The sequence below is a fragment of the Mesoplodon mirus genome (assembly GCF_964341445.2).
Source record: "Mesoplodon mirus genome assembly, chromosome: 16".
In the NCBI taxonomy this organism is placed as follows: domain Eukaryota; kingdom Metazoa; phylum Chordata; class Mammalia; order Artiodactyla; family Ziphiidae; genus Mesoplodon; species Mesoplodon mirus.
Window position 1 is genome coordinate 26902391 of NC_138992.1, and position 144179 is coordinate 27046569.

Genomic DNA, 144179 nt, shown 5'->3' on the forward strand with positions numbered 1-144179 from the left:
ATGAGTAAGACCCGGTCCTAACCCTCAGCGTTTATAACAAGTAAGAAATAAGATATCTGTAGTACAAGGTGGGACATATATTATAAAATATTATAGGAATTCAAAAAAAGCATAGACTACATCCAAACAATCAGAAGAGGCTGCTTACCTCTCCTCAATTGTTATTACAGAGATTTGCTTACTTAACATTTACATACTTAACACTTAAACTATATTCACTGCTTGACTTTTTCTCTTAACAAATCTGATGAATTATTAATAAAGTCCCATTTATTCCAAAATCCAAGGAAACTTCAAACTCATTCATGAGATATTTATTAAAATAACACATTTAGGGAAAAAAATCAATACAATTGTATACATCATTACTGAAAACTGTATACCATCATACAAAAAAGGATTTTATTTTGGGAAATCAATTCCTAATTTATGGCAAGTTTTACTTTCAGAAATAAAACCACAAAACAACACAATCTAATTCAATCTTAAAGGCTGGCATGCTGAGCAAGGAATGTTCTTATTCTTTGTAGGAGCTCCTTCTTTACACTGTCAGGTACCAGGGCTGAAATATAAAAATAAAAACATAAGAGTAAAGAAGATCCCAATTAATATATGTCAATTTGAGATTTGGTATTTTATTCAGGACTACCAACAAAATAATTTCAAAAGGAACCCTTATGCTTCAATAAAAAAATAAAGACATTTGAGAAAATAAAGTATATTTGCAATTCATTATTTGAATGAATTATCCAATACCTAAAAATATATTGCATATGTGAAAATTCTTTAAACTAGGAATAGAAAAGGCCTTTTTTAAACAGAGGCTATAAAAGATTGATGAATTTGATTCAAATGCAACAACTTAATAAGCTTGGTCATAATCACCATAAACCAAAACAAAAACAAAAACTGAGAAAACACTGCTAATCTCTCTACTACACAATTTCTTCAATTTGATATGAAAAAGATCAGCAGGTTTACAGAAAAATGAGCAAAGGAGATGAAGAAAAGGAGAGGCATATAGTTCTTGAATGTAAAAGGAGTTTAACCTCACAACAGAAATGAAAATTAAAACCACATTCAGATAGCATGTTTTACCAATGAGATTGGCTAAAATCCAAAGGTCAATAATGTATGTATTGGCAAGACTGAGGGAAAACTGGCCCTCTCATATTAGCTGGTGGGAGAATAAACTGACAAAACATTTTGGGGAAGGTAATTTGGCAATACTGTATTGAAATAAATGCATATACTTGAATGAGCAAAGATGCAAAAGCTTCAACAGTAGCTCTATTTGTTATAGGCTTATTTTTAAAATTTTGAACCATGTAACTGTATTATCTACTCAGAATATTAAACTAAAAATGGGAAAATGGGAGTTCTCTGGTGGCCTAGTGGCTAGGATCCTAGGCTTTCACTGTTGTGTGGCCTGGGTTCAATCCCTGGTTGGGAAACAGAGATCCTGCAAGCTGTGTGGCATGGCAAAAAAAAAAAAAGGAAAAAAAGCCCTGCTCTTTGAAATTTAAATTAATATCAAATGTCAATAAATACATCTACACTATTTTCCCCCTTTTTGGCTACTAAAAATAACGACAATAAGAAATTAACTATACAGATTTTCCTCTTTATAAATTTACTGTAAGCCTGCCTAGAAATAAAGACTACATAATTAATTCAAGTCACTGCAAATGTGATCACTATGTATGTTAAATATACTTTTAATCAAAATTATGGTGATGGAGAACAGATCAGCTGCCTTGGGGTTACAGATGTGGTGTGACTATGAAGGAACAGCTTGAGGGAGTTTTTTAGAGTGAATCTATACATGTGTATAAAGTTCATAGAACTGACACTAAAAAAGGGTCAATTTTACTGTATGTTAATTTAAAAAATAAAAACAAATACTCCTCTTGACAATAAAAAGAACACTATGAAAATAAAAGAAAATATTTATTTTTACTTCTCTTTTCTTTTTTGCTCATTCTCTAGCAAGGGAGCTACAAGGGACTGAAATGTCCAACACACAAGTATTGAAGGAGAAGCAAAGGATGATTTCTACCCTGTTAACAGATTAAGTTCTTAAATGTTAACAGATTAAGCATAAATTACAGAAGTAGAAAAAGAAATTATAGAAATTTATTTTAAAACATAAATCCATGGGGAGAACAATAAATGCTGCTTTTTCCCCCTCCTTTTCCTGAGACATGATTGACCAAAAAAGTCATGTTGTTTAGCTGTAAACAGCCCTACAAAGATGGCTGGAAAGGACCATGAGACGTTGTAGCTCCTTCCACATGGTAGCAGTTCAGGGGACTAGTATTCCCTAGTAATAATTTTAAAATCATTTACTTTTCACACTTAAATTCTTTTTACTATTTCTGTGTGAGGAAACAACTAACGGGTCATCTAATTTACCTGCTTCCACTTATAATACAACTCTCCCTCCCCCCACTGACTTCCTCAAATGAAATGAAAATAATCTCGTTACACTTAATTATATGATGTAATTCCTGACTTAATATTTATTACATATAAATATTTTGTTAATAGTTTGTTAATATACTACTTCCTCTCTTTCCTTTGGCTTCTCTAAACAAGGTATTAAAGGGAGAAATTAAGAAGGTAGTTGAAGTGTGAGTCTTAAATATGAATTACCCTGACCATGAAGTTATGGAGCTACCAAATTCTTAATCAGACATTCAAGAAGACATTTTTGTTTATTTTTAATAAGGAAAGAGAGCAATGACTCGGGGGCTGGTGTAAAACTCTGATTATTAAATATCAGGCTAAAGTTTACAAATCCTAGCTTCAGGTAATATTTGCCTCTACAAAATCCTGTATTTTAAAAATGATCTGTTCTAACAACCACATCAACTTACATTTGTGTACTGTTTTAACAGTGCAAAAATGTTTTACACCTCTTACTTGCTTGTTACTCAAGACCATGCATAAAAGTTGGTGAGGCAACTATAATTCTTCCCAAAGAGGAGATGCAAGTACCCACATAATTTTGGAAAGGGTGCTTTTCCTTGTAAAACGAAAGAAAAGCTGCACCAGCAAAAGAGAAAAAAAAAATCATGTCTTAGCCCACATTTCCTTTCACACAATTTGTATTCATTCCTTACCTCTGCCTTTTGGTGTGATTTCAGCCACCAAGTCATCAACAGTAACGTGTTCTAGTCCTTTTTCTTTAATTACCTCTTATGCAAAAGCAAAAAACAAATCATATCATTTAAAATCATTATCTGTAAGAAAGATTTTCATAGAGGAAGGGTTAAGATCATGTTTTTAGAGTACAGACTGGTCTTTAAAAAAAAAAAAAGAGGACACTTCTTTTTTTCTTTTCTAATGAAGGTTTAGTTCAACCTTAAACACAGTATGTATTCACCAGATCAAAAACATAAAACAAATAATTATAACACTTAGAATGAATCTGAACTGTAAATTCAAATCTAATATTTATAAAAAACTGGAAACTTACAACTGCACAGATCTTATTTCATGATAATCATATCAGCTCTTGAATGTATGGAGGGGAAAAAAACTGTAATTTACGTCTAACTTGTAATTTCACAGCCCCAAATTAAAATATAGAACAACTCCTTTGCTCCTTTCTCTTCTCTAGGCTGGGCCAAAAGAAGGAGAAAGGAGTTTACACTTATTGGACCCCTATTATGTGCTGGGTGCTTTGCATCATTTAATATTCATGATAAGCTGACAGGCTGGGCGTTTTTCCCACCTCAGAGGTGAGGCAAGTGAGGCTTAAAGATTAAATAACTCATTCAAACACAACTTGAAATCCAGCTCTAGTCTTACCAGTGAAGGTCTGTATGACCTCAAAGTCTATGCTTTTATTAATTTGGCACATTGCCTTCTTCCGGTTAATGATATAAATAGTTTCTATTATCATTTGTAGAAACCAATACGAGAATTCATTATAAATATCCAGAATTCCAGCATACCCAAAAGCTGAGCCAGAAAGGAAGGCTTATCTTAGTGACACGTGTAATTTATCTAATGGCATAATCATCAATACCTAATTGCAATTTAACAAGCTCCCATTTTATAATTTTAAAAATACATGTAATTTTCTAAGAGCTTTTATAGATGATTTTTTTCAAAAATAACACTGTTAAAGATAGGAGATATAATTCCTGTAAGTCTGCCAACTGTAAAGTGCTCAATGTGTTAAGAAAAACAGACTAGGAATAATTAATGTTTCACTTTGAGTAGGCACAGCAAAAAAGGTGGGATTCCATATTCCATGCCAGAGGAAATCTTGTCTCACTTGTTTTAAGAGAAACACAAAGAAAATTTCTAAAAATTAAGGAATAGGTCTACATATTATCACTGAGAGGAGGTAATCTATTACCAACAAGATTCAATTTTCTATTTGTTTAAAATTATGCTCGAGCACTCAATATATCTTAAAATGCTGACTATAATTTTTCTAATGAATTCCAAACCAACATAGTTGAGAGCTGTGGAATTAGCTTATCTTCTAAATGAAACAGATTACCTTTACAGTGTGCCTTCAACTGATCCTTCCAGCCACATTCAATTAATTTAGCTCTCAGCAACTCTTTGAGGCTGTTGAAAAAGAAGTGTTTCCAAATTAAACTACAACAGTGTACAATATCTTAGATAGGAATGTTTGAAGCAAAGCTTCAACTGTTCAATTAAAAATCCCACCTTCCAGTTATAAAACTTTAACCATGGCCTAATCTTGGTTCTACCACTAAAAAGTTCTTTGATCTTATGCAAGTCATTTAAATGCTGGGCCTCATTTTCGTCATCAGTAAAATTCAATGAAGTGGATGGGGTACAATTCTTCTTAAGAAACCCTACTCTCTGGCCTTCTTACACACTTTCTACTTCCCTCCACCAACAGGAATATTGTGGGTTTTGTACAACTTCAGAAGGGTATTAGTTGAGTTTGAAGCAGCTGTACTTTTGAAATCTTCAAACTCCAAAATCCATTCTTTAACTACAAATTCTTACCCATTAGCTCTCTTATTGCCCCTATATCTAACCTCATAGACTTGCCCCTCCCTTTTTCTCATTATCCTCCTAATTTACACATTAACTATGGTATTTCATTAATTCTAAGACTGTGTTTTCCCACATTTTAACAATTCAGTAATTGGCATGCCTATCATAATTTAATTGGCAGTATTTTCTTTATTCTTAAAGGTTAAAAAAATATTGGTGTGTATTACAACTAATGGCATCATGGGTGCAATAAAATATTTTATCCTTTTGCAATACCTAGTCTTATAAAACCTCAGTCTTCAACTTAAATCACCTCATTTCTCAGCTTAAACATGTCAAGTCCCAAACCAAACTGCTTCTTTTTCAGTATTCCTAACATCCACTATGTGACATTTCCATCTAGATGTTTAAGTCATTTAACCGTAACAGGGACAAAACCCAACTCTTGCTTCTCTTCCATCTCAAGCTGTTCTCCTTGTCAGACTGGCAACTCCATTCTTCTGGATCCTCAGGCTAGAAACCGTGGCAGCATCCTTCACTCAGCAATTTTTATTTTATTTTTATTTATTTATTACTATTATTTTTTTTGCGGTACGCGGGCCTCTCACTGCTGTGGCCTCTCTCGCCGCGGAGCACAGGCTCCGGACGCAGGCTCAGCGGCCATGGCTCACGGGCCCAGCCGCTCTGCGGCACGTGGGATCCTCCCGGACCGGGGCACGAACCCGCGTCCCCTGCATCGGCAGGCGGACTCCCAACCACTGCGCCACCAGGGAAGACCCACCATCTTCTCTTGACTGGACTGTTGCCAAAGCCTCCTAACTCGTCCCCCTGCTACTTCCCTTGTACACGTCCTTCTCCTCTCACTGCTCAAAACCCTCCAGTGGCTTCCCAATTTACTCAGAATACAATTTCAAGTCTTTACTACAACCTAAATGACCCTGCATGGTCTGCCCCCTCCAAAGCAATGCCTCTGACTTTATTGTTTCTCTCCTTCACCCAGCTGACTTAGTCTTATTAGTTTCCATGGGTTCCTCAAAATGCCAGGCAAGGGAACTCCCTGGCTGTTCAGTGGTTAAGACTTGGCGCTTTCACTGCTGGAGCCTCGGTTCCATCCCTGGTCGGGGAACTAAGGTCCCACAAGGTACACAAGGAAAAAAAATGCCAGGAAAGCTCCTGTGTCAGGACCATGGCTCTTTGGAGTCCCCTCACTCCCTCATATTCTTTTGATCTCAGTGAAGCCTACTTTTTTTTCTTATCCAAAATAACACACCTGATTATTCTCTACTTTATTTTTCTTCTAGAACTCATCACCATCTGACATACTACACATTTGTTTTCTGTCTCCTCCCATTAGAATGTAAGCTGTGTAAAAGAACAGGCTTCATTTTGTTCACTACTGTATCTCCAGCACCTTAACAGGACATGGCATAAGGTAGAAACTCAGTAACTTTAAGCTGCATGAATGAAAACAGATAAAAAAACAGTAATACATAATACCCTATACCCATTATTGGCAATACTATCCTCTCAGTTTCCCAAGGCACTGTTCTAGAGGCTTTCCTCGTCCTCATTCCTCATGTCAAGGGTTGTTGATTTTACTTTAAAAAAAAAAAAAACCTGTAAGTTCTCCTTTCCATTTTTGCTGTTTTCCACTTTTAACCTATCATCTTCTGCAATTTATATCTAGCCCTTCAAGTCTATCCTCCATACTGCCAAAATAACATTCCTAAAGTGCAAATATGATCTAGTTAGTCCCCTTCTTAGAATTTTTTAATGACTCCCACCACCCAAGGATAAAGTCAACAACAGATGTTTTTGCAAACTACCACCTATTTTCCTGCCATTTCTTTGACAGTAAAAACACTCCACAACTCTCGGTGTAAGAAATCCGGGTAGGGCTCTAGCAATGGAAATGTGACCTAGGCAACGCTGATTATGAATGGCCTATTACCTAAGTAGGATGGTAATCTAGCTAGGTCCTTTGCTGAAACTACTAGAACGGTAGTCTCAGTTGGAGAGATGTAAATTTTGAACTGCTAATTTCTGCCACCTTGTGGGTAGTGCCTTCTTGAGAATAAAGCCAACAGAGAGGAAAGCAGAGATGAGAGACAGAAAGACAGACATGTTCTTGGCAACAGTTTTTGAGTGCCTGGACCCAGTGGTGCCTGAAGCACCTCCAAGCCCTAGACTTTTAGTCACACGATCTTATACAGAAATTGGCTGAGCCAGTTACTGAGTTCAGTTTCTTATCAGTTAATGGAAAGATTTCTGATTACACAAAAGCCACATTTCTCCTGTCCACTGTCTTTCACATTTTAACTGCACAGTCCCCCAGAATATTATCATATTGTAACAAATCTCTTTGACTTTGCATATTCGGTTCCATCTGCCTAGACTGTCCTTTCTCCTTTACCGGGCTGGGGAACTGCTAATCCTTCTTACCCAGCTGAAGTACCACTTCTACTATTTTGTGAGAGCTTTACTGATTACCTTAATCCCCAGGTAGAACTGAGAGATCCCTCTTGTTCCTTATATATATTTCTCTCATACAATTTATCACCCTGCTCCTGGAAGCTTTTTTTGATTCCTTAGACTCTCCTCTGTACTTCCAAACCTATTTATTCTTCAAATATTTAAATGGCCAATTATGTGCTAGGCATGACGCTCGGTATACAGTAGTATTTCTGCTGTCAAGGAACTCAGATTCTATTGATACAAACTAGCAAAGGAGGTGATTATAATACAAAGTGATTAAATACTATGATGGAACAAGGTATTTGGGAGTTAACAGATTTCTAGAAGAGATGAAACTTAAATTAAGACCTGATAATGAGGTAGAATTAGTTAAAGATGGGGGGAAGGAAGAAGAATGTTTCGGAGAGTAGGAATAGCACACATTGCTCTGGGGTTAAGAGGGCTTGGTAACTGAAACTGGTTCCATCATGTTGTCTCCCTGTTAAAAAGTGGGTAACATTTTATCTTCAATTGTAGTTATCTGGGTATGTATTTTTCTTCTCCATTAGATTAGACATTTTTTGAGAGAGAGTCATTTCCTGTTCATCTTTGTACGTGATCCACTTCCCTCCAAATCTTGCAATATTGAACAGACCTAAGCATTCTTAACAGATATTAGGAATTGCTTTTGATAATCTCAATTTTCTGTAATTATTTCCACTGACATCAGTTTTGTTACTTTTTAGATTCTTATAACTGTAATTTAAAGATGTTAAATGTAATTAATTAACACAATCGATTACTTACCGTTCTCTTTCTCCAGTTTCTATCAACTTTTGGTTAATTGCTGCTCTCATCTGCGCATCTTTGTTCATCTTGCTAACCTGAACATCAACATGTATTTTCAGATATAGAACACTTACAAAGCATTTTCTTCTAAATCCTCTCAAGCACCTCAACACATTTAACATTCTGTCTATCAACTGAAGGGGTGATAAATTTCAACAATGTGTTAACAAGGTCCTTACTCCTAATATTATTTACTGCATCCCAAGAAGTCATGATCATGACCTTACAATTTTCTTCCCCCATGTACCCTTTATTAATGAGTCTTTGGATAATGACAATTACTGTAACATTTATTAAACACCTATGTGCCTGGAACTGAGCTAACACACTGAGTTTTTAATCTCATTTAATTCCCAGATCTTATTCTTTTATGCAAGTACTATTAACATAGTTTGTATTTTACAGATGAGGAAACTGAGGCACCGAGATAGAAAAGTGGTGAAGGCAGGACTTGAACTCAGGTACTGTGACCCCAGAAGCCACAAAATACCGTAACCGCACATAATAACTGACTGCTAATCATTTCTGCATCTTAGTTAACTGCATTCAAAATTTGGGGGAAGCTATATAACCTAAATATCAATAGAAGATTAAGCACAGTTTGTGAAAAATGAAATTCCTGGGTAAGGATCTTAAGTGCTTTACTTTACTTTCCACTAGTATGTACCCAGAATTACAACTGCCAAACTAGCTGTATGTGTGTGTGTATATGCTCTTTATCAAAGCTTGCTGGTTGGGTTAAGGAGAAAACAAATCTCAAATTAATTCCTAACTTAGAAAATTATCAGTTTTCAGTAAAAAAGGACAACCAAAATGGTGTAAAAAGGACAGGGAGGATAAACTGTAAAACTTGGAATAAGCTAACGTTACTCCACTTATCTGTCACCAACTTGAGACTACTTTTGTTGTCTCCCACCTCGCCGCCTCTATGAAAACTCAAGACTGGCAGTGAGTTTTCAGAGTTGTTGTTGTTTTTTTTTAATGGAACAGGAAAAAGGAGAGGTTGAGAAAGGACTAGGATATGTTTGCTTTTGCAGTTGGAGGCTAACATTTTCAAAATAATACTAAGGTCTAGTCCGTACCATTAGCAGAATACTGAACTTGATCTTGCCTTGGCCCCCAAAATACGGAGAGTGACCTTGGACAAGTCAGTTCTTAAAGGCCTCAGTTTTCTCACTGGTAAAACAAGGGCGCTAGGGGATCCCTCCCAGTTCAGACAGTCTTTGGGAAAACAGAATAGGGCGGAGACAGCGGGAGAGGCGGGAGGGGAGGAGCCAGAAAACAAAGCGAGGACTGGCTTCAGGCCAACTCCGGTAGCACGCCCTGTCGGAGAGCCCTACAGGCCCGCGAGCGCGGGTCGGGGAAGCTAACGAAAGACAGCACATCGAAAGGAGCCTGGGCTGGGCCCGGGTCCCGGCCCTGAGGACCACGGGCATAGCTCACCACCATCACCGCGGGCGAGGGCCGTCCCTTCCCAGCGACGAAATGACCCTTGCGCTGACGACCGTTACCTACCACACTCTTCGGCTGCCCGGACCTAGACCCTCAGTAGCTCGGGCACCTAAGCACACAGAAAGCTAGCACACGCATTTCCGGGGCGGGGTCTCGCCACCCTGCCTATAATGTGAGAATTTAACCAGCGCGGGCCGCCTCCTGGTCGCTCAGCCCTCTGGGTAAGAGAGTCCAGATCCTGCTGTCGCACTGGCATTAAGTTCCCTGAAAACTACATATCCCAATATGCAACAGAGCCAACTTCCCCGTGGGCACTACATTACCCAGAAGGGGTGTTACGCCGCAGTGTTTTCTGGGATGGGAACCACGCCGCCTCGCAGCCACGGTAATACGCGTGAAGCGCGGACCTTTCAACCCGAACTTTATTAATTCTCACGCTAGGCCCCTGGAAGGCGATGGAGGTGGCCGCTAATTGCTCCCTGCGGGTGAAGAGACCTCTGTTGGATCCCCGCTTCGAGGGTTATAAGCTTTCCCTCGAGCCGCTGCCCTGTTACCAGCTGGAGCTTGACGCAGGTGGGTAGCGGCGGTGCCCCCTAGCACTCATTTCCTTTCTCCTTTTGGCTTCCGAAACTCGACGCTTCCCGCACTTTCTTCTTTTCTGACTCCGGCTAGCCAGGCGACCGTGGCCTTCCTCACGGCCTGCCGGGCAGGGGTGGACCAGAGTGGCTGGTTCAGGAGAATGATGCCCATCCCCGACCCCCGAGGGAGCCGCCTTCGAGTGGCTCTGCCGTAGCGGGACCCTGGGCCGGCTCTAGGCTCCGCTGCCCGTGCTCCGAGGTCCTGCATGCGGGTGCTTTCTGGGCTCCGCCCGCCTGTCGGTCCTGGCCTGGCCCCTGCTGCGGAGAGAGCTCAGGGCAGGCTTTCCTCCTGGAGCATCCTCTGTAAACGTGTGCGTTGAGAAATCACACCTCTTTGGAGGACCTTCTGCTTCTGTTTCCTCTGGCCGAGACCCAGTTCTTAGAAGAGAAACTCCATTGCAGTTAGGAGCGTTTTCAATTACCTACGGGCCATCAGATTAAGGACTCTATCGTAGATTACATCTCGAGAATGTAAATCTGAGGAAAAGTTGGTTTAGTACCCACACTTACACTACTTGTTTTGTTTATCTGTAGGTGGCGGGAGTATTCATCCTTGTTTTTACAAGGTAAAGAATGGCATTTTTGTTAATGATAAAGAGCTCAAAGATTGCATTTTTAATACACAGCCCTGCTGATTCTGGTGCATGTTGTCAGTGGATCACACTTTGAGAAATAATCTAGAGTTAATAAGTTTTATAGAATCAAATAAGTGTTTATTCATGTAACGTATAAATTATATAAGTTCAGAAATCTCTATTGAGAGCCTGTTTTATGTTACATGCTGATACAATCAAGATGAATATGACACAGCCAGTAACATAAAAATGCTGTTGTCTAGTTAGGAAGAAAAGTGTAAGCAAATAATTATGAGACAATAAGGCAGTGATAGGAATATGTACAAAACATACTGATAACGTTTCAGTATCTTTCCCAAACCAGCCTGGGACATCTGGGAAAGCTTCCAAAAGAAGTTGATATCTAAGTTGAGCTTTAAAGAATACGTAGTTGATCAGGGTAAGAGAAAATGAGCTTGATGTTTCTATTCACTCCCTTCCTTTCTCTCTCCCACCCCATATAAATGAATGATACCACCATGTTAGTTAGCCTTGCATTAAAAAACCACCCCAAAACTCAGTGGCTCAAAACAGTAAGCAGTTATTATTGCTTACAAGTCTACGGGTCAGCTAGGTGGTTTTAGGCATGACGGTACTTTCTCATATGTTTGGGGTTTCTCTGGCTGTAGGCTGGTTTAAGATGATTTCAGATGGTCTCTTATCCTTCAGCATGCTGGCACAGGGTTATTCCAAGAGTCTTGTCTTGAAGAGTTTTTCAAGCTCTGATTGCAGTAAGTGTGCTATTGTCCCGTTGGCCAAAGCAAGTCGTATAGTCAAGCTTAGAGTCAATATGGGAAGCTCAAACCAAAGGGCATAATAGATCCAGGGAGGCATAAAAAATTGGGACTGCTAGTGCAGGTTGACATAATTGCTCATGCGAGAGTCAGCTTTGGTGTATTTCTTCTCTTTTATCCCCTATTGTTTCTCAGCAAATCTAGTTAACTCAATTCTTGACTTCTCCATGCTTCTACCCTTGTCCAAGTCCTTGTTATCTCTTACCTGAACTATACTACCTTCCTGACTAGGCTTCCTGCCTTCGATTTTGGGCTCCTTCATTCCATTCTTTGGAAGGCAGTACTTATAGTTTTTATCGATAACTCTACATTTGTTTGCTATCTGTTTCCTGCACTAGACTGTGAGCTCCCTGGATACAGTGGTGTTTCTCTTGTGCTTGGCATAGTGGGTACTCAATACATTGAGTGAATGAAGAAGAGAGGTTGTTGTTGAGGTCATTCCATTCATGGGAAGCATGAGCAAAGGGAAAAAAATTAGATTGTGTGCAGGGCACTATTGCTGTATTGCCTGAGCAAAAAAATCTACTGGGAAAATGAGAGGACTTAGGTGAGGGCACGTTTTGTCTTTTGGACTTTATCCTGTGAGTCAGTGTTTCCCAGGCTTTTCCATGGGCAATTGCAATAAAACATAAAGCTCAGCTGTCATTGATTTACCAACTTTTTAATAAAGCTCAGCTGTCATTGATTTACCAACTTTTTAATTTGCTAAGTGCAGGTGTTTCTTAAGAACTATCACGTACTCACCCACCCTTTCGTAAACAAAAGGATATTTTGACACCAAAAAAGCAGGAAGCAAAATCTCACAATAAATAGTCCTCTTAATTGAATACATTAACTTTATGAAAAACTGAGTTGTTCTTTTTCGCCCCTCATTTCACCAGTGTTGGTCTTAGATTCTGTTTGGGATGCACAGGTGGAGGTGATGAGGTGCCATTTAGGGTTTTAAGTGTGGAAGGAAAGTGGCAGGTTTGGGGATTGAATAGTTCACTCCTAGGCTCTGTGGAGATTGGGTTTGGAAGATGAGGGGAATGGAGATGGGGAGACCAGCTTGGAGGCTTTGCAACAGTTCACATGAGGAGCTTTCATTAAGAATTAATTACTTGAGGAGGAGGATGAAGAGGTTAATTCTTTTAAAAACTGCCATTTATAGAGATATTGTGAGGTGTGATTGAGCTACTCCTCCTGACAGTTTGATTTCTTTTATAACCAACCTAAGGCGTTCATGTTAATTTAGCAGACTGTTGGTGGGCACCTGTGGTGTGTGAAGCTTCCCAATTGGGATGTGAGAATGAAGATGTGGTGTCTGGTCTCAAATTGCTTGGAGCTTTGAGTTTTTATTCTCTTGTCTTAAATGTTATTAAGTTGTTCTGAAACCCCCTATGCTACATAAACAGTAAATGTCACTTTGTCTTTTTCTTTTTCAAAGAACTAAGCAAAAAAAAACCTTTCGTATAAAATTGTAACTGCCCTTTGAGCCAGCAGTTCCACCTCTGGACATTTATCTTATATTTTTTCCCTAGACTCTTCATTAAGTAAATGTATATATTTTCCTCCTATATTTCACCTAGCTAACTCATACTCTGTTCTTTCATCTTGGTTTACATGTTACTCAGATTCCTTTCTTGACTATCTAGTAAAAATCTATACTATAGAATCTATACAAACTAGAATTTGTACTTTTCCACAGTACCTGATTCTTCATAGACTTTATCACACTTTAGCATTTGGTGTCTGTTTTCTCTGCTAAGACTGCTAGTTCTGTATTGAGGGTCCTGTATCCGTCTTTTTCAGTGTTTCATCTCTGGAGCTGCAGCATGACTGATGAATAATAGAAGATTTTATATCACAACCTAAACAGCTTTATTGAGCTATAACAATAATCTACACATATTTAAATGTATAGGTTGATAAGTTTTGACATGTGTTCATATACACTGATGAAGTCATCACCACAATCAAGATATTAAACTTAGGGCTTCCCTGGTGACGCAGTGGTTGAGAGTCCACCTGCCGATGCAGGGGATACAGGTTCCTGCCCCGGTCCGGGAAGATCCCACATGCCGCGGAGTGGCTGGGCCCATGAGCCATGGCCGCTGAACCTGCGCGTCCGGAGCCTGTGCTCCGCAACGGAGAGGCCACAACAGTGAGAGGCCCGCATACCGCAAAAAAAAAAAAAAAAAAAAAAAAAAAAAGATATTAAACTTAGCTACCATCCCCAAAAGTTCCCTTGTGCCTTTCTGTAACTGGCCCTCTGTTCCTCCCTCTCCCCTCTCAGTCCCTAAGCAGCAACTGCTCTGTCACTGTAGATTCGTTTGTATTTTCTAAAGTATTATATACATAGAATTACACAGTATGTACTTTTTTGTCTGGCTTCTCTTACTCAGCATAATTACTTTGAATTTATTCTTGTTGCATGAGAGAGATTTTGAAATCTCTGGCTATAATTGTGGCTTTTTCTCTTCTTCCTTGCAGTCCTGTCAGTTTTTGCTTCATATATTTTATGTTGCATAAACATTATTGATTATTATGTTCTCTTGATAAATTGACCACTTTATCATTATGAAAGAACGTTTATATCCTTGGTGATAGTCTGCCCTGAATTCTCCTGTTTGATAGTAAAATAGTCACTTCAGCTTTCTTCTAATTAATGTTACCATAGTGCATACATATATACTTCCATTCTTTTACTTTTAACCTATTTGTGTCTTAGTATTTAACATGCATTTCTTTCTTTTTTTAAAATTTATTTTATTGAAGTATGGTTGATTAAAATGTTGTGTTGATAACATACATTTCTTTTTGGCAAAAATAGTTGGGTCTTTTTTATTCAAACTGATAATCTTGTGATTAGACTGTTTACATTTAATGTGTTTATTGATTTTGTTAGGTTTGGGTCTTTCCTCTTGCTGTTGGTAGTCTGTTGGTCCCATTTAGTCTTTGGGAAAATGGAAGTTTCCTGCTTTTCTGCCTTCTTTTGGATTGAGTATTTTTAAATGAATCCATTTTTATCACATTTGTTGGCTTATTAGCTATAGCTCTTTGTTTTGTTATTTTAGGGTTTATAGTATACATCTTTAACTTATTACATGGTGCATTCAAATGATATTGTACTATTTCATGTGTAGTATAAGAACTTTACAAAAGTATGCTTCCATTTCTCTCCTTTATGCTATTGTTGTGCATTTTACTTTTACATATGACTATAAACTTGTAATACATTGTTATTATATTTGTTTAAATAGTTAATTATCTCTTAAAGAGAAGTAAAAAGTAGAGAAAAAAATCTTATATATTTACATTTCTGGTGCTCTTCATTCCTTTATGTAGATCCATATTTTTATCTGTACAATTTTCCTCCGCCTGAAGGAATTTTAATATTTCTTGCAGTGTGGGTCTTCTGGTGATGAAATATTTCAGCTTTTGTATGTCTGAAAACATTTTTATTTTGCCTTGATTTTCAAAAGATTTTTGCTATGTGCAGAATTCTAGGTTAACAGCTTTTTGCTTTCAGTACTTTAAAGATGTTACCCTTTGTCTTATTACTTGTATTGTTTCTGATGAGGAATTGTATGTTAGCCTATCTTTGTTCTTTTATGCATAATATCTTTTTCTTCTCTGGCTGCTTTTAAGACTTTTCTCTTTCATATTGGTTTAGAGCGATTTGATTATGTTGTGTGTTGATGTGGTTTTCCTCATGATACTTGTGCTTGGGGTTTGTTGAGCTTCCTAGATCCATGCATGGGTTTATAGTTTTCATCAAGTTTGGAAAGTTTTCAGCCATTATTTCTTCCAATTTTTTTTTTCTCTTGTTTTCTCCTTTGAGGAATCTAGTTACCCATTTTTAGATTACTGGAAGTTAACCCCAGCTCATCAATGTTCTTTTTATTTTTTTCTGTGTTTTTTTTTTTTAATCTTTCTTTGGGTTTTTTTTTTTTGCGATTCACGGGCCTCTCACTGTTGTGGTCTCTCCCGTCGTGGAGCACAGGCTCCAGACGCGCAGGCTCAGCAGCCATGGCTCATGGGCCCAGCCACTCCGCGGCATGTGGGATCTTCCTGGACCGGGTCACGAACCCGCGTCCCCTGCATCGGCAGGCGGACTCTCAACCCCTGCGCCACCAGGGAAGCCCCTTGGGTTTTTTTGTTTGTTTTTTTGGCCCTGCTGCGCAGTATGCCGGATCTTAGTTCCCCGACCAGAGATTGAAGCTGTGCCCCCTGCAGTGAAAGCATGGGAGTCTTAACCACTGGACCACCAGGGGAGTCCCTTAAATCTGTTTTATTTTGGATAGTTTCTATTTTCATGCCTTTAATTTCACTAATCTTTTTTTTTTGCAATGTCTATTCTGTCATTAGTCCCATCTAGTGTATTTTTCATCTTAGATATTGTAGTTTTCATCTCTAGAAGTTTGATTTATATGATTTTTAATACCTTTCATGTCTCTGGTTGTCATTTTGAACATTTGGAATGTACTTTAGTAAATATTTTAATTTTTTAAATTTAATGTTTAATTAAACATTTTCATGTTTAATGTTTTAAAACATTTTAATGTTTTGTTCTGCTAATTATAACTTCTGTGTCAGTTATGTGTTGGCTTCTGTCAATTGGGTATTCTCATTGTGGGTTTTGTTTTCTTTCCTCTTTGCATGCCTGGTAATCTTTGGATGCAAAAAGTTGTGAATTTTACCCTATTGGGTATAAGACATTTTTGTATCCTTATAAATCTTCTTGAACTTTGTTCTGTGATGCAGTTGAGTTACTTGGATTAATTAGATTAATTCCACTAGGTCTTGCATTTATGATTTTTTAGCCTTGTCTGGAGCAATGCTCAGTCTATGGCTGATTATTCCTCACCACTGAGATAAGACTTTTCTGTGTACTCTGCCTATGAATTCGGAGTTTTCTGTGGTCTGCCTAGTGGGAACAGTGACAGCTCCTAGCCTTGTGTGAGTACCCAACACTGTTCCCTCTAATCCGTTCAGATGGTTCTTTCCCTGGTCTGGGGTAGTTTCCTCAAACATATGCCATTAGTTCTCTGCTGAATATTTGAGAGAGACTCTCTGCAGATCTCTGGAGTTCTCTCCCTCTATGGCTCTCTCTTCTCTGGTACTTTGTCCGATGAACTGTAGCTGTCTTGGTCTCCCCAGACTTTCAGCTCAGATTCCTCAACCCAGGGAGTTAGTCAGGTTCTACCTCACTTTCCCCTCTTTGTGCTGTGGGCTGTAAACTCACTCATGGCACTAAGCTGGTGCGGTAGTAGAGCTCACCTCATTTGTTTCTCATCTCTTAATGATCACTATCCTTTGTTGCCTGTTGTCTTGTGTCTTGAAAATTATTGTTTCATGTAATTTTGTCTGGTTCATTTTATTTTGTCTTACTGGTTGTTTCTGAGGGAGGGATAAATCTGATTACTATTATTCCATCTTGGCTGCTCAATGCATATTTTTAAGGGAAAAATAATTTTATAGAGTAGTAGAGCTAGAAACAAAATTAAAATGGGTTAATGAGGGTAATGAGAAAATGGGAGTGTAGACTGTTTTTTAGAGAAGTTTGAGAAGTACAGGGTGGGAGAGAGCTCTGCTTTGAGTGCAGAGCGAAGAAGAGGAAATCTTTTTCATGTGTTTTGAGAGTGGGGAAGTTTTCAGCATATTTAAGTGGAGGAGAAGGGGCCAGTGGAGAGGAGATAACCTGAGGAAAGGCCTAGAAGAGGCAGGAGAGAATGAAATCATAAACAGCTGTGAAAATTAGCCTTGGAAGGGAGAAGAGGAACCGGGAGATGAACACTTAATCTTCTTCTTAGGTGTCACATAGCAAATACTTCACATAATTTAAACTTGTCGTTAATTTCACAGGATAAGTATTATTAACTTTTATTACAGGTGAGGAATCAGGGTAGAAAGTTAGGTAACCTAACCTTAGGCATCAGTGGCTGACCTGACCCTAAAGCTCGTGCTTTTTCTAATGCACTTTGTGGTCTCTGGGCTGTTTCTTCGGGGCAGGGAGAATAAAAGCTGGTGAAGGTTTAGGCTATAATTGGAATAAAGGGAGAGAAGGGCCATGTAACTTATTTATGTAAGTTTACTATAAAATTCATGCCTACTCTTCTGGAGGAAAATTTGGGGAAGAGAAGCAGATCAGTGTGTTATGGTGCAGAAGCATTGTATAGAAGAGCAGTGGGAGCAATGCTGCTAAGTGTAGCCCTGCCTTGTTCTGTATATTTTGCTTCAGAACTAATACAAATGTGTACTCTTGCTTTTTTACATCTTTATATGCAAAGAGCAAACTCAGTAACTAGGTGAACAGAGGACTTAACTGATCATTTTTAGAAGATAAATGGTCTAAGAAGTGACCTTTGTGAGTTAACGTTCTTTGCCCCTTCCCCTCCTTTTAAAAAAATACTGTACTTTGCTTATGTATTAGATAGAATCATATTCAGTTGGTGTCAAAAGAGTTGAATATTGACAGTTTCATGTGGTTCAACCTAATTGTGTATTTTGAAAGGGCAAGAAGCAGTAACTGTGACCATTGTTAGCACCATTAGGACACAGACATTATGTCTGTTTTATTTACCAGTATTTGCCCAATGCCAAGCACCATGTCTGGCACGTAGTAGACATTCAATAAATAATTTGTGAATGAAAAACTGTAGGTTTTTGAGGTTCCATGCATGTTTTATAAGAAATTTAGGTAAAGATTAAGGGAGATTCCCTTCTTGTTAGGCCCTAAGTTCTTTTTCATAGAATAAGAGAGAAGGCTTTTTCAGCAAAGCTGTTTTATTTCTAATGCAAGATAATGTTAATTAATAAAATATTTTACTACAGTGGCTTCCTAGCCTCTGTTAAAGAGGTTCCTCTTCTTCAGTCATTTCAAAGATCAAGCTGGATTGGAGACTCCCTGCTGTCCACCCCTCCCTTAGGCTTTACAAAAGAGCCCCATCAGTGGTTAACCTCTGTCACATTCTGGACATTGCTTTTCTCCTTTCATTTTTCTCTGCCTGCCCTTTTATACTCAAGTTGATTAACATGGTAAATGCAATAACTTTTCCTTTCTCATTTGGGGCCAGAGAGGTGGCCTTTTTCTGAGCACTGTCAGCTTTTGCAAAATAGCAAGTATGTAATGTGCCCTTCATTTGTGTCCTTATAACCTACCTAAATTAATCTTGTCAGAATGCAGCAACCTAAGACTTAGACTATTTCCTGGTTTCCTAATAATGGTTTTCCAGAATCAATACAGTTACAGACGAGGTGTTGTACCAAGGCAAAGGGCTAAGAAGTCTCTGGCTTGTTCAGGTTTGGTCAGGGGTCTTTGGTACAAATATGAAGAAAATGTATTTGTTGTATCATTGCCTAATATTACTGCTTTGGACCATTCTGTTACCACGTACACTTCCTGCAGTATTGAGTTTAATCCACTCAGTGGTGCTAGAAAAACAAGAATTAACGATTGTTTCCCTTCTAATCAGTGAATATGTATTTTTAACTTCCTTATCAAATAAACACTTCCTTGAGTCATGTAATAATTTCCTCAGCCTCTATCAAATCCATCACAAAGTTATAATGATTTAACCTCTGATAGGTCTCCAAATTTCAATCATCCTTTACCTGGATGACTGCAGTAGCTTCCTGGTGGATCTTCCTGGGTTTTTGCTTTTGCTCTGGTCTGTTTTCCATAGGTAGTTATAAGTAACCTTTTTAAAAAAAAAAAAATATATATATATATATATATTTATTTATTTTTGGCTGCGTTGGGTCTTCGTTGCTGCGCGTGGGCTTTCTCTAGTTGCCGCACGCGGGGGCTACTCTTCATTGTGACGCGTGGGCTTCTAATTGCAGTGGCTTCTTTTGTTGCAGAGCACAGGCTCTAGGCATGCGGGCTTCAGTAGTTGTGGCACGCAGGCTCAGTAGTTGTGGCTCGCGGGCTCTAGAGCACAGGCTCAGTAGTTGTGGCACGTGGGCTTAGTTGCTCCACGGCATGTGGGATCTTCCTGGACCAGGGCTCGAACCCGTGTCCCCTGCACTGGTAGGCGGATTCTTTTTTTTTTTTTTTTTTTAATATTTTCTCCCTGTCTCTGGCTTGTCTTTTCATTTTCTTAATGGTGTTTTTGAATGATGCAAGTTATTTATTTATTTATTATTTATTATTTATTTATTTATTTGTGGTACGCGGGCCTCTCACTGTTGTGGCCTCTCCCATTGCGGAGCACAGGCTCCGGACGCACAGGCTCAGCGGCCATGGCTCACGGGCCCAGCCGCTCCGCGGCACGTGGGATCCTCCCGGACCAGGGCACGAACCCGTGTCCCCGGCATCGGCAGGCGGACCCTCAACCACTGCGCCACCAGGGAAGCAAGCCCCTGGTAGGCGGATTCTTAACCATTGCGCCACCAGGGAAGTCCCTATAAGTAACCTTTTATACATTCAAATCTGGACTTTACTCTCCCGCTTAAAAGTTCTTAAATGAGCTCTTATTACATTGAGTTTATCCACAAAGATAAATAAAGGGAAGGCCTTTTGTGATCCAGCTTCTGCCCAGTTCTCTAGATTTATTCATCTGTTGCCTTTCCTTGTGCAGCTCTCCTTGTTGCTCTGTGTTTCAGCCAGTCTGGCTGACTTTTAGTTTTTTGAACACAAGTGTTTCCTTCTACTTTGGCCTGCTCTCATTTTGCCTGTGATAAGTTGTGTGTGTGTGTGTGTGTGTGTGTGTGTGTGTGTGTAGGGATGTTTCTTAAGTTAACTCTATCTTGTCCTTTGTAGCTTGGCTCAAATTTTTTAGTCTTCTTTAACCTCCCCAAGTAGATCAGCTTCCAGTGTTATTTGTTCTCACAGTAGCCAATAATGTTTCTTTATAACATTTATTACAGTTTAATTATATATTTATTTATTTGACTAACGTCCATTTCCCCCCGGATCATAAGTGTTAAAAAGGTAGATTCTGTGCTCTTTTCTCATCATTATATCATTTGTGCCTATTAAAATATTTGCTGGGCTTCCCTGGTGGTGCAGTGGTTGAGAGTCCGCCTGCCGATGCAGGGGACACAGGTTTGTGCCCCGGTCCGGGAGGATCCCACATGCCACGGAGCGGCTGGGCCCGTGAGCCATGGCCTCTGAGCCTGCGTGTCCAGAGCCTGTGCTCTGCAACGGGAGAGGCCACAACAGTGAGAGGCCCGCGTACCGCAAAAATAAATAAATAAATAAATAAATAAGTTGCTGAATAAATGAATGAATAAATGTAAGTCAGCCAGGACTCAAGGCAGGTAATAGAAGTACGAACAGGTGAGCATTTGGGAAGAAAAGATGAAAATACTTGCAATCAGAATACAGTAAGGTGAGTTTCATAATTAAGGTGAAATATTGGCCCAGCATAGTCTACTTACGTATTTCCTGTTGGAGCAGAAATTAATTCTAGGTCACTGGCAGCCCTGAACTATAAGTGTCTCTCTACATAGAAGGGAAGGAGGAGTGGGAGGCAGAGATCATGCTTGGCAGATTTAAAATTACAGAAGCAGGACTTCCCTGGTGGCGCAGTGGTTAAGGATCCGCCAGGGTTTGAGCCCTGGTCCGGGAAGATTCCACATGCCACGGAGCAACTAAGCCCGTGCGCCACGACTACTGAGCCCGCATGCCACAACTACTGAGGCCTGCGCGCCTAGAGCCCGTGCTCTGCAACAAGAGAAGCCACCTCAGTGAGAAGCCCGTGCACCGCCACGAAGAGTAGCCCCCGCTTGCCACAACTAGAGAAGGCCCGTGCGCAGCAATGAAGATCCAACGCAGCCAAAAATAAAATAAATAAATAAATAAATAAATTAATTAAAAGGAAACATAAAATTATGGAAGCAGCTAAGAGCAGATCGTAAAAGTTCTTATAACGAGAAGAACAGTTGTAACTATGAGGTGATGGATGTGTTAAGTAAACTTATTTTGATAATCATTTCACAATAAATACATATATTAAATCATTATGTTGTGTACCTTAAACTTATACAATGTCATACGCCAATTACACCTCAATAAAGCTGGAGAAAAGTAAAATAAAGTTACGGAAGCTTCCAGTGCCCTAGTGGAAAAAACACTGGTCTTTAAATAGGAAACCTTGTTTCTGTTCCAGATATGATCACTGTTTTGTTCTCTACTCTTGGGAAAGATGTGGTATAGCATTAGAGAAGTCACCATTTGCACTTACATTTATTACCATAATTATTTTATGGGATAATAAAAACATTCTCTTTATTTCTTAATGTGTGGTAAAAAATGAATGAGGTGATAGAGGTAGAGCATTTTAAAAAGCACACACTTTATAAAGTGTACTTAATATTTGCCCAGAAAACAGGAAATCTTTCAATTTTATGATTTCTCTGTTCTTTTTATTTATAATTACAAGGAAGAGGTACCTAAAGGATAAGAGCGTGGTATGAAGAGCTCTGTCTCCTCTGGCCACTCTATTCTGAGTTCTGTAAGGGCAGGCGCCTTGTCAGTTTTACTTACGGTTTATCCTCTGCACACAGTGCCTAGTAGGGGCCCAGAAATTGTTTTTGAAATGAAAAATGTAGTGAATTGTCCTGAGGCCTTGGTAATTAGTATTCTGTGATTTTTTTGCCTTGTTGGCGTTCTGCAGAAAAGAACAATCTGAGGCAGAACTCTTGATGTTTGTTTATTTTTCTTATATTTCAGCTGTGGCAGAAGTAAAACTTCGAGATGATCAGTATACACTGGAACACATGCATGCTTTTGGAATGTATAATTACCTACACTGTGATTCATGGTATCAAGACAGTGTCTATTACGTTGATAACCTTGGAAGAATTATGAATTTAACAGTGATGCTGGTAAGAAAAAAATTTGTAATACTAGGGATTTTCCAATAAATTTGTTACTTAATTTTCCCTTTTCATCTAATATCTAGAGAATTGAGGTACATATACCTTTAATATATGGAATCCTATCATCAGTTTATGTAAGGCTTCGTTTTGTTTAATTCAATTTTAATTTTTCCCCTTATTCCTGTTACTTAAATTTACTTATTCCCCTCCACTCTTACCAACAGGCAACTACTCTGATGTGTTTTATATCTCAATATTGATGTAACTGCTTTTTCTATGTGAGTAGTTAATCCTATGACAGTGGATTTATCTGTTTTTTCCTTTTAGTTAATTTTTGCTTTATGTATTTTTAAGTGTGTTAATTGGGTGCAGACATTTTATCAGTAGGATTGTTTTGTCTGCTATGCAATGTCCTTTTAGCATTATAAAATATCCCTCTTTATCTCTGGGCTCTGGGAATAATTTGTCTTGAAGTCTTCTGATACTATTTTAGCTATCCTGGCTTTTTTTTGTTGTTTAATTAGTATTTGTCTTTTTCTTTCGTTTTTCTTTGAGTTTGTCAGTGTTGTTATTTTTAAAGTGTGTCTCTTGTAAAGAGCATATAGTTGGGTCTTGTTTTTTATCCAGAATGACAATCTTTGTCCTTTAATTGGCTTAGTACATTTATATTTAATGTCATTACTGATATGGTTGGGTTTATGTTACCGTTTGCTAATTCTTTCCATTTTGTCCCATCTGCTTTTTGTTCCTTTGTGTCTCTCTTCCTACCTGTTTTTTTTAATTTATCACAGTTTTTCTTTTTAAAATTTTTTTTCTTAAAATTCCACTTAATTTTCTCTTTTGGCATTTTATTTAAACCTGTTTGTATTGTTATTATTTTTAATGGTTAATGTAGAGATTGTAGTACTCATCCTTAATTTATCCTACTTTGCCTCTAATTAATGTTATTCCACTTTTAAAAAATGTAAAAATCTTATGATATTATAATTCCTTTTACTTTTCGATCCTCTGAGCTATTGTCATACATTTTGTACTTCTTCATATGTTGTAAGCTCCACAATACATTGTTAATGTATTTGCTTTAAGTAATCAGTGGTCTCTCAGTAGCTTCCTGACTACTCTCTGCTCCTTTCAGCTTTCCTTTGTGTTGCATCTACAGAATAATCTATCCACTTTGCTTGTTTAATCTTATCACTTCTCATTTAAATTCCTTAAATATTTCCTTTATGACAAAATCCACACTTATTAATATGTAATTTTAGAATAGATAATGCATTCATGTGATTTAAAAAACAAGAAATTTGAAAAGGTATTTAGTAAAGTCTCTCTGACCCCAGTTTTATCTGTCCTATGTTCAGTACCCCTTTTCCCTCCGTAACTTCTTTTTATTAGTTTCTTGTATATTCTTCCAGAGGTGGGGTTTTATGTGTGTGTGTGTTTGTTTGATTTTGATTTTCCTGGCAAGTATAAGCATAAAGTGATGTATTTGTTTAAAAAATACAAACTCCTCACCTTGGCAAATGCAGCTTATAATGCCCTTTTCTCCAGCCTTGTCTTTCACCACTTTGTACACTACATTCTAACAATACTAAACTCTTGCAGTTACTGAAACATGCTCTGTATCCTTTTCCCTCCAGCTCTTTTCCCACATAATTTACTCTACCTGAAACATTCTCTCTTAACTTGTGTGTCAGGCTGCTTCCCAGTCTTCACTTGAGTTTCAGCTAACCATTTCATCTAGGAAGCTTGATGACATCCACCCTTTGTTCCCCCAGGGATATTCAAACCATTGGCTCTCAGATCTGCATGGACTTTGAATTCCTGCTAGGCCAGGGGTTGGCAAACTTCTTCTGCACGGGGCCAGATAATAAATGTTATAGGGTTTATGGACCAGACAGTCTTATGTCACAGCTGCTCAGTTTTGCTGTAGTAATGTGAAAACAGCAATTCACAATATGTAAACAGTGATTGTGGCTGTGTTCCAATAAAACTTTATTTGCAAAAACAGCAGGCTAATTTGGCTCATGGGCTATAGTTTGCCAACACTTGGTCTAGGCTGTGGGTCTTTCTTACATTTCTATAATCCTAGCAGCCAGCAGAAGGCTTAATCAGTCTGTTTATACAATGGATAACAGTTGTTTAAAGCTTTTTCTTACTCTTTGGAGTTGGCTTTACATTCTTGATAGGATCTTTTTATTCTTCAGGTACAAGTATGAGTCTGGTTTGTTGAGATAATTTTACTGAATAAGAAAGATTTATTTTTCTTCAACAGACATTTATTGAATACTGCTGCATGCTTTGTAGCCACACACACAAATAAATTGATAACGTCACAGCGGAAGTAAGGATAAGATGCAGAAGTAGTATGGAGGAGGAAATAGTTTACTACTATGCGTGGCTAGGAGAGGGATGCTGATAGGGTCACATTTCAGAGCCAGAAGCTTGGTTTTATCAGCTCACTCATTGATAATCATGATTTGGGATACTAATCCCAACTTAAATCAAAAGATTGGAAATCTAGAATTAAAGTTCATGACTGCATTTGAAATACTGTAGATAAGCAGTGTGGACTGGTCAGTATATTTTTCTTTCATATTGCAGAGTTTCCATACGAAATAAAATTATTTTATTTTATTTATTTTTTTTTTTTGAGGAGGCTATTTAAAGCTTTCTTTTTTTAATTTTTTAATTTAATTTTATTTACTTTTTTATACAGCAGGTTCTTATTACTCATCAGTTTTATACACATCAGTGTATGTCAGTCCCAATCGCCCAATTCATCACACCCCCACCCCCTCGTGGCTTCCCCCCTTGGTTTCCATACGTTTGTTCTCTATATCTGTGTCTCAACTTCTGCCCTGCAAACCAGTTCATCTGTACCATTTTTCTAGGTTCCACATACATGCGTTAATATACGATATTTGTTTTTCTCTTTCTGACTTGCTTCACTCTCTGTGACAGTCTCTAGATCCATCCACGTCTCAACAAATGACCCAATTTTGTTCCTTTTTATGGCTGAATAATATTCCACAGTATATATATACCACATCTTCTTTATCCATTCATCTGTCGATGGGCACTTAGGTTGTTTCCATGACCTGGCTATTGTAAATAGTGCTGCAATGAACATTGGGGTGCATGTGTCTTTTTGAATTATGGTTTTCTCAGGGTATATGCCTAGTAGTGGGATTGCTGGATCATATGGTAATTCTATTTTTAGTTTTTTAAGAACCCTCCATACTGTTCTCCATAGTGGCTGTATCAATTTACATTCCCACCAACAGTACAAGAGGGTTCCCTTTTCTCCACACCCTCTCCAGCATTTGTTGTTTGTACATTTTCTGATGATGCCCCTTCTAACTGGTGTGAGGTGATACCTCATTGTAGTTTTGATTTGCATTTCTCTAATAATTAGTGATGTTGAGCAGCTTTTCATGTGCTTCTTGGCCATCTATATATCTTCTTTGGAGAAATGTCTGTTTAGGTCTTCTGCCAATTTTTGGATTGGGTTGTTTGTTTCTTTAATATTGAGCTGCATGAGCTGTTTATATATTTTGGAGATTAATCCTTTGTCCGTTGATTCGTTTGCAAATATTTTCTCCTATTCTGAGGGTTGTATTTTCGTCTTGTTTATGGTTTCCTTTGCTGTGCAAAAAGCTTTGAAGTTTCATTAGGTCCCATTTATTTATTTTTGTTTTTATTTCCATTACTCTAGGAGGTGGATCAAAAAAGGTCTTGCTGTGATTTACGTCAAAGAGTGTTCTTCCTATGTTTTCCTCTAAGAGTTTTAGAGTGTCCGGTCTTACATTTAGTTTAGGCCTCTGATCAATTTTGAGTTTATTTTTGTGTATGGTGTTAGGGAGTGTCCTAATTTCATTCTTTTACATGTAACTGTCCAGTTTTCCCAGCACCACTTATTGAAGAGACTGTATTTTCTCCCTTGTATATCCTTGCCTCCTTTGTCATAGATTAGTTGACCATAGGTGTGTGGGTTTATCTCTGGGCTTTCTATCTTGTTCCATTGATCTATGTTTCTGTTTTTGTGCCAGTACCATATTGTCTTGATTACTGTAGCTTTGTAGTATAGTATGAAGTCAGGGAGTCTGATTCCTCCACCTCTGTTTTTTTCCTTCAAGACTGCTTTGGCTATTCGGGGTCTTTTGTGTCTCCACACAAATTTTAAGATTTTTTGTTCTAGTTCTATAAAAAAATGACATTGGTAAATTGATAGGGATTGCACTGAATCTGTAGATTGCTTTGGGTAGGATAGTCATTTGCACAATATTGATTCTTCCAATCCAAGAACATGGTATATCTCTCCATCTGTTGGTATCATCTTTAATTTCTTTCATCAGTGTCTTATAGTTTTCTGCATACAGGTCTTCTGTCTCCCTAGGTAAGTTTATTCCTAGGTATTTTAATCTTTTTGTTGCAATGGTAAATGGGAGTGTTTCCTTAATTTCTCTTTCAAATTTTTCATCATTAGTGTATAGGAATGCCAGAGATTTCTGTGCATTAATTTTGTATCCTGCAACTTTACCAAATTCATTGATTAGCTCTAGTAGTTTTCTGGTGGCATCTTTAGGATTCTGTATATATAGTATCATGTCATCTGCAAACAGTGACAGTTTTACTTCTTCTTTTCCAATTTTATTCCTTTTATTTATTTTTCTTCTCTGATTGCCATGGCTAGGACTTCCACAACTATGTTGAATAATAGTGGTGACAGTGGACATCCTTGTCTTGTTCTTGATCTTAGAGGAAATGCTTTCAGTTTTTCACCATTGAGAATGATGTTTGCTCTGGGTTTGTCATATATGGCCTTTATTATGTTGAGGTACGTTCCCTCTATGCCCACTTTCTGGAGAGTTTTTATCATAAATGTGTGTTGAATTTTGTCAAAAGCTTTTTCTGCATCCATTGAGATGATCATATGGTTTTTCTTCTTCAATTTGTTGATATGGTGTATCGCATTGATTGATTTGCATATATTGGAGGATCCTTGCATCCCTGGGATAAATCCCACTTTGTCATAGTGTATGATCCTTTTAATGTGTTGTTGCATTCTGTTTGCTAGTCTTTTGTTGAGGATTTTTGCATCTATATTCATCAGTGATATTGGTCTGTAAGTTTCTTTTTTTGTAGTATCTTTGTCTGGTTTTGGTATCAGGGTGATGGTGGCCTCATAGAATGTGTTTGGTAATGTTCCTTCCTCTGCAATTTTTTGGAAGAGTTTGAGAAGGATGGGGGTGAGCTCTTCTCTAAATGTTTGATAGAATTCACCTGTGAAGCCATTGTTTGTTGAAAGATTTTTAATCACAGTTCCAATTTCATTACTTGTGATTGGTCTGTTCATATTTTCTACGTCTTCCTGGTTCAGTTTTGGAAGGTTATACCTTTCTAAGAATTTGTCCATTTCTTCCAGGTTGTCCATTTTATTGGCATAGAGTTGCTTGTAGTGGTCTCTTAGGATGCTTTGTATTTCGGCAGTGTCTGTTGTAACTTCTCCTTTTTCATTTCTAATCTTATTGATTTGAGTCTTCTCCCTCTTTTTCTTGATTAAGTCTGGCTAATGGTTTATCAATTTTGTTTATCTTCTCAAAGAACCAGCTTTTAGTTTTATTGATCTTTGCTATTGTTTTCTTTGTTTCTGTTTCATTTATTTCTGCTCCGATCTTTATGATTTCTTTCCTTCTGCTAACTTTGGGTTTTGTTTGTTCGTCTTTCTCTAGTTCCTTTAGGTGTAAGTTTAGGTTGTTTATCTGGGATTTTTCTTGTTTCTTGAGGTAGGCTTGTATAGCTATAAACTTCCCTCTTAGAACTCCTTTTGCTGCATCCCATAGGTTTTGGATCGTCGTGTTTTCATTGTCATTTGTCTCAGTATTTTTTGATTTCCTCTTTGATTGGTTCAGTGATCTGTTGGTTATTTAGTAACGTATTGTTTAGCCTCCATGTCTTTGTGTTTTTTACCTTTTTTTTTCCATGTAATTCATTTCTGATCTCATAGCATTGTGGTCAGAAAAGATGCTTGGTATGATTTCAATTTTCTTAAATTTATTGAGGCTTGATTTGTGACCCAAGATTTGATCTATCCTGGAGAATGTTCCGTGCGCACTTGAGAAGAAAGTGTAATCTGCTGTTTTTGGATGGAATGTCCTATAAATATCAATTAAATCTATGTGGTCTATTGTGTCATTTAAAGGTTCTGTTTCCTTATTTATTTTCATTTTGGATGATCTGTCCATTGGTGTAAGTGAGGTGTTAAAGTCCCGCACTATTATTGAGTTATTGTCGATTTCCTCTTTTATAGCTGTTAGCAGTTGCCTTATGTATTGAGGTGCTCCTATGTTGGGTGCATATATATTTATAATTGTTACAGCTTCTTCTTGGATTGATCCCTTGATCATTATGTAGTGTCCTTCCTTGTCTCTTGTAACATTCTTTATTTTAAAGTCTATTTTATCTGATATGAGTATTGCTACTCCAGCTTTCTTTTGATTCCATTTGCATGGAATATCTTTTTCCATCCCCTCACTTTCAGTCTGTATGTGTCCCTAGGTCTGAAGTGGGTCTCTTGTATCCAACATTTTTTTTTTTTTTTTTTTTTTTTTTGCGGTAGACAGGCCTCTCACTGTTGTGGCCCACTCCCGATGTGGAGCACAGGCTCCAGACGCGCAGGCTTAGCGGCCATGGCTCACGGGCCCAGCCTCTCCGCGGCACATGGGATCTTCCTGGACTGGGACATGAACCCGCATCCCCTGCATCAGCAGGCAGACTCTCAACCACTGCGCCACCAGTGAAGCCTCCTAGACAGCATATTTATGGGTCTTGTGTTTTTTGTTTTTGTTTTTGTTTTTGTTTTTTTGAGGCACGCAGGCCTCTCACTGCTGAGGCCCCTCCCGTTGCGGAGCACAGGCTCTGGACACGGAGGCTCAGCTGCCGTGGCTCACGGGCCCAGCCGCTCTGCGGCGTGTGGGATCCTCCCAGATCGGGACATGAACCCATGTCCCCTGCATTGGCAGGCGGACTCTCAACCACTGTGCCACCAGGGAAGTCCCTGGGTCTTGTTTCTGTATCCATTCAGCAAGCCTGTGTCTTTTGATTGGAGCATTTAATCCATTCACGTTTAAGGTAATTATCGATATGTATGTTCCTATTACCATTTTCTTCACTGTTTTGGGTTTGTTTTTGTAGGTCCTTTTCTTGTCTTGTGTTTCCCACTTAGAGAAGTTCCTTTATCATTTGTTGTAGAGCTGGTTTGGTGGTGGTGAATTCTCTTCGCTTTTGCTTGTCTGTGAAGCTTTTGATTTTTCCATCGAATCTGAATGAGATCCTTGCCAGGTAGACTAATCTTGGATGTAGGTTCTTCCCTTTCATCACTTTAAGTATATCATGCCACTCCCTTCTGGCTTGTAGAGTTTCTGCTGAGAAATCAGCTGTTAACATTATGGGAGTTCCCTTGTAGGTTATTTGTCATTTTTCCCTTGCTGCTTTCAATTATTTTTCTTTGTCTTTAATTTTTGTCAGTTTGATTACTGTGTGTCTTGGTGTGTTTCTCCTTGGGTTTATCCTGTATGGGACTCTCTGCGCTTCCTGGACTTGGGTGTCTATTTCTTTTCCCATGTTAGGGAAGTTTTTGACTATAATCTCTTCAAATATTTTCTCAGGTCCTTTCTCTCTCTCTCTTCTCCTCTGGGACCCCTATAATGTGAACGTTGTTGCATTTAATGTTGTCCCAGAGGTCTCCTAGGCTGTCTTCATTTCTTTTCATTCTTTTTTCTTGATTCTGTTCCACAGCAGTGAATTCCACCATTCTGTCTTCCAGGTCACTTATCCATTCTTCTGTCTCAGTTATTCTGCTATTGATTCCTTCTAGTGTGGTTTTCATTTCAGTTATTGTATTGTTCATCTCTGTTTGTTTGTTCTTTAATTCTTCTAGGTCTTTGTTAAACATTTCTTGCATGTTCTCGATCTTTGCCTCCATTCCTTTTCCGAGGTCCTGGATCATCTTCACTATCATTATTCTGAATTCTGTTTCTGGAAGGTTGCCTATCTCCACTTAATTTAGTTGTTTTTCTGGGGTTTTATCTTGTTATTTCATCTGGTACATAGCCCTCTGCCTTTTCATCTTGTCTATCTTTCTGTGAATGTGGTTTTTGTTCCACAGGCTGCAGGATTATAGTTCTTCTTGCTTCTGCTGTCTGCCCTCTGGTGGGTAAGGCTATCTCAAAATAATTTTATTTGATAGCTTACTTGACATGAATCAGAGCAAAGACTAATATGTCTTTGATTCCTTTTCCTGTCCTATTGTCTAGCTTCTGTGGACACCTTAGAATAATTTGTTATAGTTCCTTATTTGGTTTAGTCTCTCTTTGCCTGTCTATTGACTCATGAAAGACACTAAATATACATACACTCTGTATACACTATATACTGGATAGTGTATGCACACAGCCAGATGCCCTATAGACATACATGTGTGCTATATTGCCCATACAGGGTCATACACATCCATACTCTGCATATGCATAGTTAGCATTTTATCGTGTGTTTTAAATTTAAGGGCTTTTACTTTTTTTCTAAGATTCCATTATGTTTTGTTTAGAAAGACAAATCTAAAATCTGATATTCTTTAAGAATATTGACTTATGGAGCCTAACTCAGTCACGTAGTCTAATTTAATACTATTCATTCGACATTCAAAATGTTTATTGAATACTTGCTATATGTTATGCATTATTGTAGGCACTGGGAATGCTGCAGTATACAAAGTAAAGTCTCTTCCAGTTTATTAATTTACAGTAGAATATGAACAGCTTCCTTCCCTCTCTTCCCCAATTTGAACTTGACATTGAAATAACAACCTCTTTTGTATGTTTGTACATGTTCAAAGCAATGTACATCTTCCTAATTATAGTGTACATTTAAATTTGTTTAGTTTCCTGGTAAAATTGGAAAGTTTTTTTTTTTTTTCCCCTCTTAGAAAGCAATAAGGAAACTATAATTTAGAATGCATGACTTCTGGGAAAGTTTCTACAAGGTGCATTCTTTCCTAGTTCTCAGTTGTCATTCTCATCCCTAAATTCTTTTAGCACTTCATATGTATTCTCTTTTTAGCAATTGGATTACAACGTTCTTGAATTATTTAGTCGAAAAGACATAATACACACTCTAAAAATAGTTTATTAGATGCTTTATCAAAAAGACCTACCATATACCTATATATACCTTTTTTGTTTTTTTCCCCCAACTTTTTTTTTTTTTTTTTTTTTTTTTTGCTGTACGCGGGCCTCTCACTGCTGTGGCCTCTCCCGTTGCGGAGCACAGGCTCCGGACACACAGGCTCCGCGGCCATGGCTCGCGGGCCCAGCCGCTCCGCGGCATGTGGGATCTTCCGGGATCGGGGCATGAACCCGTGTCCCCTGCATCGGCAGGCGGACTCTCAACCACTGCGCCACCAGGGAAGCCCTTTTTCCCCCAACTTTTAAGTGACAACTGTATGTTTGAGAATCCCCTGACCTGAATGTTAGTTTTTGTAAGTTATATCTCCTGGGCTGGCAGGTGTCCTCAGAGAGGAGTCCTCTGGTTTCTTGTCTGAGAAGTATTAAGGCCTGATTGTGGCTTTTTGGGATCCAAAGGAAAGAAAAGAGTTTGTAGTCTCATCTTTTAATATGTGGGGATTTGATGATTCCTCTGTTTTCTTTCAGTGGCGTCCTTTACCCCTGTACTTAGCTAGGTCTGATGGCCAGAGTCAGTCTAGTTAAAACTTTCATTAGAGAAATCTCCAGTTTTTTGCTAGAGTGGGTAGTTTTTTTTGTTGGGGAGAATTGGCTTTTTTTTTTCTTTTTTTTTTTTAACCCAAGAACGTGGTATGTCCTTTCATTTATTTAGATCTTCTTTTATGTCCTTAAGTAAGAGTTTTATAGTTTTCCCTTGATCTTATGCTTATTAAGTTTATTCTTGAATATTTTATGGTTTCTGCCTCTCATTAATAGAATATAGTTTTATCTGTTTTCTTTCCTAGATGCTTATTGATAAAGACTATTTGTTGTATAAGCAGTCACCTTATTTGACAGTTCAGTAATTTTTACCTACTCCCATTTAGGTTTTCAAAGTACATAGACAGTTCCATCCTTAGCAAAAGGAAATGGTTTTATCTCTCCTTTTCCAGTATTTATGAAAGTAGAAATAACATTCCTGTGTCATTTCATTTTTGTCTTATTGAGGTTAGTAGATAGAACCTCTGAGACAATGTTGAATAATAATGTGGACTGCAAGTATCTCTGTTTAGCTTTTGATTTTAATTGTAATGGCTTTTAAAATTACTTAAGAGAATACACATTGTCAGTTTTAGATAAATAGCTTTTATTGTTCTAAAGTTGCTTCTTTGAGTTTCTGTTTCTGTTTAATGTTTTTATTATGCCTGCTGAATTTTATTGCATGCCTTTTCAGAACCCACCTGTTGTTAATGGTTGTGTGCCTTTTATTAATTTATCAGTGTAGTGAATTAAATTGATATATTGTAGTTTTAAAATTCCTTAATTTCATAATTCCTTAAGTTCCTGGAATAAATTATTTTTGGTTAGAGTGTGTTATTCTTTTGATACATTATTGGTTTCTATTTGCTGACATTTGTAATATTTGTATTTGTTTTCACAAGTTATATTGGTTTTTGGTTTTGATTTTGTTGATATCTGTCAGATTTTGATTAAAGTTTTTTGCTGGCTTCCTTGAATTGGAGAGCTTTCTGGAACTGGAATAGTTTCAGATGGGAATAATCTGTTATTATTTTTCTGATCAGCAACAAAGGGAATTGACTTGCTCTTTGAACTGTATTGGGGGCAGGTGGAGAGTATTGGCTGCTAGATACTCACTGACATTTTTTAAAGCAGAAAACAGTTCTAATATACATTTTATTGTCTGATTTTTTTTTTTTGAGTCAAAGGCACACATTCACAAATCCCAGAGAGGTTCTTTTCTTGTGGCTGATTTACAAAAATGACCATCCATGTTAATCTGGGCTAAACACTATTGTGGTCAAGATGAAGGCTATAGGGCCCAAGAAAGGAAATCCACAAAGTTGCTTGACTGTTAGATTTTGTCAGGAGCCAGCAGGTGGCAGCAGTTCAACACACAGGTTTATAGAGGCATTATACTTCTAAGTCAGTCTAACTTGTGGTTTACAATTGTTAATTTTAGAGAAATGTCAATTGGGAGGAAGTACATTTAGGAAGTAGAAAATTCCTTAGGAAAGAAAAAAAATTGTGTTTTAAAATTTGGTTCTTTATTATTTTGTCATTTTATTATGATATTAGGGCTTATTTTAAAGTAATATGTTCTGTCTTAATATTTACGGGATTAATTCTGTCCTAATTATTTTTCCGTTTATCTGAAAAACTCATGTCTTTGCTACTAAAGAAGAGCGTCATCTTGTGGTGCCTCTTTAAATTGCATGTAAAGATGGAGAGGAGAGTTGCTGGATTCCATTTGAAGCATGGATTTGTGAGGTTGCTTGTTAGTCCAGCTCAGTTGTATGCCAGTATGTTCTTATCTACACCTGAATCTAGCTTATTTTCTACAGCTGAATTTATTAACAGGGAGCCAGTAATTTACCTGGTTAAAGAAAAACGAGTGGAGTAAGTTCTTGGAACTGTGTGTGCTTAATGCATTATTGAAAGCTTTGTGGTACATAAAGACATGACTCAGTCAAATTGCAATTAATTTAAAACACCCTTCCTTAAAGCTTTAGCAAAAAAAAAAAAAAAGGGTGGGGGCAGAAGGAAAAAGGAAGACTTCTTTTTTCTTCCATATAAAGTTAATAGTTATTAGTGATAAAAGCCTTTCTCCAGAAAAAGATCACTCCCTTTTAAAAGGGCAAATTTTTAAATGTCAGTGTCTAATAATACTAGTAAATGGCATCCGTATTTAATTTAGCTTGACCAGTGTTTTAAACTTGAGTAGGGTTTTCTGTAAATATACATGTATTAGAAAAATGCTTTGTTAGTTCAGAGCTTGTCTCCTTGTAGCTGTAACTAAGAGATCCCCAAATGGTTTTGAGATGTTTTCATAAATATGTACAGTTTATGAAAACAGTACTTATTTACTGTTTAGTGTCATTTATATACAATATGTGGACATTGAGATTTTTGTATTATGTTTTGTTGACTCAGGAATCTGATTAAAATACTGCATAATGTATTAGCCTGAAAGAAAAACTGAATATGGTAGTTTCGTTCATATTAGGGGTTTTTTTTTTGGCGGGGTGGGGAGTTATTCTATAAGTTGCATTGAGTTCTGGGGTATCATTTGTTTAGAAAAACTTGAGAATTGGTTTCTTCTCAAGAAAGTGTGGAATACAGGAAAGACCAACTTTTGGAGTGTGGTCAACCAAGATTTGAATACTGGCCCTGCCATTTTCTAGCACTGGAATTCCAGGCAAATTATTTAATCTTTTTGAACAGAGTTCTTTATCTTCTTAGAGTGGAATAATAATTTCAACTTCATAGGGTTTGGAAATAATTAAATGAGATGGCAAAAAGTCAAAGCACTTATTTAATACAATACTGTTTATTGTAGTCATTCAATAAGTGCTCCATTTATCAATGAAATTTTAATTCTTTTGCAATTCACTTGTGAAATGTTAGAATGATTTTCAGCAGCTTTGAACGTAGTTACGTTAATTTTTTTTTTTGACTGGAGGAAGAAAATAATTGGGTGGGACCAGGACATTATAGATGCTAATTACATAAAGCTTTATTATTAGAACACTGTAAAACTGTTATTGAAGGTTATTCAGAAATAATTTAATACTATAATTTACACAAGAAAATATTTTATTGGTACAGTCCATTTAAAATTACAGTGTACTCTTTGAGAATTAGGTTTCAAAAATCAGGAACATTTAGGTTCTTTCACATAAACTATCATATAACTTTGAGATACTGTATGTTTTCTTTTGCATTTTAATTTAATTAATTTTGGCGTCACATTTATAAACTTGAATATCTTAATCATTCTACTAGATATTGCACTCATTTATCTGATAATTAGGTGCCTAGCAATCTCAGTTATGTGGAACCTTGTATTTAAAAGAAGATGGCTTAAAACCACCTTTATAATTGAACATGAAATGAAGAATAGTGGCTTCCTAATAATGCTTCCCTAGATTAGACATAGTGAAGAGCATGTAGTGGAGGAGACCACTAGAAACTTTTACTTTGAAACAACTATTCTGAGGAAGAAGTTCCATTTTATTTTATCTTATTCACATCCTTTAATTATGTATATCACACGTAAATTATTCAATATGGAAAAAACAGTCAAGCAATGTATTTGAAGCAGTAATGGAAAGTTCTTCTTTACCCCCAATCTCCCTTACCACCAGTTGCACTTTGATCTCATTTTCCTAATAGTAAACGCTATTAACAGAATAGCACGTGTCTGTCTACAGCTTACTCTGTGCTGTCATATCACAATGTTTGTTTCAACATACATGGATTTATACATATTCTGCACTTTTTTCCCAGTTATTATCTTGGTGATCTTTTTGATGTATTGTAAATCTACTTCAGTATATTTAACAGTTATTTGGTATGCCAAAGGATGATTATTCCACAGTTAACCATTCCTCTTCCAATGCTCTCCAGACAAAGATGCCAGGTACACATCTATAGTTGAACACATTGGATTTATTACTTTTTGCAGCAGAGGAGAATGCATACCATGCGACACCATAGGATATTTCAGAAGATGTTAGAAAGGACTTATTGTAGGATTGAGCTTATATTAGATGATTTTGGGGGAGGATTTAAGAGACTGGGGCTTTGCTCTGGATTGGATACTGTTAGGAAACTGGATAATTCCATGATGGATATCTTAATAAGTCTTATCCAGAGGGAGGGAAGAAGACTGGGCCAAGGCTCAAGCTGTGGTTAGTAATCTTGGCATGGATTAGGGTCCTGTTTGTAGCTTTGATAACGTTTATGTTTTATCTGTGTTCAGATACCATTACAGGGTGATGCTGTTTTTGTATTGTTCTATTATGGTGACAGAGGTCACACAGTGGCCTTGTCTGATGATGATGTTCTGTGAAATTGTTTATGTTCATGAGGAGAACATAGCTGTTAGTGTCACCAGCTCATAGCAAGACCAAGGCCTAGCTGATACTGCCAGGCTAGCACTGGGATGTCAAGGGCTGCTATTTTCTTACTTACTGTTGATAAACAGCTAGGTTGTATCTTAGTTTTTATTGACACAGTTTTTCATTTTCATCATTAAAATAAACATTCTCGTTATATGGATCTTAGTGTACATGTGCAAGTATTCTTATAATATAAATTCCTAGAAGTGGAATTATATTAAATGGTATATAATGCGTCGTAAAATTTGATTTATAATCATTGCTGAAAGCCTATACTTATTTCTGTTCCCACAAACAGGGCACCTTAGCCAAGAATAGACATTAACAGTCTGAGATTTTTTTTTTCTGGCTAATAGAGATATCTTATTATTTTAATCATATATTTTTTTTACTAGTGAGTTTGAGCATTTTGCTCATTTTTTTTAAACCATAGTTTTCCTGTTCGTATTCTTTTCCCATTAAAATATTTTTAATAACCTTGTCTCTCTTGTTGAGTTTTAAGGTTACTTCTTATGTTATAGATATTAGTACTTCTTTATATTTGTGGCAAGTATTTCTCTCCCTACCTCCTACATGTCTTTTATTTACATAGGAAGGCTTTCTCCACCTTGAGATTATTAAAACATTATTAATCTTCTAACACAGTTATTTTACTTTTCCCTTAAGACATTTATTTTATTAATCTATCTGGAGTAAAGAATATTTTTGTGTAATTTTTTTCCTAAAGATCCCTAGTGTTCCACTATCATTTGTTGACTAGTCCATTTCCTTCACAATAATTGGAAATACCACATCATGTTCTAAATGCCTACGTAGACATCAGCCTGCAGTAAAATTTCTCTCACTTGCCCTTCACTTAACTAACTGGATTAACTGATATTCTCTATTCTCTTTGAATAACATACTGACTGAAGACCACGGTGAGCTTAATGTTTATTGCCAGTAGGCTATTCAGTACTATGCTGTTACAATTCTGTTTCTGTTAGTTGAGCTTTATATCACTAATACCCAGATTTTGTCATTCTAAAAACTTTATGCCAGCTGTGTTTGTCATTGCATTTTCATTATTTAATGCAATATTATGTAAATCAGTAAAATATGAGTACAAAAAGAAGGAAAGTTGCTGTTTTATTTTTTTTTATTTTTATTTTTTTTAAGGTGTTGGGGGTAGGAGTTAATTAATTAATTAATTAATTAATTTTTTACTGTGTTGCGTCTTCGTTTCTGTGCGAGGGCTTTCTCTAGTTGTGGCAAGTGGGGGCCACTTTTCATCATGGTGCGCGGGCCTCTCACTATCGCGGCCTCTCTTGTTGTGGAGCACAGGCTCCAGACGCGCAGGCTCAGTAGTTGTGGCTCACGGGCCTAGTTGCTCCGCGGCATGTGGGATCCTCCCAGACCAGGGCTCGAACCCGTGTCCCCTGCATTAGCAGGCAGATTCTCAACCACTGCACCACCAGGGAAGCCCCTAAAGTTGCTGTTTTAAAGAAAATTGCATGCTTTAGAAAGAAACAGTGGGTCACTAAAAAATTTGAGGCTAATAAGGATACAGTTTACTTAAATTTTTTTAATATGTACATATATTGATCTAAACAGTTCTGGGAGCAGGGAATGAAATACATGAATCAAGGATTATTTTTGTACTGCAGGAAAACCTGTTAACTAAAAACTAAAACGACAATAAAAAATTAATTGAGGGCTTCCCTGGTGGCACAGTGGTTAAGAATCTGCCTGCCAATGCAGGGGACACGGGTTCGAGCCCTGGTGCGGGAAGATTCCCACATGCCGCAGAGCAACTAAGCTCGTGCACCACAACTACCGAGCCTGCGCTCTAGAACCCGTGAGCCACACTACTGAAGCCTGTGCACTAGAGCCCGTGCTCTGCAACAAGAGAAGCCACCGCAACAAAGAGTGGCTCCTGCTCACCGCAACTAGAGAAAGCCTGTGCGCAGCAACGAAGACCCAACGCAGCCGAAAATAAATTAAATAAATAAATTTAAAAAAAATTAATTGGGACTTCCCTGGTGGTGCAGTGGTTGAGAATCTGCCTGCTAATGCAGGGGACACGGGTTCGAGCCCTGGTCTGGGAAGATCCCACATGCCGCGGAGCAACGAGGCCCGTGAGCCACAACTACTGAGCCTGCGCGTCTGGAGCCTGTGCTCCGCAACAAGAGAGGCTGCGATAGTGAGAGGCCTGCATACCGCGATGAAGAGTGGCCCCCGCTTGCCACAACTAGAGAAAGCCCTCGCACAGAAATGAAGACCCAACACAGCCAAAACTAAATAAATTAATTAATTAAAAAAAATTAATTGAATTGAATACAGTTTGGTGTATGAGAGGAAGTTTATTTTCTCAGTTGTAGCCCTTTTTATATATTTTCTTGTAAAACATTTTAATGATGTGTAATCCATCTTACAACTTTATATTGTAAGGACATATACACAATAAAAATGTGTCAACAAAAACCCAAGTTGTTAATAGCATAATATAGCATTTTCATACCACAGGAATGTCCGTGTAGGCATTTAGAACATGATGCAGTATTTCCAATTAGTTAAAAATACTGGTCATTAATTTTAAACTTAGAAGAATGAAGACTAGATTACTGCATTGTATTAGTTATCTGCCATATTGCTATGCAACTTACTTCAGAGCTTAGTGACTTGAAACAAATGTTTGTCATCTCACAGTTTCACTGAGAAATCAGAGTGGCTTAGCTGGGTGGTTCTGTTCCAGAGTTTCTCAAGAGAATGTAGCCAAGGTGTCAGCCAAGACTGCAGTGATCTGAAGGCTTTACTAGGGCTAAAGTGTACACTCCCAAAATGATTCACTCACAGGGTGCTGGTTTTTGTCAGGAGCCCTCACTTCCTCCTCATGTGTGTCTGCCATGTGCAATCCAAGAGAAAGCAAGATAGAAGATGTAAAGTCTTTTATGACCGAGTCCGAGAAGTCACATACCATCACTTTTATTTCTTAGAAGTGAGTCAGTGGGACAGCTCACACTGAAAGGCAGGGAATTAGGCACCTACTCTGGAAGAGAAGCGTAACCAGTGCACTGAAGATATTTATTCTGTGTCTGTATGGGTCACGGAGAGGGAGGGATTCATTTATAATGTTTGGCTTCTTTTTAGGACACTGCCTTAGGAAAACCACGAGAGGTGTTTCGACTTCCTACAGATTTGGTAGCATATGACAATCGCCTTTGCGCATCCATGCATTTCACATCTTCTACTTGGGTTACCTTGTCAGATGGAACTGGAAGATTGTATCTCATTGGAACGGGAGAACGTGGAAATAGTGCTTCTGAAAAATGGGAGGTGAGTTTTTTTTTTTTTTCTTTAGACTTAGCAAAGTCTGGAAAGTATATTCAAATTAGATCTTAATGATTTTGAAATAACACTTTTTTAGGGATAGTTTACATGTGACCTCTTGATTTTTATAATATATAATGTTTTGGATATCTTTGAAGTTAAATTATAAAATGTATACCTTTTGTGAAACTGATATATTAGCTATTCCTGTTTTGATCTGGGGTGCGTGCAGTTGTCAAGAATTGTATTTGTTTTTCAGCAAATACCTATCGAGTGCTTTAAAAGTGTCATGCAGTACACTAAGCAATGATGCTGCCACCGTCTTCTTGAAGAGTTGGCCAGAAGATTGCATTGTCATGTCTTTTCTCCTCTACTCTTGCTTTATTTGCTAGTATGTTTAAGGGCCCAGCACACTGCTGCACCACTCTGCTAACTGTCTGGTATGTTTAAACGGGTCAAATAGTAACTTTACCAGAGTATTCCCGACTTAGAAAAATATACTGTAGCATAAATAACTATAGTTACCTACCAGTCTCCAAGATGTCATTTTTACTTCAGTTTTTTAAAAACAATGTAACAGACTTAAATCTGAGGGGCAGGTGTTAGGATTTTAACAGTAATAAATATGGAATTATTTTCTCTAGAGCCACAGTCTTTGAAGGTAGAAAAGAATGACACTGAGTTTTGCTAATAAGTACAATGTGATATTGCTACTGTCTAAATCTCAGCAGGTGGCCTTTCGTTCTGGGTAACTAAAGCGATATGAATTTAATATTTTACATCTTATAAAATATTTTTTTCAGACCAACAGATGCCTACAAAGACCAGGCTTTAATTATTTGAGAAAAACCAAGAAGGCCTTAGTGGTTTACCTTTCTTACTAAGTTATACCAAATGCTGTACTACCAAATTGTAGTATGTTCAAAAAACTAAACAAAAAACACAGTAAATTATCAGAACAACAATAGCCTGTTTATAGGGGGCCTTTGTAGTCATAGTTTCAAATAGTTATTGGACATTGTGACATTTTCTGTTCTGGCCTCCAGTAATACTTTTTTTTTTTTTTTTTTTTTTTTTTGCCGAGACAATGTGGTATATAGCACAGCTACCTGAAATAGTTGGAAGGAATTTGGAGAATGATGGGCAGGAGAGATATGAATGAGAATTTATCTGTTATCAAGCCGTGTGGATTCTGTTGGTTTTCAGTAGTAAGAAACACACTGACCTTGTTCACCTTCAGATTAAAAATAACACCACATATTCCACCAGAAGGAAATTCATATAGGTTTATATTTCATTTGGTTTCTGCTGTGTATATCTCCTTGGCACATATTAGGCTTTCGATAATATTTTGTAAATGAATTAAACATTTAAATTTACTCCACATCCTCTTCAGTATTTGTACTATCATAATGAAATCAGCACTCTCTGGGGAGGTGGGGGGAGTGGGAAAGGGATGGGACTTGGGCATTACTGAGGTGGGAGGAATACTGAGGGATATTGGTCACTTTGAGAGAAATAACTCAGTAGAGTTTTGAGACTTTGGGGGAATTCGTGTAAGAGAGGAGGCTAAAGGTGAGCATGATGGGGGCATGGTAGGGCCTAAGGGGGCTCAGCAAGCATGGTGGTGATGACTGAAATGTAGAAAGAGAAATAAAAGAAAGCAGGGAAGACTGCCTGTTTCCAAATGTGTGGCCTCTAATGTGATGGGGGTGCTATATATCAACAATATCACAGTTGATTTGCTAGGTTTGTTCAGAAGACTGGAAACTTCAGCCTAAGAATTTTTAAGAGTCCAGACATCTACTCCTCTGGTCTCATTCCAGTCCCTTTCACTCACATGAGAGAGAAAGAAGAGAAGGAAACAGTAAACTGGCTACTTGTGCTTGGCAAAACTTTCAATTTTTTCTTCCTACGGCTTATTTCTTCTTGTCCCCCAAACAAAAGCAGAACCCACTCAACCAACTATAAAAAACCATGTCTGTCATCTCTGTTTTGAGTATTTGAGGTTTTTTTTTTTTTTCCCTGCTTATGGAAGACTTCAGAATGGATTTCAAAGCTCTACTATTCGAATAATTTTGGCAGAGTTGCTCAAACACAAAGAGAAAATGATGACATTAAAGCACACTTTTCTATGTCTTTTCTTTTTAAATTTAATTTATTATTATTTTTTTTTGCGGTATGTGGGCCTCTCACTGCTGTGGCCTCCCCCGCTGCGGAGCACAGGCTCCGGACGTGCAGGCCCAGCGGGCATGGCTCACGGGCCCAGCCGCTCCGCGGCATGTGGGATCCTCACGGACCGGGGCATGAACCCGTGTCTGCTGCATCGGCAGGCGGACTCTCAACCACTGCGCCACCAGGGAAGCCCTTCTTTTACTTTTTATTGAAGTATAGTTAACTTACAATGTTTTGTTAGTTTCTGGTATATAGCAAAGTGATTCAGTTTTACATATATATATTCTTTTTCATATTCTTTTCCATTATAGTTTATTACAAGATACTGAATATGTTCCCTATGCTATACAGTAGGATCTTGTTGTTTATCTGTTTTATATATAGTAGTTTGTATCTGCTAATCCCAAACTCCTAATTTATCCCTCTTCCCCTTTGGTAGCCATAAGTTTGTTTTCTACGTCTGAGTCTATTTCTGTTTTGTAAGTAAGTTCATTTGTATCATATTTTAGATTCTACATATAAGTGATGTCATATGGTATTTGTCTGACTTACTTCACTTAGTATGATATTCTCTAGGTCCATCCAGGTTGCTGCAGGTGGCATTATTTCATTCTTTTTTATGGCTGAGTAGTATTCCATTGTATATATACCACATCTTCTTTATCCATTCATCTGTCAGTAGACATTTAGATTGCTTCCATGTCTTGGCTGTTGTAAATAGTGCTTCTGTGAACATTGGGGTAAAGCACATTTTTCTTTATAAGGCTTTCAGGTAGGAGCTGATATGAGGGGATTCCAGATAATGGGTTTAAAAAGAATAAAAAAGCTAATTTTTGTCTCAGATTAGTATTCAGCCATTTATTTTTTCATTTATTTGAAAAGCTTGTTTAGAAATTAGTATTAAAACCTCTCCTATTTGGTATTTAATAAAAATATAATAGTCTTTTAGATTATGTGTATGTCTTATAAAAAGAATTTGATAAGATTTTGTGTGTCTTTGCATAATACTTTGATTTGCTTTTTAAAAGAAACTTCAGTGTTTAAATAGAGTTGGTGGAATTATACCTTTTAAATGTAAGCGGGCTCTTCTGTTTTTGAAGAACAAGAAAGTTTTTGTGATTTGTTCTCTAATTCCTTTGACTCTTACCTTTGTAAATTTCCAGAAAACAAAGAAAACCAAACCAAACCAAAAACAAAAGGAAAAAAAGCATACACACACGCACTCACAAACACTCACGAACGGTATTCAGAAACTAAGAGGAAGAAAGCAGAAATAAATCAGAGATGAGACAGGGGAAGAGATGCAGTAATGCATGTTGACTTGCTCATGTCCTGTACTGAACATTCTTTACACTTGACAATTATTTTCTAGAAGATTGCTTTTAATTCCCTTTCTCCTTTAGATGCTGTTTGGATGCCCTGTTGTTTTCTTTGTTTTTAAGCCAAGAGTACTGATCAGTTTTCTCTGTAAAACAATTAGATATTTTCCAAAAGTTCTTTCTTCAAGCAATATGATTTAAACTTGTAAGCTTTATTTAAGGGCCTTTTTCATTTTTGTATCCTTGTAGTAAATATGGATAGTATCCGAGTTATTTGTTGGATTGTCAGAATTCTGTGTATTTCCTCTGTGCCGTATACATTCATCTAATACATTTTTGTGAGTGTCATCTTTTTTCTTTTTTGTAGATTATGTTTAATGAAGAGCTTGGAAATCCTTTTATCATAATTCACAGTATCTCATTGCTGAAAGCTGAAGAACATTCGATAGCTACCCTGCTTCTTCGAATAGAGAAAGAGGAATTGGACATGAAAGGAAGTGGTTTCTATGTTTCCTTGGAGTGGGTCACTATTAATAAAAGTAAAGGTAAAACATAACAAAAATCTGATCTCTCTGTAGTGGTTGCCATAATTTAGTAGGTTTTGAAATGCAAAGCAGTTCCTGTAAATGCTATTTGCTTTTTCTTAGGCACTGTGTTATGATTCTGGTACCTGCCACCCAGTGGAATGAATATTTACAGGTAGTTTCTCCTTAGGTATAGGTTATAAAAAAATAATAATGTGTTTCCATAGTCAGATGTGCCTTTTTGTGTAAAAGGAGACACTGTTACATAATTTTGGAATAATTTAAGTGTATATTTTTAATATATATAAAAGTATATGTTATGTGTGTGTGTGTGTATATATATATACACACACACATATATACACACACCCACATATACACACAAGATTTGTTCTTCGAAATATTTAATGTAATTTGTTTTTTCTTCCCAGTGTTGTAGTTTTATCTCTGGAGGAAAACAGTAACTGAAAATTTTAGATTACGTGTTAGAAAGTTTCTGTAAAGGGCTAAATGGTAACCATTTGACTTATATCATAACTACTCAACTATGATGTTGTGGTGCAAGGGCAGCCATAGATGAATGCATAAATGAATGAGTAAGGCTGTATTCTGGTGTTTATGGACACTGACATTTTAATTTTATATAATTTTTACATGTATTTAAATATTCTTTTGATTTTTTGTGATTTAAAAATATAAAATTCATTCTTTGGCTCACAACTTTCTTTTCTTAATATCTCAGTTCCTCTTGTCCCTGAATTACTAACATAATTGTGTTACTTTTTATTTTCCCTGAACATTACAGAGCAGTGTTATATTTCTAAACTCTTTTGAGTGGAATATTTGATAAGTTATATTTTATGGTCAAGTAAGTTTGAAAATGTGGGCATACGATATCCCCACTTCACATTAAGCATATTCAAGTTTCTAGAAATTTTGATTAGAAAAAATTTAATTTTGACCCAGCATTTCCCAACCCATTTAGCCATGGAATAATTCACTTGAGACCTACTGTTTTCCGTCCCACACATGTTGGGAAAAACCATCCAATAAAATATACAGTGTCTAAGTTTGGGTCTTTAGAGACAGCTAGGACTCTTTGCTGTGCATGTACCTGTGGAGGAAAAATAGGAGTTTTTATTTCATTCATGAAATGAAAAGTCTATTCCTAAATATGTATGAAGTGAATGTGTGAATGTAGGTGAGGATTTAGAGAAAAAACACTGACAGATGTTGTAGAACAGATTGTATTATTATGTATGTATATGTGTTATTATGTGTAACTCATGACATTGAGTTATGATTTTTGACTATTCATTGTGTAGCTTACAAGCACTACCCACTATAATAAAAATTTGTTACCCCCAGTAACAATATAAGTAAAGGTATGGACTCAACTGAAATGTTTGGGTACTTTTTAAAGCAAAAAACAAAAACAAAAAAACCCTTATTTTCATAGAATAAATTCAGTTAATTTACCAGAAACTCAGAATACAGTTAATTGTTTATATCTTAAAAATTCTAAGTACAGTTATTTATATTTGATTATAGTAGGCAGATAGATCTATATCTGAATGTGTATAAAAATCATTTCTACCATAAACATATTTCATTTTTTAAAAACCCCTTATCAGTAGCTAGAATGGGAAGAAAATAGTCCACACCACACTTTTCCTGGTATCATCAGTTTGTAGCTTTTTTCAGAAGACACTTATCATATACTGGCTGAGAAAGTAGACAGGCTGTAGTCAAGGAATGGGTAGGTTTTTCAGAGGTTGATGTTTCAGGGAAGTCAGTCACTTTTGTGATTTAGAGCACTGCTCTCCAATAGAAATTTTTCCAAAATGGACGTGTTTATATGTGAGCCACTCAGTGTGATAGCAGCTAGCCATGTGTGGCTTTTGAGCACTTGAAATGTGCCTAGTGTGACTGAGGCATTGAATTTCAAATTTTACTTAATTTTAATTAAATAGCTACTCTGGCCAGTGGCTACCACATTGGACACCACAATCTAGAACAAATTTCATCAGACCCAGTATTTTTTTTTAACATCTTTATTGGAGTATAATTGCTTTACAATGGTGTTAATTTCTGCTTTATATCAGAGTGAATCAGCTATATATATACATATATCCCCATATCGCCTCCCTCTTGCATCTCCCTCCCACCCTCCCTATCCCACCCTCTAGGTGGTCACAAAGCACCAAGCTGACCTCCCTGTGCTATGCGGCTGCTTCCCACTAGCTATCAATTTTACATTTGGTAGTGTATATATGTCCATGCCACGCTCTCACTTTGTCCCAGCTTACCCTTCGCCCTCCCCATGTCCTCAAGTCCAGTCTCTACGTCTGCATCTTTATTCCTGTCCTACCCCTAGGTTCATAAGAACCATTTTTTTTTATTCCATATATATGTGTTAGCATACGGTATTTGTTTTTCTCTTTCTGACTTACTTCACTCAGTATGACAGACTTTAGGTCTATCTACCTCACTACAAATAACTCAGTTTCGTTTCTTTTTATGGCTGAGTAATATTCCATTGTATATATGTGCCCCATCTTCTTTATCCATTCATCTGTCAGTGGACACTTAGGTTGCTTCCATGTCCTGGCTGTTGTAAACAGAACTGCAATGAACATTGTGGTACATGACTCTTTTTGAATTATGGTTTTCTCAGGGTATATGCCCAGTAGTGGCATTGCTGGGTCGTATGGTAGTTCTAGTTGTAGTTTTTTAAGGAACCTCCCTACTGTTCTCCATAGTGGCTGTATCAATTTACATTCCCACCAATAGTGCAAGAGGGTTCCCTTTTCTCCACACCCTCTCCAGCATTTATTGTTTGTAGATTTTTTGATGATGGCCATTCTGACTGGTGTGAAGTGATACCTCATTGTAGTTTTGATTTGCATTTCTCTAATGATTAGTGATGTTGAGCATCGTTTCATGTGTTTGTTGGCAATCTGTATATCTTCTTTGGAAAAATGTCTGTTTAAGTCTTCTGCCCATTTTTGGATTGGGTATTTTTTTTTTTTTAATATTGAGCTGCATGAGCTGGTAAATTTTGGAGATTAATCCTTTGTCAGTTGCTTCATTAGCAAATATTTTCTCCCATTCTGAGGGTTGTCTTTTGTCTTCTTTATGGTTTCCTTTGCTGTACAAAAGCTTTTAAGTTTCATTAGGTCCCATTTGTTTATTTTTGTTTTTATTTCCATTTCTCTAGGAGGTGCAGACCCAGTATTTTAAAATAGGGATTTATTTACAGAATATTAGGTTGTAAATTTTTTTTATCCTTTTTAAAAAAGGTACCTAATAGTGTGCTTTTTAATAGTACATTTAAAATATTTAGTTTAAATTAGAATTAATATACAAATATATTCAAATATTTTTATTATATAGTTTTTTATTTGTAATTTTTTTGTTCTAAAATGCTTTATTTTCTTACAGATAAAAAAAAATATGAAATTACTAGGCGTAATATTCTCCGTGGAAAGTCAGTGCCCCATTATGCCGCTATTGAGCCCGATGGGAATGGTCTAATGATTGTCTCTTACAACTCCTTTACATTTGTTCAAGTTGGTCAAAATCTTGAAGAAAGTAAGGATGAAGACATGTCAGAGAAAATCAAAGGTAATTTTACTTTGAATATCCATAGAGCTCCTGTGTAAAATATGTCTGCTTTGTCCTCCCAGCTAGGTTATGAGTTTTACCAGGTCAAGATAGGTGCTTAATTTTTCTTTATTTTCCTTTATATTTCCCAGAATGGTCTTTTATAAAATATACCACCTAAGTAGTGTGAACTGTTCAATTTAATACTTCTGTAATTACCAAAAATGTTTTTAAAACCTATATATTATCTTACCTGATTAGATATTTAATAAATACTTATTGAATGAATAAACAAATACTGATGTCTACTTGTTGTTGGTGTTTGAAAATCCAGCATATTAGTATTGTCAATAATAGTTTTTAAAAATAAGCTAACCTCTGTTCATTATAGGTGTCCTAATTACGTGTTCTTATCTTTCATACTAAACTGAAAGAGGGTTCCTTGGGGGTAGAATCACTGACTAAGTTTTCTCAGTGTTGAATTCATTCAGGAATGCATGAGTGAATGAATGAAGGTAATGTTTTAGAATGAAAAGAGTAAAAAGGTCTTTCAGGAGAAATTTATATTTGTATACAAAAAGTACATATTCTTTAGAAGTATTCAAGAGAACATTTTTCTATAATCATTACTGTTTATATTTCTGGTATTTATAGCCAGGGACTAGTATATTTTACTTAACAGAGATTTTCACAATATTTAACAATTATATATATTACTCTTTGAATCTACCCTTTTTATTACTTTAACAACTTAATTATTTAAAATAAAAATTAGTTTCACTATTTTTATAAGTATATTTTTATATACTTTTATAGCTTAAAAAATGAATCCTTTGAAATGTATTTAAAAATACTTTCCAGGGCTTCCCTGGTGGCGCAGTGGTTGAGAGTCCACCTGCCGATGCAGGGGACACGGGTTCGTGCCCTGGTCCGGGAAGATCCCATATGCCGCGGAGCGGCTGGGCCCGTGAGCCATGGCCACTGAGCCTGCGCGTCCGGAGCCTGTGCTCCACAACGGGAGAGGCTACAACAGTGAGAGGCCCGTGTACCACAAAAAAAAAACAAAAAAAAACCAAAAAAAAACCTTTCAAATACTTAATTTATATGTTATATAATATTTGAATAAGTAATAAATATTTGAAAAATATTTTCTCCAGGTTTGTAAACATGTACACCTCCAATTATAAGGGTTGTGCTTGGTAGCGTTTTATTTAGTGTCTTGTGATGTTTTTATGTGAGATCCCTTTCTGAATAAATTCTATTTTGTCTTAATTATAATGTTAAACTCTCCTAAAGCTTAGCCAGAGCAGCTATCCATATCTCTAGACCACATGCCCTTTAGAACTCCTTTGGTAAGCAGTTGTGGAAGAATGAAAGACTGCCTTAATCCTTAGAAGCAGTCTGCCTAGTAGCTAGGACCATGTGGTTCCAAGACAGATTTGCAGGCTAGTTGGGACACATCATGTGTTTAAATCACTAGCCACTAGTCCAGTGTTTCTTTTCTTGACATCTCACTATATTTTGCATTCCGCCTGAATTTGTTTTTCCCTTTTAGTGTAAACCACAAGTCCCTTCCATTTTTCTGTTTCCTTTCTAATAAATAGCCCTTTCTTGTACCCACTTTCTCTTGGAGAATTTCTCCTGTATTTATTTTGTCATTGGACTTCCACAATAAGAAAGGAAAATTGTTCTAATTTTTAAAAATTATGCATAGTTCGTTAATTAGTATGCTTTCTTTTAAGCACTCTTTTGAGTATGTATACTGGTTTCATTTTCCATAAACTTCAAGAAGACTGATATTATCTATTACCTATTTGGTATTGTCATGATATTATAAATAATGATATTTTCTTTGAAGACCTAATACAATCTCTAGAGATATAGAAAGGTACTCAAAGCAACCAACAATGGAAAAAATTATTTAGGTGTTTGTATAGTTTTGATGGAGAGGGGAGTAAGAAAATTCTGGCTTTCTCTTTAGTCTATGTCCATGGCCTTAATTTATACTAAAAGCTCATGTGATTTTGAAGGTTCCTCCCATCCCCATATCTGGCAGAAGTTATATATTGCATGATTATTATGTATAAACTGCCTTGTTAATGTTTGTGGGAGACGAGGGATGAGTAAAACATTTCTTACCTTAGAGAGCTTATAGTATGTTTTTTAAGCTATATTTCAAGCTTTTTCAGTAAATTTTTATTAAAAGTACTTCTAAAGGCAAAAGATAGAGGATCTGAGATTTGAAGGAATGTGATGCAAGTTAGATATTACCCCGAAGTAACAACTTTATCCTAAAAATTCATGCTTTTTTTTTTTTTTTTTTGGCAGTACGCGGGCCTCTCACTGTTGTGGCCTTTCCCCTTGCGGAGCACAGGCTCCGGACGCGCAGGCTCAGCAGCCATGGCTCACGGGCCTAGCCGCTCCGCGGCATGTGGGATCCTCCCGGACTGGGGCACGAACCCATGTCACCTGCATCAGCAGGTGGACTCTCAACCACTGCACCACCAGGGAAGCCCCCCATGCATTTTTAAAAATTTTATTTTAATTTATTTTATTTTTGGCTGCGTTGGGTCTTCTGTTGCTATGCGTGGACTTTTCTCTAGTTGTGGCGAGCAGGGGCCACTCGTCTTTGTGGTGTGCGGGCTTCTCATTGCGGTGCCTTCTCCCGTTGTGGAGCACGGGCTCCAGGCGCGTGAGTTTCAGCAGTTGTGGCTCGCAGGCCTCCAGAGTGTAGGCTCAGCAGTTGTGGTGCATGGGCCCAGTTGCTCCGCGGTATGTGGGATCCTCCCAGACCAGGGCTCGAACTTGTGTCGCCTGCATTGGCAGGCAGATTCTTAACTGCTGCGCCACCAGGGAAGCCCGCATGTTTTATATTTATTTCTATATTATCAAATTTGTTAAAAGAAAAATTTTAATATCAGATAAAAGTGACCCTTCCAGGAGACACACCATGCTTATGCTATATCTTTCAGCATATCAAGTACCCCCCCAAGTTTTAACATAAAACCACATGAAAATAAAAAGAATAATAACCCACATTTAGTGAGAGTTTATAATATATTTAGCTAACAGAATTGATATTAAATGTTTTACATGCATTAACTCATTTAAATGTCACCAGTCAGTCCTAAGAGGTGTGTAATATTCTGTTACACTATTTTACAGATTAGAAAAATGAGGAATAGAGGTATAGTTGTGTATCAGAATTATTAAATGGTTGAACCAGGATTCAGACCATGGACTAGCCAGCTCTGGAGCACTAGTTCCTAACAGCTCTGTTACATTCCTTTCTGATGAGTGGATAGACAGATTAATGTTTATGGATGCCATTAAGCAAATATTTATTCATTTTGCATTTAAGCCCTATTTTCCTACTTCCATGGTGATAGTATGATGGGTCTAAAAGTGTTTCTTTAGTAGATAGCTTTTTAGGGCACAAGCTGAGGAGTTAGAGATGGTGATGAAGGGAGGATTCTTTTATTGGGAACTTAGACAAAATATACTGACAGCCCTTGAATTTGCTATGAAATTGCTTTCATGTTGTGAATGAGGTAGAATAGCCAATACTTTATAAGGAGAATATCTTTTATTTTTGTGTGGACATGTATCCCACCAAATAACAGTAGTCTCCTGTATCACAGAGTTACTATATTGCCCCAACATTGGCAAATCTAGGCTGTGGTGAAAGTTTCAGACAGGAGTTTACGACATATTTGGTATTCTTTTGAACTCGGAATCCACTGTGTGTGTGTGTGTGCGCGTGCGTGTATAAGAGGAAGAGGGAGAAGTAGGGAAGTAGGGATACTGAGAGGCAGGAAGAGAAGGAATGGGAATGAAAGAGTTGCTATGATTTGTACTGTATGAATGTGTATCTCTTGGAGCATGAGGTAATCCTGGAACAGGAAAATGTCAAGTAAATTGCTACAACTCTTTTGAGTGAAAATTCCCCATGGAGATCTCTGTGTGTTTGTTCATAATTATTTTTTTGTGAGACGATCACTAGAAAATATGCTAAGATAGGTGTTCTTTTGTATGACCTAGTCTCAGCTTTTTAATTATATAATGCATTTTTCTTTTCCTAAAAGAACCTCTCTATTACTGGCAACAGACTGAAGATGATTTGACAGTAACAGTATCACTTCCAGAAGACTGTACTAAGGAAAACATTCAAATACAGTTTTTGCCTGATCATGTCAACATTGTGCTGAAGGGTCAGAGGTTTTTGGAAGGAAATCTCTATTCATCTATTGATCATGAAAGCAGTACATGGATAATTAAAGAGAATAATAGGTATTTTTATAGTTTTATTTATATTTAAAATTTTATTTTTTATTATTTCACTTTTTCCTTCTTCTCTTTTTATACTTTCTGCAGTGGTTACATCATAGGGGAATACTACAATAGGTCCATCAGTATTGCTGATTATTTTTCTTAAGATAGATTAAAAATGGAATTACTGTAGTTAAGATTAAAGATACTATTATAGTTATTGTTTATATTATACTGCAGTGCTTTTCATTACCAGCTCTGGATACAATAATAATAATAACAAACAATAATAATCAATAGGTGAAAGTGGTCATTTATTTAAATTTGTGCTTTTTAAACTTTTTAATAGAAATAATTTTTTTCTATTAACTTTAATTTGCTAATTAGTGGAATGCTACTCTGCAATAAAAAGCAGTGAACTACTGATAGACATAATATGAATGAACCTCAAAAACGTTACATGGACTGAAAGAAGCCAGAGACAAAAAGTATGCCCTGTGCAATTCCACATAAGTGAAGTTCTGGAACTGGCAGAACTAATCTATGGTGATACAAATCAGAACCGTGGTTACCTCTAGGGTGCAGGAGGATTGACTGGAAAAATGCACAAGTGAACTTCCTGGATGTTTCACTATCTTTATTGGGTTATATGGGCGTATGCATTTGTCAAACAATGAACTCTACACTTAAAATCTATGAATTTCATCTATAAATTACACCTCAGTAAAAAGAATATGTAAATAAAAGGTAAACAAAGGTTGTGTCTTATAAGACTATAATCCTCTGTCCCAACTACCGTTCCTCTTTGTAAATCTGTTGTTCCAGATAATTCATTCCCTAATCATTTGGATTAATAAAATTAGTCTCTTTCATTTTAGATCAAGTCTTAGTAATTATTGAATTCAGTGATGGTTAATGAATGGTATTAGGCACTTAATTTTTTAAATGGTCAAATTTTGTCAGAAGTGGGTTAAAATTAGATATTTTTATTAAATATAATTCTTGGTTAGTGGTATTTTACCCATCCATGTGAGTCTTGATGTGACTCTGAATTCTGCTAGTCTAAGAAATACATATCTAGTTCAAAATTGTTTTTAAATTAAGCAGATACCCTGAAATCATTTTATTAATGGAGAAATTTGGTGACTTGTTATACTTTTTAATGTATTATTTTAAAAACTCAATATCTGAAAGGTTCTTTCAAAAATATTTTATATTTCCATATATTCTATTTAAACATATCTTACTAGTGTGTGTGAGAGATGAGGATAGCATTTTTAAATTGGCAAACCAGCTGGAACATACTGCTAAATATAAGTCATCAAGCAGTAACCCAGCCAAGGTTTAGGAGAAGAGCTGGACCTTATGCAAATAGTTTCAGCATTTAACACATGAATATAGACCAGTATTCTTTTTTCATTAAATTTGAGGTGCTTGATAACTATTTTATGTTACAAAAGATAATTACAGTGCTATGTAGGTGATATCATTGGTTTAAAAACACATGATTTTTTTGTACTTGATTATATTATTCATCTCATTTTCAGTAGTTAATGTTCCTGTAGTTTTGGAAGGATTTGTTTAACTAATCTGTAGTTTATTATGTATGGGGCTATGTGTTCCTTTTTGCTTGGATGGTAGGATGTGATTCTAGTTTTAAAATGTAGAAATGCATTTGTGCTAAAAGAGTAACATTGACTAGATATGCCAATTTAATGATGGTTCATAAATTCTTTATAACTAAAACTGTATGAACTCTAACTTCTTTAGGTAGCAACTGACTAAGAACAGTATTTATGCATTCTGGTCACTAGGTACAAGTTCTTTAATAGTTATTTACATATATTTTTTCAGAGAGGCAGAATAGTGCAGTAGTGAAGAACATGGACTTGGAGCCAGACTGCTTTACTAGCTTGTGACCTTGGCAAGTTACTTAACCTCTCAGTGCTTTCTTTTCTTACTTGTAAAATGGAGATGATAATAGTACTTACTTTATTTGTTTGTGGTGAGCAATAAATGAGTTAAAACATGTAAAGTGCTTAAGATAGCACCTAGCTCACGGTAAGCATTAGGTAAGTATAAGCTGCTGTCATTATTTTTATTATCATCATTATCATCATCACCATCATCATCGTTCAAGATAGCTTTCTCCTTAGAAAATGTAACTAAATCTGGGCATTATTGACCATGGTGGTAGTTTTTAATGCTAATGATAGGAACTCATTGCATAAGAAAGATATTATTTTGTATAGTCTCTTAAAATACAAGAAGTTTTAGAAAATTTTAAAGTACTGTAATTAATTCATGAGGTAGTGATAATAGCCTTGAAAAAGAATATCTGATAAGTTTGCATGTTCTATTTGATAATTACGATAATAGTTACTATCGTGTTCTTGCAATTGTTTCCTTGCAATTGTGTTCCAGGGCATGGGTTAGTATGGCCCACGTGTACCAGAGATGGCACATGGAAAAGGTTGCTTTGCTGTGAAACAGCTACCACCAACACCACTCTTCTCTGTATTATAGCAACAGCCAGCTTACCTGGATTTCCTTTCCTATTCAAGAGGCACATGGGCAACTCCCTATCCCATGTCCACAGTCTGCCCTGACTCAGCTCTCTCTCCCCTTTCTGCTGCATCAGTCCTTAATTTTAGTGTTCCCCAATGGGTCCTTTTTTTATTGATTTAACTAACCTTCCTGATATTTAGGTTAATAATATATTTTGGCTACTGGTTTGTGATAATGAAGGTAATTGTTGGCTCCACACACAAAGAGGTACCTTTAGCTATAGGCCCTTTCCAGTTAACTTTATGTGCCCCCCCCCACCATTCCCCAGTGAAATAGCTCATAGATTCATGCTGCTTGCATTTTTCTATTACTGAAGATTGGTAACACACAGCACACCTGAACTGCAGCAGTACTTTCTGAGTGGTCTTACTCTTTCCAATCACTCCAGTGGTACCTTCTTGTCTATTAAATCTATATTGTTTACCCTTGGATGATAGGTTTTCCATCATATGCAGAATGAAAATGAACATGATTTTTGGTAAAACATCCTCTGGACATCAGAGGGGTAATTTCTGTGGAAGATTCTTCTGTTTGGTATTGGTTGTATAATTTGTATAGTTGCTTAATGTAACATTACTTTTCTCATCTTAAACTTCTAGCTTGGAGATTTCCTTGATTAAGAAGAATGAAGGACTGACATGGCCAGAGCTAGTGGTCGGTGATAAACAGGGGGAATTTATTAGAGACTCAGCCCAATGTGCTGCAATAGCTGAACGTTTGATGCATTTGACCTCTGATGAACTGGTAAGCAATTGCAACAGCAGTGTGACTTCCCAAGGATCCAGAAGTATGTTATGTTAGGATTATACCATGTTTTTCAAACATTATTTTGCTTTTCCTAATGTAAGAGACAGATTAGGTATTACTGACTAGTGTTTGAATATGGCTTAAAATTCTAATATTTATTCCTTATACTGTGTGAATATATATATGTGTGTGGGCATGTACATATAGGGTGGGTGTGCATGTATGGTTGTATGTATATATGTATCTCTCGCTCTCTCAATATATGTACAGAGAGAAGAAAGATATACCCTCATGCACTCAAAAATCCAAGTATAACTTTACAGTTGGTCCTCTGTATCTACTGCTCTACATCCTCAGATTCAACCAATTGGGTATTATATATTTCTGTAGTATGTATTTTAAGTGGACCTTTCCAGTTCAAACCCATGTTGTTCAAGTGTCAACTCTATCTCCGTGTATATCTATATTCTCTTTTAGAAGAATTGACTGACCAAAGCTGACAGAGACAAAAATTATGATTTTACCCCCTACCTTGCTAATAATCTACATGTAGTCATTGAAATTTTCTGGGTGCTCTTAGAATATCACAAGGGGTGTGTGTGTGGGTGTGTGTGTGTGTGTGTGTGTGTGTGTGTGTGTGTACATATAAAACATACAACTATGAGATTTTTGTTGAGTATGTTCCTACTCCGATAACATTTAAGATAATGTTAAGAATTTGAACAAATACAGCAATACACCAGAACTTCAGTTATGTTCCTTTACCAAAACATATCAGCAAATTTAAAATATCTGATTTATTGCCATCTGGAATTATAACAATGAGGAAGATTATATAAAGAAGTATTTATACTGTAGGGTTAGTTGCATCCTAAGGTAGAAAGGAAAGGTTAGAATATTGAAAGTAAATGTCTCTGACAAAAGAAAACATGACCAAAATGGAGAAACCAAGTTTAACATTTTCTAGCATAATGGAAAATTTCAAGAATCACTGGAATTCATATGTATGACTATAAAACTTTGATTTCATAGCCCACTTGTTACAAGCCATGCAGACTGCATTGCTCTGTGTTCATTCAATATTCAGCAAGTATTTATTGTGATAGGGCTCTGGGGATATAATTATAGTAGTGGGGGTTTGTTTTGAGATTGTAGATAATTGCTACTAAATGTCTTTTAAACTTGATGATTTCAAATGAATATTCATATATATGAGTAAGTTATTTATGCCTAAACACTAGTGTGTTTGTTACTTTTAAAATAAAAAACAGAATCTTGTCATCTCTAACTGAAGGCACTTTTGTGTTTTTCAAATCTTTATACTTTTTCTTGCCTTACTGCATTGATTAGAACCTCTAATCCACTGTAAAATAGGAATGGTGAATAGTGAAAGCAGATATTCTTGCCTTATTCATGATCTTGGGGAAAAGACTGAATTTTCACTGTTAAGTATGATGGATTCTTTTTATCACTTTGAGGAAATTTCCTTCTATTCCTAGTATGCTAAGAGTATTTATCATGATGGTCATGATGTATTATTCTTTTTTACATATCACTGGTTTGGTTTACTAATATGTTATTGAAGAGTCTTACATTTAGGTTTGTGAGGAATATTGGGGCCTAGAGTTTTTGTTTTGTTTTGTCTTCTTACTGTCTTTATCTACTTTTGGTATCTGGGTAATGCTGAGTTCATAAAATGAGTAGGGAAGTGTTGCTATCTTCTATTTCTGGAAGAGATTGTGTAGACTTGGCATTATAGCTTCTTTAATGTTTGATAGATGTTGCCAGTGAAACTATCTGGACTGGAGTTTTCTTTTTTGAAGGTTTTAAACCATGAATTTAATTTCTTTAAAAGTTATAGGATTATTTGGGGCATCCATTTCTATTGACGTTATTTTTCCTTTTTTTCCAGTTTCCAATTTCATTCATTTCTGTTATTACATTTATTTCTCTCTTTTGCTTGCTTTAAATTTATTTTGCTCTTTTTTGAAAGTGAAAGCTTAGATGATTGATTTTTTTTTTTTAATTTTATTCATTTATTTATCGCTGTATTGGGTCTTCGTTTCTGTGCGAGGGCCCTCTCCAGTTGCGGCAAGTGGAGGCCACTCCTCATCGCGGTGCGCGGGCCTCTCACCATTGCGGCCTCTCTTGCTGCGGAGCACAGGCTCCAGACGCGCAGGCTCAGTAATTGTGGCTCACGGGGCCAGCCGCTCCGCGGCATGCGGGATCTTCCCAGACCAGGGCTCGAACCCGTGTCCCCTGCGTTGGCAGGCAGATTCCCAACCACTGCGCCACCAGGGAAGCCCCTAGATGATTGATTTTTGACCTTTCTCCTTTTCTAATGAAAGCATGTAATGCTATACACTTCCTTATAAATACTACATTAGCTGCATCCCCAAAATTTTCTGCCTGTTTTCTTAATCCCATTACTCACTGATTTGATTTGATGCTGGATTTCAGTTTTTTGCATGGCTGGTTTATTCTTTGTTTGTTCTTACTCCTAGGGCGGAACTTTTCATGAATCTCAACTGAAAGTCTGGAATGTTTACCTGGGTTTCTCCTCCTGTGTGGGCCCCGATCTCTAATTTTTGTCTCCCAAGCACTTTGATAATTATCAAAACTCAGCTTTTTAGCCCCATATCCTCTGCTTTCCACTTGTCTTTTTCAGCTCAGCTTGAAACAGCAGATAACTCTAGGAAAGCAGCATAGTCTTGGGTTCTCCTTGCTATTCCCTTTTCTCTGTAATCTTGTCCTGTTAAATACTGGCTGCTTTGTGTCCTTAGCTTTTCATCTTTGCCCTCCCATCTCTAACATATGGGTGATTGAAAGGAGAAGGGAGGGAGGAGTGAGGAGGCTGCTTTCTTTTCTGCTGGTTGTATATATGTTCTTGAGACACTCTGACAAAATGGCCCCAGCTAATTGCTGGAATTACCTTCTCAGCCAGCCACTGCAACCAGAATTGTTTCATTGGTACTTAGAAAGGACAAGACAACCACAGCTAGCTGGCTCCATATCCCAGCTGGAAAATGGACAGATTTGATAATGTCTGTAACTTCCAGACATTTAGTTTCACAGACTCTCTAGTCCTTTCATTAGGTTCTCAGTAACATGACTGCATTTTGGCAAACTAGTTGTGTGGACATTTTATCAGTTGTTATAGAATTGTATTTCTGTTATATGCATGTGAATGTATAATTTATCTTTTAAGTGATCCTTTTTTACTCTTTGAGGGATATAAGACCAAACAGTGATTTTTGCATTCAAACAGTGAACATATTAAAATTACTTTAATGAGTCCATTTATCTCTACTTTTGGCATATTTTTAACTATACCTCTGTGTTTTTGTTTGGGTGGATATTTGTGTGTGTGTTTAGTGGTTGTTCTAGAGTTTATAGTATACATCTTCACCTTATCACCATCTATCCTCAAAATATATCACTTAACTCATAATTTAAAAACTTTACAGTATATTTCCATTCCATCCTTTGTATTATTTTTGTCATTTTATTTCTATGTTATAAACTTCATGATATGTTATTATTTTAACTTTAGTCAGTCAGTTTTCTTTTAAAGAGATTAAAAATGCAGGGTGAAAAAGCCTTATATTGATCCAGATATTTGTCATTTTCTCTTTTTTACATTCCTTTGTGTTGATTCAGATTGCCATCTGGTGTCATTTTTTTCCTGGGTGAAGAACTTCTTTTGTCATTTCTTGCAATGTAGTTCTGCTGGATAAATTCTTTCAGCTTTTGTTTGTCTGCAGAAATACATGATTTCCTTCTTTTAAAGCTATTTTTGTTAAGGGTGTAAGTCAGTGCTGACAGGGTTTTTTTCCCTTTCAGAACTTCAAATATACTTCATTGTTTTCTGGCTTGTGTAGTTTCTGATGAGAAGTCAGCTGTCATTTGTAATTTTGTTCCTCTGTCAGTAATGTGGTTTTTCCCTCCTGTAACCACTTTTAAGATTTTCTCTTTATTACTTAGAGAATAATTTCATTTTTCTCATTTTCAGCAATTTCATTGTAATGTGACTTGCTGTGGTTTTTTTTTTTTTTTAATGTTTGTTATGCTTGGGGTTCTTTGACCTTCTTTAATCTGTAGGATTATAGTTTTCATCAAATTTGAAAAAAAATTGCCATTATTTCTTCAAAATTTTTTCCATTCTTCTTGCATTCTTCCAAATACTCATATGTTAGACCATTTGATATTGTTCCACAGGTCACTAGGGTTCTCATCTTCTGTGTGTGTTTTTATTTTTTGTCTTCTCTGTGCTTCATTTTTAGATAGACTCTATTACTATTTTAGATAGACTGTTACATTTTAGATAGACTGCAACTCACTGGTTGTCTTTTCTTCTGCAATGTCTAATCAGCTGTCAACCCCATCTAATATTGTTTTCCATTTCAGATATTGTATTTTCATATCTAGAATTTCAGTTTAGTTCTTTTTTATATCTTCCATATTTCTCAATGTGTTTGTTTTTCTTTACATCTCTGAGTATATTGAACAAGTTTATAATAGCTGTTTTCATATCTTTCTCTGCTGATTCCATCATTTTATCTTTTTTGTGTGTTTTTAGGGTTTTATTGGTCATGAGTCTGAATTTTAATATTTAATTATTGCTGTAATCTTAACATCGTTGAGTATGAAGAAATTCATTCTCTTGTTGTTATTTATTTTCTTTTATGGTCTAAGAATCCAAATCCAGATAAAGGTAAACCTCCTTGTAATGCTCAAGAGTTAGAAGAATGTGATATTTTCTTTGAAGAGAGCTCCAGTTTATGCAGATTTGATGGCAGTATATTAAAAACTACTCATGTGGTAAGTTATTTTATTGATAATGATATTTCTAAAAATTTGTGAATAAATAAAAGTTATTCAGATGAGATGATAATTGATTTACTAAATACTATTTTGCAAAGACAGCTTGATTGTCAGTTACTGGCTGTGATGTAAGTTTCTTCACTCCCTAAAGTAGCCATCTTTTTATACCATCATCCCTAATTAAACAATGTTGTATGTTTGGCACTACTGCATATTGATATCTTTCAGTGGGCTTTTTTTCTGTGCAGTTTTTCTATGTGTAGTTGTGCCTGTAATATATAACAACTTAATATCTAACTTTCCTCTCATTCACTGTCCTTTCCTAACTTTTTTTGGATACTTAACATTTTTTTAACTAATGTCTGGGTATTACAATACTCAAAGGTGTTATAAAAATGAGCATTTTTTTGATTATACCTATGTAGACAAATGAGGTGGAATGGCATAAGACCAGTGGGTAGAAAGAGGTGTCATTCAAGCTTGTACCAAAATTACTTACTCTTATGATTAATTTCTGCATCTGCTTTGCTCTCCTATAACTAACTAACTCCAATAATTTCTAAAAAGCACAGAGATGACATTTTGCTTACCACTGTGTACCTAATACCCACCAGAGGTTCTGATTCTGATAACTGCTTAAAAACATATTTTTAGACTGATCTCTTGGTGACAGTCATAGAAATAGAAATTGTTTCAGGTGCATCTTGGATCTCAAGAAATTTGCATACACTTTTATGTTTCCCTTCTTTGTCAATCACTCCTCTAACTGAAGAGTAAACAGAGTTCTTGGTCATATTATATTATGCAATCTGGGCATTGATCCAAAGCCCAGATGATCAAAGTCATTAGATTTTTTTAGGCGTTTTCTTTCTTAGATATTGTTTAGTTCTGACATAATCCCATAGATTGTGAGTGAAGAACCATTACACAATTACTCTTACTGCCTTGGGTTAGCTTTTAGAAAATCATTCTTAAGTGTGACTGATGAAAGACTCTTCATTCTGACTGACTGTAGATTATTTATTCTTGAAGAATCTGGCCTTTCTTCCTAAAGTTATAGTCTTAGGAGCTATAACTTTTAGGTACTGTTTCCTGCCTAACTTTTATAGGAAGACATGTGATCTTAGATGTCGTAAAATGTTATTGTTTAAGCTTAGCTTCTCCGAGAATTTCATTTCATTTTAGTATAGCACTACTAAGTAGTATTGATCAAGTAGTTTAATGTTGGTCACTGAGAGGCATCTAGTTAATGATACCTCTCTTTATTTGCTATGTTTAAGCATACTAAAAATTAAAACCAAGGAGTCACAGAAGGGGATCAAAATAAAACATTTATTATTTACAAATAAGGGTACAAAAGCCCCATCTGCTGACTAAATCCTAGAATTTAGCAAATTTAACCTTAGTCACAGGCAGTGCCAAACCAGATCTGGCTGACCCTGGTGGAGCGGTGGAAACATCTTATTTTCTGAGGCCTCTAGCTCCTTAGAGGAAGAAGTTGATACTACTTATATACTTAAATAAATATATACTCTCTTATATTTTTCTGAGCTTTGTTGAAGTTCTCACTTTGTTCATTCTTCTCCCAAGCTCAGTGGGCATCTTTATGACCATTATTTTGAACTCTTTATCAGTTAATTCACTTATCTCTGTTTCATTAAGGTCTCTTTCTGAGGTTTTATCTTATTGCTTCCTTTGAAAGATATTCCTCTGTTTCTTCATTTTCCTTGACTTGCTGTGTTGGTTTCTATCCGTTAAATAAAGCAGCCATCTTTCCCAGTTAAAGACGTGGTCTTATATAGGAGATGAACCTTATTGTTCAACTCTGTCCCTAGTTCTTAGTTGCCTCTCAGACTTTGTGATTGTCCAAGCAGCTTTTTTTTTTTTTGGCTCCGAGTAGTTGAGGGTGTGCCAAGACCTGTTAGTGTCCCAAAACGGACGATCTCAGTCAGCACCTGAATTCAGGCTGGTTGGAAGCCAGACCCTCAGGCATCAGGTTTTGAAATACACAAATGTGTACAGTCCTGTGGGATCGCAAACTTAAGTCAGTCCCACTGTCCACCAGAGCCAGATGGTCTAGAGTTATACCCTGGGCGACAGTCGCAAAAATTGGGGCACCAGATGCGTATGCAAGCTCCTTTCCTGGAGATACCAGTGACTTAGAGTAAGGCAGAGGGAACGTGCAAAGATGGCAGTCACTGGCCTCTGTCCACAGAGAGCAGCAGCACCTCATTAGGCCTCTAGATATGTGTCACACCAGAAGCCTACCACTACTCTGAAGCTTTAGGACGAGCAGAGAGGGTTTTTTCACAGAAAGACTGGGGGTGTGTTTCGGTCTGCCATCCCCGTTGAGCCCTGTAGTGGTAGTCAGCCAGGAACTGTCTCTAATTGCTATAGTCACATGGCACCAGGAATGCAAGCCCTACTGGCTCCCAGAACCAGGCAATCAGTGAGCATCCCCTGGGCAGAAACCACAAAAATCAGAGCACCAGATGTGTGTACAGGGTTCCCTCTGGGAGATTACTGGTGCTCTGAAGTGAGGCAGAGGAAGAGTGCAAAAGATGGCACTTACTTCTCTCCCTGAAGTATATTTCAGATGTGTGTTGAATTAGATGCTTGCCCCTCCTTCATGGGAGGAGGTGAGTATCTTTCAGATCTTCAGTATCTTTCTATATTGCTATCTTGAACCAGTATCTCAATTGAGTTAAATTTGAGGCCAAAGTTTCTTTTTATAATGGTAAGCACTTTGATTTTTCTATCATTAGTCATTTTTTATGAATATAGGCAAAGATTCAGTGAAGTAAAAATGCATAAACATTGATGTTTGGGAATAAGTGGAATGGTAATAACTGGAACAACAATTAAGTACTAAGTCCATCTTCTTTCTGAAGACAGATTTGGGGACTTCCCTGGAGGTCCAATGAAGGGGGCGCAGGTTCGATCCCTGGTCGGGGAACTAAGATCCCACATGCTGTGTGGTGCGGCCAAAAAAAAAATAATAATTTAAAAAGTAAAAATAAAAAATAAAGACAGATTTGGTAGGTCAGTGTATTGTATGAAAGTCAAGGTCTGTCTGGTCAAATGTAGCTTGTTAAAAAATAGTTTCTTGGTGTACCTAAGAGGATACCAGTTGGCATGTCATTGGGGAAGGGAATGAAGGAGGCTCCAATATTGTGGATATTCAGTGGTACATCCATTTTAGGCATCAGATAGTACTACATGGGTAATTCATACTCCTTTCTGCAGTGTTTACTTCAGATTTATCTTCTTGATTTCATTTGTCACGACTTTGGACAATTTGAAATTACCTGTACATGGAAAGGTCAGTATATGTCCTTAATTTAGAAGAAAAAAAATACTGTAACAAAAAGGTCAGAACTCTATATTGTAAATGACAGATTTTCCAAAATATAAAATTCCCTGAAAGAAATGTAAATTAGGGTTAGAATTTGGCATTTGGAAAGTAAAATGTTAAATGAATATATGTAGCAGCAGAATAAAAGAGAAATATTAAATTTCAGAAGCGAAGGAGAAAAGTAATAAGATGTGATCACTGGGGTGTAAAGCTCAAATCAGAATTTAGATACAGTTGAAGATGAATTATTTTTGCTTTTATCTAGAGCTGTGTTATCCAAAATATTAGTCACTAGCCACATAGCTTTTGAGCACTTGAAATGTGGCTAGTTTGAGATGTGCTGTAAGTGTAAAATACACAACAAGATTTTGAAAACTTAGCATGAAAAAAAGAATGTGAAATATATTATTAATAATGACTTTTATATGAATGTTCATGTTGAAATGATAATTGGTTATGTTTGGTTAAGTAAAATACATTTATTAAAATGAATATATCCCATTTCTCTTTACTTTTTAATGTGGCTACTAGAAAACTTAAAATTATGTATTCGCCTTGCAGTTTATTACTGCCAGACAACACTGATTTATAGAGATCAAATTAAATATAGCCTTGAACAATCAAAAGATGATAGGATGTTTTTAAAAAATTACAGTGAATTTTGCAGATCAGGTGGTATTCATCATTTACTGCTTAAAACATGAGAGTGAAACAGCTGAAAAGAATATTTGTAACTTATAAACTCACTGAGACAGTAAGCAGAGGAAGTAGAAACAGGAAATAATTTTTAGGTTAATGTCACTAAGAAAGGTAGTAGAAATGGCATGTATTCAGTATACTAATTCTTTCAAAAAGATATTAAGAATAGGATCAGAGTTTATAGAGGAAGGAAGTACATTTAGAAAGTATCTAAATCAGTGGTTCTCAAGCTTTTAAGCTCCTTGAGGTACTGAATTTATAATTTACTTGATTATATCAAATTTGACTATATTAGAAATGAAGCTATGTAATAATTTCCCTGCCTTCATGCTCAGAGTAGGTATATATCTCCGTAACAGTGCCTGAAAGTGGGAGGAGACAAATCCTAGTGCTAGTTGTTACTATGGGATGGACCTGAGGCTCACCATTATGTTGGTGAGGAGGTATTCTCTTCTGGAAGATTTAGAAACAACCAGAGCACCATTCAGGCAGCTGTCCATGAACCAACCACCTTTCCTGGAAGCAGTCTGCACCCCTCTCCCCAAGTCTTCCTAATTACCAGGCAGTAAAATAGAGGGCCATTTGTTGCCTGATTGGCCATACAATTTGGTCAGCGTATTTGCTACCAGTACCTACAGACTTACCTCAAATTGTATAAATTGAACCATAAGGCCCTCATATTTTTTCTTTAAGAGAGCCATGTCTCTATCAGCATCCCATCTTTCTCTCCAAAATCGCAGTGCATTTGAGATTTTTAACTTTCCCATACACTAGCAAGTTAGCCTGCCATAGTTTCATAGATGCTGGTAAAAGCCATGAGACTCTTGGGTCAGAAACAAAGGACAGTTTATTACTGACAGCAGTAATATTAGCTAGAGTATCAACATTTGGACCAATTCCCAGTGCCCCAATTCCCACAGTGTAACATGGAGATGACCAGAAAGCTTGGCTGACCTTGCTCAGGAGGGAGAGATTATGTTCATGCTACTGGACAGTAAAAAAAAAGCCTGCCTTTTGCTCTGGAGGGAGACAGTTTACCTTCCACAGTTGTTTGCTCTAAAAACACCTTGAAGTAGTAGTCTAGAACACATTAGTGCTTCTGCTAGAAAGATGTGCAGAAATGAAAGAGTCCTTAGGATAACTGTCTCCCTGCAAGTTAATGTTCAGGTATCACAGTAATACTGGTGTCATAATGCGTGTGATTCAACTGAAAGCACTTCAGTTTCTTTCAGGGTTATGAGAATATAATGGATAATGTCAATTATTTGCTGCCAATGGTTATTATTGAAATTACCTGTGACGGACCTATTTGAAGTAGTCTTCAATTCCATTTTTACCTTCTGTTCTCTGAAAGGAAAGATAATTTTAATTGCATATCACATATTTCTTGATTCTTAACGTTTCTACACAGTTATCAAGCCCTCAATCCACTAGAATTTAGCCTTTCCCTTGAGATATCAATGAGATTGTTACTTGACTGACAGAATTTTTTCTTAGAGCATCTCTACAGGAAGAAACTCTTCCTAGAAGTTTTTTTTTTTTTTTTTTTTTTTTGTGGTACGCGGGCCTCTCACTGTTGTGGCCTCTCCCGTTGCGGAGCACAGGCTCCGGACGCACAGGCTCAGCGGCCATGGCTCACGGGCCCAGCCACTCCGCGGCATGTGGGATCTTCCCGGACCGGGGCACGAACCCGTGTCCCCTGCATCGGCAGGCGGACTCTTAACCACTGCACCACCAGGGAAGCCCTCTTCCTAGAAGTTTTTGTTTTAGATAGAATATTTAATAAACTTTCATCTAGAATCTTAAAGGACAAGGATGTTTTCAGAAACTATCCTAAGTGACAATCCCAGTTGGAAGACCTTTTATCAGACAACCTATGGCTCTTTTCTTTCTTTATTCAGCAGCCTTTTTCCCAGGATGATTGCCCCTCACACACCAGGTAAGGGAAATTCCCTTATCTGGGAATTTATAGATACTTGACAATAATTTATTATTGTCAATTTATAGATACTTGACAATAAATGTAGTTTGTTTGTTATTATGGACAACAAGCCTAACACAGGAATACAATTAGCCTGATTTGTGACAAGGATAATACTACAATATAGCGGGGAAAAAGATGGTCAAAATAAATGGCTCTTGGGCTTCCCTGGTGGCGCAGTGGTTGAGAGTCTGCCTGCCGATGCAGGGGACATGGGTTTTTGCCCTGGTCTGGGAGGATCCCACATGCCGTGGAGCGGCTGGGCCCATGAGCCATGGCCACTGAGCCTGCGCGTCCAGAGCCTGTGCTCCGCAACGGGGAGGGCCACAACAGTGAGAGGCCCGCGTACCGCAAAAAAAAAAAAAAAAAAAAGCTCTTAGTCTGTTAGATATCCAGAGGAAAAATAATTTATTGACATTTACATCACACCATATGCAAAAATCAATTACAGATGGATTGCATGTCTAAACATGAAAGAGTAAATTAATAAAGCATAGAGAGGAAAACAGACATTTTTGCGGCATTGGAGCAGGTAGAGATTATTTGAACAGGGCATATAAAACACTAACTGTAAAAAAAAGATGTCTAGTTGGATCAAAATTAAGAACATTAAAAACATCTGTTTATCAAAAGATGCCATTATGAGAGTGAAAAAGGAAACTTGCAGTGAGGAGAAGATATTTGTAATACACGTGTTTGACAAATGGTTCATATCTGGAACAGGGTCAGTAACCGTACTGGTTACTTACAGCCACCTGATTGGTAAAAAAGTTTTATTGGAACACAGCCATAGACATTTATTTGTATATTGTCTGTGGCTTCTTATATACTACATCAAGAGAGTTGAATAGTTTTAACAGAGACCATATTTCAGAGACCTTTAGGCCTGAAATATTTACCATTTGGCCCTTTGAGTAAAAGTTTGCTGATCCCTTCTTTAGACAGTACTATACTGGCTTGATTCTGTAGCTATGTAGTGAGTCTTGATTTCAGATAGGGTTAGTCTTGATCTTTGTTTTTATTTTCCTAAATTGGTTTTGTTTTTGTAAAAACTTTACAGTCAGCTTTTCAATTTGTACGAAAACATCTGCTGGGATTGTCATTGGGATTGTGTTTAATTTGTAGGTCAACTTGAGAATTGACACCTTAATAATATTGAGTTGTGTCATTCATGAACATTGTATGTCTGTTTATTTAGGTTTCCCTTAATGTTTACTAGCAATATTTTGAAGCTTTTAGCGTTAAGTTTAACACCAGTATTTCATATTTTGGAAGCTAATGTAATTAGTATATTTTTTTAATTCCCAATTTGTTTTGTCTTTTACATAGAAATAAGGTTGAGTGACTTTATATTGTAACTTATAAATTCTTTTTCCAGTGCTTTTTTGTAGATACGTCAATATGTTTATGTACAGGATAATGCCTGTGAATTAAGATAGTTAACATTTCTTTTCAGTCGGTACACCTTTTATTTCTTTGTCTTATCTTATTGTACTAGGTAGGACATCAGATGCAGTATTGAATTTCATTGATGGGAGCAGAAATCCTTGTCTTATTCCTAGTCTTAGGAAGAAGGATTGAGTGGTTTACCATCAAATATGATGTTAGTTCTAGGGTTTACGTATGTTAGGTTGAGGAACTCACTTATAGTCTAGTTTGCTGAGGTTTTTATCTTTTTAATCATGAATGTGTGTTGAATTTAAGTGCTTTTTTGGGCATTTGCTTGATTATATGGATTTTCTTCTTCTGTTAATATGTTCAGTTTTATCATTTAATAAAAAAATTGTAACATGAGCATTATTTTAAGGATTTTTATTTATATATTCATAAGGGATATTAATCTATGGTTTTCCTGTAATTTCTTCTTCAGATAACAGTAATGCTGTCCTCATAATATGAATTGAGAGGTTTGTTTTCTGAAAGAGTTTGTATAGGGTAGGTATTATTTGCTCCTTAAATGTTTGGTAAAATTTATCACTGAAATTACCTGTGCCTGGAGATTTTTTGTGGGAAGGGATTTAATTACGAATTTAGCTTTGTTAGTAGATACAGAGCCATTCCGATTTTCTCTTTCTTCTTTAGCTGGTGTTGATCGTTGTTGTCCTTCAAGATATTAATCCATTCCATCCAAGTTGTTGAATTATTGCAGAAGTCCTCCAAAATACTCTCTCATTGTCTTTTTAATGTTTGTAGGATTGTAGTAATGGCCCCTCTATTTACTAATTATGGGTTTAATTTACTCCTCTTTTTCTAGTTTCTTAGGTGGAAACATAGGTAATTGATTTGTAGCACCTCTCCTCTGATAAATGCATTTAGAGCTATAGATTTCCATCAAAGTATCACTTAACCTTCATTCCATATATTTCATTTTATTTCAGCTTAACATATTTTCTAATATCCTTTCAGATTTCTTCTTTGACCCATGCTTATTTATAAGGTGGTGTTTTAATTTCCAACTATGTAGGGATTTTTGTGATGTGTGTGTATGTGTTTGTGTGTGTATACAGGTTTTTTTTTAAGTGATTTCTCACTTAATTTCATTGTGGTTAGAGATAACCAGTCTTTTTAAATTTATGCAAACTTGTTTATAACCTAGTACATACACGGTCTCTAGGTATTTTTTCCATATATACTTGAAAATATGTATATGCTGTGGTTGGGTGACCTCAATTTGTGTTAGGTCAAGTTGTATTAGGTTCAATAGCTGAGGTTTTGTTTTTTTCTTAATTTTTATTTTATATTGATGTATAGTTGATTTTCAGTGTTTTGTGTTAGTTTCAGGTGTACAGCAAAGTGATTCAGTTACACATATACATGTGTCTATTTTTCAAATTCTTTTCCCATTTAGGTTATTACAGAATATTGAGTAGAGTTCCCTGTGCTATACAGTAGGTCCTTGTTGGTTATCTATTTTAAATATAGTAGTGCATATATGTTAATCCCGAACTCCCAATTTATCCCTCCCCCACACCTTTCCCCTTTGGTAAACATAAGTTTGTTTTCTAAGTCTGTGAGTCTGTTTCTGTTTTGTAAATAAGTTCACTTGTATCATTTTTTTAGATTCCACATATAAGTGATATCATATGAAATTTGTCTTTCTGTGTCTGACTTACTTCACTTAGTATGATAATCCCCAGGTCTATCCGTGTTGCTGCAAATGGCATTTCATTCTTTTTAATGGGTGAGTAATATTACGTTGTATATATGTACCACATTTTTTTTATCCATTCATCTGTCAGTGGACATTTAGTTTGCTTCCATATCTTGGCTATTGTAAACAACGCTGCAGTGAACATTAGGGTGCATGTATCCTTTTGAACCATGGTTTTCTCTGGATATACCCAGGAAAGTGGGATTGCTGGATCATACGATAGCTCTATTTTTAGTTTTTAAAGGAACTTCCATACTGTTCTTCATAGTGGCTATACCAACTTACATTCCCACCAACAGTGTAGGAGGGCTCCCTTTTCTCTACACCCTCTACAGCATTTATTATTTGTAGTCTTTTTGATGATGGCCATTCTGACTGGTGTGAGGTGACACCTCATTGTAGTTTGATTTGTATTTCTCTAGTAACTAGCGATGTTGAGCATCTTTTCATGTGCCTCTTAGCCATCTGGATGGCTAAGAAAAAAAAGCCATCTTTTTTTTTTTTTTTTTTCTTTTTTGGCTGCACCACATGGCTTGTGGGATCCTAGTTTCCTGACCACAGATTGAACCCAGGCCCCCAGCAGTGGAAGTGCCAAGTCCTAACCACTGTACCACCAGGGAATTCTCTGTATGTCTTCTTTAGAGAAATGTCTATTGAGATCTTCTGCCCATTTTTTGATTGGGTTGTTTGTTTTTTTGATATTGAGCCACATGAGCTGTTTGTAAATTTTGGAGATTAATCCCTTGTCGGTTGCTTCGTTTGCAAATATTTTCTCCCATTCTCTGGGCTGTCTTTTCGTTTTGTTTATGGTTTCGTTTGCTGTGCAAAAGTTTTTGAGTTTAATTAGGTCCCATTTGTTTATTTTTGTTTTAATTTCCATTACTCTAGGAGATGTATCGAAAAAGATATTGCTGCAATTTATGTCAAAGAGTGTTCTGCCTATGTTTTCCTCTGAGAGTTTTATAGTATCCAGTTTTACATTTAGGTCTTCAATCCATTTTGAGTTTATTTTTTTGTATGGTGTTAAAGAATGTTCTGATTTCATTCTTTTACATGTAGCTGTCCAGTTTTCCTAGCACCACTTTTTGAAGAGACTGTCTTTTTCTCCATTGTATATTCTTGTCTCCTTTGTTGTGGATTCATTGACCACAGGTGCGTGGGTTTATTTCTGGGCTTTGGTATATCTTTCCATCTGTTTGTGTCATCTTCAGTTTCTTTCATCAGTGTCATAGTTTTCTGAGTACAGGTCTTTTATCTCCTTAGGTAGGTATATTCCTAGGTATTTTATTCTTTTTGATGCAAAGGTAAGTGGTATTGTTTCTTTAATTTCTCTTTCCAATCTTTCTTTGTTAGTGTATAGAAATGCAACAGATTTCTGTGTATTAATTTCGTATCCTGCAACTTTACCGAATTCATGGATGAGCTCTAGTAGTTTTCTGGTAGCATCTTTAGAATTTTCTATGTATAGTATCATGTCATCTGCACACAGTGACAGTTTTACTTCTTCTTTTCCAATTTGGATTTCTTTTATTTCCTTTTCTTTTCTGATTGCCATGGCTAGGACTTGCAAAACTATGTTGAACAAAAGTGGAAAGAGTGGACATCCTTGTCTTGTTCCTGATCTTAGAGGAAATTCTTTCAGCTTTTCACCATTGGGTATGATATTAACTGTAGGTTTGTCATTTATGGCCTTTATTATGTTGAGGTAGGTTCCCTCTGTGCCCACTTTCTGGAGAGTTTTTATCATAAATGGGTGTTGAATTTTGTCAAAAGCTTTTTCTGCATCTACAGAGATGATCATATGGTTTTTATTCTTCAATTTGTTATTTTGGTTTATCACACTGATTGATTTGCAGATATTGAAAACTCCTTGAGTCCCTGGGATAAACCACACTTGGTCATGGTGTATTATCCTATTAATGCATTGTTTCTAGTTGTGGCCTTTTCTTTTCCACCTAGAGAAGTTCCTTTAGCATTTGTTGCAAAGCTGGTCTGGTGGTGCTGACTTCTGTTAGCTTTTGCTTGTTTGTAAAGCTTTTGATTTCTCTATCAAATCTGAATGAGAGCCTTGCTGGGTAGAGTGTTCTTGGTTGTATGTTCTTCCCTTTCATCACTTTATCGTGGCACTCCCTTCTGGCCTGCAGAGTTTCTGCTGAGAAATCAGCTGATAACCTTATGGGAGTTCTCTTGTACATTATTTGTTGCTTTTCCCTTGTTGCTTTTAATTTTTTTTCTTTGTCTTTAATTTTTGTCAGTTTGATTATTGTGTGTCTCAGTATGTTCCTCCTTGGGTTTATCCTGCCTGGGACTCTCTGTGCTTCCTGGACTTGGGTGACTGTTTCCTTTCCCATGTTAGTGAAGTTTCCAGATATTATCTCTTCAAATATTTTCTCAGGTTCTTTTTCTCTCTTCTCCTTTTGGGACCCCTATAATGTGAATGTCTGTGAGTTTAATGTTGTACCATAGTTCTGTTCGACTGTCCTCAATTTTTCTTTATTGTGGTCTGTGGCAGTGATTTCCACTGTTCTGTCTTCAAGCTCACTTATCCGTTCTTCTGCCTCATTTATTTTGCTACAGATTACTTCTATTGTATTTTTAATTTCAGTTATTGTATTGTTCATCTCTGTTCTTTATATTTGCTAGCTCTTTGGTAAACATTTCTTGTATCTTCTTGGTCTGTGCCTCCATTCTTTTTCTGATATCTTGGATCATCTTTACTGTCATTCTGAATTCTTTTTTGGGTAGATTGACTGTCTCCACTTCACTTAGTTGTTCTTCTGGGGTTTTATCTTGTTCCTTTGTCTGGGACATATTCCTCTGCCGTCTCATTTTATCTAACTTCCTGTGATTGTGGTTTCCATTCTGTAGGCTGCAGGGTGGTAGTTTTTCTTGCTTCTGCTGTCTGCCCCCATCTCGTTGTGCCTTCTTCTTTGTCTTTGGATGTAGGATATCGTTTTTGGTAGGTTCCAGTGGGTTTTTTGTTGATGGTTGTTCAGCAGTTAGTTATTTTGGTGTTTTTGTGAGAGGAGGTGAGCTTACATCCTTCTACTCCGCCATCTTGTCTTCACCCAACATTTGACACTCTTGAGCCTCTGAATTCACAGGGGAAGGTGGTCCTCATTGTTGCCACCGAGTCAGCAGAGTTTGTGGCTGCAGCTCTGCCTCCTCTCAATTAGTTGAATTTTTAATATCCCTTTTGTCCTTCTCTGTACTTATTACAGTTTCCAGGTGAGGAGGTTACAGTCTTCAACTGTAATTGTGAATTTTAAAGTTTCTCCTTTTAATTTTTAGTCTTGTCAGTCTTAATTCAAGTATTTTGAAGCTGTGTAATGTTAGGAGCATACACATTTAAGATTTTTTTTTGTTCTCTAGATGAACTGACCCTTTTGTCATTATGAAATGCCTGTTTTTATCTCTGGCTAATACTCCTTGTCATAAAACATACTCTGTTTGATATTAGTGTAACCACAACAGCTTTCTTGTGATTAGTATTTATAGGATTAAATTTTTTCCATCCTTAACCTGCAACATGTGTCTTAATATTTAAAACATGTTTACTAGTTATCCGTTGCTATATAACCAGTTATCCCAAAACTTAGTGATTTAAAACAGAAACATTTATTATGTCATACTTTTGTGGGTTGGGAATTTGAAAGGCACTTAGCTTGGTGGTTTGGGTTCAGGATATTTCTTAAGGCTGTACTCAGGGTGTTGGCGGGCTGTAGTCATTTGAAGCTTGACAGGGGCTTCAGGATCCACTTACAAGCTCACTCACGTGGTTGTTGGCAGGAAACCTCAGCTTCTAGCCATGTGAGCCCCTTCATGAGGTTGCTCATGACATGGCCACTGCCTTCCCTTAGAGTGAGTGATCTGAGGAGGGTTGTGGGGAGAACAGAAGTGACCAAGATGGAAATTGTAATGTTTTCTATACTAGATCTTGGTAGTGATATACTGTTATTTCTGCTATATTCTGTTGGTCACACAGGCCCACCCTAGTACATTGTGAGTGGGGAAGACATATGGCTGTGAATAAAAGAAGGCAGGGATCAAAGGGTGCCACTTTGGTAGCTCGGTGTCATAGCCACTGATATGGGCATTGGGGGCACTGGCATACCCATTGTTCCCAGTGATTTATGGCCTTCTCACATGCAAAATAGGTACCCTGCAAAGGTCTCTTAAAGTCATATTCTAATATAGCATTCACTCAAAGGCAAGTATATCATCACCTAAATCTTGTCCAGGTGTAGATGAGGATCCTTTAAGGACAGCTCCTTGGGTACAGTTGCTCTTGATCTGTAGCCCTGTGAACTAAAAGACTAGTTATCTGCACCAGTATATCCAATATAACATGATAGGATAAGCATAGGATTATCACTGTACACATTTCTGTACAAAAAGAGGGAATATGGAAGGTACACAGGGGTGACAGGTCCAAAGCAATTCCAAAATCTAGCCAGGCAAAATGTCAGAAGTTTCTCAAGTAAGACTCAACCCTCCTCTTATTTGGAAGTGTTTCTCCCTGGCTCTTGGTTCTTTCTTCTGCCCTCTGGGCTCTTGATTCCACCCTTTAGGTCATCTTTCCTTATTCCTGAGAGATTACAGGCATACCTCGTTTTATTGTGCTTTACTTTATTGCACTTTGCAGATATTGCAGTTTTTACAAATTGAAGGTTTATGGCAACCCTGTGCTGAGAAGTATCCTCTAGTTGACTCTTGGCTCTTTTTCTAGTAACATGCTTAATTGAGGTGGTATTTTAGAACTAACAACTTAAGATTCAGCATCTGAATTCCTCAGTTTTGATATGCACATGCCTCTGGCCAGGGCAGCAACTATTCCTGGGTGAAGATTGGTGGTTGGGAAGAAGATGGTAGCTATAGAAACTGGCACCTGGATCGAGCTTCCAACAGCACTGTACAAGCTACCGCTATAGTATAAATCTAACCATGGCTGGTGTTCCAAAAAGCCTAAATTTGTCAATACAAGCATACCTCATTTTATTATGCTTTGCTTTGTTGTAGTTCTCAGATATTGCATGTTTTTGTTTTTGTTTTTACAAATTGTAGGTTTGTCACAACTGTGTGTCAAGCAAGTCTATAAGCAACTTTTTTCCAACAGCATTCGCTCACCTTGTCTTTCTTTGTCACATTTTGGTGATTCTCACAGTATTTCATATTTTTCATTATATTTGTTATGGTGATGTGTGATCAGTGATCTTTAAAGTTAGCATTGTAATTGTTTTGGGGCACCACAAACCATGCCCATATCAGATGGCAGACTTAAGAGATAAAGGTGTGTGTTCTGATTGCTCTGCTGATTAGCAGATTAGTGTTTACTGTTCCCCCATCTCTCCCTCTGCTTGGGCCTCCCTATTCTCTGAGACACAATAATATTGAAATTAGGCTAATTAATAACCCTACAGTAGCATCTAAGTGTTCAAGTGAAAGGAAGAATTGCATGTCTATCACTTTAAATCAAAAGCTAGAAATGATTAAGCTAAATAAGGAAGGCATGTCGGAAGCCAAGATAAGCTAAAAGCTAGGCCTCTTGTGCCAGTTAGCCAAGTTGTGAATGCAACAAAAAAGTTCTTGAAGAAAATTTAAAGTACTACTCCAGTGAACACATGAATGGAAGTCTAATTAAAGTCTAATGGAAGTCTAGTTCTCCAGTCTAATTACATGGAGAAAGTTTTAGTAGTCTGGATAGAAGATCAGACCAGCGACAACATTCCCTTAAACCAAAGCCTAATCCAAAGCAAGGCCCTACTTTTCTGCAATTCCATAAAGGCTGAGAAAGATGAGGAAGCTGCAGAAGAAAAGTTTGAAACTAGAAGAGATTAGTTCATTAGGTTTAAGGAAAGAAGCCGTCTCCATAACATAAAAATGCAAGGTGAAGAAGCAAGTGCTGATGTAGAAGCCGTAGCAAGTTATCCAGCTAAACACCATTACACAACAGATTTTCAATGTAGGTGAAACAGCCTTATATGGGAAGAAGATAGCTAGAGAGTAGTCAATGCCTGGCTTCAAAGGATAGGCTGACTCTCATGTTAGGGCGAATGCAGATGGTGACTTTAAATTGAAGCCAGTGCTTATTTACCATTCCCAAAATTCTAGGGCCCTTGAGAATTATGCTAGATCTCCTCTGGCTTTAAATGAAGCAACAAAGCCTGGATGACAGCACATCTGTTTACAGCTTGGTTTACTGAATATTTTAAGCCCACTGTTGAGACCTACTGCTCATTGACATTGTATCTGGTCACTTAAGAGCTCCAGTTGAGAAGCACGATGAAGTTTATGTTGTTTTCATGCCTGTTAACATAACATCCATTCTGCAGCCTGTGGATCAAGGAGTTCTTTTGACTTTCAAGTCTTATTTAAGAAATACACTTTGTAAGGCTGTAGCTGCCATGGATAGTGATTCCTCTGATGGGTCTGGGCAAAGTAAATTGAAAACCTTCCAGAAAGAATGCATCATTCTAGATGCCATTAAAAACATCATTATTTATGGGAAGAGATCAAAATATGAACATTAACAGGAGTTTGGAAGAAGTTGATTCCAACCCTCATGGATAACTTTGAGGGATTTAAGAATTCAGTGGAGGAAGTCACTGCAGATATGGTGGAAATAGCAAGAGAACTGGATTTAGAAGTGGAGCCTGAAGATGTACCTGAATTACTGCAATCTCATGATAAAACTTTAATGGATGACAAGGAACTTACTCCTGGTGAACATGCTGTCAAGACTGCTGAAATGGCAACAAAGGATGTAGAATATTACTTACACTTAGTTGATAAAGCAGTGGCAGGGTTTAAGAGGATTGATTCCAATTTTGAAAGAAGTTCTATAGGTAAACTGCTGTCAAACAGCACTGCATGCTACAGAGAAATCAGTCGTCCACGAAAGGAAGAGTCAATTTTTGGCCAACCCAATATTTTTTAAAGTAGGTACATTTATTTTTTCAGACACAGTGTTACTGTGTGCTTAATAGACTGTAGTATAGTGTAGACATAACATATATTCACTGGGAAACCAGAAAACTCACTTTATTGTGATATTCACTATATTGCTGTGGTCTGAAACTTGAACCTGCAGTGTTTTCAAGGTAGGCTTATACGTGTTTGCACTTTAATAGTTTTCTCAGCCTGTGTTATGGGCTGAATTGTATACCCGCCAAATTCATATGTTGGAATCCTAGCCCCTAGTCCTATCCTAACCTTGAGAATGTGACTGTATTTGGAGGTAAGGCCTTTAAAAGATAATTAAGTTAAAATGAGGCCATTATGGTGGGTCCTAATCCAGTACGGTTGGTGTCTTTGTTAGTAGAGGAGATAAGGTCACAGACACACATAGGAAGGACCATGTGAAGATAAAGGGAGAGGAGAGCCATCTGTAAGCCAAGGAGAAAAGCTTCAGAAGAAACCAACCGTGCTAACACCTTGATCTCAGACTTGTAGCCTCCAGAACTGTGAGAAAAATTTCTGTTGTTTAAGCCATCCAGTCTGTGGTACTTTGTTATGGCAGCACTAGCAAACTAATATAGCCTACCTCCTGGAACTTGTAGAAATTGCAAGCGTGGGGGGTGGGGGTGGGAATCTAAGGACCACTTTTCATTTCGTGCTGTGTCCATTTCAGTCCAAGCTGTTGTTATTCCTGCTGATTTAATTTTCTTAAAATTTTGTGGATATTCTGTTAATCTTACTAGGATTTACTCCATTATACAAAAGCCATACCCACAATATCTTGTAGATAAGGCCTTTCTCTACCTTGAGTTTCTGTTGAGATTCAGCTGATGAACAATGTCCTTAAGCTATTTAGAAACCCGTTGTTGGATTAGTGAGGCATACTCTTTGTCTTTAGGGAGCCTTTTGTCTGACTGAGTGGGGCTTTCTTTGCACTTTGAATTCTTTGAATAAAGAGTTTTACAGTTATACCCTTGCTTTCCATCTTTAGATTATGCTTTCCCGAGAGTACCCTGGATGTGATCTTTGCAGAGAAGCCATTTCTTAATTTTAAATTTAATAGGTAGAACAGTATGTGTGTGTAATGACAGAGTCCACAATACATGTGACTTCCTGTAGTCAGCGTTGAATTCTGAGGTTAAACAATGACCAGTAAAAAAAAGACTTACTGGCAAATAATATTTGTTTCATTTTTGTTGTTTGTGTAGGATAGGATTGTCCATGTTACATCTTTGAAGGCAGTGAGTATCTGATGGGCAGCAGAAAGATTTGGTACATCTAACACATGGAAACATCAACCTTTAACCTTAAATCTTAAACTCTAGAATAGGTGAGATTTCAAATTACTCTGCAAAATAGAGTATGTAACCCAGCCTCTGTCTAGCTAATTTTTCTTAAAGGTGTATCTTAATGTATAACTAACCTATTAATATAAACTGTTCATGTAACACTAGCATTGACACAGCTGCATTTAATCCTTATAATTCAGTCTTGGAAGTTTCCATTTTATTATTGTCCCACTTTACAGAGTGAGTTAGCAATTGATTTTTTTTTTTTTCCGGTACGCGGGCCTCTCACTGTTGTGGCCTCTCCTGTTGCGGAGCACAGGCTCCGGACGCGCAGGCTCAACGGCCATGGCTCACGGGCCCAGCCGCTCCGTGGCATGTGGGATGTGGGATCTTCCTGGACCAGGGCATGAACCCATGTCCCCTGCATCGGCAGGCGGACTCTTAACCACTGCGCCACCAGGGAAGCCCGGCAGTTGATTTCTATAAGCCAATTTTATATTTAGTAGCCACAGTGACCCATTTTATTTTAAAATTTTGACTTTGTGTTTTCAAGAAAAATTCAAATTTACAGAAAAGTTAAAAAAAATAACAAACTACTATGTACCTGTATTAGTTTTCTGGGACTTGCCATAACAAAGTACCACAGACTGGATGGCTACACAACAGAAATTTATTTTCTCACAACTCTGAAGGCTAGAAGTCTGAGCACGGTTGGCTTCTGGAGCCTCTCTCCTTGGCTTGTTAGGTGGCTGTCTTCTGCATTTGTCTTCATGGTTCATGGTCTTCCATCTGTGTATCTGTGTCCTAATCTCCTCTTCGGACACCTATCCTATTGGAATAGGGCCTATCCCAATGACCTCATTTTAAATACCTTTTTGAAGGTCTTCTTTCCAAGTATAGTCACATTCTGAGGTGCTGAGGATTGGAGCTTCAACATATGAATTTGGGAGGGGATACACCTCAGCCCATAACAGTGTCCTTCACTTAGATTTTAGTAACTATAATATTAACATTTGCCAAATTTTTTGTTTCTCCATTTCTTTTTGTTTAAACATTTAGGAGTAAGTTGAAGATGCCATGCCCTTTTACCCCCAGTACCTCACAATATATATTAAAAATGAAGACATTTTCTTGTAGAACCACAATACAATTCAGGAAATTTAACGTTGGTATATATCAATACTTTCATCTCATATAGAGTCCATATTCAAATTTTACCAGTTGCTCAAATAATGTACTTCACAGCAATTTCTTTTCCTGATTCAGGGTCCAATCCCACGTCTCATATTGCATTGAGTTGTGGTGTCTGTAGTCTCCTTTAATTTGGAATATTCAATTATGCAGCCTTATGACATTGACTTTATTTTCTACCTTTTATAGACTATGTCCAGTATTTCCTCAAGATCAGATTCTGATTTTGCATTTTTGCCAGGAATAATATTACATAAATGATGTTTCCTTTCCAGTGTATCACATTAGGAGGTACTTGGTTGACATCTACTGTTTTCATACTATTGTGGTGTTAAATTTGATTACATGGTGTCCACCAGATTTCCCTATTTTAAAGTTATCATCTTCCCCTTTGAATTAGTAAGTACTTTGTGTGAAGTTGAAAGTAATCCTCGTAAAGGGCTTAGATTTTGTCATTCCCCTGTTTCTTTCCTCCCTTTACTGGCTTCCTGTCACATTTAGAAGAATGTCTAGGATCCTCACTGTGGTCTACAAGCAGCCTTATGACTCACTGTATTTTGTATATTTTAAATTGAGAGATCAGGATACACATATAACATGAACATATCTGAAGCAAAGATTTCACAAGACAGTGCTATCCTCATTGTACAAGACATACTTTAGTACTCTACTCCATACTGTTTTTAGTGAAGTAAAATAGAAAAGTCTTTTCTTGATCTACTAAATTGATTTCGCTACCAATGTTGAAACCCATAGTTAAAAATCACTGCCCTCCGGTATTGATTGCCTCTCATTTTTTACCATTTTTTCCCCGGCTTACTTTTCTTAAACCACACTGGCCTTCATGCTATTCCTTGTACTAAACATGCTTCTCCCTGAGGGTGTTGGCATTTGTTGTTCTCTGAACGTGAAATGTTCTTCCTTTTCTCATTTGTTCCCATACTTTATTCACACCTGTGTTCACATGTTAGCTTCCATCCTTACTAACCTATGGGAACCACAACCCCATTATCTACTCACCTGTTTGCTCTTTTTTTTTTTTTCTCACAGCACTTTCTATTTTCTGGTATGTATTTCTGTTATCTGTTACATTTATAAATATATATATATATATATATACACACATATATATATGTGTATATATATATCCTCCATTAGAATAGTCAGTGAAATTTGATATTATGATACACACAGCTAAAGATCCAACTTAATAATTTTCAAAATGAAAAAAAAATCAGCGTTTTTTTCTCATATTTCTAAGTAATATTCTCTTTCTACGGCTTTTATTAAAAATGTAAGTGCGGGGCTTCCCTGGTGGCGCAGTGGATGTGAGTCCACCTGCCGATGCAGGGGCACATCCAGGAAGATCCCACATGCCGCAGAGCAGCTAGGCCCGTGAGCCATGGCTGCTGAGCCTGCGCGTCCGGAGCCTGTGCTCCGCAATGGGAGAGGCCATGGCAGTGAGAGGCCTGCATACCGCAAAAAAAAAAAAAAAAAAAAAAAAAAAAAAAATAAGTGCATTTCCGAACCATTTCATTTTACACCACTTTAGCTACTATCTGACATCTTCCTATGCTACAATCTCTAGTCAGTATTAGAAGGTTTTTAATTATATGGTTAACTTTATGAATGGATATTCAAACAAAAATGTAACTCAGGATTTTATAACTTTTCTGTAGTTTTCAGACATCAATTTTAGACATATCACACATGTACAACTTATTAACACAACTTAACTGACCAAACAGAATATATACATATTATCAGCTTCTTAACCTAAATCTCTTAACCTCTTGAGTTTGAGTTTCTTCTTCCATAAAATGGGAATTCTCAGGTAGTGAAGATTAAATAGGATTAAGTAAGGTAGCTGTGAAAAAGTATATATTGATCTCTGTCCCATTCCTGATACAGAGCTCCTAAAACCTTTGTAATTTCCTAAGTGATAAGAGCACTAGGACTAGGAGCATATTTTGGTTCTTGGTCTTTGATCCAGGTTCCTGACACAGCTCTTAAGTCCCTTGGAATTTCCTGGGTGATAGGAGTGTCTTTTATGCTAATGAGGCAGTACTCTTGGTGAGCTCCTGGATAGCTTCATGATGGGGGCTGGTCACCAGAAAGACCAAGTCATGATTACAAGATTGGAACTTTCAGCAGCAGCCCTCCTCTAACCTCCAGGAAGGGGAGAGGGACTGGAGACTGAGTTAATGATCATGCCTATGTGATGAAATGTCCATAAAAATCCCAAAAGGACAGTTTGTAGAACTTCTGGGTTGCTGAACACATGGAGGTACTAGGAGGGTGGCGTGCCTTGCAAGGGAATGGAAGCTCTGTTCCCCTTCCTCAGAAGCTTGCCCTATGCATCTCTTCCATCTGAATGTTCATAGTTTCCTTTATCATAGACTTTTATGGTAAACTGGTAAATATAAGTGTTTCCCTGAATTCTGTGAGCCATTTTAGCAAATTATTGAACCCAAGGAGAGTCGTTGGAATTCTTGATTTATAGCAGTCAGTTGGAAGTGCAGGTGACAACCTGGGATTTGTGATTGGCATCTGAAGTGGGGTGGCAGGGAGAGCAGGGCAGTGGTACTCAGTCTTGTGGGACTGAGCCCTTAACCTGTGTAATCTGATGCTATCTCCTGGTAGATAGTGTCAGAACTGAATTAATTGTAGGATACCCACCTGGTGTCAGAATTGCTGGATGTGTGGAAAACCTACCTACACATCTGGTGTCAGAAATGTTTTGAGTGTGGTGGTATTGTGAGTAACAGGAGAAACACCAGGGAGTGTTTTTCCTTATACAGCAGTAGATGCAGATCAACTCAATACTTCATGCATAGTAAGAATAGAGTAAATTTTAGTAATTTATTCTATGTACAGAATATGAATTTGGAGTTAAAGTTTCATGTCATTAAATTTTCAATCTGACCTCCAACAGATACATTATTTATGAATAGATAAAACCTTTTTCTTAATACTACTTTTCAGTTCAGTTTGGTAATAGCAGTGATTAAAGGTTGTTTAAATGTCTTCACTTTGACATATAATCTTCAGAAGTCTTTAATTGCTAAGTGTTCTACAAAGAGAAGAAGAAGACAATTGATTACTTGAAATTCATGTTCCAAATTTTTCTCTAGAGAATATTTTACTCTAATTGTAATCTTCACTGGTACTTCAAAGATAAACAAACATGAGAATAGAAGAAATGTGGGGTTACATTTTATTTATCAAAGGGTTTATGAATTTAAGAGGTTTTTTAAAGGCAATAGGTTATTTATTTGGCATTAACAAAGAATAAGTTTTCCAAATAAATTCTCTAGTACAAATTACTTCTCATTTAAGTGCTAAAACTATATTTAGAGCTTTTTTTTTATGGAATCTTACTAAAATTTATTATTTGCCCCAAATCTAACATAGAGCATTCTGAAGAGAAAGTAACATTTTATAGATTGTCGAATGTCATCAGAGTGAATATTAATTACCATGCTGTATATGTCTATAGTAAAGCCATTAGAAGCATTTGAAGTTAAGTTGGGTTCTTTACTCCCACACTAAGTAGTCTCAGTGTACTCCATTTAAAAATTTCTTCTCTGGTTCTGCATGGTTGGTTTTTGTTCTTTCCACTGCTAATAAGCTATTGGGTACTATTCTTACCTTTGACAGTGTGTGCCCCAAACAGTCATCCTTTTCTTTTCCTTCTTTCTTATTTGCTGTCGCATTTTGCTTTTGGCTACCGAGTTGTGAACTCAGTGGGATTTTTGGCACCTGTTCTTTTTTTTTATTTTTTATTGAAGCATAGTTGATTTCCAGGGTTGTGTTAATTTCTGCTGTACAACAAAGTGAATCAGTTATACACATATATTCTTTTTTATATTCTTTTCTATTGTGGTTTATCCCAGGATGTTGAATATTGTTCCCTGTGCTATACAGTAGGCCCTTGTTGTTTACCCATTCTATATGTAATAGTTTGCATCTACTAAGCCCAAACTCCCAGTCCATCCCTCCCCCACCTGCCTTCCCTCTTGGCAGCCACAAGTCTGTTCTCTATGTCTGTGAGTCTGTTTCTCTTTCGTAAATAGGATCATTTGTGCCATTTTTTGATTCCACATATAAGTGATACGGTATTTGTCTTTCTGACTTCACTTAGCATGATAATCTCTAGATGCATCCATGTTGCTGCAAATGGCATTATTTCATTCTTTTTTACAGCTGAGTAGTATTCCATTGTATATATATACCACACCTTCTTTATCCATTCATCTGTTGATGGACATTTAGATTGTTTCCAGGTCTTCGCTATTGTGAATATTGCTTCTGTGAACATAGGGGTGCATGTATCTTTTTGAATTACAGTTTTGTCTGGATATATGCCCAGGAGTGGGATTGCTGGATCATATGGTAATTGTACTTTAGTTTTCTGAGGAACCTCCATACTGTTTTCCACAGTGGCTGCACCAACTTACATTCCCACCAACAGTGTAGGAGGGTTCCCTTTTCTCCACAACCTCTCCAGCATTTGTTATTTGTAGACTTTTTAATGATGGCCATTCTGAGCCGCATGTGGTGGTACCTCATTGTGGTTTTGATTTGCATTTCTCTAATAATTAGTGATGTTGTGCATCATTTCATGTGTCTATTGGCCATCTGTATTTCTTCTTTGGAGAAATGTCTCTTTAGGTCTTCTGCCCATTTTTCAATTGGATTGTTTTCTTGTCGTCGAGTTGTATGAACTGCTTGTATATTTTGGAAATTAAGTGCTTGTCGGTTGCATCGTTTGCAAATATTTTCTCCCATTCTGTAGGTTGTCTTTTCGTTTTGTTTATGGTTTCCTTTGTTGTGCAAAAGCTTATAAGTTTGATTAGGTCCCATTTGTTTATTTTTGTTCTTATTTCTATTGCCTTGGGAGTCTGACCTAAGAAAACATTGGTACGATTTATGTCAGAGAATGTTTTGCCCGTGATCTCTTCTAGGAGTTTTATGGTGCTTTGTCTTATATTTAAGTCTTTAAGCCATTTTGAGTTTACTTTTGTGCATGGTGTAAGGGTGTGTTATAACTTCATTGATTTACATGCAACTGTCGAACTTTCCCAGCACCACTTGATGAAGAGACTTCTTCCCATTTTATATTCTTGCTTCCTTTGTTGAAGATTAATTGGCCATAGGTATGTGGGTTTATTTCTGGGCTCTCTATTCTGTTCCATTGATCCATAGGTCTGTTTTTTGTGCCAGTACCACACTGTTTTGATTACTGTAGCTTTGTAGTATTGTCTGAAGTCTGGGAGGGTTATTTTTTTTATTTTTTTTATTTTTTTTGCAGTATGCGGGCCTCTCACTGCTGTGGCCTCTCCCGTTGCGGAGCACAGGCTCTGGACACACAGGCCCAGCGGCCATGGCTCACGGGCCTAGCCACTCCACAGCATGTGGGATCTTCCCGGACCGGGGCACAAACCCGTGTCCCCTGCATCGGCAGGCGGACTCTCAACCACTGCACCACCAGGGAAGCCCCCTGCTTTGTTTTTTTGCCTCAGGACTGCTTTGGCAATTCTGGGTATTTTATGGTTCCATATAAATTTTAGGATTATTTGTTCTATTTGTGTGAAAAATGTCATAGGTAATTTGATAGAGATTGCATTACATGTGTAGATTGCTTTGGGTAGTATGGCCATTTTAACAATATTAATTATTCCAATCCAAGAGCATGGGGTATCTTTCCATTTCTTTGAATAATCTTCAGTTTCCTTTGTTAATGTTTTATAGTTCTCAGCGTATAAGTCTTTCACCTCCTTGGTGAGGTTTATTCCTAAGTATTTTATTTTGGGGTTACTATTTTAAAAGGTATTTTTTTCTTTTATTTTCCCTCTCTGATATTTCATTATTGGTGTAAAGAAATGCAACTGATTTCTGTATGTTCATCTTGTATCCTGCTACCTTGCTGAATTCATTTATCAGTTCTAGTAATTTTTTGTGTGGAGTCTTTAGGGTTTTCTATATATAGTATCATGTCATCTGCATACAGTGACAATTTTACCTCTTCCAATTTGGATACCTGTTATTTTTCTTGTCTGACTGCTGTGGCTAGAACTTTCAATACTATGTAGAATAGAAACGGTGAGAGTGGGCATCTTTGTCTTCCATATTTTCGTGGAATGCTTTCAGCTTTCACTGTTGAGTATTATTTTGACTGTGGGTTTGTCATAAATAAGTTTTATTATGTTGAGATATATTCCCTCTATACCCACTTTGGTAAGAGTTTATCATGAATGGATGTTGAATTTTGTCAAATGCTTTTCCTACATCTATTGAGATGATCATGTGGTTTTTATCTTTTCTTTTGTCCATGTGGTATATCACGTTGATTGATTTACATATGCTGAACATCCTTCTGAACTTGGGATGAATCCCACTTGGTTATGGTGTATGATCTTTTTTATGTGTTGTTGGATTTTGTTTGCTAGTATTTTGTTGAGAATTTTTGCATCTATATTAATCAAAGAAATTGGCCTGTAATTTTCTTTTTTGGTGGTGTCTTTGCTTTTGGTATCAGAGTGATGGTGGCTTTGGGAGTGTTCCCTCCTCTTCAGTCTTTTGGAAGAGTTTGAGAAGGATGGGTAAAAGTTCTTCTTTGTATGTTTGGTAGAACTTGCCTGTGAAGCCATCTGGTCCAAGACTTTTGTTTGTAGGGAATTTTTTTAAATTACAGATTCTATTTCACTTCTAATGATTGGTCTGTTCAAATTGTCTGTTTCTTCTTGATTCAGTTTTGGTGGGCTGTATGTTTATAGAAGGTTGTCCATTTCTTCTAGGTTGTCAAATTTGTTGGCATATAATTGTTCATAGTACTCTTTTATGGTTTTTTTGTATTTCTGCGGCATCAGTTGAGGTTTCTCCTTTTTCCTTTCTTATTTTGTTTACCCTTTCAAAGAACCAGCTCTTGGTTTTATTGATTTTTTTCTATTGTTTTTTAATCTCTTATATTTCCTCTCTGATCTTTATTATTTCTTTCCTTCTGCTGACTTTAGGTTTTGTTCGTTCTTTTTCAGCAACAAAAAAAGGTAGGTTTTGTGGTAGGTTCAGTTGTTTGAGATTTTCCTTGTATTTTGAGAAAGGCCTGTATTGCTATGAACTCTAAGAACTGCTTTTGCTGCATCCCATAGATTTTGTGTTTTCATTGTCATATGTCTCAAGATATTTTTTAATTTCCTTTTTGATTTCCTCATTGACCCATTGTTTCTTTAGTATGTTGTTTGGTCTCCATGTAATCTTTTTTTTCTCATTTCTTTTTCTGTGGTTGATTTCTAGTTTCATGCCATTGTCAAAGATGCTTGAAATAATTTTTATACCAGATTTTGTTTTGTGCCCTATTTGGTCAATCTTAGAGAATGTTCCATGTCCACTTGAAAAGAATGTGTATTCTGTGTTTTTTGGATGTAATCCTGAAAATATCAATTAACTCTAACTGTTCTGTTGTATCATTTAGGATCTCTGTTGCCTTATTGATTTTCTGTCTAGAAGATCTGTCCATTGATGTGAGTGGGGTGTTAAAGTCTCCTACTATCATTGTATTCCCATCAGTTTCTCCCTTTATGTCTGTTAGTTTTTATGTACTTGGGTGCTCCTATATTAGGTGCATATATGTTGATGAGTGTAAAGAGTGTAAAATCCTCTTTTTTTTTTAACATCTTTATTGGAGTATAATTGCTTTACAATGGTGTGTTAGTTTCTGCTTTATAACGAAGTGAATCAGTTATACATATACACATGTTCCCATTTCTCTTCCCTCCTGCATCTCCCACCCTCCCTATCCCACCCCTCTAGGCGGTCACAAACCACCTAGCTGATCTTCCTGTGCTACATGGCTGCTTCCTACTAGCTATCCACTTTACGTTTGGTAGTGTATATATGTCCATGCCACTCTCTCACTTCGTCACAGCCTATTCCTCCCCCTCCCCATATCCTCAAGTCCATGCTCTAGTAGGTCTGTGTCCTCCTCTTGTATTGATCCTTTTATCGTTATATAGTGTCCTTCTTTGTCTTTATGGCCTTTGTTTTAGTCTGTTTTTTGTCTGATATGAGTATTGCAACCCCTGCTTTCCTGTCATTTCTGTTTGCTTGAAATATCTTTTTCCATCCCCTCACTTTCAATCTATGTGTGTCCTTTGTCCTAAAGTGGATCTTTTGTATGCAGCATAATGTAGGCTCTTGTTTTTTAATCCAGTCTGCCATACTGTGTCTTTTGATTGGAGCATTCAGTCCATTGACATTTGAGATAATTATTGATAACTGTGTATTTATTGCCATTTTAAACTTTGTTTTCCAGTTGATTCTATGTTTCTTCTTTGTTTCTTTTTGTTTTTGTTGTTCTTTTTGTGGTTTGATGATTTCCTTTTATTTTATGCTTGTGTCCTTTTCTTTGTTTTTGTGAATCTGTTGTGTTTTTGATTTGTGATTACCCTGTTTTTCAAGTATGTTAATCCCTTCCAATAGCTGCTTGCTTTAGACTGATAGTCATACAGGCTCAAACACATTCTAAAAAAAAAAAAACAATCTATATTTTCTTACTCTCCTCCCCCACATTTTATGATTTTGATGTCCTCTTTTACATCTTTATGTTTATCCTTTTGCTGTCCCTTGTGTTTATCATCACTTTCACAAATAGCTTTTTTTTTCCTTTTTGATCTGTATACTGGCTTATTTAAGTGATTTACTTTGCAATTGTGAGCTTCTCTTTCCTATATCTTCTTGCTTTCTTTCTATTTAGAGAAGACCTTTCACTATTTCTTTTAGGATAGGTTTAGTATTGCTTTAGTCTTTTGGTTTTTGCTTGACTGAGAAATTCTTTGTCTCTCCTATTCTAAATGATAATTTTGCTGGGTAGAGTATTCTAGGTTGCAGATTGTTCTATTTTAAGACTTTGAATTGAACATCTTATTCTTGATTCTTACCGGTAATTGCCCATGCCAGATAATGAATAACATCTTATTTCTCTGTTTTGTCTGCTTCAAATTAATGATGATATGTCTTTGTTGTTCTTCAAACATTTTCTTTTTCTTATATTGATTTTTTTTTGTTTCTATAGCATACAAAAAGTACACTTAATTTGAATTGTACTTTTTAATTTTTTCACTTTATTTTCATTCACTGAATTATTAGCAAAACTAGTTTGTTTCAGTTTGTAATCTTAATTCTGATTTTCTTCTCTTTTGGACAAAATCCTTTAGTCTGGACTTTCAGAGGTTGCAAAGAGCAGAGAAGACCTCTCGTTACCTCAAGTTATAGATATTTAGTGTGAACATATGTGGAGACTGTAAGGAATAGTGGAAACAATCTCTTTAGATCTCATAGAGAAATAGAAGGTCATTCTGTAAACAAATGCATTTGCAAGTTCGACCTAAAAGAGAAGGAAAACATTGTTTAGAAAATAGCACAAGCACTGATGACAAGGTAATCTACTTGTCTCTTGAGAATCAAGTGTCCCTTGTTGTCTACTATAGTGCTGTGCCATTATCATCACATCACCATCTTCTTTATTTGCTTCTGCTGCTCATACCTTTGTGATTCACTTCCTACCTCATGATTTCTGCTTACTACAGTCTCTCTGGGTATGTCTTTTACCTCTCTTTCTTATTGGCTGTATGTTTGTGTTTATTGTTCATTTTTGGCATTTAGACTTCGAAAGAAGAGGATTTACTGTTTTTTGGCCAGCCACCATCCCCTATGGGAAGCACCTGTCAAGAAAACACTTCAGTCTAACCATTTCATAAATCAATGGATAAAAGATGTTTGCCTTTAAGTTAGTTAGTTAGCTACCCTTGATTCTGTTAGTAGAAGCCAGGGTGTGGGATCCTACAGTTTGCCTACTTGGGTATATGGAAGCTCTTGTGGATATTGAACTATCACCAGTCTGCTCATTATAAGTGGCTTGCTTTTTAGGCAAGTTTGTAAACAGTGAGCAGGGGACTTCTAGTTCAGTCTAGGGTCTGGAAAGCTGGAAAGAGTGTCACTCCCAATGTAACAACAAGAGAAGCCTGGATACTTAAAAAAATTTTTTCAGAGATCTGAGGTTACAGGGCAATCAACTAGCTTGAAATCCAAGGGAAAAACAGGTACCACCAATGAGAGACTGGATAGGAGAGCTGGTTCATCTGAACATGGGAAGAAGAAAGGATTGCCATATAAGTGGGTAAGAAAAATTCAACAAACTGCTAAAGGCCTAGTGGGGGGCTAACAAGAAAGTATAGAACCCATGGGATTTACAGATCCTCTTTATGGACCTTGACCAAGGCCTGATGCAGAAGATGGGGAGCAGGGGAGGAGACAGGAGGAAAGCCACCCTGGTGATGCAGCGTTGGAGGAGGGAAGTATCTTCTGCTGTGAAAGAAGCATGAAGTCCTGCCTGGTTTATTTTCCTTAAGTAGCAAAAGCCTTAAGCTGCTGAGGGAAGAGCATCAGATCTTATCCTAAGGGCTCAGAAGAAGACCCACTGCAGCTGGGGGGAAATAAAAATAATTTTAAAACACCACCGCTACGCCTGGGGCAGGGGCAGGAAATCAAGGGTAGATTATTAGAATTCTCCTACCATTGGAGGTGAGGCAGTATCACTAAAAAGGCCCAAACCCAGAAACCCAAGGACACAAGGCCCAATACTGAGGCTGAACCAAGAGAACCCTCTGCCTATATCCTTCCACCCACCATCATCAGGCTGAGAAGCCCCAAGTAACAGGCAATAATAATCTACCACTAGGGAAGGAATAAGAGCATAGAGAGACTCTCTGAAATGCGGATGTATGGTGAAGGCCTAAAGTTAGGGGTGGAACACTACAGTTGGGGAAAATCCTCCAGCATCTCAGTGCCCACCAGAGTGCAAAGTAACACTGAAGGAATTTGAAGTTGGTGATGCACTGAAGGTAACCATAGCAACAACAGAATTCAAGCTCAGATCAGCCCTTTCTTAGCCCTTTCTCAACCTCCCTCTGTCATGACCACCCACATGAATGGCCTAGCAGAAGAAATGAGTCCATTACCAGGCATAAATATGGCTTACCTCAGTCTCTACTGTTTTTTACATCCAGTATGCAGTCAAAGGTTACAAGACACACAAAAAGAAGAAACATCCTTCTGTCAAGAAACAAGGGGAAACAAACCAGACTCAGAGATGACCCCTATTTTGGAACTACCAGACAAAGGTTTTAAAATAACTGTGGTTAATATGTTAAAGCCCCTCGTAGAAAAGATGAATAAATTAATACAGAATTTTAGCAGAGAGAAACTGTAAAAGAATCGATTAAAAATGCTAGAAGTTTTTTTTAAAAACCACAGCAACAAGAGAAGAATGCCTTCAACAAACTCATCAGTATACTCAATACATATGAGGGGAAAAAAAATCAGTAACCTTGAAGACTGATTTCAGTTCTGCTAATTTTTACTAACCTAAGAGGGTGGAAGTGGGGTGGGATTAAAAACAAACAAAAAAACAGAGCATCCAAGAGCTGTGGGGCAATATCAGATGGTCTACCATACATCTAGTTGGAATCCCAGAAGGGACATGGAACATTTGCCAAAATAGACCATATTCTGGGCCATAAAATAAATGTCAGTAAATTTAAAAGAATAAGAATCATGAACAGAATGTTCTCTGGCCATAACAATTAAATTAGAAATTGATAATAGAAAAATCTGGAAAATCCACAAGTATTTGGAAATTAAATACATTTCTGAATAACCTATGAGTCATAGTGGAACTCACAAAGGAAGTAGGAAATATTTTTAATTGAACGAAAATGAAACACAGCACATATGGGATGCAGCTAAAGCAGTGCTTAGAAGGAAATTTATGGCATTACATGTTATATTACAATAGAAAAAATGTCTCAATTTTATAATTTAAGCTTCCATCTTAAACCAGGAAAAGAAGAGCAAACCAAGTATAAAGCAAGTAGGAGGAAGGAAACTTACAAAGAGCAGAAATCAGTGAAACTGAAAACTGAAAATAATAAAACTAATGAAAAGATCAAAATTGATAAGTCTCTAGACAGAGTAACCAAGGAAAAAGACAACACAAATTACCATATCAGAAATAAAAATGAACATGTCAGTACAAGTCCAAAAGACAGTAAAGTGTAATAATGGGATGTTATAAACAACTCTATTTTCATATATTTGACAATTTAAGTGAAGCTAATTCCTTGAAAGACAAGCATTACCACAATTCACTGAAAAAGAAATAGATAACCTTAATAGTCTTATATCTGTTAAAGAGACTGAATTTATTGTTAGGAACTTTCTCCTAGGTCTGGACAAATCTCCAGACCTAGGTTGCTTCACTGGTGTGTTCTACCAAATGAACAAACAATACCAGTTCTATACAAACTTCCAGAAAATAGAAGAGGAAGGAACACCTCCCAACTTGTTTTACGAGGCCAGCATTACCCTGATAGCAAAGACATGACAGAAAAGAAAACAGGAAAAAAATTAAAAACCACACCAGTATCCCTCATGAATATAGATACAAAAGTCCTCAGTAAAATATTAGTAAATGAAATCCAGCAGTAAGTAAAAAGGATAATACATCATGACCAAGTAGTGTTTACCCAGGGAATTCAAGGCTGATTCATCAACATTCAAGTATCAATCAACATAATTCAGTGTATCATCAGACTAAAGAAGAAAAATATTGGACCATTCTAGTAGATGCAGAAAAAGAATTGACAAAACTTAGTATCTGTTTATGATAAAAATGCTTAGCAAACTAGGAGTTGAAGGTAACTGCCTCCTCGAAAAACCTAGTGTTAACATCGTATTTCATGGTAAAAAAACTAGAATGCTCTCCCCTAAGATTGGTAACAGGCAAGGGTGTTTGCCCTCATTACTCCTAGTCAGCATCATGCTGGCGCTCCTAGCTAGTGCAGTGAGGCAAGAAAAAGTAGTAAAAGGTATAAAGAATTATCAAGAGGTTTCAGTAACTACCATGAGAAAGATGAAACCATTTTTAGGTGTTATCTTAAAAGCAGTGTTTATCTGCAGTTCCTTTGTCTACTCTTAGCTTGCAACCTTTGAATGGAATTATAAGTTTATTTTCCTAACATGGCCTCTGACCAGCCTAATAAGTATCATACATCTTAAGTGGTGTAATCTTTTTTATTTATCTGTATGGAATACTTGACTTTAAAAGGAAGAACAGGAAGGCTGGAATTTATTAAATGAATATCACACAGTCTCTTAACTACATAAAGGAAAAATTATCTCATTTAAAGGGAGTGTTTTATCTCACAGTAAATTATATTTGCAGTTAGTTCCATCAGACTAGTTTATTATAATTTGTTTTTAAAACTTCCAGATAATTAGTTTTGAGTATATTTAAAGCATCCAAATCTTACTTGAGGAATAATTTGTTCACTTTCTAGGGGGCAGATCCACAAACTATTTGCTGAAACATGCATTAATGGAAAGTATAAAACTGAAAGTAATGAGAATACAGTTGAAACTACAGAGAGAACTGAATTTGACAATAAAACTTACTGTAAAATGTAATATAAAAGGCCAGTCAGTTGGCAGTGATTTTGAAAATAAACCTCACTTAGCCAGTGATTATCAGGAGCAAAGGAAGAGAAGAAATAGTCTGTGAACACTGTGTGCCAGCCTGTTCCCCTTCTGCAGAGAACAAGCACCGGCCCCACCCAAAAGCCCTATCCCTTGGCATTGTTGCAGCAACACAAATTAGGTTGCTCTGTCTCTGGATTCTCCTGTGACTGGTAGCCTGTGCTGGAGAGCCACTTCACAGCTTTCCCTATTGAACATAGATAGGTCAGGTCTCCACCTTAAATTTCAACCCAACATTTTATTCTCCAGTCTGCTCTAAAACTCATGGAAGCAATTCATTGTTTATTAAGTGCTATGCATATTTTATGTTTTCTATATTTGATATGATTTTTGTTGGTATTTAGGCATTTTTAACTCTGATAAACAGCATTTGTAATGAAGAATATCACTGCAACCTCTTTCCATTAAAAAAGTATTCCTATAGATGGAATCTAGTTAATGAGCCTCAACCTAATGAGTCTGTAGTAAAATGAGTTCCTTTAGCCATCAATATAAAATTATTAACATAATGAACATTCTTGACATTTTATTGTAAGTAGACAGTACAAAGTCAATAATTTGTAAACAGATCTGTTTGAATCCTAGCATTGTGATTTTCCTATGTAGCCTAGAATAAGTTACTCAAGCTCTCAAGTATATTCTTTCATCTATGAAGTAATAACAGCCTTGTGGGTTATTGACGTTAATATTTATAACATGTCTGGCACATAGATTATGCTCATAAATCATAGTAGATATCGTTGTTCTTGGTAGTTATTATTACAAGTTAGCATTTGTAAACTTCATATTTGTATTCTGTGGTTTAAAAAATATTCTGTCTATAAAATTGGTGCTTTATAGCATGTTGTAAACGAGTTACTAACAGTTGACAAATACTATAGTGTAGTGGTTAAGAACATAGACTCCAGATTCAAATCTCAGCTGCACAACTTATTACCAGGCTGACCATGGGCAAGTTAGTTAAATCCTTTGTGCATCACTTTCCTCAGCTTTAAGATAGACCTAATAACAATAGCACATTTCTCCCAGGAGCATTATGAAGATTTATTAATCAGTTTTAGGTATGTAAAAAGTTTAGAACAGTTGTTGACATGTAGTTCTGTGTGTCAGCTGTCATCCGTATTATTATTAATTTGTTGAGTAAATGATTTTTTGTCACTTTTTATTTTAGGTGAATCTTGGAAGCAACCAGTACCTTTTCTCTGTCATAGTGGATCCTAAAGAAATGCCCTGCTTCTGTTTGCGCCACGATGTTGATGCCCTTCTCTGGCAACCACACTCTGGCAACCAAGACGATATGTGGGAGCATATCGCAACTTTCAATGCTTTAGGTATAAGCAAGCTCTTTGACAACTTCTTCCTTTATATTGAAAATTAGTCATTCTTTTTTTTTTAAGTTTTTGGGTTTGTTTAAATTTGAGCTGTCGTGATTATGCTTGGATTGATCTGTGCTATAATTTGGTTGCTTGCACATAGTTGATGAATGTTAGTACTTTTGGAACAGTAGGACTAATTTGTTTTTATTCTTGTGCAGAAGATCAGCACAGAATAGAAATCAAAGTGGTTATCTAACTGCATGAATCATTCTAATCAGTTATTTGCTTATTCCAACTAAGCTATACAATATCAGAATATGAACAAGGGGCTTGACAGTACCCTACATGGAACTTGTATTCAGGTTTCTTCAGAGTAGTCTTTGGTAATCATGGAATTGCTCTAAGGTAAAGCACATTATGAGACATCTTTCATGGAACTTAAGTGAAAAACAGCCATTATAATGAAAACACTTAGGGAAGATGATGATAAGCAGAAATGAAATTTATTCTGTAGGATAAAAGGGAAAACACTGCTTTTAAAACTAGAGCTTGAAACATTTTGAGCTACATAATTGTAGACTTATGCAATAATTGATTTAATGATAAAATACATTAGTATTGTGTGGGAGAAATTTTTTATATGAATTGACCACAGCTATTGCTTTATTGAAAGGTTATTTTAAACTGCCAGCAGGAAGTAAAATTATGCATTGTGATTGCTGTATATGTACAACCCTAATTGTAGAGGAGATTTATTCAATTATCCCTTATAGTTAATAATATAGGCTGTTAAACTGGTTAATTCAGACTCCAAATGAATTTTTATGACCTGAAATAAAGTTTGATTGAATAGTTTAGCCACATAATTTCTAGCCTTTCTACTAAAATTCCTGATTTTTTATTCTCCTGTTTTTTTTAGTAAGAGGAAAGCTTTATCTTAATTTTCAGATATTCCTTTTGTATCCCTAAATCCCCTAGTATAATGGAATTCTATTATGCTTGAGTTTAAGTTAAATCAACATTACATTAGATGTGTAGTCCTGAGATGTTATATACATTATTTCGTCTGGATTAGCCTGGAGAGCTAAATCTAGGCTCTCAAATAGGAGTCTGTGTCCTCTCTACTTTTTCCTCCTCAAGCCCTGCTTAATATTAAAAAACCAGCATTGATCTGCCTGTGCTCAGTGGTTCCTTTGCTCATTCATTGTTTAATGAGGTCTCAATTTACATTAGTATTATATTTCCTCTCTCACATGTTACAATGTTCAGTAATCATGTCCCAATCTGAAAATTCTAATTTTTATTTCAGAACATAAATGCTCTTTTAGACTATAAAGATAATTTTTAAAAAGATTATTTTTTCAAAGTTTAATTAGTTTTCAAGGGATATCCCAATGGAATTTTTTAAATAGATACTTGAATTTTCTTTGAGTTTGTAGTGGTCTCAAGGCTCTACTTCTGAGAGGTGAAGTACAAATCCTGTTACAGTGTTGGAATTGGTGTGTAAAAATACCACTAACATTATAGAAATAATGGGAATGCACTGTGCATATTAGTACCTTTGGGGATGGGGTCTGCATTATGCACACACTCCTAAAATAACTTTATAATACATCCTATAAACATTTTCCCATTTATTTGATAAGAAAAAAGAAAAGATGCTGTAATGCCACATCTCTGATTGATGTACTCAATATTATTTAAAGATATCTTGGCATGTTTTTAGTGTGTTAGATTTTTAATGTTTTAATTATTCATGGAAATTATAGGAACTATATTGTGCTTTTTTTTGAAGGGATGAAACACTATTTTGTTCCTTAGGAGTTAATGCTTTATTTTTGCACCATTTGGGAGAGATTGATTGTGGCTAGTCATTAATGGTTCAGAATTTAACCATTGTTGAGTATCTATGATATATATTTTTATTTAATCCTTTCAATTTGTAATAAGATTTATGAACTATTAAATGTTAAATCACTGTTTTTCCCCTTCTGTTTAATATATAGTTTTTCTTTTTTTTGTCTCATATTTCTTGGCAGGCTACGTCCAAGCATCAAAGAGAGACAAAAAATTTTTTGCCTGTGCTCCAAATTACTCTTATGCAGCCCTTTGCGAGTGCCTTCGACGAGTTTTCATCTATCGTCAGCCCACTCCCATGTCCACTGTACTTTACAATAGGAAGGAAGGCAGGCAAGTAGGGCAGGTTGCTAAGCAGCAAGTAGCAAGCCTAGAAACCAGTGATCCTATTTTAGGCTTTCAAGCAACAAATGAGAGATTATTTGTTCTCACTACCAAAAACCTCTTTTTAATAAAGGTAAATACAGAGAATTAATTACTCCAACATGTTGGCTTCTCTGTACTGGAAAAGTATTCAGTGGTAGCTGGAAGGCTGGGCAGTTGTGCTATAATCTGTTAAGTTTTATTTTGTTAAAATTATCTTGTATGAATTTATTTTTTAAAGGATATTGGAAATATATTTGAGATTATGAGTCTATAAAAGCTATGGAATGAAGCTGCAAATTTAGAGAAAATTAGCTTCTGTAAAAAATGTAAAGATAGTATTAGCAAGTATAATTAATTTTTTAAAAACAGGCTAGAATCTCATCTTTTATATGAAAGATGTACAATTCATGTTTAAAAATAAAAGTATTTATCGTGTATTCTTTGTTCACTGATACAGTTTCTACTTCTTTACCTATAGAATGTATAATAGTTAAAGTGTTGATTCTTGTAAATACTTTTTAAATGGACTGAATAGCTGGGGTAGAGGGAGAAATATAACAGGTACAGCAGGTCTAGTACTGTTAAAGTTTGCTGAGAGACCTTAAGTGTTTTTTCATATTAAATATAGCTTTATTTTATTTAACTTTTATCCATTTGGTCCTCCACAGACATAAATAGAGATGATAAGGTACTACAAAGTGTAGCTCTTATCCATTGCCATATAACAAACTACTCCAAAACTCAGTGGTTTAAAACAGGATGTTTTATAATTTTTCATGATTCATTGACTTGACTGTCTCTGTTCTGCATGGCCTTTCCTCCTCCAGTAAGCTAGACCGTGTTTCTTCCCATGACAGAAAAAAACATTACAAGAGGGCAAGCCCTAATGTACAAGAGTTTATCAAGCCTGCACTTGCATCATATTTGCTCATCTTCCATTGAACAAAGCAAGTCTAGAGTCAGTGTGAGAGTGGAGTACACAAGGATACAGATAGCAGGTGGTATGATTCACTGGGAGCCATTTATGTAACAGTCTACCATACAAATTATAATTCGTCCTGGTAGTTCTTACATTTCTACAGTTAAGAAAAAAGTAATCCTGTTTATACATTAAATATGTTTTGCCATGAATTTTAGTTTCTTATATTATTTCCTTGGATTTCTTTTGGTGTGCATTTACCTGGAAAATTGTTTACTTTTATACCATTTTTGTATGCTTATATAAACTTCAAGTTAAATTTTATATTATAATAGGGGAATTGAGACTTTAATATAAGAGGCAGAAAATGAAGAAAAGAGTACACGATAGGAAACATTTGTTCCTAACATATCTCTTGCCTATCTAGACAAGTGTTTGGCTGAATTAAATTTTAATGAAAGAAGGAAAAATAAGTTTGAGAGACAGAAAAGGAGGAAAAAGATGGCGATTACATGCATGTTCTAAACACTATGTCAGAAAGCAGTTTCCTGGAGAGAAGTATTGGGATGCTAGATAAAAAGTTGGGAAAAGTCCTGAGAACTGGTAGTGACAGTGGAGTCCTTATAGTACTCTGTTAGTACTAGGAAAGAGGACTAGATAGCTATCAAGCATCAAGAGATCATGAACACAGAAAAAAAAAAAAAGTATGGCTGAACCAAAAAACAAAACAGTGATATTTGCAGAACTTTTTAGTGTCACTGTAAAATTTAATGAAACAAAAGACTATTTCGACAGTGAACTATTAAAAGCCTTTGTTATGTGACAGTAGATTTAAATTTTCTTTAAAATTTACCTCAGAGATCGTAAATACCCTCTTAGGGAATTTAAGAAAAATACAGATTAATGTGGTGCTTAATTAGCCATATGACAATATATATATGCAAATTTCCATATGGTAATCAATTTTCTTTCCTTTGTATATGTGATTTTTAACATGATTACTGTTGAATTGAAACCTATCAGGATAACTAGTCCTAAATATTTTTGCATATTGATCTATGTTAAGAGAGTAACAGGTCTAGAGCAGTGATTCCAAGTCATGTTTTCTTGAAATGTTTCAAGGATTCACAAATATTTAACTCAGTTTGAATAATGTTCTAAAGAGATATGTACAACAAATGCTATGAACGTAGTACCTTGTGTTTTGTTGATTTTTTTACCATAAATTATAAATGGGAATTTATAAAATATTTATGATAGTAATAAAGTAGTATTTTGTGTTTTTCATATGGAGTCATTTAAAGATATTCATTATATCAACATCTTTAGTAAGCATCAGCTATGTACCATAACATATTTTCAGGGCTAAGGATAATACGGTGTTAAGTTAAAGACAAATATTCTAGTGATTTCCAGGTGAATTTTCTCTTTAAGTAAAGAAGTAGGTGGGGGGTAGGTGGAGTTGCTCTATTAGAAAGACATTTAACCAGGGATGGAACCCATATGAGAACAGACAAAAGAGTTGCCAGTGGCAAGGGTCAGGAAGAGGATAATAAAGTTCAAGAAATTAACCAAATAAAAGCATCATAAGGGACTACTATGAACAATTATATGCTAATAACTTTGTAACGCAGAAAATGGATAAATTCCTAGAAATGTATAACCTATCAAGACTGAATCATGCAGAAATAGAAAATCTTAACAGACTGATTACGAGTAAGGAGTAATAAAAAACCTCCCAACAAACAAAAGACCAGGACCAGACGGCTTCACTGGTGAATTCTACCAAACATTTAAAGAATACCAATTCTTCTCAAACTCTTCCAAAAAAACAGAAGAGGGAACCAATCCAAACTCATTTGAGGTGGCCAGCATTCCACGAATGCCACAAGTAAAGAAACTTACAGGCCAATATCCCTGATGAACATGATATAAAAATTCTCAATAAAATATTAGCAAACCAAATTCACAATATATCAAAAGGATTACACACCATGATCAAGTGGGATTTATTATAGGGATGTAAGGGTGATTCAATATTTGCTAATCAATCAACATGATATATCACATTAATTTAGATACAGAAAAAGCATTTGACAGATCTCAACATCCATATATGATAAAAAGTCTCAACAAAGTGAGTACAGAGGGAACATACCGTAACATAATAAAGGCCATATATGACAAGCCTACAGCTAACATAATGAGGAAAAGTGAAATCTTTCCCTCTAAGGTCAGGAACAAGACAAGGATGCCCACTCTCGGCACTTTTATTCAACATAATATTGGAAGTCCCAGCCATAGCAATTAGATGAAACAAAAGGTGTCCAAGTTGGAAAGGAAGAAGTAAAACTCACTATTCACAGACGACATGAGTATATATATTAAAGACTCCACCAAAAAAACAGATCCAATGAATTAGGTAAAGTTGCAGATAAAAAAATCAATATACAAAAATCTGTTGAGTTCCTATACACTAATAACAAACCATCAGAAGTAAAACAATCCCATTTACAATTGCATTAAAAAAGAACAAAATACTTACAAATAAATTTAGTCAAGGAGGTGAAAGAAACTGAAGACAAATAAATAAAAAGGCATCCCATGCTCATGGATTGGAAGCAATTGCTACTCAAAGCTATCTACAGCTTTAATGCAATCCCTGTTAAAATTCTAATGGGATTTTTCACAAAAATTGAACAAACCTGAAATTTATATGGAACCACAAAAGACTACAAAAAGCCAAAGCAGTCTCTTAAGAAGAACAATGGTGGAGGCATCATACTCCCTGATTTCAAACTGTTTTACAGAGCTATGGTAATCAAAACAGTATGGTATTGGCATAAAAACAGACACAAAGATCATTGAAACAAAATAGCCCAGAAATAAACCCACCCATACATATGGTCAATTAATTTATGACAAGAGTCAATAATATACCAAGGGGAAAGGAAAATTTCTTCAATAAATGGTTTTGGCAAAATTGGACATCCACACACAAAAGAATGAAAATGGACCACTGTCTTACACTATACACAGTAACTTAAAATGGATTAGTCTTGAATGTAAGACCTGAAACCATAAAACTCCTAGAAGAAAATATAGGCAAGTAAGCTCCTTGACATTAGTCTTAGCAATGATTTTTCTTTTTTTTTTTTGGATCTGACACCAAAAGCAAAGGCAACAAAAGCAAAATTAAGTGGGATTGCATAAAACTAAAAAGCTTCTGCACAGCAAAAGATACCATCAACACAATGAAAAGGCAACCTACTGAATGGGAGAAAATATTTGCAAATCATATCTGATAAAGGGTTAATATCCCAAATAACTTACACAACTCAAAAGTAAAAAAAAATCCAATTAAAAAATGAGCAGAAGATCTGAATATTTTTCAAAAGTAGACATAGAGATGGTCAACAGATACATGAAAAGTAGTGCAACATCACTAATCAACAGGGAAATGCAAATCAAGACCACAATGAGATATCACCTCACACCTATCAGAATGGCTATTATCAAAAAGACAGGAAATAACAAGTGTTGGTGAGGAGGCAGAGAAAAGGAAACCCTGTGCCCTGTTGGTGGAAATGTAAATTGGTGCAGCCACTATGAAAAACAGTATGGAGGCTCCTCAATTAAAAGTAGAACTACCATCTGATCCATCAGTTCTACTTGTGGGTATTTATCTGAAGGAAACAAAAACACTAACTCAAAAAGGTATATGTGCCCCCATGTTCACAATAGCCGAGATATAAAAACAACCTAAGTGCTCATTGATGGGTGAATAATGGCATATATATATAATTCAGCAATAAAAAAAGGAAATCTTGCCGTTTGTGAAAACATGTATGGATTTTGAGGGCATTGTGCTAAGCAATATAAGTCAGACAAAGACAAATGATCTCACTTATATGTGGAATCTTAAACACACACACACACACAAACAAACCAAAACTGAACTCATAGATAAAGAGAACGGAATGGTAGTTACCAGCGGTGGGTGTGGGGGTGGGGTGGGAGATTTGAATGGCTGAAGGGGGTCAAAATGTACAAACTTCCATTTATAAAATACATAAGTCATGGGGATGTAATGTACAGCATGGCAACTATAGTTAATACCACATTGCTTATTTGAAATCTGCTTAGAACTTAAAAGCTCTCATTATAAGAAAAAAAAAATTGTAACTATGTATAGTAACATGTTAACTATCCTTACTATGGTGATCATTTTGCAATATATATAAATATCAAATCATTATGTTGTACACCTGAAACTAATCTAGTGTATGTCAATTTTAAAAAATGAGCGTGAAAAATAATTATGAAAACAATCTGCAGAATATTTAATTGAGTCACAATTCAGTTGCCACATTAAGAAAAAAAAAAAAAAAAAAAGGCCTGAGGGATGATCCTAGGGCAGGCAGGGATAATGGCTGCTGGGGCAGGGCTCTCCAAGGGGTCTTTTCCACATGGGATCCAGAGATCCCATTTCTTCCTTGCCCCAGCCCACTAGGAAGACAGGTCAGCAATGTACTATAGCACACGTAAGAACTGCACTTGGTGGTGTGAAGTAAAGGAAGTTAAAGTGCTTAGGGAGCTACCTGTGGACTGACAGCATTTGGGTCTAGTTCCTGCCTGCCCACCTCCTCATGGTCATATTCCCGCCTTTCTTCACAGGCTGCTGTCTAGTTCTGCCTTGTTATTCCTGATAACCCCTAAAATTTCAAGTGTTGATTAAGGGAGCCCTTTTCACCATTTTATATCCAGGGCCTGATACAGGTCTTAATGTGTAATAAGTATTTAATATATGTGTTAAATAACTGATTTTTAAAAAGAAATTAAGAATGGTTAACAATATTAAATAATGCTTTGAAATAATATACAACTATCACATTTCTACATAGAATGGAAATTACAGGTTAAATCATTGCACAGGTATTTCTAACATTTGTGATTATCTATAGAGATAAGAACAATGGTAAGTTTATGTGTGGCAAATAATAAAATTGGTATTGTACCAGTCATTGATGATATAATGAAGAATATTTTAATTGCTTAGTACTAAGTGTGTCTTACTGAACAAGTGATAGTAGTTGAGCTAGTAAAAACTAGGCCTAATGTTGGGATGTTGGAGTAATAAACGAGTGAGAAGTAAGCCCTTCTAAAATTAGTATGAAAGAAAAATAGGCAAAAACGGCCAAGCCAACTAGATACCAAGATATATTATGAAGCAGTAATTAAATGAGGTGGTATCATTGAATCAGTAAACAAATACATATTTAATTTCTATTTACTTACTAGAAGGAAATGTTTATAATCTCAAGGTTAAGAAGGCTTCTTTAAGACCCAGAAAGCAAAAATAAATTAAGGAAAAGATTAATGAATTTGATCATTACAAAATGTAAAATTTCTTTATGACCTGTTCTACTAACAGTGGTAAAAGATAAGCAACAGACTGTGAGAAGACCTTTGCCAGTGCATAGTATATGAGGGAACTACTATCAAAGAGAACTATTAATAATAAAAAAGGAAACAAGTCACACAATAGAAAAGCATGCAAAAGAAAGAAAAGTCAATAGGAAAAGGAAGAAAGATGGCCAATACAGTTTTTTAAAAATGCCTAGTCTTCCAGGTAATCAGAGAAATAGGTAAAAAATTTTAAGTTTTATAATAGTAAATATTGGCCAGGATATAGGAAAATGGGAACTCTCCTACCCTGTTTGGGGGGGGGCGGGGGCGGGTATAAATAGGTATATGTGAAGGACACTTGGCAGTATGTTTTTATATTAGAATTCTATGTATTAGTGTTTTTTAGGAGAATAGGTTAAATCCCTCTTAATGGGCCTGAAAACTTCCTGATACTCATATGTAAGTAATATTTTTTTCCTTTTCTCACTGAAGAAAGATGGAGTTAAATTGTAACATCTTGGCAATTTACAACAAGATCTGTGTGCCGTTTTCTAAGAAAATAGATACTCCTGTGAAAAGTCTTGGTTCATAAAAACATGTTTTTCTGCTCTTTAATGCATCTATTGGAAAATAAGAGGGAAACACCCCTTAGTGTCTCAAAGGAAATAAGAAAATTGAGATTGAATATCACCTGGGTTCCAAAGTTTCTGTCGTGGGAAGGAAATCAAAGGAGCCACCCTTTCACTTTGCTTTCAGCAAGTATTTTGGGTTTAAAAGCAGGCAAGTCATTTTTCAAGAGAAGCAACTTATGTCGGATCCATTGCTAGCCGCATCCATCCTGAGATTCTGTTCCACCTGTCTTTTTCTCCAGCAGACTAGCCCAAACATAGCTATGTATCAGAATGCGAGAAGGCAAGCATTTTTCAAGCTTCTGCTTGTGTCACATTTTTTGATATCATATTGGCCAAAGCAAATCACAGAGTTTGTCCCAGAGTCAGAGTGGAGTACTCTGCAAGGTTATGTGGTAAAGACATGAAAGTGGATGAGGTGAAAAATTGGAACCATCTTTGAAATCTACCACACGTATCCATACTATTTCCCAGCAATATCATAGATTTCTAACCTTCCCCCACCCCGACTTCATGGCACACAGAAAATTATACAGCAGAGTGGGGCAAAAAAATGAGGTTGCTCTTGTCCAGAAGTGACCTTGGCTATCCAAGGGCCTAAATATCTAGGCAGCTGGTAACCTATTTGCAGCACAATGATGTAAAGTCTATAAAGAGGTGTGTGCATACATTGAAAGACTGCCAATTATAGTTAAGTGCTGTACTCAATTCTAAAAAAAAAAAATCAAAATTATTGAAAAAATTTAATTTAGAAAAATATACTGGGCCATTTAGATCTAAAATCTATAATTATTAATATTTCAAATGTACATATTATCACTGTATCAGCTTTTAAAATAAATTTTATTGAGGTATAATTTGCACACAATAAACTGCCCATTTAACATGTACAGTTGGATCAGTTTTAATATATTTAATATATTTTTTGATTTAAAAGTATTCATCTGTAATAATATGTACATTGTATGTATATTCATATTTATGAAACCACCAGTATAAAATTAGTTGGAGTGGCCATCTTAATATCACGCAAAGTCAATTTCAGACCAAAGAATAATACCAGGGATAAAGAAGATTATTTCATGATAATACAGGGATTAGTCATTTAAGAGGACATAATTCTAAATGTTTATACACCTAAAATAACAAAGTTTCAAATACAAAAAGACTGATAAAACTGCAGCAATAAACAGGTAAATCAACAATTATAGTTGGAGATTTGAATACCCTTCTTTCAGTTATTGATAAAATAAGTAGACAGAAAGTCAGCAAGGATATAAAAAATTCAAATAACACTATCAACAAAGTTGACCTGATTGACATTTACAGAAAACATTACCCAATAACAACAGAATAACATTCTTAATATTCTTAATCTTAAGAATAAACATTCTTAAGTGCAAACGTTACATTTATCAAGATAGATCATATTCTGGGCCATAAAACAAATCTCAATAAATCAAAATGTCACACAAAGTATGTCCTCTGAGCAAAACGGAATTAAATTGGAAATCAGTAACAGAAAGAACTTTGGAAAATCCCCAAATATTTAGAAACTACATGACACACTTCTAAATAGTTAAGTCAAAGAAGAAATCAAACAGTAACAGAAAGTATTCAAAATGAATGAAAATAAGAACACATATCAAAATGTGTGATGCTGCTAAAGCAGTATTTAAGGGGAAATTTATAGCACTAAATGCTTTTATTAGAAGAGAGATTTCAAATCAATGACCTTAGCTTTCACTTTAAGAAACTAGAAAAGGAAGAGCAAATTCAACCCAAAGTAAGTGGCAAAAAAAAAAAAAAAGAAATTAATAAAGATCAGAGTAGAAGTCAATGAAATAAGAAACAAAAAATTTGAGAAAATCACCAAAACCAAAAGCTGGTTCATTGAAAAGACTGATAAAATTAATAAATGTTTAGCCAAACTGATCAGGAATAAAAGAGGAAGATAAAAATTATCAATATCAGCAATAAGAGAGGTGAGTGAAATCACTACAAATTCTACAGATATTTAAAAAACAATAGGGGATTATGAGCAACTTTATCCCAATAATTTGGACAACTTAGAAAATATGGTCAAATTCTTTAAAAAAGACACAAGTGTCCAGAGCTCATTCAAGAAGAAATAGATAACTTGAAAAGCTTTATATCTATTTTTAAAATGGAATTTATAGTTAAGAACCTTTCCACAAAGACTCACAGATACAATGTCATGAAAGTTAAATTCTGCCAAACATTTGAAGAAATAATATCAATTTAACACAAATTCTTCCAGAAAACTGAAGAAGAAGGAATATGCCCAATTTATTCTGTGAGGCCAACATTACCCTGATACCAAAACCAGGAAAAGACATTACAATAAAAGAAAACTATAGACCAATATCCTGCATGAACATGAATGCAATGATTCTGAATAGAATTTTAGCAAAATTAAAGAATAATATAAAGGAAATAAAAGGGATGATACATCATGACCAGGTGGAGATCTGAGCAGTGCAAGTTTGGTTTAATATTTGAAATACATCTCCATGAAATTTACCATTTCAACAGACAAGAAGAAAGAAATAAACATAAGATCTTTCAGTAAATGTAAAAAAAAGCATTGGATAAAGTCCAACATCCTTATTTACAAATCACAGCAAACTAGAAATGAAAGAGAACTTCCTCAACCTGATAAAAGGCATCTACAGAAAACTAGTAGCATCATACTTAATGAGGAAAGACCAAATGTCATCCTCGCCCACCCCTGCAGTAAGGTTGAGGACAAGGCCAGAATGTCTGCTCTCACCACTTCTATTCAACATTGTACTAGAGATTGTAACCAGTGCTGTCTGGCCAGAAAAAATAAACGAAAAGAATCCAGATTCGAAAAGAAGTAAAACTGTCTTTATCCATAGGCAACATGACCATTTATGAAGAAAATCATTTGGAATTTATTTAAAATAAAAACTACTAGATCTATAAGTGAGTTTACCAAAGTTGCAGGAAATAAAATCAATATACAAAATTCAGTTGTATTTCTATATACTGGCAACATTCAGAAACTGATATTATAAAAAATAGCATTTATAATAGCACAATGTTCATAAATCAGAAAGTCGGTATTGGAAAGATGTCTCCCCAAGTTCCTATGTTTATCTATAGATTCAGTGTGATCAGTCAATCCTAGCAGGGACCAAAAACAACAAACAGATCTTACACCACCTGACTTTAAGGCTTATTATAAAACTACAGTAATCAAGTCAATGGACAATGTGGTATTGGCATCAAGATAGACAAATTGATGATCGACAGAACAGAATAGAGTGTCGAGATACAGATGCGTATATGGACATACACGGTAAATTAATTTTAGACAAAAATGTGAAGACAATTCCGTGGAGAAAGGATATCCATTTTTGCCTTTGGGGTAGACTGAATAATGGTTACCCAAAGATATTAAGTTCTAATCCCTATAACCTGTAAATGTTAACTTATAAAGAAAAAGGGTCTTTGCAGAAGTGATTACGCTAAGGATCTTTAGCTACATTGAGAGATTATTCTGGATTATCTAGGTAGACCCTAAATCCAATTACAGTATCTTTATAAGTGAGCAAGAGATTATAAACACACAGAAGAAGCCATGTGAAGACGGAGGCAGAGACTGGAGTGATAGGTCCACAACTCAATATGCTGACAGCCACCGGAAGTGAGAAGAAGCAAGGAATGGATCTCTCCCAGAACATGGAGAGAGAGGATGGCCCCACTGACACCTTGATTTTAGATTTTTGTCTTCAGAACTATGAGATAATATATTTCTGTTGTTTTAAGTCACAGATTTCATGGTAATTTGTTAGAGTAGCCATATGAAACTAATAGCCTTATACCTAAAGTAACTCAAAATGGGTCATAGATCTAAATGTAAAGCCTGAAACTCTGACACTTCTAGAAGATAACATAAAAGGAAATCTTTGCAAAGATTTCCTTGCAAAGACTTCTTGCATGTAACAACAAATGTGAGATCCGTTAAAGAGAAAACTGATAAATTGAACTTTGTCAAAATTAAGAAATTATGTTCTTGGAAAGACAGTCTTAAGGAAATGAGAAACAAGCCACAGGCTGGGAGAAACTTCTGCATGCATACATCTAATAAAGGACTAGTATCCAGAATAAAGAACCCTCAAAACTCATAATAAGAAAATAATCAAATGAATAAACTTTTTAAAATGGGCCAAGGTATTAAACCTGACATCACATTAAAGAAGATATATGAACTGTAAGTAAGCCCATGAAAATATGCTCATCATTATTAGTTATTAGGATGTTGCAAAATGAAAGCGCGAGATATCACTACACTTCTACTGAAATGCCTCAAATTTAAGACTGACCACACCAAGCTTTGGCAAGGATGTGGAGCATCTGAAATCTCATACACTGCTAGTGGGAGTGTAAAAGGGTAGAACCACTTTGGAAAATAGCAAATAGCGTTTTCTAGAATGTTAAACTTACATCTACCATATGACCCAGACTTTCCACTTACCCATATTGCTCCCTCATCTGCCATCTTTATTTTTTTCCAGGAAAAAATGTAGTTCAGCATGCAACATTAATTCAGTCACTGGAATCACAAAGTGAAGAACTTTCAAGGAAACTATATTCTCAGGTCCTTTACTAAATAGAAAATATGTATTCAGTGTTTTTCTCTGCCTGCAAATATATACCTTACAAGAGGAAAAATGAGAAGGGTGAGGCTATCTTAGTGGAGGAACAGGGTAATAAAAGTATGAAGCATATTATTCTACAATGTTGGTAACAGTATGTTCTGCTGGAGGTTAATTACTGGTGCTTCAGGAACCCAGTTAGAATCAGGTGTGAGAAAAAATAATTGAGAAATCAAGAGCTATGAACAACAACGCAAGCTGCTTTGGAAAACAGTCTGACAGTTCCTCAAAAGGTTAAACATAGAGTTACCATATGACCCAGCAATCCCATGCCTAGGTATATACCCAAAAGAAATAAAAACTTGTACACTTATGTTCATGGTAGCAACATTCATAATAGCCAAAAAGCATAAACAACCCAGATGGATGGATGAATAATACACAATATATCCACACAACAGAATATTATTCAGCCATAAAAAGAATGAAATACTGATACATGCTACAACATGTATGAACCTTATGCTAAGTGAAAAAAAACAGTCGCAATGGGCTATACATTGTATAATTCCATTTCTACGAATAGGCAGATCTAGAGAGATAAAGGAGATTAGTGGTTGCCAAGGGCTGGGGGGAAATAGGGAGTAGCTACTAGTGGGTATACATTTTGGGCAGGGGCGGGGGATGATGAAACTGTTCTAAAATTGATTGGGGTGACTGCACAACTCTGTGAGTACACTAAAAATCACTGACTTACATACTTTAAATAAATGGGTTGTGTAGTACATCTCAATAAAAAGCTATTATAGAAACAACAACATGAGAGAAATGAACTAAAAGAAAGTCTGTAGTCATCTTCCATGCTAAATATGTATGGATTTTTAAAACAGTATTAGTATTTTTGCCTTCAACTTCTTGAAGTATCTTATTTTAAAAGAAATTTGAAAAGATTTTTGGTAGGAGAATTGTTAAAATCAAATTGTTCATGTAATTTTATTGGGGGAAACTGGTTAGATACAGTGGTGATCCCCTCTTGCCAAAAGTTCTCAGCTGGAATACTTTTCCTGTAATATTATGAGGAGTTATTTGGATGAAAGCACCTTCTTTACTTTAGTGTTTTTGTTATCTTCTTCTGATATTTATATTTTATCTAAAACTAGTGGATCTGTAAGAAATGATTTAAACCTATTAGCATTTTTGTTCTTGATAATGTATAGAGTCTGTGAAAAACAACAAAGAATACTACATTTCTGGTTTAGGATCAGAGTCTCCAAAATTCCAAGTATTTAACCCTTTATCCTAGAAACAAAACCTATCTCCTGACTTCAAGACCGCAAAAATACATGGGCCATCTAAGTGGTTTTGTCCTTAGAGGAAACTTTGATATGTAAAGTTTTTCTGAACATGTTATAGTTTAAAAATAATATTTCCATTTACTTTGAGTTTATCATTTATATATTTTTGGTAATGAATGACTTAGACCAATAATGAAAACAATCATTTCTTACATGTCCAGAGTCTAGTTGAAAGTCATTGCAGGGGGCCTGGAAGAAATATCACAAATTATATGTAAGGGTATGAGACCTACGAAGGCCCTTTGGATAAGGGAAAAGCATTAGTGAAAACATCCATGCACTGGAGTTTCTCATGACCTAGAACTTCTGGTTTTCTTTCTCTTTTCTTCCTCCCCCTCTTTCTCTACCTACCTTCCTCCTTCCTTCTGCTTCTCCTCTTCCTTCTCATTTCTGTCTCTGTCTCTCCCCAACCTCCACCCCCCAATGGCAGCCACAGCCTCAGCAAAGTTTCCTCCCTTCTTCACTCACGTACTTATCTGCTGTACACCTGCCAGGAGAGATCCAATATCTGACAGAAAAATCTATCAGCACTAACACAAAAAAATTAAGAGAATGCATTTGACTGCTGGTGTATTAAGTTGATCTCCTTAATACATAAAGACTTACCAGTTTATACCTCTGTTAACCAAGACACTTCTTTTTTATCAAAACATCCTATGTCAAAACCACTGTAAAAATCTAACACTCCTATAGCAGAGGGTGAAGGTCTTAGATAATGAGAGGTGCTTGACATCTGAGCAGAGTACCTGGAAAACTGTTTGAAAGAAGAGGTTGGTGACAAAAGGGCCTGATCTCATAATTACCTAGTCAGCTTTATTTTACACTATGTGTGGGAGGAAACTGCTTTCAGATGATTTTTTGTTGTGCATAATTATGAAGATATCTATATCTATATCCATCTGTCAGTGGTAATGGCTAGAACCTGGCTGTGTTCAGTATCATAGCTATTATATGTGGGAGATAGTTAAATATTCTCCAAAGAGAGAGCCATTTCCCAAGTGTGAGCAAGCTTCAGGTACATTAGTTCATTGTTCAGATATTTCTTGTGTTGCAATTATATGTTTTCGGGTAATTTTGCTAGGTGCTGAGGGTGACCAAAGTGTAAACACAGATCTTCAAGGAGTTTTGTTTAGTAAAATGAACATGATTTAGAGAGTCAGATTTCCCCCAATACCTACTATGCAAAATGGAGGCAATAATACATTCCCCAGAGAGTTGTGCTGAGGGTTATATGTTATGTAGAGTGTCTAGTTTTCAATGTGTGCTAGTTTCCTCAATATCTTAAAGAATATATAAGAGATAAGAAATGATTTTGACAGCTTGATATTTGATGTTTAATGAGATTTTTTTCCCTGTAATTGACTACTGGAGGAGCTCCCAGAAAGAAAACAAAGGTTGCTTTGCTAAGCACCCTGCCTGATAGGCCTGGGGGAGCACCTGCTATGAGAGTAGGAGGGCTTGCTGAGGCGTCAGTGTTCAGCAGAACCTCTGTTACCACCGTGCACTTCTACAGTCTTCAGGGAATTGTAGAGGGAACTATAGGAAGTTTGGGGCTGGAGAGTAGTGAGATTCAAGTAGTGCTTAAAAGTATGTCTACATACGTCATCTGTAAAAGTATGTAGACAATGGAGAAACTGGAGGCCTGAGACCAGCATGAGGGCCATTATAACTGCAAGAGCTCATGAGAAACTGCTCTGGAGTAATGACAGTGGCAGCCAAGAAGAGAGGACAGAGAGACCATATTAGAGGACAAGAAAAAGGAGGAAGAATAGTACACATTTTACTTTTATCACACATTCAGGATTAGGAATAATCCAGTAGAAGGAATACACCATCTTTAATGTGGAACATGTTAAAAGTCCAACCTTTTGGAACCCTCCTACACTGTTGGTGGGAATGTAAATTGGTGCAGCCACTATGGAAAACAGTATGGAGGTTCCTCAGAAAACTTAAAATAGAGTTGCCACATGATCCTGCAATCTCACTCCTGGGCATATATCCAGAGAAAACTCTAAGTTGAAAAGATACATGCACCCTAGTGTTCACTGAGGCACTATTCACAATAGCCAAGACATGGAAACAATTTAAATGTCCAATGACAGATGAATGGATAAAGAAGATGTGTTACATATATATATATATATATATATATATATATATATATATATACAATGGAATACTACTCAGCCATAAAAAAGAATGAAATAATGCCATCTGCAGAGCAACATGGATGGGCCTAGAGATTATCATACTAAGTGAAATAAGTCAGAAAGAGACAAATACCATATGATATCACTTATATGTGGACTCTAAAGTACAACACAAATGAACATATCTAAAAAACAGAAACAGACTCACAGACATAGAGAACAGACTTGTGGTTGCCAAGGAGGTGGGGGGGCAGGGGAGGGACAAATTGGGAGTGTGGGATTAGCAGATGCAAACTATTATATAGAGAATGGATAAACAACAAGGTCCTACTCTATAGTACAGGGAACTGTATTCAATATCCTGTGATAAACCATAATGGAAAAGAATATGAAAAAGAATGTATATATGTGTACAACAATCACTTTGCTGTACAATAGAAATTAACACAACACTATCAATCAACTTTACTTCAATAAAATACTTAAAAACTTTTTTAAGTCCAACCTTTTAAATTTCTTTGAATTTTTTTGCAAGTTAAGACAGAATTCTCCCTTCAAAAACAAAAATCAGGGCTTCCCTGGTGGCGCAGTGGTTGAGAATCTGCCTGCCAATGCAGGGGACACGGGTTTGTGCCCCGGTCCGGGAAGATCCCACATGCCGTGGAGCGGCTGGGCCCGTGAGCCGTGGCCACTGAGCCTGTCCGTCCGGAGCCTATGCTCCGCAATGGGAGAGGCCACAACAGTGAGAGGCCTGCATACCGCAAAAAAAAAGAGAAAGAAATCAAAACTGTGGAATCTTGAAATAGAAGATAGATTAATAATACTCTCTTAAACTTACACATTTATCTAAATGACAGGTTGACATCTTTGCCTTAATGTGCATAGGAGCCACAGGCATTTCAAAATCCTATTTCTTAAAGGCAATAACAATTACAACTAGTACATAAATAGCACCTACTATGTACCAGCCACTGTTCTAGCACTTTACATATTAACTCTTTTCTCACAACAACCCTATTATTATTTCACAGAAGAGGAAACTGGGACACAGAAGTTAAGTAGCCTGCCTTAGTTACACATTAGTTCTACAGCCAGTAAGTGGCAGAGACTGGATCTGAAACAAGGAAGTATAAACTCTAGTGAGCTTTTAGCAGCCACTTGTTAAATCTGCTTTGCACACACAGGTAGTGACTTGTCCACATACTTCATGGTGACTGTGATGGTAGTGATGTCTTAAGTCATATATGTCTTAAGTTTCTCAGATTTTAAGCAGATGGAGTTGGGACACAATTGTATTTCTCAATCATTGTTTTTCTTTTGCTTTTTTTCTTGCTGTTGTCAGTATTCAATATCTTCAGAGACAGAGGCTTTGGGAAAGTAATTAAAAATATTCAAGTCAATGGGAGCATTTAGAAACTCGTGATTTCACCCCATGGTTGGTGGGGTGGGTCTAGAGAATTTCTACTGTGGTTTCCATAGCAGTGCTTTTGAACTCCTTCCAAATGCATGCTTTTTAATGGCTTCTCCAGTGATGATGGATGAGTGACTGAACCCAGCTGTATGATAATTCCAAATTAGGCCTAAAAGGATTATTACAGTTTGGTACAATGAGAAGAAAAAATGCTATCCATTTGAACAACCTTCCTTCAGGCAATGCTTTTTTTCATAGTTTTTTGACTTTCTTTTCTCCAAGTTTGGGCTCCTGTTTTTTGGTTTTTTTTTTTAATGTCACTTGATATGTTTTAGTTCTCAAGGTATCACTTCAACCTGTGTTGAATCCTGGGCTAAAAGTACTTGTTTATTTACCCAAAGACTTTGTTTTACAAAGATAGCAGCCAGCTAAGCTCCCTGATCCACCCGGTGTCCATGAGTCATTCTAACAAAGCAGGAAAGCCTGTTGACCTATTTGCCAAGTGTCTGCTCTGGAGCCAGTTGCAGTGACAGATTTTTGAGATGCAAGAACTCCTCTGGTAGGGATTTAACTAGTGGTTTCCACTGCATTCCTAGTAAGACTCTGGAATGATGATTCATAAGAATTGAATCATTATAGAAAATTAAAGAAAGGAGTGGTAAAGGCCATCTGTCCCTCAGCAAATGTTCTCACTTTGGTGATAACAAATATTGATCCCAGGTCTGACAGCAGTATGAAGGCAAGTATGCCAACTTTTCAAACTGATGTGAAATTAGAAACCAAAGTCAGTTCGCGATCATCAAACACCAAATATAATGGGATGAGTAGGAAATGTTGCTTTTAATAAACAGGAGAATTCAACATTGCCATAAGCACTTTAAGTTGTTTGAAGAGAAGCTTTTGGCAGTTGTATTCCCTAATTTCCTCTACGAATTGTATCGAAAATCACATTAAAAAAAAACTATTATGTATTGACACTATTATTCTTTTTTCACCCAGAAGGAAGTAATATGCTAAATGATAGCATTCTCTGACTAGCACTGCCAAGCTGGTTTTACCCATTCTGAACTCCAGAATCTTAATTACAATAGGAATCCTAAAAAGATTCTTTAACTTGGTATATTTATTGTTGTATTAGGATACTAATTACTAATTAATTATCACAAACTTGGTGGCTTAAAACAATACAAACTTACATTAACAGCTCTGGAGGTCAGAAGTCCCAAATGGGTCTCACTCGGCTAAAACCAAGATGTAGAGGAAGATTTGTTTCCTTGACTTTTCCAGCCTGTTGAGTCTGCCTGCTTTCCTTGACTCAGACCCTTTCTCATCTTTAGAGCCAGCAATGGTGGTGCAGATTTTCTCATGCTGCCTTACTCTGACACTGAGTCTTCTTCTGCCTCCCTCTTCCACTTTTTGGTACCCTTTGGATTACACTGGGTCCACCCAGATAATCCAGGATAATGTCCCTATCTTAAAGTCAGCTGATTAAATAAACTTATTTCCATCTGCAGCCATAATGTCTTTCCCTTGTACTGTAACATATTCACAGGTTCTGGAGATTAAAATGTGGACATCTTTGGAGGGGGGAGGGGTGCTAATCTACTGACTACAGCTGTCTACAGTCTCCTATCTAGAGTATATAGATTTTTACATCAATATTTTTATTTTATTACTTATTTTTGTTATCTACACACACACATACACACACACACACATACATATATATAAAGCAATCTCTACCTTAAATCCTGTTTGAATGAGGCAATATATAAACAAAAAAAATAAAAATGTAAAACCGGTAAAAATATTTCCTATAATTATGATAAAAACTCATATATAGAATGCTCATACACATGGATAATAAAAACCTAAAGATCACCCTCAAATAAACAGGAAGATAGTGGATTAAGCACATTATGAAACAATTTCTGGAAAACAAATTGGAAGTGGGTTGATGATGAAACAACTAGAGAAGATGATAATTCTAATACACCATGAGAATCCTGCTGAAGATATAGGAGCCAGTTTACCAAAAGAGAACTCCGCTGAGGCTGTGGGATCAGATTGGGCAGATTGGGCAGGTGGGAGTGAACGAGACAAATCTGAGGGATTAATTACATGTCCCTATATGGGTCAACCATACCTGTAGGTGTGCCTATTCTCGATCCTGCTCATGGAGCAGAAGCAGATGGTATTTTCCAAGGCAAACCATTTGTTGCCTTTTTTTAAGAAAGAAGAAAAAAAACTGATTATCTAGAAACAACTAAGACTTCTGGTGAAGATTTTGGAGCTTGCAAGAAAAATATTTCTCATTCTAGAAATTGGGCAGATTTGTAGCCTAACAACTGGTTTTCTGATGGCTCACAATAAGGTGTATCATACTAACTGACATACCCTGAATTTCCTCACTAGAGTTCCAGTCAAAACTTTTACGCAGGAGTGAAGACCTGGTCAGAAAAGGGAACAAAGACACCCAATATAGAACATCCACAGCAGCAATCTGCCTATCTGTTTTAAAGAAAAATGGACAACTTGCAGTGGCAAAAGTTGTGGTGAGAATCCATGGAACAACCATAGGAAAAATTTTTCCAGAACCGAAGAAGAGTCTTCAGGCCAAAGGACCCACCTGTATCCAGGAAAATAAGTGAAGAAAGACCCACACCTAGAGCATATCATGAACTTTCAGAATACCAAGATTAAATGATGACCCTAAAAACATCAATGACAAAATCCCAAATCACTTACAAGGAATTACAAGTCATAGAGATACTTCCTCCCCGCCCCTGACTATACTAGAGAATAGAAAATAATGGCAAAACATCAAAAATTCTGTCATAAGGTTATTTTCAATCTAGAAATGTGTATCCAACAAATTATCAATTCAGTGTGAGGGCTGAATATACATATACCTTCTTGCATGTAAGTTCTCAGAAAGTTGAATATTTGCTTAGTACAAATGTAGTCCCACAAGATGAGAAAATAAACCAAGAGAGGGAAGCATATGAAATACTGAAAACAGTGGGCCCAACAAATAAAGCAATAAGAAGGGTCTCATGAGGTCAGTGTCCCGCAGAGTAAGAGCAAATAGTCCATTTAGGGAAAAAAAGACACAGAGCACTGAGAGAAACAGCTTCCTAAAATAAAATCAGTTTGAACTTAGAAAAGGCTCAGAGTCACAGTATGCTAAATACAAATAATGCAAGAGAAAAAATTACGAATAGAATTCCTGAGCAAAATAAAAATTTGGAGAAGAAAGTCAGGGCTCATATGTGATGGTAAGTGATACATGGTAGGAAGTTAAGCATGTTAACTTTAATTTTCTCTTCAAGTGGCTTAGGTCAACCTATTGTACTCATGATGCAGGAAACACAATCCAAACACATTACTTGAGTTTTTAATGACAATGTTTGTATAGAAATGTTGTTTATTGGGTCTCAATTTTTAGAGTCAATCTAAAGACAAAGAAGGCTTGACTGTGGTTGCCAGATACACGTAAATATTAACAACCTTGTTAAGGTGTAGCTGAAAGAGGGTGGGATAGAGAAAGAGAGAGGAAAATGTTGAGAAATGGCTGAGCGGGCATGGGTGCTAATCTCCTTATCTCACAAAGCAGGGAGTCCATAAGAGATAATGTTAAAAGTATCTGGAGTGTCTGCTTTAAATTATCAAGGTAACCAACAGAACAATTAAAAAATAATTGAAGCATGAATATCATACTTTAGGAGGAAGAATGTAACAGATGCTGTGGTGCCCTACCCAAACCCCTGTAGCCTACCCTGGAGGCCACCACAGCCAGGTCCTGCACACACTGACCTGGTGGCCTCCTGTGTGTCTCTCTCTCTGCTGGGATGGGATTGGCCTGCAAGCTGGACAGGCCAGAAGTGCAGGGAAGATGGCACAGGAATAACCCTCAACCAATGAGGATGAGAATCTGTTTTCAATGAGACACCTTCGAGTGGTCCATTTTTAGAGGGTCCCCTGAGATACTGAGCCCAGTTGCCCAGGTAACTCATTAATCCACCTTTCATTGGTTTTTCTCCCTTCTGGGTTACACTTCTCACTCCTTCACTGTGCTTCCCAGAATTGCCTTCCCAAATAAACTACTTGTACATAAGTTCTTGTCTCAGGGTCTGTTTTTAGTGGGAACAAAACTAAACTCTAAAATGTGATTCAAATCCTTTTTTTCATACTCAGGAGCTGATATATATTGTCTACAAGAAATGGCAGTTTGAGCATATTATACAGTTATGGTGAAAACCACCAGAACAAATTCAAACAGTAACATTAAAAGAGTTTTTCTTGAGCTTCCCTGGTGGCTCAGTGGTTAGGAATCCCCCTGCCAATGCAGGAGACACGGGTTTGAGCCCTGGTCCAGGAAGATCCCACATGCCGCGGAGCAACTAAGCCCATGTGCCACAACTACTGAGCCCATGTGCCACAACTACTGAAGCCTGTGCTCTAGAGGCCGTGAGCCACAACTACTGAGCCCGTGTGCCACAACTACTGAAGCCCGCGCACCTAGAGCCTGTGCTCTGCAACAAGAGAAGCCACCGCAATGAGAAGCCTGAACACCGCAACGAAGAGTAGCCCCTGGTTGCCGCAACTAGAGAAAGCCCACACGCAGCAACGAAGACCCAATGCAGCCAAAAATAAATAAATAAATAATAAATAAATATTTTTTAAAAAAGAGTTTTTTTCTGATGGATGGAGAGGTGGGATGGGAGACTTTGCTCTTTATTATGTAAGTGGCAAAGGACATGAACAGACCATTTACAAAAGAAGAAAAAGCTAAAACTTCTATAAAAATTTCTCAGCTTCCCTAATCAAAGAAATATAATGATGAATTATTTTTCACTTATCAATTAGAAAATCTTTAAACACTTGGTAACCAAGTTTACACAGGTAACAAGGGTGAAGCGAAAGGAACACATTTTTTATACAAGATGAAGTGAAACAAACACAAGGTAACAGGGATAAAGTGAAACAAGCACTTTTCATACACTGACAGAGAGATTTTAAACTTACATAATCTTCCTGAGAAAGCAACTGAGTGATTTGGTTAAGAGCTTTAATATTTTTCATAATCTCTAACTCTGTAATTTCATTTCTTGGGAACAATTACAGAAGATGAATAAAAAATATAAACATTCATGCATAAAGATGAATTGTCATTTACAGTAGTGAATACTAAAATTATCTAAATACTCAAAATTTAGGGGAATTATAAGTAAATTATCATATATTTATACAATAAAATACTATGAAGACATTAAATATGGTTTTGAAGAGTTTTTATTCACATAGGAAAATACATCTGGTCTAAAGTGAGGTGAAGAAGGCAGAATATAAAATTAGATATACTGACAATTTACTATCTCAAATATCTAAAACTGTATCTACTTTTTACAAAGATGAGAAAAAATGTTATGTAACATGGTAAAATTCGAGGTGGAATCAGACTTTAAAAGAGGACTTTATGAGGAAATTATCTGAAGACATTTGGGGTTGAATTGAAATATCAAGATGTGTAGGTAACAGGTAATGGTTAGTAAATTTCTACATATGAGAAAAATGGACTAAAATTTTTTTTTGTATTGCTGAGAAGAGGCAAATAGAGAATGAGGCCCTGAGGTATGTGACATGGCTGTGCCTCAGGACACAGTCTCCACCAAACCTTTAGTACAGTTTCCTAAACTCACACAATATGATATTTGTGAAGGCTGTCATGTTGTGTGCTTTGTTCATGGTGTGGTACAGGTAATATGCAAGGATGCTAGGTCCCAATCACTGGCATGGTGGGGATAATGTAAACTTCCCAGGAATTAGCTGATGTCTTTGGAAGGGTCATGTGCAGCTGTGGTTTCCACAGGTGATGGGTTTGGAAGGGGGGTTTAGGAAATTTCACTTATATGGGAACCACCAGAATTACACCTGCATTACAAATCATATCAAGCAAGGACTTTGTTGTAAGCAACAGAGGCACTTGTTGGAAGAGTCTGAGCTACAGGAACCAGGGTCTGTCTGGGCCTTGGAGTTTGAACTTAAACACCATTTACATACACACCCTCTTGGTCCTCTCTCCTCCTTAGTGTATTAGCTTCATTCTCCTCCTGCTCATTGGATTTCTCCATTTGCTGTAATGTGATTGGCAACGGTTTTATATCCTAACAGCTTCGTGATTAGCTTACATTGGAAGAATCCCAGCAATGGCCTCAGATGAGCTTGACTTGGTTCGTGTGCCCATCTCTTTGCAATCATTGTGGCTAAAAGAGCAAGTTTCTCCAATGGCTCAGCTGTGGAGTGGGAATTAGGCCTGATGCTAGATTACAGGAGGTCAAACAAAGCCCACGGGAGAATTCTGAACCCAGCTTTGTCTTCACAACCCAAACAAGCAAGCAATAAAAAATCCAAAGTTAACACAAAGAGTACAAAAAAACTGTAAATCAGGAATTTAAAGAACTTTCATTTGGCTCCAGGAAAGATAGTTGAAACTATGGACTGAGACCTATTAACCCATCGGGTTATGGAGATCAGGATACATGAACACCTGTTCTACAAGCATCCAAGAAGAGTTGCCCACGTTATTTAACCTTATAAACCCATACAAGGTAACTGTCTAATGTAGACTGACAACCAGAGGATCATGCAATACACATTGATCAGTACATAGGAAATCTGCTAAACAAACAACAAACCCAATAAACTTCCCTAGCAATTCCATTATTCTTTTTTGTTTTGTTAGTTTCTGCTTTATAACAAAGTGAATCAGTTATACATATACATATATCCCCATATCTCTTCCCTCTTGTGTCTCCCTCCCTCCCACCCTCCCCCTTTATCTCCTTGTAAGACAGATCATCTTCCCTCCTCTCTCCCTTACCTCTTGTCATCCTCCATAAAAACCCCTTCTCCTGTGCCCTTCCACTTGTCTTCAGGTTCTGCTCTTTGCTGGCAGCAGCTTATTGCATAAACTCATCTGTGTTAATGTGTTAACATCACCCAGGTAACAGAACCTACTGTTGACTACCAAGGATAAATCTCCCTGTATCTAAACTCTGTCCTCCTGGGCTGAATTAGTTTCCTCTAAAAGCCAATGTATTTTTCATTAAAATGCTTGCAAATCCTTCAGGTTATTAGATTTACGGCAACCCCATTAAGCAGAACAATAATGATTTATGTAAGAAGTTAGGCCAGGATCTTTGTTTTTTTTCAATAAGAAGTTTCATGGTCTACAGCTGCTCTTTTGGGTCCTGTAGTCTTGCATTACAGGAGTGTTTCTCTGTGACTTAAATCATTTCCCTATTTTGTTTTCCAGGAGGATATCAGTCCTCCTTGGAATTGTTCAAGATTTACAGCCTGGAAAGTCCAGCTATGATGTTCAACCCTCTGCTGAGAGAGCAGCGGGGGCTTTAGATCAGGAGAGACTTTGGTAAAACCTCCAGATTTGCCCCTGATGGGCCTTAGGACTTTGGACAAGTCACCTGATGAGTTAAGTTTCCTCGACTGTAAAAGTGGGTAATAATACCTTACCGAGAGTGTTGTCCAGATTAAATAAATACTGAGTGAACTACCCTGCCCAGCTGTAGGGAGCCATTCCTTGCCTTTCCCCTGCCCTGCATCACAAGTGGGTTGACCCCTAAAGACTGCATTAACCAGGTTCCCAGCTGGAGTCAGGGGTTGGGGATTATTCAGTGACTGGGAACCAAGAAATAGTAACCAGGTGAGCAGAAACAGCATAAATACTGTTAATTTAAATAAATATTGGTGGTATTAAATATCATCTCCCTGAATGGAACATTTAAGGGTATTTCAGTTCCCAGGGGAAGATGGCGGAAGAGTAAGACGCGGAGATCACCTTCCTCCCCACAGATACATCAGAAATTCATCTACACGTGGAACAACTCCTACAGAACACCTACTGAACGCTGACAGAAGACCTCAGACCCCCCAAAAGGTAGATGAAAGGCTCTTGGTGCTGCAGCCAGGAGTCAGTGCTGTGCCTCTGAGGTGGGAGAGCCAACTTCAGGACACGGGTCCACAAGAGACCTCCCAGCTCCACATAATATCAAACAGTGAAAATCTCCCAGAGATCTCCATCTCAACACCAGCACCCAGCTTCAGTCAACGACCAGCAAGCTACAGTGCTGGTCACCCTATGCCAAGCAACTAGCAAGACAGAAACACAACCCCACCCATTAGCAGAGAGGCTGCCTAAAAACATAATAAGGCCACAGGCACCCCAAAACACACCACCAGACGTGGACCTGTCCACCAGAAAGACAAGATCCAGCCTCATCCACCAGAACACAGGCACTAGTCCCCTCCACCAGAAAGCCTACACAACCCACTGAAACAACCTTAGCCACTGGGGACAGACACCAAAAACAACGGGAACTATGAATCTGCAGCCTGCAAAAAGGAGACCCCAAACACAGTAACATAAGCAAAATGAGAAGACAGAAAAACACACAGCAGGAGAAGGAGCAAGATAAAAACCCACCAGACCTAACAAATGAAGAGGAAATAGGCAGTCTACCTGAAAAAGAATTCAGAATAATGATAGTAAAGATGATCCAAAATCTTGGAAATAGAATAGACAAAATGCAAGAAACAGTTAACAAGGACCTAGAAGAACTAAAGATAAATCAAGCATTGATTAAAAACACAATAAATGAAATGAAAAATACTCTAGATGGGATCAATAGCAGAATAACTGAGGCAGAAGAACGGATAAGTGACCTGGAAGGTAAAATAGTGGAAATAACTGCTGCAGAGCAGAATAAAAAAAAAAGAATGAAAAGAACTGAGGACAGTCTCAGAGACCTCTGGGACAACATTAAACACACCAGCATTCGAATTATAGGGGTTCCAGAAGAAGAAGAGAAAAAGAAAGGGACTGAGAAAATATTTGAAGAGATTATAGTTGAAAACTTCCCTAATATGGGAAAGGAAATAGTTAATCAAGTCCAGGAGGCACAGAGAGTCCCATACAGAATAAATCCAAGGAGAAATACGCCAAGACACATATTAATCAAACTGTCAAAAATTAAACACAAAGAAAACATATTAAAAGCAGCAAGGGAAAAACAACAAATAACACACAAGGGAATCCCCATCAGGTTAACAGCTGATCTGTCAGCAGAAACTCTACAAGCCAGAAGGGAGTGGCAGGACATATTTAAAGTGATGAAGGAGAAAAACATGCAACCAAGATTACTCTACCCAGCAAGGATCTCATTCAGATTTGATGGAGAAATTAAAACGTTTACAGACAAGCAAAAGCTGAGAGAGTTCAGCACCACCAAACCAGCTTTACAACAAATGCTAAAGGAACTTCTCTAGGCAAGAAACACAACAGAAGGAAAAGACCTACAATAATGAACCCCAAACAATTAAGGAAATGGGAATAGGAACATACATATCAATAATTACCTTAAATGTAAATGGACTAAATGCTTCCACCAAAAGACACAGAGTGGCTGAATGGATACAAAAACAAGACCCATATATATGCTGTCTACAAGAGACCCACTTCAGACCTAGAGACACATACAGATTGAAAGTAAGGGGATGGAAAAAGATATTCCATGTAAATGGAAATCAAAAGAAAGCTGGAGTAGCAATTCTTATATCAGACAAAATAGACTCTAAAATAAAGACTATTAGAAGAGACAAAGAAGGACACTACATAATGATAAAGGGATCGATCCAAGAAGAAGATATAACAATTGTAAATATTTATGCACCCAACATAGGAGCACCTCAATACATAAGGCAAATACTAACAGCCATAAAAGGGGAAATCGACAGTAACACACTCATAGTAGGGGACTTTAACACCCCACTTTCACCAATGGACAGATCATCCAAAATGAAAATAAATAAGGAAACACAAGCTTTAAATGATACATTAAACAAGATGGACTTAGTTGATATTTATAGGACATTCCATCCAAAAACAACAGAATACACATCTTTCTCAAGTGCTCATGGAACATTCTCCAGGATAGATCATATCTTGGGTCACAAATCAAGCCTTGGTAAATTTAAGAAAATTGAAATTGTATCAAGTATCTTTTCCGACCACAATGCTATGAGACTAGACATCAATTACAGGAAAAGATCTGTAAAAAATACAAACACATGGAGGCTAAACAATACACTACTTAATAACGAAGTGATCACTGAAGAAATCAAAGAGGAAATTTAAAAATACCTAGAAACAAATGACAATGGAGACACGACGACCCAAAACCTATGGGACGCAGCAAAAGCAGTTCTAAGGGGGAAGTTTATAGCAATACAATCCCACCTTAAGAAACAGGAAACATCTCGAGTAAACAACCTGACCCTGCACCTAAAGCAATTAGAGAAAGAAGAACAAAAAACCCCCAAAGTTAGCAGAAGGAAAGAAATCATAAAGATCAGATCAGAAATAAATGAAAAAGAAATGAAGGAAACGATAGCAAAGATCAATAAAACTAAAAGCTGGTTCTTTGAGAAGATAAACAAAATTGATAAACCATTAGCCAGACTCATCAAGAAAAAAAGGGAGAAGACTCAAATCAATAGAATTAGAAATGAAAAAGGAGAAGTAACAACTGACACTGCAGAAATACAAAAGATCATGAGAGATTACTACAAGCAACTCTATGCCAATAAAATGGACAACCTGGAAGAAATGGACAAATTCTTAGAAATGCTCAACCTGCCAAGACTGAATCAGGAAGAAATAGAAAATATGAATAGACCAATCACAAGCACTGAAATTGAAACTGTGATTAAAAATCCTCCTTTTTGCTTTCGTTAGCTTGAGTTCAGCTGCTGGCACTTGATAGCAAGTGTCCTACATATGGCCTCAGCAGGGCCACTCCCTGACAGAAGGAAAAAAAAGAAGAGGCCATTAGTTACTGGTCTCAAAACAAACAAGATCAGAATTTAAGACAGTGACTAAATAAGGTCCTTTCCTTGTTTCACCATGCATATTCAGGCAGAGGAGAAAATTTGGAATTTTACTTCAAACACTCACTCTTATTAAACAAGGAGACTTAAAAAAAATTTTTTTTTTTTTTGCAAATTCTCCACTATTTAACCTATGAAGTCTCAAGCCAATTGTAAAGGATTTTGTGAAAATTTAAACATTTATCATGACTGGTTTCTAGCTTCTATCTTACCCTCACTGTCCACCCTTTTTTTTATATATAAATCTGGCTTATTTCTCCAAGTTGTAACAAAGATGTTTGAACAAAGAACAAGAACATATATTTTCTAACCTCTTTCCACTTTCGCCAATGGTTTGGCAATTATAAAATGTTTTAATTACTTGTGTTTTGGTAAGAATAAAAGGATGTATGTCAAGATGAATATATTTTCAATTTAAAAAACAAACTAAAGAAGTAGGACATGTGCCCCAAACAATTAAAACCAGTAAAGAGAAACATAATACAGTGTACCCCTTGAAACTGATCTGTGGGTTGCCAAGTGAGACGCTGCCTTAAAAAGCAATTTTGCAGGTACTTAACCCATCTACATTTGGCTCTTCATAGGCCTTTTCTTTATTGCCCAGATAGTAGGGACGGCATATTTCTTACCTTTTATTCTCAAAGCCGAGTACAGGGCCTGTCTATTCATAGATGTTCGATACATGTCTGCTGAACGGTGAAAAACATCCCCGGCTTCTGCCAGCTATGTTGCTTGGTCTATGCCAAGGTTATAGTCATTATCACTCTATTAGCCAAAGGCCAGTTCAGAAAACAGAAACTGTGTTCGATATTTCAAACAGAGGGGATTTAATACAACTAGGGGATTCTGACGTAAGCCAGAGGTAATGTCTCTGAGAAGAAGCCCTTCCACCATTGCCTCCTGGAGCCAGGGAAAAAATGGGTCCAGTTGGAGTTAGCTTGCAGCTCAGAGCAGAGACCAAGAGGAGTTGATCAGACCTCTGAAGAGGGGCACCACCAGTGTGGCAGCCACTAGTATCTCTGAGGGGCCACGATGGGGTTGATTCTGGTAGTGCCAAAGGAAGCCAGAAACGAGAGCAACTGCTACCACTGAAGAAATGCTGAAGGAAACAGGAACAAAGCACAGAAGTCCTGCTCTATTTGTTCCTCCTTCCGGTCTCCCTCTAGCTTAATGTTTCCAACTAGGGGTGATTTTGATCTGCAGGAGACATTGGCAATGTCTGGAGACGTTTTTGCCTACAGTAGCATCTAGCGTAGAGACCTGGAAACCCGCTAAGCTTTCTACAATCTAGGGGACAGTGGGACTCCCCACCCCAACAAAGAATTATTCAGCTTGGGAGAGTGATGGCACCGAGATGGTGACACAGATGGTCCCTGACTTCACTCCCCATCACAAGGAAAACAACTATCCATGGAGATGAGACACCCCTGAAAAATATCCTAGAGCACATGAGTGAGACTGAAACCCTCCTCCTGCCCCACAACATACAACAGAGATGAAGACAGACTGTATTAGAAGGGCATGAGAAGCTGCTATGTGTTAATCACAAGGCCCCTCCCCCGGGCAGGTTCAGCATCACAGGAGACATCTCCCCTGAACCTATGGTTCCTCTGGTGGGGAAGGAGCACCAAAGGTGGACATCAACTCCCCTGGCATCGTGGGTCACCTCACTCTGGTCTCGCCACACAGGGATTACAGGGGAATCTTCAGGGTTTGACCATTGGGAATCTAACTCTGATGGAGTAGCAGGGAGCAGGGAGGGTCTTACAACAACCAGCGCTCAGATCTTGGCAGACTGAGTTCCTACCTGCACAGCCATGCAGTAGCTCCAACCAGCAGCCTTGTTCATCTGCAGAGTCAAGACGGAAGTCTGTCTGACCAAGGAACTTGGTGGGGTGCCTGATTTGGGTCTTCAGATGAAGCCCTGGTGGCCCTGGAGCCTGGCCTGCTCCTGCCCAGGCAGGGGAGCTGAGTCACAGGCCTAGTTCCACTGCTCAGTATAGCTCCCGGCCCACCTGACCAGAGAGCCTGGTGGGAAACCTGGAAGCTGTGTAACCTCAAATAGAGAGTGTGGCAGGCAGAGCTGATGGTCACCAGCAAAGCCAGTGGCACTGTTAGGCCAGGGAACTTGAGGAGTGGGTTGGCTTGACCCCTTGAGGAGTTGGGTTATAGCAAGACCACAAACGCGAGCCTTCCTGACCTTGAACTCAGTTTCCTGCTGCACCTGGCAGGGGAGCTAATTTATAGCCGGATTCATGGCGGCAGTGCACGCTGCTTCTAACCAGAAAGCTTGATTGGGATCACTTGGGAGGCTGCTTGGGGCTGGCCCTCCTGCTCTGCCCAGGCAGGGAGCTAGCTCCTAGTCCCGCCTACTGCTGAGTGCAGTTCCTGGCCCCACCTGGCCAGAAGGCCTGGTGAAAGCCGGGGAAATACCTGGAAGTTGTGTGGCCCAGCAATGTTCAGGCAGAGAGTACTGCAGGCAGAGTGAATCATCCCCAGAGCAAAACCAATGGCATCGTTCAGTCAGGGAATTCGAAAAGCGGGTCAGCTGGAGTCAAGACCACAAACAAGAATGTTTCTGAGCTTGGAGTTTGTTCCCCTAATCCACCCAGGCAGGGGGGCTAATTCATAGCCCCTCTCATTGCTGAGTGCAGCTCCCAGGCCCCTCCTGACCAGAAAGCCTGATTGGGAACACCTGGGAGGCTGTGTGGGGCTGGAACTCCTGCCCCACCCAGTCAGGGAGCTAATTCACAGCCTTGCTCACTCTTGAGGGTGGCTCCTGGCGCTTCCCGATGGGAAAGCCTGGCCTGAACACTTGGAAGGGAAAATAAAAATGTATCTTGAGACAAGCGAAAATGAAAACACAACATACCCAAACTTATGGGATGCAGCAAAATCACTCCTTTAAGAGGGAAGTTTATAGGGATAAATGCCAAAATTAAGAAACAAGGAAGATCTCAAAAAACCTAACTCTATGCCTCAAGGAACTAGAAAAAGAAGAGTAACGTGAGCCCAAAACTTAGCAGAAGGAAGAAAATAATAAGGATTAGAGTAAAAATAAATGAAATAGAACAGAAAAACAATAGAAAAGATCTCAAAAATCAAGTTAGTGCTTTGAAAAAAAAAGACAAATTTTTACCTAGACTAACCAAGGAAAAGAGAGGACCCCAATCAATAAAATTGTAAATGAAAAAGGAGACATTACAACTGATACCACAGAAACAGAAAAGATCATAAGAGGTATTATGAACGACTATATTCCATCAAACAGGACAACCTAGAAGACATTGAAAATTCCTAAAAACATACAACTTACCAACACTGAATCAGGAAGATACAGAAAACCTGACCAAACCAGTTACTAGTGAGGAGATTGAATCAGTAATCAAAAATTTCCCAAAGAAGAAAAATCCAGGACACGATGGCTTTACTGGTGAATTTTATCAAACATTTAAAGATGAACTAATACCATCATTCACAAACTCTTCCAAAATATCAAACATTCCCAAACTCATTTTACAAGGCCAGCATTACCCTGATACCAAAGCTATAAAAGTACACTACAACAAAGAAAATTACAGGCCAACATCCTTGATGAAAATAGTTGCAAAAACCTCAATAAAATACTAGCAATCCAAATTCAGCATCACATTAAAAGGATCATAAACCATGATCAAATGGGATTTATTTCTGGGATGCAAGGATGATTCAACATATGCAAATGAATACATGTGATACATCATATTAATAGAATGAAAGAAAAAAATGTAAAAATTCAACATTGTTGACAATAAAAAGTCTTAACAAATTAGGTATAGAAGAAACGTACCTCAATATAATGGACATACATGACAACCCATAGCTTACATCATACTCTATATCCAAGTTTCCAGATATGCAGATTCAACCAACTTTGAATTGTGTAGTACTGTAGTATTTATTGAAAAAAAATCTGCATGTAACTGGACCCACACAGTTCAAACCTGAGTTGTGAAAGGGTCAACTGTATTTGTGTGTGTATATATAAATATATATAAATACACACACAATGGAATATTATTCAGCCATAAAAAGAAGGAAATCCTGCCATTAGTTACAATATGGATGGAGCTTGAGGGCATTATATTAAGTGAAATAAGTCAGACAGAGAAAGACAAATACTGTATGATCTCACTTATATGTGAAACTGAATCAAGAAGCAACAACAAAAAACCAAACTCACAGAAAAAGAGATCAGATTTGTGGTTACCAAGAGGCTGGAGGTGGGGGGGTGGGGGAACTGGAGGAAGGTGTTCAAAAGGTACAAACTTCCAGTTATAAGATAAGTAAGTACTAGGGATGTAACGTGACTATAGTTAACACTGCTGTATGATACATTTGAAAATTGTTAAGACAGTAGATACTAAGAGTTCTCATCACAAGGGAAAAAATGTTTTTTCTTTTTCTAAAAATCTGTATGAGATGATGTTAAGTAATCTTATTATGAGAATCATTTTATAATATACATAAGTCAAATCATTATGCTCTACACCTTAAACTTATGCAGTGCTGTATGTCAATTACATCTCAATAAAACTGTAACAGCAACAAAAAGAATTATCCATCCCAAAATGTCAATAGTGCTGAGGCTGAGAAAACTTGCTTTAGCATAACCTAAATGAAGGCAGATGACAAGGCAGTTTGTAAGTGAAGTTTTCAGGGTCCTAGCCCCATAATACATGTCAGAGTGGAGCATAAAAGGATAGATTTGGGTCTCAGAGACAATAAACAGATGACTGGCACAATCATCTGTCTGGGATGATCTCAATCCTGGGTACAGAGGGGGTGCGAATGTCCATGGTCCAAATGAAATATGTGGGGAAAGAGAAGAAATATAATTGTCTAAAGCAAATATAAACGGTTTGAGATTTTTCCAGTATTAGGTTACATGGCACAGTGGTTAAAATATGAAGTGTATGCTTGGCATGACCTGACTTGAAATATAGCTTAAGCGGTGTACATGGAATTCACTTTGAATCCTTGTGGGGCACCTCAAAGTGAAAAGCAGATATCCTCTGTAAAGTTACACCTGAGCTCAGTACAAGAAGAGGCCACTGTCATTGCTGACCTGAAGCAATGGTCAGGTAACAGCTTGGTTAGCATGCTAATTTTAGATCCCATAGCTAAAGAGTTCTGTGAATCTGTTATTCTTGGTTTTCCTGGTTCCTATTTTTGGGTAATAAACTTCCCCAAAACATAGGTGCTTAAAATGTTGACCATTTTATGATTTTCATGGAGTCTGAGGGTCAGAACTTAGGACACAGTGGGGATGACTTGATGCCTGTCCACAATGGCTGGGACCTCAGCCGGGAGATTCAATAGCTGGAGGCTCATGTCACGAGGAGGCCCCTTGACTCACATCTATGGCTCCTAGGCTGGGTTGACTGAAAATGAGGGCAGGTGACTAGAGCACCCACAGATGGCCTCTCATGTGGTCTGGCTTCCTCGGAACATGGTGGTCTCAGGGTGGCCAGACTTCTTAAAAGGTGGTGCAAGGCTCCAAGCTTAAGTGTTCCTATGAACCCAGAAGAAGCTGCATCACTGTTATGACTCAGCCCTGTAGTCACACGGCATCACTTCCACTGTACTCTACTGGCAGAAGCAGTCACAAGCTGCCCTGATTCAAGGGGATAGTGACTGCACCTCTAGGTGGGGAGGGTGGGGCAGTGTCAAGGGCACATTACAAAGAGCATATGCAGTGGTGGATACTGTCATTGCCATCCTGGGAGAAAAGCATGCTCAAAATAAGTATTTTGAGAGAGGAGGGATGGGTTTTCTTAAGCACAGGGGAAAGCTTGTAGAGTGGAAGTGTTCTGAACCCCCAACTGTGAATTTGAGACCTGTCCCTTCGATTCTAGCTGCATAACCTTGGACAGATTACTTCATTTTTTGGCTGCATTTTTTTCTTTTTTTAATCTGGCAAGGGGATGATACTTAAATCTCTTAAAACATGTAAGATTCTTTGATGTTAATGAGCTCAACTGGGGAAAGATTACATGATCAATGAGTAACCACTTGTATGTGACTTAAATAAGAAAGAATGATGTTTCTAAGGAAGGCAAAATAGAAAATGTAGAAAAAGCAAAACCCAAAAACAATGGGGATCGAATGGAATGAAGACATGTTTTGGTTTATACATATTTATTCCTAAAAAGAGCATTGGAAACTTGTTAATCTGATCTTTATCATTTTATAGTAAGAAAACCAAGCCCCAGAGAAGTGAAATGAATGAGGGAAGAAAATTTCTTCCGTTGACAGAGAATTTACAGATAAAAGAATTGAAGGATCTTTTACATTCATTTCATATGCTAATTTTTGTACTTGCATTAGAAAAACAAATGAATATCTGAAAAGATTTAACATAATCCTTTTAAATGAGTTAAATTTATAGAAATGTACATTAAATTTTTTGTCTTGGTCTTTTTAGGGCTATTTGAGGCACGTGAAAGGGATCTGTTAAAAATACAGGGTTATATTACTTGGTTAGAGCTGCTATTCCTAAGACTTCTCAAATAAAATGATACAAAATATATGAAAATATGGAATATAGTGAACCATTTTAACTGAAAATGTAAAAAGCCACACTTAAAGAATTTAAATAGGCAGTGACTTAAGTCACATTGTCCATTTCTTTTGCAATTACTTGTTTACTTTTCATTATAACCCAGTAGCAATGTATAGACATTTTAAAAGGACAGAAAAGGGAAAGAAAATAAATCTAACCTTTATGTGATGCATTACTTAATTCTTTATATTTGAGAAATGATTTCCATAGCCTTGGCATATTATAAAAATGCTATAGTATGAAGCGATAGAACAAATGTCAGTAGGAAACCAAATGTAAAATAAGAATTATGCCTAAAGCCCATTAATTACAGGGAAACCATTATGCATGTTGGATTGATTTTAAGTAATGATAGATAAGGGGTTACCTGATGCAAGAAAAAAAATTACAAATTCCTTTTCAAAGGTCTAAATTATCTCAATTATAGTAGTTGTCATAGTCTCACTGGTTGGAAAATTATGTGTAAAACAATTTAAGAAACACAGTTCACCCTTGAACAACACAGGGGTCAGGGGTGTCAATTCTCCAAGCAGTGGAAAATCTGCAAATAATTTATAGTCAGCCCTCCCTGTACCAAGTTCCTCCATACCTGCAGTTCCTAGTATGCTAGTATGTGGATTCAACTAACCACCGATTGGACTGTGTAATACTATAGTATTTATTGAAAAAAAAACCCATGTATAAGTGGACTTGTGCAGTTCAAAACCATAGTGTTTAAGCGTCAACTGAAACTTGTGTGTGTGTCATTTACTATTTACTGGGTAGCAACTGGTATAGTTACTTCCTGAACTCTGAATAAGCTATTTATTATTACCCCCATTTTACATATAAGAAAAACAAAGCAGAGAGGGGTCAAATGACTCTTCAAATGTCACAGAGCTAATAAATGCAGTCACTGGGACTTCACCTACATGGTCCAACATCAGGGCCTCTGTTATTTATTATCATGCTCTAATGCCTCCTAAATAGTCTAAAAATTAGGCATAACATTGTTTAATTTTAGAGGACAAATTTCTCATACAAACTACATTTTATTTAGGTTAATATTCCCTGAACACACATTAACAGAAGGCTGGAGGGAAGTGGTCTGAAATGGCAGTAGGTTTGTGATTTAAATTTTTTTTTTTTTTTTTTTTTTTTTGAGGTACACGGGCCCCTCACCGCTGCGGCCTCTCCCGCTGCGGAGCACAGGCTCCGGACGCGCAGGCCCAGCGGCCACGGCTTCACGGGCCCAGCCGCTCCGCGGCACGCGGGATCCCCCCGGCCCGGGGCACGAACCCGCGTCCCCTGCATCGGCAGGCGGACCCCCAACCACTGCGCCACCAGGGAAGCCCTGTGATTTAAATTTTGCCACAGATAAATCACAGTAAATAACTCTGTGCTAGGATGTTGTATAGACAAACACTGGTCTATGTGGTGTTAAATTAAACAAGGAGATCTTTAGACTGAGGTGGCTCTAAAGCCTTACAGGCCTCAAGGGTCAACTGTATTTTAAAAGCTGGAGCAGAAAATTCGATTTTCAGTAAAATCTTATACTCCCTTTTGTCTATCTCCCTGTCTCTCTCCTTCTTTACCAAGTAAAACTTCCAAATAATAAAGAATTATTACTATTTCTTCTTTCTTGTTTTTCATTTTCCCCTTCATACACCGCTCCCTGGCTTCTCTCTTCAACCCACTGAAAGGCTCCTTAGTAAGATGGCAAATTATATCCTAGTTCTCAAAACAGTGGTTATGGTTCAGTTCATGACGTTTTTTAAGTGACTTCTATTTTTTAAGTATTTACTTATTTACACTTTACTGAGGTATAACTGACAAATAGAATTATAAGACATTTAAAGTGTACAATGTAATGATTTGATATATGTATGCACTGTGAAAGCATTCTCCCATCCAATTAATGAACACATCCATCCCTCACAAATTTATATATATGTACATATACATAATTTTTTTGTGTGAGAACATTTAAGTTCTACTCTCTTCTTAGCAAATGTCAATTATACAATATAGTGCTATCAGCTACAGTCACCCCTTTACACATTAGCTCCTCAGACTAAGTTTGAACCCTTTTACTAACCTCTCCCTAATTCCCCCACCCCTCTGCCTCTGGCAACCACTTTTCTACTTGCTGTTTCTATGAGTTTGACTTTTTGTTAAGATTACATGTATAAGTGATACCTTACAGTTTTTATCTTTCTCTGTCTGGCTTATTTCACTCAGCATAATGCCCTCAAATATCACCCACACTGTTGCAAAAAGCAGGATTCCTTCTTTCTCATGGCTAAATAATATTCCATTGTATGTATGTACCACATCTTTTTAAATCCACTCATACATTCACGGGCACTTAGGTTGTTTCCATATCTTGGCTATTGTGAATAATGCTGTAGTAGACATGGGACTGCAGATACCTCTTCAAGATAGATTTCATTTCCTTGGGATAGATACCCAGATGTGTAATTGCTAGATTTTTTTTATACGTCTTTATTGGAGTATAACTGCTTCACAATGCTGTTAGTTTCTGTTGTACAACAAAGTGAATCAGCCATATGTATACATGTATCCCCATATCCCCTCCCTCAAGCCTCACTTCCACTCTCCTTCCCTATCCCACCCTTCTAGGTCGTCGTAAAGCACCGAGCTGATCTCCCTGTGCTATGCTGTTGCTTCCCACTAGCTAACTATTTGCATTTGGTAGTGTACATATGTCAATGCTTCTCTCACTTCACCCCACCTTCTCCCTCCCCACACCATTACATTCCCACCAGCAGAGCAAGAGGGTTCCCTTTTCTCCACACCCTTTCCAGCATTTATTGTTTGTAGACTTTTTGATGATGGCCATTCTGACTGGTGTGAGGTGATACCTCATTGTGGTTTTGATTTGCATTTCTCTAATGATTAGTGATGTTGAGCATCCTTTCATGTGTTTGTTGGCAATCTGTGTATGTTCTTTGGAGAAATGTCTATTTAGGTCTTCTGCCCATTTTTGGATTCGATTATTTGTTTTTTGATATTGAGCAGCATGAGCTGCCTGTAAATTTTGGAGATTAATCCTTTGTCAGTTGCTTCATTTGCAAATATTTTCTCCCATTCTGAGGGTTGTCGTTTGGTCTTGTTTATGGTTTCCTTTGCTGTGCAAAAGCTTTTAAGTTTCATTAGGTCCCATTTGTTTATTTTTGTTTTTATTTCCACTTCTCTAGGAGGTGGGTCAAAAAGGATCTTGCTGTGATTTATGTCATAGAGTGTTCTGCCTATGTTTTCCTCTAAGAGTTTTATAGTGTCTGGCCTTACATTTAGATCTTTAATCCATTTTGAGTTTATTTTTGTGTATGATGTTAGGGAGTGTTTAATTTCAGTCTTTTACATGTAGCTCTCCAGTTTTCCCAGGCCCACTTACTGAAGAGGCTGTCTTTTCTCCACTGTATATTCTTGCCTCCTTTACCCAAAATAAGGTGACCATATGTGTGTGGGTTTACCTCTGGGCTCTCTATCCTGTTCCATTGATCTATATTTCTGTTTTTGTGCCAGTAAACATACTATCTTGATTATTGTAGCTTACTATTATAGTCTGAAGTCTGGGAGCCTGATTCCTCCAGCTCCGTTTTTCTTTCCTAAGGTTGCTTTGGTTATTGGGGGTATTTTGTGTTTCCATATAAATTGTGCAATTTTCTGTTCTAGTTCTGTGAAAAATGCCATTAGTAGTTTGATAGGGATTGCACTGAATCTGTAGGTTGCTTTGGGTAGTATAGGCATTTTCACAGTGTTGGTTCTTCCAGTCCAAAAACATGGCATATCTCTCCATCTATTTGTATCATCTTTAATTTCTTTCATCAGTGTCTTATAGTTTTCTGCATACAGGTCTTTTGTCTCCTTAGGTAGGTTTATTCCTAGGTATTTATTCTTTTTGTTGCAGTGGTAAATGGGAGTGTTACCTTAATTTCTCTTTCAGATTTTTCATCATTAGTGTATAGGAATGCCAGAGATTTCTGTGCATTAATTTTGTATCCTGCTACTTTACCAAATTCATTGATTAGTTCTCGTAGTTTTCTGGTAGCATCTTTAGGATTCTCTATGTATAGTATCATGTCATCTGCAAACAGTGACAGCTTTAGTCCTTCTTTTCCGCTTTGGGTTCCTTTTATTTGTTTTTCTTCTCTGGTTGCTGTGGCTAAGACTTCCAAAACTACGTTGAATAATAGTAGTGAGAGTGGACAACCTTGTCTTGTTCCTGATCTTAGAGGAACTGGTTTCAGTTTTTCACCATTTTTCACCATTTTCATGATGTTGGCTGTGGGTTTGTCAAATATGGCCTTTATTATATTGAGATAAGTTTCCTCTCTGCCTACTTTCTAGAGGGTTTTTATCATGAACGGGTGTTGAATTTTGTCAAAAGCTTTTTCTGCATCTATTGAGATGATCATATGGTTTTTCTCCTTCAATTTGTTAATATGGCTTATCTCATTGATTGATTTGTGTATATTGAAGAATCCTCGCATTCCTGGGATAAACCCCACTTGATCATGGTGTATGATCCTTTTAATGTACTGTTGGATTCTGTTTGCTAGTATTTTGTTGAGGATTTTTGCATCTATGTTCATCAGCGATATTGGCCTGTAGTTTTCTTTCTTTGTGACATCCTTGTCTGGTTTTGGTATCAGGGTGATGGTGGCCTCGTAGAATGAGTTTGGGAGTGCTCCTCCCTCTGCTATATTTTGGAAGAGTTTGAGAAGGATAGATGTTAATTCTTCCCTAAATATTTGATAGAATTCGCCTGTGAAGCCATCTGGTCCAGGGCTTTTGTTTGTTGGAAGATTTTAAATCACAGTTTCAATTTCAGTGCTTGCAATTGGTCTGTTTATAGTTTCTATTTCTTCCTGGTTCAGTCTTGGAAGGTTGTGCTTTTCTAACAGTTTGTCCATTTCTTCCATGGTGTCCATTTTATTGGCATAGAGTTGCTTGTAGTCAGCTCTCATGATCCTTTGTATTTCTGCAGTGTCACTTGTTACTTCTCCTTTTCCATTTCTAATTCTGTTGATTTAAGTCTTCTCCCTTTTCTTCTTCATGAGTCTAGTTAATGGTTTAATAATTTTGCTTATCTTCTCAAAGAACCAGCTTTTACTTTTATTGATCTTTGCTATCATTTCCTTAATTTATTTTTCATTTATTTCTGACCTGTCTTCATGATTTTTTTCCTTCTGTTAACTTTGGGGATTTTTGTTCTTCTCTAATTGCTTTAGGTTTAAGGTTAGGTTGTTTATTTGATATTTTTGTTGCTTGAGGTAGGATTGTATTGCTATAAACTTCCTCATAGAACTGCTTTTGCTGCATCCCATAGGTTTTGGGTCATCGTGTTTTCATTGTCATTTGTTTCTAGGTATTTTTAAATTTCCTCTTTGATTTCTTCAGTGATCTCTTGGTTATTTAGTAATGTATTGTTTATCCTCCGTGTATTTGTATTTTTTACAGTTTTTTTCCTGTAAATGATATCTAGTCTTATAGCATTTTGGTCGGAAAAGATACCTGATACATTTTCAATTTTCTTAAATTTACCAAGGCTTGATTTCTGACCCAAGATATGATCTATCCTGGAGAATGTTCCATGAGCACTTGAGAAGAAAGTGTATTCTGTTGTTTTTGGTTGGAATGTCCTATAAATATCAATTAAGTCCATGTTGTCTAATGTGTCATTTAAAGCATGTGTTTCCTTATTTATTTCCATTTTGGATGATCTGTCCATTGGTGAAAGTGGGGTGTTAAAGTCCTCTACTGTTACTGTGTTACTGTCGATGTCCCCTTTTATGGCTGTTAGCATTTGTCTTATGTATTGAGGTGGTCCTATGTTGGGTGCATAAATATTTACAATTGTTATATCTTCTTTTTGGATTGATCCCTTGATCATTATGTAGTGTCCCTGTCTCTTGTAATAGTCTTTATTTTAAAGTCTATTTTGTCTGATTTGAGTATTGCTACTCCAGCTTTCTTTTGATTTCCATTTGCATGGAATAACTTTTTCCATCCCCTCACTTTCAGTCTGTATGTGGCCCTAGGTCTGAAGTGGGTCTCTTGTAGGCAGCATATATACGGGTTTTATTTTCTTATCCATGCAGCCAGTCTGTGACTTTTGGCTGGAGCATTAATCCATTTAAATTTAAGGTAATTATTGATATGTATGTTCCTATTACCATTTTATTAATTGTTTTGGGTTTGTTATTGCAGGTCTTTTCCTTCTGTTGTGTTTCCTGCCTAGAGAAGTTCCTTTAGCATTTGTTGTGAAGCTGGTTTGGTGGTGCTTAATTCTCTTAGCTTTTGCTTGTCTGTAAAGGTTTTAATTTCTTTGTTGAAACTGAATGGGATCCTTGCTGGGTAGAGTATTCCTGGTTGTAGGTTTTTCCCTTTCATCAGTTTAAATATGTCCTGCCATACCCTTCTGGCTTGCAGAGTTTCTGCTGAAAGATCAGCTGTTAACCTTATGGGGATTCCCTTGTATGTTATTTGTTGCCTTTCTCTTTCTGCTTTTAATAGTTTTTCTTTGTATTTAATTTTTGATAGTTCAATTAATATGTGTCTTGGCATATTTCTCCTTGGATTTATCCTGTATGGGACTCTCTGCACTTCCTGGACTTGACTGACTATTTCCTTTCCCATATTAGGGAAGTTTTCAACTATAGTCTCTTCAAATAGTTTTTCAGACCCTTTCTTTTTCTCTTCCTCTTCTGGGACCCCTATATTTCGAATGTTGGTGCATTTAATGTTGTCCCAGAGGTCTCTGAGAATGTCCTCAATTCTTCTCATTCTTTTTTCTTTATTCTGCTCTGCAGTAGTTATTTCCACTATGTTATCTTCCAGGTCACTTATCCATTCTTCTGCCTCTGTTATTCTACTATTGATTCCTTCTAGAGAATTTTTTATTTCATTTATTGTGTTGTTCATCATTGTTTGTTTGCTCTTTAGTTCTTCTAGGCCCTTGTTAAATGTTTCTTGTATTTTCTCCATTCTATTTCCAAGATTTTGGATCATCTTTGCTATCATTACTCTGAATTCTTTTTCGGGTAGACTGCCTATTTCCTCTTCATTTGTTTGGTCTGGTGGGTTTTTACCTTGCTCCTACATCTGCTGTGTATTTCTCTGTGTTCTGATTTTGCTTAACTTACTGTGTTTGTGGTCTCCTTTTCGCAGGCTGCATGTTTATAGTTCCCATTGTTTTTGGTGTTTGCCCCAGTGGGTAATGTTGGTTCAGTGGGTTGTGTAGGCTTCCTGGTGGCAGGGACTGGTGCCTGTGTTCTGGCGAATGAGCCTGGATCTTGTCTTTCTGATGGGCAGGACTGCGTCCGGTGTTGTGTTTTGGGGTGTCTGTGACCTTATTATGATTTTAAGCAGCCTCTCTGCTAATGGGTGGGGTTGTGTTCCTGTCTTGCTAGTTTTTTGGCATGGGGTGTCCAGCACTGGAGCTTGCTGGTCATTGAGTGGAGCTGAGTCTTAGCGTTGAGACAGAGATCTCTGGAAGAGCTCTTGCTGACTGATATTACATGGGGCCAGGCTGTCTCTGGGGATCCAATGTCCTGAACTGGGCTCTCCCACCTTAGAGGCTCAGGCCTGACCCCCGGCCAGAACACCAAGACCCTGTCAGCCACACGGCTCTATAACTGTCCAGTGCAGTTTTTCCTTTGATAATTCCTATCTACATGGAAAGTGAATTATGTCCCACAGAATTCCACTGGACGTCCCACTCACGTCCCACTGACTTTGGATAGCGGCAATGGAGAGGAGAAGGAGACAGATTTGAGATGATTTTAGAGGTAGAAGCATCAAGGTTCCCCTTCCTTCCTTCTTCTCTGCTTTCCATGCTTCATCTCAGCACTATGACAGTTTGTATTCATTTTTCATCTTTAGAATGTTTTTTAAAGGAGGCAGTAGAATATAGTGGGTAAGAATGATGCTCTACTGTTTTTAGGCTATGAGAATGTGGACAGGTTACTGGGTCTTTCTGTACTTCAGTTAAATAGGAATGAAAAAAATAGTGCCGATCTCATGTTGTTGTGAAGACTAAACAGGTTGGTGCATGAAGAGCCCTTGGAACAGTGCTTAGCAAATGTGGGTGCTCAATAATTGTTAGTTCTGATTATAATCATCATCATAAAATGTTCTTTATAGAAGGCTTGTCTACTACTAGTCTTCGACAGATGTAATGTTGAAATATCTTGTGATAACATGGATGAATTTTCAAATTCAGTCAAACTTCTTATTAAGTATTTCAATATAATGTGGAAGTCCTAAATTATAGAGCACAAATGTGAGTAGAGATACTTCTTCCATTGAATGGTAGGAAGTGCAGAGAAGAATGAGTATATATATATAGTTGGTAGATTTGATGGTGGAAAAACATTCACTTTGAAATAACCTTTCAGCAAATATTAAGTTCTTACTGTGAATCAGGCATTATATTACATACTCCTAGCCTATACAACAGCACTGAACAATACAAAATCCCTGCATTCTTGGAGTCTCATTCTAGGGAGTTTGAGGTGAGGTTATTAACTGAGGCAGATGGGTTGAGGAGGAGATGAGGAGAGATTAAAGAGAGTTAAAATGAAAAAAAAAAGAACACTCTAGGGAAATCTAAAAAAGTTCTGATGCTCTGTTGTGAGTTTTAAATGAATTAAAAGTGTAGTTAATTTTGGTCTGGTTGTATGATTTCTCTAGCAGCTTTCAGCCATCTAGTGCAGGCACAGAAAGGTAGATAACTGAGTTCATATAGTGGTTGGTTGGGTTTTGGGGAATGACTTGCACACGAGTAAGTGTATGATGGGTCATGGAATCTAAGTTCAGTGGACAGTAATGACAATGAAGAGTGAATAAGAGAATGATGCTGGGTAGGGGAAAAATGATGCGGTTTAAAAATTCAGAGTCTAGACATGGTAAATTAAGGGTTTTAGTAGAAGTTATAGGGTGAGGCAGTTGGAGGACTGGGGGTTGTAGTCAAAAAGTCAAAACTTCTTGAAGGTTTTGAAGGTGGTGCATTTACTGGTGAAAAGGTGTTAAGGGCAACATAAAAGTGTGAAACAGACAAGATGGGAACAAATATCATTTTGTGAGAAGGTCAGGAAACTTGGATCCAAGGTGTTATCTGGGTCACCCAGAGGCTATCAAAACCACTGAGAGTGATGACAGGGGCAGAAATAGAAGGGAAGGAAGTAAACCAGAAGCTCAAACTCAAATGTCTCTCAAGACCATGTAAATGAGTGAAGCATACCACATGAAAGTCTCTTTTCCAGCTCCAGCTGAATGTGGCCAGGCAGGAATGGGGACGCAGTATTGCCAGAGTTTATGTTTTTTTCCAGACAAGCCTGACATTTGGACTCAAATTATGTAAATTTTCCCAGTTTTAAATGTTGGCAACTAATTTTTTAAATATATTGGGTAGCCCAGAAAAAACATACATTTTCAGGCCAGATTTGGCCCATAGACTTCCACTTTGCCACCACTGAGCTGAAGCCTTCCCTGGATGGGGGGGTGGGGGGCGGGTAACTGGGACTCTGGGTTATGCATCTCTTAGGAGCAGCAGACAAGGCCACTCTGTTACCAGGATGGATCAAAACAAAAACAAGATGATTTTGTAATCATATCTGAACACAGACAAAACACAAGCATTGTCCAAGCAAAATGATCAGCCGTTCCTCTATCCTAACTGATATTAATGACTACTACTTCTTTGTTAATCACATATTTAGCCTTGCTTCATTCCTTATGACTTACAGATATGATTTATTAAGATATCCAATCATAGAATTACTTTTGCATCTATACAGCATTCAATCCACAGCAAAGCCCTGATCACTTGGATATTCCCAACACATGCTCCCAATACTTGCTTGAACAAACCTAACACAAGATCAAATTCTACAGGTCCTTTGTTAGACTTCTTTACTGAGCTGCCCCATAGTTCCCCATGGTGTGTAATCTTCCACTTAGAACAAACCAATAAACTCAACTTTGTTCAGCTACAGGTATGTTCCTGATGATCTTCGGTCAGAGGGCATTACTATGACTAAGGCTTTAATATTATAAAAACCTTTTCTCCCATTGTAACATTCAAATCCCCAATACTTCAATTACTGCAGAAGCTATATATCAACACCAAAATGGATTCATTGTCAAAAGAGATGGAAGAATAAATTTCATCTTCAATATGGCCTGGGAGATATAACCTTAACTTCTGTGTTTGTATGTGTGATGGTTTAAAACCTTGTGACACATAGCACCAGTCCATGAAAAATGGATAGTTTCCAGATGGAGCCTCATTTTACTTGATTTCTTGGCACTAAGGATCTCATTGGAACTTCCCTATACCCACCATTAACTGATTTGAAGAATTTTCTGAAACTCAGAAAAATTCTAGGTGTCAATTAGGATAAAAATAAAGGCAAATGTTCCAAGACATGTTGTGGTGATCATTTTACAGTACAATTATTGAATCATTATTTTATATATGAAACTAACATGATGTTGTATGACAATTATACCTCAATAAAAAAGTCCTAAGACATAATCAACTACAGTTTGTCACTAATTGGCTTTATTGGATAGGGAAACTCATTCTTTCCCTAATTTAACAGCACTTATTGAGTATTACATGTAAGGCATTTTTCTAGTTACTTGAGACATAGTGATGATGAACAAAGCAGAGAGCTTATGATCTCCTGAGGATGTGAATGCGGAATGAGAAGACAGATTAAACAAATACACAAATAATATATATTTTCAGATGATAGTAAGCATTGTGAAAAATACAGGAGCAAATTAAAGAGCTAGAGAGTGACAGAGGGGAGCAAGAGGAGAACTCTTCTTGATATTCGATGAGGGAATTATTCTCTAAGGAGGTGACATTTGAATAGGGAGCTGAATGGTATGAATGAGAATAGGGTCCTGATATCCCAAGGAGTTTAGCAATTTTGTGGCAGAGAGTGGCGGCCAAGGAGTAGATAATGAGGTATGGTAGGTGATAAAATCAGAAAAGTACATATGGGACAGGACATGAAAGGCTTTGGTGTGCCATGTTAAGGATTTGGACTTTATTATGGGTGCGACGGGAAGATATTAGAGGAATTTAAGCAGGGGAATGATGTGATCTGATTTACATTTTAGAAGATCAGTTTGGCCATTTGTGAGATTAGAGAGGCAAGAGGGGAACCAGGGTGATAAATTAGGAGGTGATTCCAATACCCCAAGTTAGAGGGGCTGGTAGCCTGTACTGAGTGGAGGAGAAATGGAGGTCGTGAGAAATGGTCAGATTTAGGAAATATTTGAAGGGAGAACTGACATGACTCACTGATGCATTAGGGGTGATATGTGGAATAAAATGAGGAATCAAGGCTGATTCTGAGGTTTTATCCTCAGTAATAGGGAACAGAGGTATTATTCACTGAAATGGGGGAAAACTTAGGGAGGAGTGAGTTTTGTGGGCTGATCAAGATGTATCTTGGCATAATTCAAAAAGAGTCATGTACCACAATGTTCATTGCAGCACTATTTACAATAGCCAGGACATGGAAGCAACTTAAGTGTCCATTGACAGATGAATGGATAAAGAAGATGTGGCACATATATACAATGGAATACTACTCAACCATAAGAAGAAACGAAATTGAGTTATTTGTAGTGAGGTGGATGGACTCAGAGACTGTCATACAGAGTGAAGTAAATCAGAAAGAGAAAAACAAATACCATATGCTAACACATATATATGGAATCTAAAAAAAAAAAAAAGGTTCTGAAGAACCTAGGGGCAGGACAGGAATAAAGATGCAGACATAGAGAATGGACTTGAGGACACAGGGAGGTGGAAGGGTAAGCTGAGACAAAGTGAGAGGGTGGCATGGACATATATACACTACCAAATGTAAAATAGATAGCTAGTGGGAAGCAGCCACATAGCACAGGGAGATCAGCTTGGTGCTTTGTGACCACCTAGAGGGGTGGGATAGGGAGAGTGGGAAGGAGACGTAAGAGAGAGGGGATATGGGGATATATGTATACGTATAGCTGGTTCACTTTGTGATACAGCAGAAACTAACACACCATTGTAAAGCAATTATACTCCAATAAAGATGTTAAAAAAAATTCACCTAGAAATAAAAAAAAAGAAAGATTTATCTTGGGATATGCTACGTTTATAGGATGTTACAGGGCTACATCTAACACTAGAACACAAAGGGGAACATTTGTCTACTTTAGTATGTAGAGTTCTACAAGTAACTCTAAGTTAGTCACCCCCATTCACAAAGACTTATTCTTTTGCATCAGAAGGAAGCCCAAGTCTACCTAGTCAGTTCCACCCAAGAAGTCTCTTTGAGATTTTTAAGGACAAAGGCCTATTATAACAGATCCTATTTAAAAATATCTGAGGCTTTTCTCCATTCACCATGACCTCCCTTTTGTGCCTGGTTAATATGAATTCTGGGCACATTTAAAACTTCTCTAGGCCTGAGTATTCCATAGATTTGATCAGCACTGGTCCTTTCCTGCTCCTTGGAGTCCTATTTCCTGCAGACATTGTCCTCTGGTTTCCTTCCTCTACCAAGAGGTTATTTATGTTCTTTGGGAATAAGTGTTATGCACCATGACTGTGACATTGTGAAGCAGTGTTCTAAAGAATCAGAAGCTTTCAGAAGATCCATGGATTTAGAATTAGGCTCTATATGTCAGAGAAATTGAAGCAGAACAGAGGAGGAGCAGTGAATGTAAATATGAAGAAAGACTATTCAGGGAATTTCAGGAGTTGGAGTCTAGGAAACACGGGGCCAAGAAGTAGATCATTTGACTATGATGGAAAAGTGTATCTAAGTTAAAGTATTAGATCTGGAGCTTAGAAATGGGAGACTGCAACTTCTCTAAAAACGTAGCTGTTGAGAAAGAGCTCAATTTGGGCTTGAAAGTAGAGAGAATCAATAAGAAAGTATGATTACACCAAGAGGGGGCCCAAAGGTGCCTCCATTCTGAATAGAATGGAGTGAAACAGAAAGTATATGAATAAGTTTGTGTTTAAGCTAATGCAGTTATGGAAGGCCTATAGCAAATCTAATCCATCTCAGAGAATACCACTCTCTCCTTTAAGGTCTAGAAAGATTAACTCAAATGCCCATTACAGGACATGTGGAAAGTTTCAACACTCTCTATACATTTCTGCAGTTTCTCAGGACACTTACATTTCAAGTACTCAATGGCCACCTGTAGCTAGTGGCTGCCATATTGGACAATGCAAGTCTAGAGCACCAGACAACTAAAATTTAATTATTAGATATTTTTGTTTCCCGAAGTCTTTTCCCTGAGAAATTTTTAAAGGCCTTGGCATTCTGTGGGACATCCTGGTCTCTTGATATCTGATTGGTTTCTCTTTCTTCTCTTCCTTCCCTATGTTCTCAGGAGCAAAAGAGAAAGAAATCAGATGGAAATAAATTCATCCAATTTAATTATGTAGAGCAAGTCAGCCTTCTCTATTCCTTAACTCAAATTCCAGAAACTCCTTGAAATACAGGCTGTTCCTGATTTGCACAGCACTGTGTTAAATCAAACTTATGCATGTGGGAAATGTATACTGGTTCTGTACATTTTTGGTAACTGAGCTAGGACTGCCTGTAGTACTTTTAAGGTTTTAATTTCTTAGGCAAAGACCAAACTTCTTCTAGTTCCTATGTAGTAAGTGTGTGGGGACAATAATTTTGTTCTTTCAGTTGTATATTTATTATTTATAATCTGAGGTTTCTGTGCACAGATTTAAAATTCCTTGTTCCCATGTATTGATTTAGTGTGCTTTGTTCTGTTGGGGAAGAATTAGAAAAAGGGTTCCATTTCAGAAGAAAAATAGTGAAGTTCTCCTAGTTTCAAAGAAATGCCACTTTTTGCCTAGGATGAAGGTGGCAGAAAGTTGCCCAACTAGCAGTTTGGAGCCCCATTTGGGCTTCCTTAGGCTTGCTTATTTTATCATTTCTACTTATCAAAATAAACTTAAGATGGTAGAAATTTAAAAATATCTATTTTTATACCTGAGATCATTTTTTTTAATGTCATAGGTTGTAACTGATCATACTTAAGAGCTATTTTAAAGATAATGCATGGAGAGAGACCTACAAGATGGTGGAGGAGTAAGATGTGGAGATCACCTTCCACCCCACAAATACATCAAAAATACATCTACGGGCTTCCCTGGTGGCGCAGTGGTTGAGAGTCCGCCTGCCGATGCAGGGGACATGGGTTCAT

The 144179-nt window shown here is 37.0% G+C and overlaps 2 protein-coding genes across 3 annotated transcripts; one reads left to right on the top strand and one right to left on the bottom strand.

Annotated features, from left to right (window-relative positions):
• Nucleotides 1–298: 298 nt before the first annotated feature.
• Nucleotides 299–9903, bottom strand: ENY2 (ENY2 transcription and export complex 2 subunit). 2 transcript variants are annotated; one of them, XM_082600827.1, is made up of 5 exons: nucleotides 9811–9903; nucleotides 8254–8330; nucleotides 4520–4590; nucleotides 3126–3200; nucleotides 299–562 (listed from the first exon to the last, which is right to left on the bottom strand). In XM_082600827.1, exons 2-5 carry the CDS (start codon nucleotides 8319–8321, stop codon nucleotides 486–488), a joined length of 291 nt encoding a protein of 96 aa, XP_082456953.1. In that variant the 5' UTR covers nucleotides 8322–8330; nucleotides 9811–9903; the 3' UTR covers nucleotides 299–485. The 2 variants fall into 2 exon arrangements, with proteins under 2 accessions (XP_082456953.1, XP_082456952.1); XM_082600826.1 differs by having other exon boundaries at nucleotides 9739–9896.
• Nucleotides 9904–10082: 179 nt separating this feature from the next.
• NUDCD1 (NudC domain containing 1) lies at nucleotides 10083–96290 on the top strand. The gene is made up of 10 exons (XM_082600714.1): nucleotides 10083–10320; nucleotides 22454–22608; nucleotides 39872–40057; nucleotides 43913–44090; nucleotides 47514–47696; nucleotides 51761–51965; nucleotides 55112–55256; nucleotides 59955–60080; nucleotides 93471–93630; nucleotides 95655–96290. Exons 1-10 carry the CDS (start codon nucleotides 10203–10205, stop codon nucleotides 95945–95947), a joined length of 1749 nt encoding a protein of 582 aa, XP_082456840.1. The 5' UTR covers nucleotides 10083–10202; the 3' UTR covers nucleotides 95948–96290.
• Nucleotides 96291–144179: the final 47889 nt, after the last annotated feature.

Bases quoted from the DNA above. Each gene is read 5' to 3' on its own strand.
- ENY2 (XM_082600826.1), bottom strand. The intron at 3,201-4,519 runs GTAATCTGTTTC...CTTTTGCATAAG, and splicing joins GTTGAAGGCACACTGTAAAG to AGGTAATTAAAGAAAAAGGA. The intron at 563-3,125 runs GTAAGGAATGAA...TTTATATTTCAG, and splicing joins AATCACACCAAAAGGCAGAG to CCCTGGTACCTGACAGTGTA.
- NUDCD1 (XM_082600714.1), top strand. From the start codon at position 10,203: ATGGAGGTGGCCGCTAATTGCTCCCTGCGGGTGAAGAGACCTCTGTTG. The intron at 40,058-43,912 runs GTGAGTTTTTTT...TCTTTTTTGTAG, and splicing joins GTGCTTCTGAAAAATGGGAG to ATTATGTTTAATGAAGAGCT. The intron at 51,966-55,111 runs GTATTTTTATAG...TTAAACTTCTAG, and splicing joins ATAATTAAAGAGAATAATAG to CTTGGAGATTTCCTTGATTA.